Source organism: Girardinichthys multiradiatus, chromosome 23, assembly GCF_021462225.1.
Source record: "Girardinichthys multiradiatus isolate DD_20200921_A chromosome 23, DD_fGirMul_XY1, whole genome shotgun sequence".
NCBI classification, from domain to species: domain Eukaryota; kingdom Metazoa; phylum Chordata; class Actinopteri; order Cyprinodontiformes; family Goodeidae; genus Girardinichthys; species Girardinichthys multiradiatus.
Window position 1 is genome coordinate 25,019,944 of NC_061815.1, and position 121,896 is coordinate 25,141,839.

General features: G+C 39.3%; 7 protein-coding genes and 1 long non-coding RNA gene across 14 annotated transcripts; 6 read left to right on the plus strand and 2 right to left on the minus strand.

Moving 5' to 3' along the window:
* Window positions 1–16,829: 16,829 nt before the first annotated feature.
* On the plus strand, window positions 16,830–29,452 carry LOC124860437. 2 transcript variants are annotated; one of them, XR_007036353.1, is made up of 6 exons: window positions 16,830–17,178; window positions 17,758–17,895; window positions 17,998–18,132; window positions 18,240–18,671; window positions 28,961–29,308; window positions 29,393–29,452. It is a non-coding gene; the product is annotated as an uncharacterized LOC124860437 (long non-coding RNA). The 2 variants fall into 2 exon arrangements; XR_007036352.1 differs by having other exon boundaries at window positions 28,961–29,452.
* A 16,406-nt stretch (window positions 29,453–45,858) lies between these two features.
* arsia (arylsulfatase family, member Ia) lies at window positions 45,859–51,388 on the minus strand. Its single transcript, XM_047353766.1, has 2 exons — window positions 50,909–51,388; window positions 45,859–48,121 (listed from the first exon to the last, which is right to left on the minus strand). The coding sequence occupies exons 1-2, from the start codon at window positions 51,220–51,222 to the stop codon at window positions 46,729–46,731; spliced, it is 1,707 nt and encodes a 568-aa protein (XP_047209722.1). The 5' UTR covers window positions 51,223–51,388; the 3' UTR covers window positions 45,859–46,728.
* Window positions 51,389–60,802: 9,414 nt separating this feature from the next.
* LOC124860434 (uncharacterized protein DDB_G0286299-like) lies at window positions 60,803–66,356 on the plus strand. The gene is made up of 9 exons (XM_047353765.1): window positions 60,803–61,003; window positions 61,212–61,541; window positions 62,162–62,214; window positions 62,305–62,378; window positions 62,497–62,552; window positions 62,636–62,801; window positions 63,539–65,227; window positions 65,303–65,394; window positions 65,496–66,356. The coding sequence occupies exons 2-9, from the start codon at window positions 61,434–61,436 to the stop codon at window positions 65,523–65,525; spliced, it is 2,268 nt and encodes a 755-aa protein (XP_047209721.1). The 5' UTR covers window positions 60,803–61,003; window positions 61,212–61,433; the 3' UTR covers window positions 65,526–66,356.
* Window positions 66,357–69,320: 2,964 nt separating this feature from the next.
* Window positions 69,321–79,250, plus strand: tmco6 (transmembrane and coiled-coil domains 6). Of its 3 annotated transcripts, none has more exons than XR_007036366.1 (13): window positions 69,322–69,555; window positions 72,222–72,322; window positions 72,404–72,516; window positions 72,610–72,793; window positions 72,896–73,000; window positions 73,854–73,945; window positions 74,057–74,173; window positions 74,282–74,396; window positions 74,758–74,938; window positions 77,650–77,744; window positions 77,831–77,998; window positions 78,074–78,218; window positions 78,351–79,250. XR_007036366.1 is itself a non-coding variant. In XM_047353819.1 (13 exons), the coding sequence occupies exons 1-12, from the start codon at window positions 69,465–69,467 to the stop codon at window positions 78,210–78,212; spliced, it is 1,482 nt and encodes a 493-aa protein (XP_047209775.1). In that variant the 5' UTR covers window positions 69,324–69,464; the 3' UTR covers window positions 78,213–78,218; window positions 78,351–79,250. The 3 variants fall into 3 exon arrangements, 2 of the variants coding, with proteins under 2 accessions (XP_047209776.1, XP_047209775.1); XM_047353819.1 differs by having other exon boundaries at window positions 69,324–69,555; window positions 78,093–78,218; XM_047353820.1 differs by lacking the exons at window positions 77,650–77,744; window positions 77,831–77,998; window positions 78,074–78,218; window positions 78,351–79,250 and adding an exon at window positions 77,113–77,643 and having other exon boundaries at window positions 69,321–69,555.
* Window positions 79,251–81,318: 2,068 nt separating this feature from the next.
* Window positions 81,319–89,563, plus strand: LOC124860473 (membrane-spanning 4-domains subfamily A member 4D-like). Of its 2 annotated transcripts, none has more exons than XM_047353824.1 (7): window positions 81,319–81,433; window positions 81,624–81,780; window positions 81,863–81,973; window positions 86,669–86,725; window positions 86,846–86,998; window positions 87,104–87,220; window positions 88,748–89,563. In XM_047353824.1, the coding sequence occupies exons 2-7, from the start codon at window positions 81,652–81,654 to the stop codon at window positions 88,799–88,801; spliced, it is 621 nt and encodes a 206-aa protein (XP_047209780.1). In that variant the 5' UTR covers window positions 81,319–81,433; window positions 81,624–81,651; the 3' UTR covers window positions 88,802–89,563. The 2 variants fall into 2 exon arrangements, with proteins under 2 accessions (XP_047209780.1, XP_047209781.1); XM_047353825.1 differs by having other exon boundaries at window positions 81,335–81,433; window positions 81,573–81,780.
* A 212-nt stretch (window positions 89,564–89,775) lies between these two features.
* aldob (aldolase b, fructose-bisphosphate) lies at window positions 89,776–93,014 on the minus strand. Its single transcript, XM_047353821.1, has 9 exons — window positions 92,858–93,014; window positions 92,135–92,247; window positions 91,837–92,048; window positions 91,702–91,756; window positions 91,459–91,619; window positions 91,292–91,375; window positions 91,042–91,216; window positions 90,231–90,430; window positions 89,776–90,023 (listed from the first exon to the last, which is right to left on the minus strand). The coding sequence occupies exons 2-9, from the start codon at window positions 92,244–92,246 to the stop codon at window positions 89,928–89,930; spliced, it is 1,095 nt and encodes a 364-aa protein (XP_047209777.1). The 5' UTR covers window position 92,247; window positions 92,858–93,014; the 3' UTR covers window positions 89,776–89,927.
* A 3,822-nt stretch (window positions 93,015–96,836) lies between these two features.
* Window positions 96,837–106,324, plus strand: rnf20 (ring finger protein 20, E3 ubiquitin protein ligase). 2 transcript variants are annotated; one of them, XM_047353817.1, is made up of 22 exons: window positions 96,837–96,975; window positions 97,238–97,415; window positions 97,500–97,568; window positions 97,656–97,754; window positions 97,850–97,997; window positions 98,092–98,277; window positions 98,383–98,498; window positions 99,113–99,259; window positions 99,343–99,417; window positions 99,514–99,633; window positions 100,646–100,825; window positions 100,915–101,050; window positions 101,609–101,730; window positions 101,816–101,972; window positions 102,072–102,375; window positions 102,578–102,695; window positions 102,844–102,993; window positions 103,081–103,293; window positions 103,535–103,660; window positions 103,781–103,921; window positions 105,214–105,318; window positions 105,677–106,324. In XM_047353817.1, the coding sequence occupies exons 2-22, from the start codon at window positions 97,245–97,247 to the stop codon at window positions 105,851–105,853; spliced, it is 3,060 nt and encodes a 1,019-aa protein (XP_047209773.1). In that variant the 5' UTR covers window positions 96,837–96,975; window positions 97,238–97,244; the 3' UTR covers window positions 105,854–106,324. The 2 variants fall into 2 exon arrangements, with proteins under 2 accessions (XP_047209773.1, XP_047209774.1); XM_047353818.1 differs by having other exon boundaries at window positions 96,934–96,949.
* A 541-nt stretch (window positions 106,325–106,865) lies between these two features.
* LOC124860472 lies at window positions 106,866–110,762 on the plus strand. 2 transcript variants are annotated; one of them, XM_047353822.1, is made up of 4 exons: window positions 106,866–107,781; window positions 108,095–108,154; window positions 109,634–109,736; window positions 110,291–110,762. In XM_047353822.1, exons 1-4 carry the CDS (start codon window positions 107,584–107,586, stop codon window positions 110,644–110,646), a joined length of 717 nt encoding a protein of 238 aa, XP_047209778.1. In that variant the 5' UTR covers window positions 106,866–107,583; the 3' UTR covers window positions 110,647–110,762. The 2 variants fall into 2 exon arrangements, with proteins under 2 accessions (XP_047209778.1, XP_047209779.1); XM_047353823.1 differs by lacking the exon at window positions 108,095–108,154 and having other exon boundaries at window positions 106,869–107,781.
* Window positions 110,763–121,896: the final 11,134 nt, after the last annotated feature.

Sequence of the window (121,896 nt, forward strand, 5' to 3'; positions counted from 1 at the left end):
TTGTTTTGCTGAAGCAATGGATGTTTGCGTTAGTTTGACTAGGCTCAAAATAAAATGAAGCATTTTTGCCCTGTATACATTTTTAATCTTAAACTACAAAGGGTAGCACTGTTGCCTCACAGCAAGAAGGTTCTGGGTCTGAATCTCATCTTGGACCTTTTTGGGTGATGGTTTCCCCCATAAATGCATGGGTATTTACTAAGTGCTGGCTTCTTCCCACACAGCAAAAATATGTATGTTAGGTTAATTACTAAAATCCCCTTAGGAGTAAGTGTGTGCATGCATAGTTGTGCGTCTCTGCGACGAACCAGGGACCTATTTGGGATCCGATGATAGGCATGACCCGCCGCCATCGTGCAAGGAGTAAGTAGAAAATTAACGAATGTTCTTCTCATTAAGGCTTTGACTGACATGTGTGGGATGTGTTACCCCAGAATGTCGGGACAATAAAGTTAATTTAACCAATCTATTAAAAAGAGGTAAACAACTACAACAAATATAAGTAAATTGTTCAGTTAGTAATATATAAATACGTGCTTATCCTATTGAGACTTGCAAGGGTACTAAAGCTCATTTCAGCCATCACCAGGAGGGAAGTAAGCACCAGTACATTAGAGGGCCAGCAGAGACACATAGATACATGTAGAATCACAAGTTACCTAATATTTTTACTTTTGACTCTAAGTGAGTGCCACAGAAAAGTGAAACCTTGTTTGGCAGCCACAACATGGTGCCACCACATTACCTACCCAAAACATAATACAGGTCCTTCTCAAAATATTAGCATATTGTGATAAAGTTCATTATTTTCCATAATGTCATGATGAAAATTTAACATTCATATATTTTAGATTCATTGCACACTAACTGAAATATTTCAGGTCTTTTATTGTCTTAATACGGATGATTTTGGCATACAGCTCATGAAAACCCAAAATTTCTATCTCACAAAATTAGCATATCATTAAAAGGGTCTCTAAACGAGCTATGAACCTAATCATCTGAATCAACGAGTTAACTCTAAACACCTGCAAAAGATTCCTGAGGCCTTTAAAACTCCCAGCCTGGTTCATCACTCAAAACCCCAATCATGGGTAAGACTGCCGACCTGACTGCTGTCCAGAAGGCCACTATTGACACCCTCAAGCAAGAGGGTAAGACACAGAAAGACATTTCTGAACGAATAGGCTGTTCCCAGAGTGCTGTATCAAGGCACCTCAGTGGGACGTCTGTGGGAAGGAAAAAGTGTGGCAGAAAACGCTGCACAACGAGAAGAGGTGACCGGACCCTGAGGAAGATTGTGGAGAAGGGCCAATTCCAGACCTTGGGGGACCTGCGGAAGCAGTGGACTGAGTCTGGAGTAGAAACATCCAGAGCCACAGTGCACAGGCGTGTGCAGGTAATGGGTTACAGGTGCCGCATTCCCCAGGTCAAGCCACTTTTGAACCAGAAACAGCGGCAGAAGCGCCTGACCTGGGCTACAGAGAAGCAGCACTGGACTGTTGCTCAGTGGTCCAAAGTACTTTTTTCGGATGAAAGCAAATTCTGCATGTCATTCGGAAATCAAGGTGCCAGAGTCTGGAGGAAGACTGGGGAGAAGGAAATGCCAAAATGCCAGAAGTCCAGTGTCAAGTACCCACAGTCAGTGATGGTCTGGGGTGCCGTGTCAGCTGCTGGTGTTGGTCCACTGTGTTTTATCAAGGGCAGGGTCAATGCAGCTAGCTATCAGGAGATTTTGGAGCACTTAATGCTTCCATCTGCTGAAAAGCTTTATGGAGATGAAGATTTCATTTTTCAGCACGACCTGGCACCTGCTCACAGTGCCAAAACCACTGGTAAATGGTTTACTGACCATGGTATCACTGTGCTCAATTGGCCTGCCAACTCTCCTGACCTGAACCCCATAGAGAATCTGTGGGATATTGTGAAGAGAACGTTGAGAGACTCAAGACCCAACACTGGATGAGCTAAAGGCCGCTATCGAAGCATCCTGGGCCTCCATAAGACCTCAGCAGTGCCACAGGCTGATTGCCTCCATGCCACGCCGCATTGAAGCAGTAATTTCTGCAAAAGGATTCCCGACCAAGTATTGAGTGCATAACTGTACATGATTATTTGAAGGTTGACGTTTTTTGTATTAAAAACACTTTTCTTTTATTGGTCGGATGAAATATGCTAATTTTGTGAGATAGGAATTTTGGGTTTTCATGAGCTGTATGCCAAAATCATCCGTATTAAGACAATAAAAGACCTGAAATATTTCAGTTAGTGTGCAATGAATCTAAAATATATGAATGTTAAATTTTCATCATTACATTATGGAAAATACTGAACTTTATCACAATATGCTAATATTTTGAGAAGGACCTGTAGATCCCATCTGAATATTTCAAAAAGCTATTGCAGATGTTTGTGCAGTTCCTGTTGTTCCCAAAAGATGTCCTCGGTGGTCCTTTTAGATTTCATTACGATCTGCTCTGTATGAGTAATCAACCCAACTGTTTCCATTTGCCAACTCATCCTCCCAATACATCCGTTCACGTGTTTCCTAATAGTCCAATACTTTGTTCCCTTTGTCATATTGCGTAGGTATGTTTGCTCGGTTATGTTTGTTTGTTTTTTAGCATTTTGGATTTTGTATTCAAAAAGTACAAAGTCTTAATGCTGATCTAGTCTGAGTGCCTGCATTAGGGTTCATAACGTCAGTCTTGCTTCCAGAGCAACTGCGTTACCCCGTTTATTCTACACGGCATTTCTACACCACTTACCTTTTACTTTTTAACAACTTTGATTTCTTTTTCATCACTCAGTTATAGTCCTATACAGTGACTGAACCTGTGTGTCTAAAATGTCCACTAGTGGAAGGGCCAGAATTTCCTTCAGCTTAATATAGAAAAGACAGAATTTGTTGTGGAAATCAATCATCTCAACTAGACTGTATGGGCTAAAGACCACAGAGCAAGCCAACACCAAGGTGATATCATGGACTCAAACCTCAATTTGAACACCCTAATATACCCTATAAATAAATCATAGTCAGAATAAAGGGGGTCCGAAACAGGGCACAGAAAAATTGGTAAATACTTTACAGTATGATCAATTATTGTAATGGTCCTTTCTCCAGCTGCAGGTCAAAATGTTGCTGTTGGAGTTCTGACCAACACAAATTAAATCAGTCAAAATAAACCACTCTTTAAATCACTTTATTGACTTCCTGTTTGTTAAAACATATAATTTAAAATTTTGTTAAAGCATTGAATGGTATCTAACTTAAATACACTTGAGAGTGCTGTATCAGGTTGTGTAACACAAAACTATCAAAGAAAGACCCATTTGCAGTAGCTATTATATACACTTTACTGAGGACCCAAGAATCCCCTGCAGGGTGGACAACTTAGACTCATAAGGACAGGGGGACAGAAAGTAAAATAAAATAAAATAAAATAAAATAATGAAAATGTTATCAAAATGAAAGGTAACAGAAGAAACAGAACAGAAATAAATCCCCAAAAAAGACAAAAATTACCCCAACACAACTCAGCATATAACAGTACAACCAAAAATTTAGTAAACTGTGGTTCTAAAAATAAACCCACTTAAAGCTCTGTTAGTCACACTATGTGATAAAAGAAAGGTTTGTCAAGGTAGTTTTGCAATGAGAAGTGAAACAAAGTAAAGCTGTCAACACACATGACATTTATTTCTTCTTTTTTTACCCTTTCTTTCATTCTCGTGTTCCTCTCAGTGACTATCTGGCTGTTTCAAATCCAAAATTAATCTAAAGGCATGAATTTACAACAACCGTTGACCATTCAATGTGGTGTGGGAAAAAGAAAACTTGTGAAACTGCACACATTACAAAAGCCAGAGTTTTCAACTCTCATAATTTATTCTTTGGAAATTACATCATTGATACAAAACTGCTAATTTATGAAGAATAAATGCATTTTCTCATTTAAGAACTGCTAATGGAAGATATTTTGTCTTTACAACAGTTTGTTGGTACAATCCTTATCAAAGAAAAACATTAACGTTAAAACGTTTCTGATGAACGGACAACATCCAAAACAAATTGAAAATAGAACGTTGCAAGGAAGTCATTTAACAAGACCACTTTACTGACAGCACAATCAGCCACAACTAAGGCTATGACCGAGAAAATGTTTCGTGACAAAGTAAACCACAATTCAGAGATTATAGTCCAAGGTGTTTTTTAATTTGGGTGGAATGGCCTCCTTTCTCTCTTGTTAACACAAGGCCCTCAAAGTTATCTAATAGTTCACAGCAAGATCCTGTATTCAATGGTTTGTTTGCACCTCCATTTAATGACAAATTTCAAATTAAGTTTTGGTTGTGAAAAGTTAAATAACAAAAATAGTTTTTTGCATAACTGGCTTTGTGGTGTGTTCGGGAGGGCCCAGGGCGGCATTAAAACAAGAGCTCCCACTGCTTATACTGATTTTAACTTGGTTTTAATCATTGCTTTGTTGTACTTTTGGAGCTGACTCTTTCCTCCCTCCATCGCCTCAGACAGACCTCAAAGAGGAATTATGAAGTGGTTTTATCTATTTTGAAAATACATGTTATTGTTACATATTTCTATAAAGCTTGGTGTTTTTAACCCTTCTTGAAGTTGTTTTAAACTTTTTTATATATAGCTATTCTGATGGAAAACTCCTTGGTTTATCAGCTCTAGTTGCACTTTGTGTCTCTTTATCTGATAATTCTTGTTTCAACCTGTATTACAAAGCAGAAACAACCATTCCTGCTCTACAGTAGGAAGATAACAGATATATGAGGTACAGGGAAAAATAAATATTGAATGAATTTGACAAACAGGTTACAATTCAATGAACCAGAAAGAAAGTTGTGCGAGAAAACAAGTTTGAGTTGAGCTCTCAGACAATTTCCTGATATGTGGGTTACCATAAGAGGAAGTGAAAGACCTGGTTTCACTGCTTTCAAACTGCTGTCCAACAAGGGTAGCATGGCCCCTTCAGCAATCTTTTCTGCCTTTTATTGTATTTACCAATTCTACCCACCATCTGGGACCTTAGCAGGATTGCAGACCGGGCTGCAATCTGTCTCACAGACTCCTGAAACTGAATTTGTGTGGAAATTCCTCCATGTCCTAGGGGGTCCAAAGGGGTTAAAGGGGCATTGAATACTTTTATGGAGAAACCTTATATACATAAGCGCGCTGGCACATACAGTGGCTTATAAAAGTACTCATACCCCTTGAACTTTTCCACATATTTACATTACAACGACAAAACACATATTTTTCATTGGAATTTTATGTGAAAGGCCAACATAAAGTGGTATACAATTGTGAAGTGGAAAGATAATTTTACATGATTTAAAACATTTTTTACAAAAAACCAACTGAAAAGTGTGGTATGCAAAAGTATTCACCCCCCTTTACTCTGAGTGCAACCAGTTGCCTTCAGAAGTTGCCTGATGATTGCTCATGACTAAATAGAGTCCACCTGTGTGTAATCTAATCTCAGTAAAAATACAGCTGCTCTGTAAAGCCTCAGAGGTTGGATAAGAGAATATTGGGGAGCAAACAGCATCATGAAGGAACACACCAGATTGGTCAGGGATAACGTTGTGGAGATGTTTAAAGCAGGCCTAGGCTATAAAAAGATTTCCCAAGCTTTGAACATCTCATGGAGCACTGTTTAATCAATCCATCCAGAAAGGGAAAGAGTGTGGCACAGATATAAACCCACCAAGATGAGGCCGTCCACCTAAACTAACAGGCGGAACAATGAGAGCCCTGATCAGAGATGCAACCAAGAGGCCCATGGTGACTCAGGAGACTCGGAGCTCTGGTGGGGGAATCTGTCCACAAGACACGTATTAGTCATGCACTGCATAAATGTGGTCTTTATGGAAGAGAGGCAACAAAAAGCCACTGTTAAAAGAAATCCATAAGAAGTCCCATTTGCAGTTTGCCAGAAGCCATGTTGGAGACACAGCAAACATGTGGAAGAAGGTGCTTTGGTCAGACGAGACCAAAATTGAACTTTTTGGCCAAAATGCTAAACAATATGTGTGGCGAAGGACTAACACTGCACATTACTCTGAGCACAGGATTCTCACTGTCAAATATGGTGGTGGCACCATCATGCTCTGAGGGTGTTTCTCTTCAGCAGGGACAGGGAAGGTTGTCAGAGTTGATGGGAAGATGGATGGAGCCAAATAAAGGGCAATCTTGGAAGAAAACCTTAAGTTAGAGTCTGCAAAAGACTTGAGACTTGGAATGGAATCTGTGAATCTGTGACAAGCTCTGAAAACTGCTGTTCACAAACGCTCTCCATCTAATCTGACTGAGCTTGAGCTGTTTGCAAAGAAGAATAGGCCAAAATTTCAGTCACTGGATGTGCAAAGCTGGTAGAGACATATAATAAAAAACACTTGCTGCTGCAATTGAAGTAATTATTTGTTAAAAAAAAAAAAGAAATCATGTATAATTTTCTTTCCACTTCCCGATTGTATACTACTTTGTGTCGGTCTTTCACATAAAATGCCAATAAAATATATTCATGTTTGTGGTTATAATGTGACAATATGCAGAAATGTTCAAGGGGTATAAATACTTTTACAAGCCACTGTACACCCACAGGTGTTTAGGATTCAAGTGTTAACAGATATACTCTATACTGAGCTGCGGTAACCACTAAACACATACTGCATTCATTAGTACGGTGTACTTTTTAATAACGTTGTTAATACACGTTTCTGCAAGTGTAGAAGCAGTCTTCTATGGTGTTATCTTTTATTCTCTTCATCCTATTATTATCTCCCTTTTAAGTTTTTGCCCCACCTCTCTCTCTTTCTTGCTTCTTTTTTTTTCTTTTGTTTCTGTCTCCGTGTCCATTGCATTTGAAATAATCTCAAAGCAGTCTCTAATAAAGTTTTTTTCAAGCAGATCATTATAGCGTTAGCCATTATGAGGCACTTGTGAAAGTAAATCTGTTGGGCTTCTTGGCACTCCAACAACTATTCTGATTGCTACTCTGCCAAACAGGACACATAAAAAAAGAATTTGTGTGTAAAACTTTCAGGGTTTTAATACTTCTCAGCTCAGTAAGGTATTAGCATTGGATAGCATATTGTTCCATAAAAACGGAGAAGTTTGCAAAGCCAACACAGCGACAGTAGCTTTCAGAGTCCTTTGGCCCAATCCACTTCTGATAATTGCTCTGGTTGAGCTAGTCAAAATCCACTCTCATCTACTGCCTTTGCCTGCAAAATAAAAATTTTTACATGAGAAGGAAATACTGGTATCCAGGGAGTGATGTAATTATTTATCAGCAGGTGTGTTAAGTACTACCTGACTTCCTTTGGATTTTGTCTGTTGCTTTTTCCTGCAAATGCAGCACACTACCAGCACAATTAGGAGGACGGCACCCAACGCAAGACAGGCTATGACCAGGATAAAGAAGTTGTCTTCAGAGAAAATAAACCACAAAGAAAATGTTAGTTTTTTTTACAGCATTAGCGATTTATAAAAAATAAATCAAACATTTTCCATAGATCAGTTAGTTTTTGCAATAACAATATGCTACACCAGAATGGTTCCTGTGTCTTCTTGTAATAAACAGTCACAACAGGAAAGGTTTCTGGCACAAATTTAGATGCAGTAGATATGTTAATTATAACAAGTAATTTACTTACAGTTTCTGTACTGGACCTTAGCTCACAACATTGACTGGTCAATGTGAAGTGTTTCATTTGGGACGCTGAATTAAGTTTTGAGCCAACAAACAGTGAACCTCGAAAATGGTAAATGGACAAAAATTTCAATAGCTTTTTTCTAGTCATCCCGACTGCTCAGAGCACTCTACACTAAAGCCTTAATAACCCAGTCGCACTCACAAACACATTCATACACATTCATAAGCAGACTGGTAGGCAACGTGGGGTTAAGTGCCTGACCTCAGAGGACATCCAAATGTGACAGGAGAAGGCTGGAATCAAACCTACAACTTTCAGGTTGCAAGACCATTACTCCTCCCACTAGGCCAGTCACAAATGAATAAGTTCATTTTTAATCTAAACTTGGAAATGTCTGATTGAAGAGTGAACTTAAACAACACTCACTGCAGGTGTAGCTACATGCATCCTTAGCTGAACAAACCAAAATAATCCAACAGCTTCAGGCTCTAAGTGTCAGAACGATCAATAAACACAAGTAAAAGAGAGCTTCACACCCAAAGTGACATTTGCCACAAGGATCTGTTAAACCACAACCAGTTCCTGTGACTAACCCCACCCATCTAACACAGGTTTTTACAGCTCTGATTAATCCAAAACAAAAGTCTTGATAATTAGAGTCAAAAGAAGAAATTCTACCTAACCTGCACATGCAATAAATTAGATAAATGTTATTGTATGTAGATGAAAATGTTTGTTATTTGCATCACATGTACTTGAAAGTTGCTAGAAGATAAGGCGTAGACTTTAAAATTGCAAGTAAAGACAGAAATATTGTTGCAGAAAATTGAACTTGCCTTTAACTTGAAGGTTGAAAACGATGTCGCTTTCTCGTTTTCCAGTAGGATTATATCTCTCCACTTTGTATTGCCCTGTATCACTCTTCTCCACGTTGGTAATTTTCAGTGTCCCTGTGCCGACGAAGAACTTTGTTCTGTTTTTATATGCCTCAACTATCTCCAAATTTCCTCTGTTAGAAAACATGAATGGAAGATCATCCTTGAAACATCTTAGCTTGTAGTCGGTTGCATTGTTTAATAGTTTGATGCAAACAGATCCTCCAACAACAGGAGAGCATGTAGATGTATCCTGGTTGGCATCACATTTGGTCTCAGTGGGTGCCAAAAAAGCTGTAAACGATGCATTTAAACAGCATGTAAATCATCTGCCGTTACATTACAACACACTTCTAATCATTTTTGTGATGTTCAGGATCTTACCGTGACATCCTCCAGCCAGTACAAGAAGAAGAAGAAATTTCTCCATGCTTCTCTGTTATCTGGTTTAACCTCTAAATATCTTTTAAATGTTACAAACACACTGAGGAATAATGTTAGAAACCTGCCATGAAGCTCAGCTGCCAGACTGTGCCAGATACTGACAGGAACTACAAAGGTGGGGTTTTGATATTTACAAGGAAGGAAGTGAATTTTTAACGGTCTCACTTCTTCTTGAACAGTGAAAAAAGCTGGCAGGTCTGCAGAAATATCTCCAACGTGTGAAGAAATCCCACTTCCATTTTTGTTAAATACACATTAGTGGATCAACCATAATGACAATATTTGAACTACATATTGTCAAGTACATCTTGCCTTTTCATACTGTGCACTTGCTAAATCCAAAAAGAGGTAGTGAGTTGAATGAGCCTTTCTATGTATATCTGATGAGACACTTAAAATGTCACCAACTACTCTGCTGTGCATGATATACAGTCTTATTATAGGAAACCACGTGGTTGAGAGTTAGTGCCAGTGTTACTGTTGAAGAAAAATTTTATTTTTTAAAGAAAGAGAACGATGACAACCATTCAATCAGCTTTATTAATTTAGCCTTATAAGGGAGACAGGTTTTCAGCATCAGACGTGCTACTGAGCTGAGCTGAGCCAGTTCTGCCAGACAAAGGAGAACTACCTCCTTATATCAGAATTGTAAAATCCTAATGCAGCCCCCCCTCCAGGAAGAGCAGAGGTGAGAAATTTTTTTAATTCTCTCCTAGGTGTCTCGGCTCCTCTGTGATAAACATTTCCCGCATGTAAATGCAGTGGGGATGACCAGCAGGAGGGAGCAGGAAGGAAGGTGGAGGCCATTGTCAGGTCAGACAGATTGTCACCTCAGAAGGACAAAAGCGTTTTAAATTTTGCTATCACAGTAACGTTAGGGTTAACGTTACCCTAATGTTTCAGGTTTTTGCTGTTGGGATTTCAGTTGCGGCAGGTGACATGCTCAGTTTTTTGTTTTTGCCCCATTTAATTTGAACTCACGCATTATTTCGATAACAATAAAGATAAACAACATTTCAACTGACATGGAGGTGCAGTTGCAAAATTAGAACAGCTGAAAAGAAGAAGCTTGATACTGCTACACCCATGTTTCATTGTGGGGTTGGTGTGGTCGGTGTAATGTTCAGTCTATGTTTTCCTCCACACATAGGGGCTGATCTTCAAAAGGTTTGTGTGTACTGTACAAAACCACGTGCCCACTGGAGTGCGTAACTTTCCTGCAAAAATGTCTGCTGTTACTGTGGCCATAAGAAGGCATAGATAGAATGACGGATGACAGAGAGAGAGAGAAGGTTCTGTACATGTGTCAGCAGATTTGGATTGTCAAAAATAAAAATAATAAAAATAGATGAGAATAGAAGATTCTGTGCAACATTTGTATTAGCGTTATGGGTAATTCTTTACAGTTTAAAGGAGAAGAGGTGTCAAATTGCAAACCTCTACATAAGTCCTAGGGATCTCTCGGGTTTTGCAAGGGGTTCTATTGTGTGCAAAACACATACCTCAGATGTTATCACCCCCCTAAGGATGTCCTGGAAGGAGATGAAATATGGGTCCATCTGCTCCTAAACTAGATGTTTGTTCCAACTTGATCCAATGTTTTGACTGTATAAGGAGTTGTTTTTTGCCAAGGAGTGTAAGCCTGGGCTATCACAGGAAGCACTGGGGGTGCTTGGTTTTTGGGGGTCTCTCTTGTCAGTTCTTGCCCTACCCCTTGTTAACGCTAGTATAAAGGAATTGTGTGGACTCTACTGTTTATCCTTTTTGGCTTCGAAGGAGCTGACAGCGTTCAGTGGAGCGGAAAAATTCACTGTATGCATACGATCTGTTAATATACTTTTTTCTGATCCAATACAATTTGAATGATTACATTTAATTCTCTTGTGATTCTTTTGCTAACTACCAGTCTTGCTTTCAGAATGTAAGATCGATTAGGAGAGGCGAGTGGTTATCTCCAACAACTCTATGTAGGATTGTCTAAGATCTGATTTGGAGCCAATCACAAACAGAAGCCATGACACATCTTCTATGAAGAAATTCCTTGCAACACTTCTCTGGCATCTGGATCATTCCAGCGCACCATCGCTGTTAGTGAGATTATCTGTTGATCATGTCAAAGGGCACATATCAAGGACCAATGTGCTTAAAAAGGACGGAAAGAGCTCAGATGGCCACGGTGGGAACAATTACAAAGTTCAGAGTTTATCTACTGGAGATTTTTTTTACATTTTAAGACTTAAAAGATAGGTTAAAAGGAAACAGAGCTTGCTTCTCTAACTAACTGAAAATTAAAGGTCTCATGCTGCACAAGCTAAAAACAATAGAAAAGCAAAGAAGAACTTAATGAAGGGTTACATGAGGTGGGCATCCACTCCTTATTCATAAGGAATTTCACCATGGAGAGATAGGAAAAAACAGCTAATGGTATTTTCAATGCATGGCATGCACAACTGAATGCTACTAAATGAGCAGATAGCTGTCAGAAAGTGTGTAGTATGACTGAGATGTAATACTAGTAGGGCACATAAGTAATGGAAACGGTGAAATGGAGAAAATATTGTCTTCATGTTGACACTTAGGCAGTTGTGATACTAAATGTGAACACAGTATAAGTCAGCTAAAACAAGCTGTTGCTGGCCATATTGAAAGTTTAACTTTAATCAGAAGAATGAGAAGGCTTGTCTGTCTCAGGTATAAGTGGAGCACCACATTTATCTGGATTTGTCTTAGGAAGGATCAAAGATATAGCCTTCACATGGAGTTGTGTTCCTAAAGATTGGGATATTGCTTTACGTTGTGGTATCTGAGGAGACTTCTAGGGCATCACAGACCTGCCTGTAAAATTATATCAACCAAGTAAAAGAGGTACATCTCAGGAAACTTTTAGTGAAAAAGAACCACTTCATGTCTGCAAAGCCTTTCAGGAACTGAAAGAATGTACTCTCATTTGCACCAGGATGAGTGGAGATCAGTATTGTCTGCCTTTGGACCACCAGTTGCAGATGCAAGAAGCCTTTAGGCCTGAACTTGACATGCAAGGGGTTCTCCAAGATCTCCATCAAAAAAAAAAAAGACAGCAGACAGAGACAGTGAAGAGCCAAAGAAAGATTTTGGCATGTGTGCCATTGAGTGATTACCCTTTGCAGGCTCATTAGCAGACAAATTATTTTACTGCACTCTGGACAACTTCCAAGGACTACCTCCCACTGTTGTATGGATTGGGCATTTTGCTGATTTAAAAAAAAAAATGTGTAGTGCTGCTTAGACATTGCAATCCTTATTGCATTTTAGGTAAGAATCTTGAAATTTACAACATTTATCTTAAGCTTAGACAAAAGAATCAAACAGGACAGTATAAACAAAAGCAATGAAATAATTTGTAATGAAACTGGACAGTTTCCAGTTGTCTTTATGCAGGGCTGTCCTCTCTTGCACTATTAAAAGAGAAGGACCTTTTTTTTTTTAAATGCTGTGCTCACATTTAAAATTTTTGACAATAGAAGGTGATAATGAAACAAGAATAAAGGAAAAACCAAATGTTTGCATCTCTCTTGTAAGTTTTCTAAAGGAGGTTTTGACCATGGTATCTGTCAGGTTTAAACAACCTAACAATATTTATAACAACACAAAAAGGAGAGAGAGAGACAAAATGTTAGTTATTTTACTCGTACGAGGAGAACGATCAGAAACATGTTCAGTTACAAGTCCCCAATCATTCTGAACAGCATCTGTCCGCCTCCTCTTTTTATTGTCTTTCGGGGGTCCCTAGTTTACAAAAACATTGTTCTCTAAAGGATGGGGGAAACAACAGCTGCATCGTAAACAGGTCATAAACAGCTTTATACATTAACAACACATTTCCCACAGTCTCCTACAACTGGTAGGGTCAGTTGTGACTTTTTGTTGAGTGTCTTCTCTGCTAATTCAGCTCCATTTATGATCTTTGCCTGCAGACAAACTCACACATCCTTTACTCACACATACATCATGAAAGGTTATAAGATCAAATAGTCAAGTTAAAGAATAGGAGAAAATATAAGATAAATCTATATTCAATTATTCCAACAGTATCATCAATAAGCATAAAGAGTGTGTTGGAATATTTATATCTGCAGATAATGTGGCCTGTGTTTGTAACAATGCCTTCATGGTTTTTGCAACGTGGTTTCAGATTCTTTTACAAATATCCCTGTGGTCTTTATGGTTGTTAAAGCTTCAGCTTTCAATCTGAAAAGGAAAACCATTAAGGTTATTAGGAGCAGACTCTCAGCCTGCCTGGGTCACCACAAAGCAGCTGCATACAGCTTAGCTGTCATAATTCTAACTGCCGATTTGACCCACATACAGAAGACACTCAGAGGCAGAGAACAGGTTTGTAAGTTTGACACTGGAGCAAACAGGTGAAGCACTCGGGACTGAAGACAGGCAGCTGTACGGAGGGAACGGTGGTAAGTAATTAAACTCTCGGGTAGAATGATACTGCTGGGACTGTGAGCTTACTGATCGGGAGCAGGATGTCCACCAGGGAGAGGGCGTGTCGAGCCTGGAGGGGTCCGGGCCGCCTGGAGCTTGGGAGAGGGAACTCCGCCGGAGGGTGGACAGGGTTCGCGAATGGAAGCCGTGTGCCAGTTAGTTGCAGACTGCCAGCCGGGAAATTAGTCCAGAGAAGACACTGTCCGAGGTTGTCTGTGGTATCTTGATCCAAGCACGAGCGAGAGCCGGAGACAGCACCTGTGAGAACAAACAAGGTTGTTAGCAGGAGGCTTAGCAAGAGGATTCTTGGTTTGCATAGAACGAGGTTCAGATAGAGGCTGGGTAGAAATACCGCCGGTGGCAAAACACTCAGGGGCAGATAAACTGACAGTCCTCCATCTTATAGCACACCGCCTGATGAGAAGATGAGCTACACCTGTCACCCTCCGGCGGCACCTAAGACATATAAGACAAGATATTAATCCATTAAGAACCACACTGCATACCAGTGGTGGCGGTAACGACCACCTTTGGACTTTTGCCAACCGCCATTAAATTTCAGTAGAAGAAGAAGAAGAGCGAAGAGCTAAGAGCGCAAAAAGAAACAACAAAATAATAATAAGGTTAGGTAATAAGCTTGATGATATATTGTGCTGATCTTAGATTAACCTAGCAAGATGTTTCATTTCTCTGGTTTCTTCGTTGTAGCTGCTTTGGACACAGACCTAGTTACATTAACTGAATCCTTTGTCTCATCAGGTGCAAAAAGCCAAAACCCACTAAGCCCAGACTACGTGCCAACAATATTTCCTCATCTAAGTTCTCCAAACAAGTGAAAGAGGATTTATCAAATGGCCAGGTTTGAACACACTCAGGCTCTAAAAAGAAAAAGAGCAGTGATTGATGCTGACAGAGGAGAGACAGGAAAAGCAGAGGACAGACAGGAGGTGGATGGCAATGACCAGCAGGATGGAGGAGAAGACAGACAGGAGGTTGGATTGGCGATGGATGGTTCCTGTACCAATGCTTCTTGCCAAGTCACAATTAAAAGACTCAATAAAGAATGTATGAGATTAAGGACTGAAATCTGTAAACTCAAGGGTGAAGTAGATTCATTAACATTCAATAAAGAAAGTTTCCAAGGCAAAGATGAGAAAGTCAATAAGTTAACTGGCCTGCCTTCTTACTGTAAATTGATTGTTGTATTCTCTTTTATATCATCATTACTTAATGTTAAGTCATGTTTGTCACCTTTTCAGCAGTTTTTACTAACATTAATGCACTTGAGAATGAATTTACCACTTTTTTTCCTAGGTCATTGGTTTCATACATCAACTGCTAGTAGGGTTTTCAACAACACACTGAATGTTATGTATTTCCGGCTGTGTCATATTATAAGGTGGCCAAGCAGAGATCAGATTTTAATTAGTCTTCCCATGTTTTACAGAAAAAACTTCAAAAATTGCACTAGTATTAATGACCTCTTTGAGATATTCATTGAAAGACCTAAAGAGATGAGAGCACATGCACAAACCTATTCACAATATAAACATCATAATACAGTTAAGTATCTCATTTCCATAACACCACAAGGGGTCATTAGCTTTGTTTCAAAAGGTTGGGGTGGTAGGACAGGTGATAAGTATGTGACAGAGCATAGTGGATATCTTGACCTGTTGTCCCCTGGGGATGTGGTTCTTGCTGACAGAGGGTTTAATGTAGCAGATTCTGTAGGACTTGTCAATGCACAACTCAAGATACCTGCCTTTACCAAAGGAAAAGCACAGCTTCACCCAGAAGAAATCGAGTCATCGAGAGGACTGGCAGCTGTGCGCATCCATGGGGAGAGGATTATAGGACTTGTAAGGAATAAGTACTCTATTTTGCAAGGAACCATACCCATATCACTTTGTTATTCAGCCTCAGATGGACTCACGCCACTAGATAAAATGGTGAAAGTGTGTTGCGCCCTCTGTAATCTTTGCCATCCTGTTGTTCCACCAGAGTGATGACATGCAGAATTAAACATCCCAAACCACAAAGTATTTCATTTTGAAATAAATCTGACTTTTGTTGATCAAACAATGTACTTGTTTCATTATTACAATATTTAATGTTTTAAAGGTTTACTACTGAAGAGAAACATGAGAAACATATCACCATTTTTCAACAGGATTAAAAACAAGACAAGAAAATCATCCCACGTCCTCATCTTCCTCTCCTCACAATGTAGATTTTATTTGCAGTAGTTCTACTTGAAATGAAATATACACTGAAAGAAGTGATGGAAAGAGGATAGTAAGGAGGAGAGGAAGGAAGGGAAGGAGAGAGGCAGGAAGAGCGGTTGAATATTCTAATTCCAATTATCTTGTTACAGTACATCAAAATAACAGAATTGGAATTAGAATATCCCTCCTCTCCCACTGCCTCTCTTCTTCCCTTCCTTCCTCTCTTCCTCTTCCCTCCTCATCTATGCTTGTCCCTCTCCTCAGTGTAGATTTGGACAGTCTTTGGTATGTATTTGTCAGAGTGACCCACGATGACAGACAAAATAGCCGTTCCGTTGGGATTTCCTTCCTGGACATCACACTCGTGCAGCTGTTGGAAGAACCTCATGTATTCATCCTCTGAAGGGACTGGAATGCTGGGCAGTGTAGTGGATTTTGATTTATTCGTCTTGGTCATTGATGTTTTGCTCAGTTCCTCATACTGGATTTGAGATGTTTTGCCTGGAATGACCCAGGCACACACCTTCTGAGTGCTGGACTGTCCATCTTTGACATTGACTGCTGCCAGTAGTGCATACATCAGTGCAGCTGCATGGGAGCATGCTTCACCCAATCCTGCTTTACAGGCGCAGTGAGCCATTAGCACTGTCCCATCCTCTCTGACAACAACCCAGGGTTGTGTGGGTGTGGCATTTATGGCCTGAGAGTGATTCACCTGAAGTTAAAGAATGTGATTTATTAGTAAAGTAAAACTAGAAAATACTTATCAAGATGAGTGTGAGACTTTAACTTTCTTGGAACAAGTACAACATTAACCTCAGGTACTCAGAACCCCCCACGTGACTTTTTGCAACAGTCAGGAGCTTGATGTTCGTTCACCCACCCCTTGAAATTTCTAAATTGTTTATTTGGGACCTTAACATCACTCTTACATTGCTCATTAGTCCTGCTCTATGTTTCAGTGGATGATTTAAATGATCCTAGCTTACCCCTTTGCAATGCTAAGTGTTAGCCGCTGTTTACATCAAGCATAAAGATCAGTAGAACATGACTTAATTTGCTTTACACAAGAATATTTTCTTGTTCTTCCGATACCATATTTTTGGGTCAATGGCCCAACCAGCCGTGAAATATCGATAGGCATCCGTGCTTTTAAAAGCTTTCAGACTTTCCCCGGTGTACGAAGACGGGTTGTGTATCAGATATATGTATAAGTCGTGGAAGGAAAAATCTGGAAGCCTGTCAGTTGATGAAAGGTGTTGAAAACAGTCTGCAGGAACTTCGTATGGATCGCATCCAATAACAGCGATTTTTTTCGTTGTATCGTTTAAGTTTGTGGGGATTTAAATGAGAACGATCCATTCTGGTCTGAGAGAAAGCGCCACGGAGCTTAGCGTTCGGTACTCAACATGGCGGTAGCAAGCGTGATGACATCATCTTCCTGAAACGCATCTATTGCTAATGTGTAACTGGTTAGTTCTAAACATTTTCAAAAATATCAGACTGTGAATAACAAAACATTATTTAGTTTATATACATAAAGCATATGTTGCTTAGTACCGCCATAGCCCCAGCGCTATGACCGGAGTAGTATTACCGTAACTTTGCGAAATTTTGCTCAATTTGAAAAATTATAACGCCGACAGAGCTGAAAACTGGGTCATTTTGTGCCTTTTTGCTGCCCTAGTCGGGACGGACGGACGGAAACCTACCGCCCCCCGGTCCCACTGTGGTCAAGTGAGCTGACACAGAAACACGTGGTAACGCCAGCCAACGTTAGCTCACTCTTAAAGATTAGCTTCGCGCATACAAGGTACATTACGGTAATAGAGCAGAAAGGACGCCTCTCCAGGCAACGGTTGAGAGTCTGAGGAAAACAAAAAGTAACCTTCAGAACGTTTAAAATAATGACATATTTAGAACTTTCACATACATGTTTTATGTAAATAAATAAATATTAATATTTTTTTTAATAAATATTAAATAATGATAAATAAATATTTAATCATTTTATTGTAGAGTCTTTTTAATTACTTTTACATATATTGCAGGGTTTTGCAAGCAGGTGTCAAGAAAAAGAACATCCCTGCACCAGAGAGGCCGCAAGTCCCCCAGCCTGCACCAGAGAAAGCAAGTTTTCTCTGAGCCACATCATCCAATAAGGACACCACAAACCAATCTTCATACATGTGAGTATTTTATTAAATTCCTGAGTGATCTGACTACCAGACCGGTTCAGATTTTCTGCTGATCATTTGAAAGGCTTATGTTAAACGCACTTGCTCTTAAAGGTGGGAGAGACAAGGATTGTGTAAAGAGAGTCATGGCTGAAACTATAACACATGCTCTGGCCAAGAATATCAACATGCAAGGCATAAATGGGAAGATTGGCTTCCAGCACTTGCAAATAAAATAAGTTGTGATTGGTAAGTTTGTCTTGAGACTCCAACACAGGCTCACTTTGACTATGTATTTTCTTGTCTGGATTTACACTGCAGATACTGATGTTCACGTTTGTGTATGTGTGTTTTAGCGGCTGTGTGATGTAATAACCTGACCTCTGATGCCATGGACCAAGAAAGTGAAACAAAAATAAAAATATAGCTTCAAAATGCACCCGATCGGTTTGGGTGAAAAACCAGAGAGCTTAAATACTGAAGGAGGTAGAGCATGAACCAATAAACTGAGAGAGGAGCCAATCAAGAGGAATATGAAAAGCTGGTGATCAGGAATGCAAGAGAACTGAGGAAGAGTGACTAATTAACCTGATGAGCATGGAGAGCAGGGAGGTGACCAGTACACAAGTAAACAGTGACTAGAATAAAGAACATAAACAAGAGGAAAACCGATCTATCAGGATATAACTAAACACATCTAACACCGGAACCCAGGAAGCAACAAAACTAAACAGAAGCAATCTAAATAAACCAAAACAAACAGAAAAGCACCTGGCTGAGCAGAGAAGGTAAACAAACAAAAACAGATCCTGACAACCTATGAAGGAGACACTACACAAAATGAGCTGCTGGAAATGTTAATAGCAGAAACAAGGTTTACAAAAACATAATGCTGAGCCAATCTAAGGGGGAACAATAGGATGAGCACTCACAGGAGGATATTATCTGTATCTGACAGAAATACAAAGTTGTCTGACATCTGTATAGTATGGTGAAAGATGTGGTAAACAGAGGTTTTAGATGCATTGTTGTTAGGACATATGTCATTGCCACAGTGCTGGGTCAGAAACCTGACTGAAAAGCATAGAGAAAAGCAAGAGATTTTTTTTTAAATCAGGAGTAAATTTGCTTTCTTGTTGATTTCCGACAAAAATGGTGTATAGGTTAAAAATGGGCATGCAGATCAGTTTTTAAAGTGAAGAGAAGAATTTACTTCAACATTTCAGTTGTAACATAACTGAAAACATTTTTTTAAACTTGTGGGCATCCTGTAAGATGTTTTCACCATATCATCTTTAATGAGCATAAAGCATGTTTACCTCTGTAGAATATGTGGCCCCTGTTGGCTATCTTTGAACCAAAGCATTTAATCTATCAGGTCATTTCTTATAAAGGCTCTAAATTCAGAGAACATATAACAAGTAACACTGACCACTTCCAGAACTGTTTCTTAAAATAAGCCTGCTTTTACTTTCAGTATGATGCAGTCCACAGTTGCAGTGTTGTTCAGCATACTGCTTCATGTACCCACAGACACAAACTGTTGTTTGGTTAAAATCTCAATAATTAAAATACTTTAAACTTCAAAACACAACTGTACATTCCGGTGCAATTACATATAGCTTGTATTTACGATTTTTGACTGATTTGAAAAGCAAAATGAAAAAATACAAATCTGAAAAAAATAATGTACTGTGTAAAACTAAAACTTAAAAGAATTTAACCAGCAACAATTCGATATCAAACAAAAAATTCACATGCTTAAACACTTACATTGTTTCAGACAGATTAGTACAATAGTAAAGATTTAACAATATTTTGATCACTAATCTAAAAAAAATACACTTTTAAGCAAAATAAATACAACTTGACCAAAAAGTGAGTTTATAAAACCGATCCAAGCCTATTTTTAATCTGTAATTAGATACTGCCTTCATCCGTTGGCAAGAGTCCGATTAAAGGCTGATCTTCGTGTCCTGAATCATGTTGTCTGGAGGACCAATCCTGCCAGAATTAAGAATACAGAAATAAATAAATGTTCAATAAATAAATAAGCATGCAATTAAATACACACACAAAAATGCAGAAAATGAATAAATGTTGGCATTAATTAAATTATTCAGTGAGACATACATGTATATATCTAATTTAACTAGCTTCTTTATTTTTTCACCTTTGTAATAATTACCTTATTTATTTATTATCCATTACATTTTTCAACTTTAATAATTACTTATTTTTAAATGTATTTATGTGTATGTTTTAATATTTTCTGTTTGTTTGTTTTTTTCCTTTAATTTTTTTACTCTATTTATTTGTTAAATGCTTTTTATTTATGCCGGTGCTTTTTACATTACCGTATAAATTTCTGCTTCATTATGCAAATGAGGAGAGCCTGTGTCTTCAGGCATCAACTTCGCCCTATTGGTTGGTTAGTATTAGCCTGCATGACTCGAATCTGCATGTCTTTTCCCTACCAAAATGCACTTAGCAATGGCAAACTTAGCAGACAGACATTCTGTGTCTGACCTCTTAACAGTTTTCTAATTCCTCCAGTCTATTAGCAGCTTCCCTTAAGAGGTCGGACACCATTGAGGTCAGACTCGGGGTGTCCCCCCCACCTCCACCTCAGCCAGTGGGGGGACGGGATGCAGGAGACTGTGTGATGGAACGGGATGGGGCACTGGTACTTGGAGTGGGGCTGTGTGCTTGGCTCACTGTGGAGCTTGTGAGCTCTTAATGGAAGCTGCTAATAGACTGGAGGAATTAGAACCCTGTTAAGAGGTCAGACACAGAACGTCTGCCTGTCGAGTTCGCTATTGCTAAATGCTGTTTGGTGGGAAGAAGCCATGCAGATTCGAGCTATGCACGCTAAAGCTAACAGCCAATAGGCAGAAGTTGACGCTTGAAGACACAGCCCCTCCTCATTTGCATAATGAGGCAGAAATGCCTTCGGAAATGTAAAAAGCACCGGCATAAATAAAAAGCATTGCACAAATAAAGTAAAAAAGCACTAAGGAAAAATAAAACAGAAAGGACATTTTAAAACATACACGTAAATACTTAAAAAAATAAGTAATAATAAATAAAGTTGAAAAATGTAATGCATTATAAAAAAATAAAGTAATTATCACAAAGGTGAATAAATAACGAAGCTAATTAAATTATATATGTATATATACATTTATGTCTCACTGAATAATTTAATTACTGCCAACATTTATTCATTTTCTGCATTGTTTTTTTTTATGTGTGTATTTAATCGTATGCTTATTTATTTATTGAGCATTTATTTATTTCTATTTATATTCTTAATTATGGCAGGATTGGTCCTTCACAGACCAGATCATGAATGTCCAAATGTATTGAGATGGTCCCAACTTTCAGTTTAATGTCTCATAACCTGCACAAATAAAATTGATAAAAAAATTATTAGAGTTTAAGAAAAAACTTTTTACACTCACATTTGTGCCATTATTTGACAGCTTAAAATGAATAAAGTTTTTATATTCTAATAAATAAAACACAAACAGACTGAAAGCAGCTTTGACATGTTCTGTTGTTTCTGCCAGTCCCCATTTTCTTAAAGCAGGAGTCGCTTTAAAAAGCAGTTTGCAGGCATACGTTTTACTGAAAAAATCCACAGATTGAATATTTATTTCAAATTGTTAAACTTCAAAAACTAAGAGCAAAGTTTATGAGTCAAAGCTGTGATGTTAGGGTTGTTTCTGAGGAATGCTCTTCCTCTAGTCTAGACTGTAATTCCACGACCAGTTGTTGAATAAATGCAACGTTTCTCTGAAGCAGCATCTACTGTTTAAAAGAACTGCAGTAAGGCTTAGGCATCTGAAGTGGAAGTACTTTTATGTAACATTTTGCAAAAAATATTCCTTCTATTTTAATATTTAGCCATACATACAGTGCTGTAAAAAAGGGAAAGGAGATCAATTTCATTTGTTACAACCAGCTCAGATTATTGCCAGACCTGTACAAGAAAATTCAAGAAGTCACTTGAATAGAACCTGTCTGACAACAGAAGTAGGCTAAAAGATCTCAAACATTCATTATAAGGGCTGATGAGGAACAAACTCATTCATGTTTATTGTTATTAAGGTTTGCAAAGCCTTTTCTTGGGCTTTGGGTCTCCCTCGAAAAAAAGCAAGAGGCATTATCCACTAAAGGTCAACATCTACATTGACTTGCCTCGGTTAAGAGTTTTCATGATTGAACAATAAGACTGGACAAACATTTTCTTCATGGTGGTCACTAGGCCCAAACCACTGTTCTTAAAAAAAACACAAAAAAAAAAAACCAGAGGCCCAACTGAAGTTTGCAAGAAATTGTCTTGATGATCCCCAAGTCCAGGGGTGTCAATCTCCAGTCCTCGAAGGGATGGTGGCCTGCAACTTTTAGATGTGTCTCTGGTCCACCACACCACAATCAAATGGCTAAATTACCTCCTCATTATGCAGTGAAGTTCTCCAGAGACTTAATGACTTAATTATATGATTCAGGTGTGTTGAAGCAGAGACAAATCTAAGCTGCAGGACACCAGCCCTCAAGGACTGGAGTTTGACACCTGTGCCTTAGACCATTAAAAAAACATTATGTGGACTGATGAGACAAAAGTGGAACTTTTTTGAAGAAGTGTGTCCCATTACATCCCGCCTAAAACTAACACTGCATTTCCGAGAATGGCCACCATACCTACAGTCAAGCATGGTAGTGAGTTGCTGCTTCGGGACCTGGACGGCTTGTCGTATTGATGAAAACATCAACTCAGCTCTGAAATAGAAATCCAAAAATAGAATGTTCAACCAATGGTTTGAGACCTTAAGCTCAAGTCCACTTTGGTTATGCAGCAGAACAATGATCAGAAGGAAACAAGCAAATCTACTTCCTAACAGATAAAAAACAAAAGAAAGCTTTAAAAATTGCCTAATTCCAATTGAAAAGCTGTGGCATGACCTTAAACAGGTCATTTATGTGCAAATGTAGGTGAATTTAAACAACTCTACAATGATGAGTGGGCCTCCAGAGTGATGTAGAAATCTTTTCACAGTTCTTGCAAATGCTTGATGGCAGTTGGCAAGAGTCCCCCAAGCGGTTTTTAGATTTAAAGGACAATTACATTACAGGGTCAGTTGGGTTTGGATAGCCTTTTCCTTTGATACATGATATAATCCTTAGAAAATAAAAAAAAAGGGGGCAAGTGCTTTCTTCACAGCACTGTATGGCTTTAAAAACCCAACTTATTTTGAAAGTTTGTTGTGCTGCTGTTTCTGCCTTATCAATTTAGATGGCTGCTACAATTTTTCAAAAAATGGGGATGTTCAAAACTGCCTAAAACAACAGAACAGGACCCTGCAACACGGAGTGTCTCATCTGTGAGGCCTGCAACAATGAGCTGAAAATCACCTTTATTAAAAATTACCTGTCTTTCTGCAGGGCTTCAGTTTCCAAACCGCACAGCCAACTAAAATCAAAATGAGAACATCCACCACTGCAGGGATTGAGATGTCAATAGATCTGGAATCTTTTCCTGAAAATAAATAAATAACATAATGATATTTTATAAGTTTGTTTATTAGTAATCATTGCCTGGCCCTTTAAGCATTGATACAAAATTGCAGACACTTGTGAAAACTTTAATGAAAAAGTTAAGGAAAAGATTAGATTTTTTTATTGTGTTTACTTAATGCTGAATTAGTGCGTTTAAACCATACTGTTTGAAGAGAAAAACACTTATTTTCTTGTTTAATAAAACAGATCTAACAAAGACAAGCTGAACAAAATAAATTCATTGAGGAAAAGCATGCATCTTCCTTTGGCTTTTTGCATCAAAGGGGGAAAATACAAAAATTGAAAAGAATAGAAAAAAAAACTAAATAGCTTAAAAAGTGAGGATAGATTCCCAAAATTTACCTTTAACATTGAGGGTGAAACTGAGCATTTGCACAAATTCCCCATTTGGTTTGTAGGCTTTCAGAGTGTATTGGCCTGCATCATCCTCCTCCACATCAGTGATCTTGAGCGTTCCAGTGTCGATGAAAAACTCAGTTCTGTTTCTGTAGGACTCACGTATTTTTACCTTTCCATTCTTCACAATAAACACTTTAATGTCATGACCAGGGAGATTCTTGTTAAACTCCAGCACGTAACCAGTGGCAATGGTCATCAGTTGGATGTACACAGTTGCCCAGGAACAGGAGCGCATGAGACTATGATCTGAATGGCATCACATTTAGTCTCAGGAACTATGGATAATGCTGAAAAAGATGCAGAAAATGTACACAAGCTGCAATTTGTGACAAAATTGTTTTGTCTCGGTTTGTGAGATGGTGATCTTACCACAGGTAGTTCCAGCGAATATCAAAAGAAGAAGAAATTGTTCCATATTCTTTTGTCAAAAGAAATGATCAACAAGTCAGGATGAACTACTGTAAAAGACCCGCTGCTCTCCACCTCTACCAGGCAGTGACAATGACCACAAACGATTACAGGTCCTTCTCAAAATATTAGCATATTGTGATAAAGTTCATTATTATCCATAATGTTATGATGAAAATTTAACATTCATATATTTTAGATTCATTGCACACTAACTGAAATATTTCAGGTCTTTTATTGTCTTAATACGGATGATTTTGGCATACAGCTCATGAAAACCCAAAATTCCTATCTCACAAAATTAGCATATTTCTTCCGACCAATAAAAGAAAAATGTTTTTAATACAAAAAACATCAACCTTCAAATAATCATGTACAGTTATGCACTCAATACTTGGTCGGAAATCCTTTGGCAGAAATGACTGCTTCAATGCGGCATGGCATGGAGGCAATCAGCCTGTGGCACTGCTGAGGTCTTATGGAGGCCCAGGATGCTTCGATAGCGGCCTTTAGCTCATCCAGTGTTGGGTCTTGAGTCTCTCAACGTTCTCTTCACAATATCCCACAGATTCTCTATGGGGTTCAGGTCAGGAGAGTTGGCAGGCCAATTGAGCACAGTGATACCATGGTCAGTAAACCATTTACCAGTGGTTTTGGCACTGTGAGCAGGTGCCAGGTCGTGCTGAAAAATGAAATCTTCATCTCCATAAAGCTTTTCAGCAGATGGAAGCATGAAGTGCTCCAAAAGCTCCTGATAGCTAGCTGCATTGACCCTGCCCTTGATAAAACACAGTGGACCAACAACAGCAGCTGACACGGCACCCCAGACCATCACTGACTGTGGGTACTTGACACTGGACTTCTGGCATTTTGGCATTTCCTTCTCCCCAGTCTTCCTCCAGACTCTGGCACCTTGATTTCCGAATGACATGCAGAATTTGCTTTCATCCGAAAAAAGCTGTTGTTAGGAGATCTCTGTTAGATGTGAATTAATTTTGCCTCATTCTATTCAACATAAATTAACGAAACATAATCAATAAAAAATATTACACAAACCAGAGCCAGCTTGGGATTTTATTCAGTGCACTTGTTACGCCAAAGATGGAAAGGAGAGAGATCAATTGTTGCAAAGAAATTATCTTTTCTTATTTATCCAAATAACATTACTAAATCCCAAACTATTTCAGTAGTATTTCTTACCATGTGGCAATGTACAATAAGGCCATTTTAAACAGCTAAAACACATGGACATTTGATTTGCTTCAATGAGCCCATTTGAATAGTGCAGTTCTCATAAGTAATGTATTGTCAACTCAGTTATGACATTTAAATCAGAAGGTCTATCTATTTTGGATCTGATGGGAAATGTGTTAAAAGATTTGCGGTTAGAAATCATTTTGAATTTTTTTTTTAAAAGTTCACGCTAATACATGAAGTTCCCTTTTTTCACATAATTCGTCTCAGTCATCGTTGCCAAATACAGAAATTATCTAACTAAAAACTAAAACAGACAAAAGAAAAAAGGAAACTAAACTAAAAAAGTATGAACCACACCTGAGTAAAGTAGACAAAAATAGGAAGCAGCAGATAGAAGTAGAAATCTGCTGCAGCTGGAGAGTTTCCAGTAATTATAAGTAAAATATGACTAGCTGACATCTATTTTGACTATAAATACAAGAATGATTTTAACCTGGCACCCTTTTCGCTACGTAGGTGTCAGAGCTCTGGGAGTTGCTGTCCACCTGTCTGCCTGCTACTAACCATTCACTGCTGTTCACTGTGGGTTCCAAATCAGGTCTTGTGCTAAAATAAGTTCCCATTAACATCTACAGGTCCTTCTCAAAATATTAGCATATTGTGATAAAGTTCATTATTTTCCATAATGTCATGATGAAAATTTAACATTCATATATTTTAGATTCATTGCACACTAACTGAAATATTTCAGGTCTTTTATTGTCTTAATACGGATGATTGTGGCATACAGCTCATGAAAACCCAAAATTCCTATCTCACAAAATTAGCATATCATTAAAAGGGTCTCTAAACGAGCTATGAACCTAATCATCTGAATCAACGAGTTAACTCTAAACACCTGCAAAAGATTCCTGAGGCCTTTAAAACTCCCAGCCTGGTTCATCACTCAAAACCCCAATCATGGGTAAGACTGCCGACCTGACTGCTGTTCAGAAGGCCACAATTGACACCCTCAAGCAAGAGGGTAAGACACAGAAAGAAATTTCTGAACAAATAGGCTGTTCCCAGAGTGCTGTATCAAGGCACCTCAGTAGGAAGTCTGTGGGAAGGAAAAAGTGTGGCAGAAAACGGTGCACAACGAGAAGAGGTGACCGGACCCTGAGGAAGATTGTGGAGAAGGGCCGATTCCAGACCTTGGGGTAGCTGCGGAAGCAGTGGACTGAGTCTGGAGTAGAAACATCCAGAGCCACCGTGCACAAGCGTGTGCAGGAAATGGGCTGCAGGTGCCGCATTCCCCAGGTCAAGCCACTTTTGAACCAGAAACAGCGGCAGAAGCGCCTGACCTGGGCTACAGAGAAGCAGCAATGGACTGTTGCTCAGTGGTCCAAAGTACTTTTTTCGGATGAAAGCAAATTCTGCATGTCATTCGGAAATCAAGGTGCCAGAGTCTGGAGGAAGACTGGGGAGAAGGAAATGCCAAAATGCCAGAAGTCCAGTATCAAGTACCCACAGTCAGTGATGGTCTGGGGTGCCGTGTCAGCTGCTGGTGTTGGTCCACTGTGTTTTATCAAGGGCAGGGTCAATGCAGCTAGCTATCAGGAGATTTTGGAGCACTTCATGCTTCCATCTGCTGAAAAGCTTTATGGAGATGAAGATTTCATTTTTCAGCACAACCTGGCACCTGCTCACAGTGCCAAAACCACTGGTAAATGGTTTACTGACCATGGTATCACTGTGCTCAATTGGCCTGCCAACTCTCCTGACCTGAAGCCCATAGAGAATCTGTGGGATATTGTGAAGAGAACGTTGAGAGACTCAAGACCCAGCACTCTGGATGAGCTAAAGGCCGCTATCGAAGCATCCTGGGCCTCCATAAGACCTCAGCAGTGCCACAGGCTGATTGCCTCCATGGCACGCCGCATTGAAGCAGTAATTTCTGCCAAAGGATTCCCGACCAAGTATTGAGTGCATAACTGTACATGATTATTTGAAGGTTGACGTTTTTTGCATTAAAAAACACTTTTCTTTTATTGGTTGGATGAAATATGCTAATTTTGTGAGATAGGAATTTTGGGTTTTCATGAGCTGTATGCCAAAATCATCCGTATTAAGACAATAAAAGACCTGAAATATTTCAGTTAGTGTGCAATGAATCTAAAATATATGAATGTTAAATTTTCATCATGACATTATGGAAAATAATGAACTTTATCACAATATGCTAATATTTTGAGAAGGACCTGTATGTTCCCCGTGTTGGCAGTGTGCACCACTGCCAGAGAGACAGAGCCAAAGAACTACACATTGATACTGCTCTAATAGTCAGGGAAATAACAGGCTGTAAGGATTATTGTCTTTCTAGTGGTTTGTAGAGCTTGGCTCTCTGAGATAAATAAAACTAAGGTAATAACATAATTAGTCAGCAATGTAAGCGCTGTAGACATGTCCCATTACAAGTCTTTTTAAGGCCGTTATAAATAACTCAACCCTGGATCTGCTGGACAGTAAATATGAGCATCATTGACAGTTTTATTCTTTAATCTTGTGAACATTTTTTTTTTTTTGGCTAAATCTAACACGTTCCATTAAAATGGCTCATTACATTCAGTTAACTAAAGGTGCTTTGTTATTTGTGCAGTAAATATTGTCTGTTTTGTATGTAAAAGGACATAAGTGACTATCTAACAAATGCTGAGTGAAATATTTTGTCCCCACCTGTTACTTTGGCACATAAAGAGAAACTTTACTGTCCACAATAAGAGGTATTACTACATTAAAGCAGTCGATGATGAGTTAATCTCTGCCCTTTATATGGGTGAAACAGGATATCTCAGGAGCCTAAAATATTCTGTTGCCCCCAAAATGTAATTAAAATCAGTAAAATTGTCAGTCTGAGAGTGTATGTGTGTGTGTTGTGTGTGTGTGTGTTTTGTGTACTTGTTTAACTAACCATTCAGTGTTTCAGTTGGTGCTGGAGTTCTCAGGTGCGCTGGACGACAGGTGTTTCCTATCTGCTGATTGCTTGGAGTACTTAAGCGGGAGGCTGCCAGTATTCTGATGCCAGAGTGTTTGCCTTAGTGGCAACAAGCTCAGCCACTTCACTAGTTAGAATTCAGTGGAATGATGAGACTTCTTAGCACAAGATGCTTTCCCCTACATAGAGGACTTGATGATATAATTACCTCTGTAGAAAGATTGGTTTAGAACCTGCTCTTACCAGTAAAACCCAAGGATTATTAATGTTATCTGTATCATTGTAATATTGACCAGAGATTTTTAGATTTCTCAGAAGGATTCATAGATTTTTAGATTTCTTAGCATCTGATTTGTTTTTCTGTGTTCTTTGTGATTGTATTGTAATTGTATGTACAGCGCTTTGAGTGTCTCGTTACTGAAAAGCGCTATATAAATTAACCTACCTTACCTTACCTTCTAATTTTGTGCTTCGATTTTGAACTCTAATAATCTTGCATTTTTTGTTCCCTCGCAGGTTTCTACCTGAAGCTTTGTTTACCTTGTTGAGTTTCGGCTTCGTTTCCAGAGAATCTCTGAGCTTCTGTATTATTAACTACTGAGTTAAGGAACTACCTTCTTGTGGATTTCTCTCACTACCGTCTGAACCTTTCGGACACGGACCGAGCTGGCGGCTTCCCGTTTCCTTCGACTCCAATACCCAGGCATCAGCAGACCCTGCTTCTTCCTTCTTCTCGAACATCGGCACCTGAGCTCCCTTTTGCTGGCACCAAGCTCACAACAGAAAAGACAACTGGACAATTCCCCTTCCCAAGTTAAGACTCTGAATCTCTCTGCCCCTGGCGGTTCTTGCTACAACAATTTAGTAAGTCATTTCTCAGATCTAAGTAATCAGTTGCCTCATATCATTCGCTTGTTCACCAATCCATTCTGCTTCCTTCCCTTACAGTTGGTGTTCCCAGTTCCTGTCCTAAGATTACTTTATTGACAATAAAAACTATAAACCTTTCCTTCTGAGTGTTCTCTGTATGTGAGTCAAATCTATACCAAAAATAGGACATTAATCTCATACTTTACAGTAGATATGGTTTTAGCCAAATACTGTTACTCCAAACTTAAGGGAAACTTGTAACTGGAACATATCTGAAATTAATCGAACTGGTCCCGACTTCAGAATGTAATTGGGGCAGAAGAAAAAGAGATCAGGTGGCAAAAATCTGTCAGCAGTAAATCTACAATCAATGATTCTGTTATGGTGATTACACTATATAACTCATGTGGAGTCAGGCCAAATATTATGGAAAGCTATACCTGTTACAAAGTTAGAATTAATTTGACCAACACAAACATTCATGTTTACAAGACTTTGGAGCAGAGCACAGACACACACCAGCAGAGTAGTTTGTCTCAGTGTGTCAGCTAATACACATTCCTGGAGAGTTATTGTTTTGATTATTGTCTCCGAATATAAATGCTGTTAGATATTTTGGCATTACTAGATTAAATCCCTAAATAATGGCTTTGATTATTCCCTCAGTCCTCATAGACATCTGACAATGCAAATCCAATCTCTAAGTTCATTTAAGTAATTTCACCTCTATGCCTTGCTAATTTAATTAATGTATTTAAATGTCAGCTCTGTAAAGAACCATGACATTCAGCATGTGTGAACTGGGTTTGAATGTTGCTTGGAAACACAAAGACAAATCACTCCAGCTGTGTAATTTAAAATATCAGAAAAAATTTTTTTGAATAGTTTATAGTGGGAGATGACTGAAACAAAATGATAAATGGCACTCGTCTAGTTATATGGACCACTTAAGGCAAAACTCATACCTCATCGGTGCCATTTTCTGGCCTTTGTCTGACATAGCTCTGGTTCCTTTACTTTAAACCCAGCATTGGCAATGTATTTAAAAAAGATCCACGAGACAGCTTTAACAGTAAATATAGTCTACTGTTTCAGTTTTTATCAGTACAAACTTTATGGTGAAAATCCACATAAACCACTTAGGTTTTGGCATACTGGAAAACATAATCAACCTTCTTAAGGTCCATAAATGAAGGGGACTCAAATATAAAGTCAAGACCAATGATTTAATTTTTTTTTCCTGCATTTATCCTCTTCGCTGCATTGCTTGGAATATCTTACTCAGTACTAAACCATTTACCACTTCTGTTTCCTTTCCTTTTTTCATCATATCACATCCTCCATATGAGATCCTAATCCTTCCACTTTCACATTTACACATATTCCATGTCACTACTATTGTATTATTTTAACTGGCCCTGATCACACTACAGCTCCACTTCAAATTTTAAAACAGGTCCTCCTCTTACATTTGCCATAATTTCTACTATTGTGACTCTGATCAGTACCACCCCAGATCACTCCCTTTGTGCAGTTTGATACATCTTGAATAGGTTTTCATCGTTAGCCTGCAAAAACAGAAATATAAATAATTATTTACAATTTAAAGATTACTCTCTCAGATTTCCCTGAATATTTATTGGGAAGCAATGGATGATGTTCTCAACAGTGATGCTAAGTACCTGATTTCCACCTGAGTCCCCACACAGGTTAAATTTGCTGCACATGCAGCAAAATAAGACCACAGTCAGCAGGACTACGACAGCAGAACGCACTGAATTCAAGATAAGGAAAATATTTTCTGAGGAAAGAAACCAGAATCAAATTGTTACATTTTTTGTAATATCCATTACATCTGATCAATAGCAACTTTATGTGGTTTTCTGGTTTTGTCTTAAAAGAACATATGCTTAAATGAATTTTGACAAGAATGTATTAGTTTTGAAATCAAGACACCCTGCACAATTTTCTGTGTTTACAGTTTATTTTCAGTATATTTGATGATGTCTGTTTTTCTTATTAGTTAATTCTTTTGTGTCTTAGTCTTCTTTCTACATCTATTTCCTGATAGACTTTTGTTAGATACTTCCCAGGGTTTCCTTGTGTTTCTGCTCTGTTCTGGTTAATTAGTCTTCAGCTGCTCTGCTTTTCTCTATGCCTCAGCTGCAGTTGCATTTCCTCTGAGTAGCTCATTTGGTTTGCTTGTCATTCAACCCGGCCTCAGTGTATAAGATCTGTGACTATCGTTATTCCCCACTGGATTATTTATGCCTTATTCTCTGTTTTACTTCCATGGACTCAGTTTCACCGCCTGCAGGTCTGCACATGATTTATGTCCTTTACCTCTTCTGTGAGTTTTTCTGTTTAATTATTATTATACTGCCATGATGCTCATCCTAAGTGCCTGTTTGCAGTTTGGTCCAGCCCTCAACTCACAAAACCAGAAAGAATTAACATAAATAAGCTCTATCACTCTATGTTTATTTCATTCAAATACAATCTATTTTAAAGAACTTTTAAACACAACAAATCATTGACTAAATGTTGCACATCAGGACAATAAGTAAAAATAGTAAAATATAATAAGTAAAATAGTAAGTATTTGGAATGGCTAAGAGCAGCTGGTCAGTTGACCTTAGAGACAGTAAATGAGACTACAGGTGAAGCAAGTCGGAGAGATAAGGTGGAGCAAGGCAGTACATTTAAAAGAAAATAATTCTGAAATCAATTCTGTAGCACACAGGGAGCCAGTGAAGAGCAGCCAGAACAGGAGTGATATGTTCTCACCTGGATGACTGAGGTGGAAGATGAGCAACTGCATTTTGGACAAGCTGAAGGCGAGAAAGGGCAGCTTTTCTACCTCTGAAATACAGGACTCAAAAAGGCTGACCTCCATATTTTTTTTTTTTTTTTTTTAAATAGGTACCACTCGCTTTCTTCACGGAGTTATGAAAGGAAACGAAAAGATCCTTAAGTGTAATATATGCACTGGTAAATGGGTTTTTCTCCAGAGATGTTCAATTTTTTACAGAAAGGCTTTAAACAGCATAGATCATTATTTACCCATAGAGAGGACTATAGAAATGGCACTGATCTTGTTTTAAAAGGACAGATATTGCCTAAAATAGAAAGCCTGTGTGCAATAAATGAATATCTATATTATTAAGAGGGGATAGAAATATTTTTGGCTTAATGACTGAGCCTTTTTTAAACACAGCTTTCACAAAAGTGTTTGAAAGAGGAACCTGAATTTTCAATACATGCCAAATTACTGTCCCAAATTTAGATTCAGATAAGTTAATTACCATATGATGTCATTTAGCAAATTTCTTTTATAAAACTTTAGCTTATAAGACTGATTTGTGAGCATTAGGTATTTTATTTATTATTATCAATGAGAACATTTAGTTCAGAATTTACAAGTAGTGAATCTTGAACATAAATTAGTTTAATTCTGATTTATGTAAACTAAACGTTGAACTTTCTCTTTGGTTTGGCGTTTAGGATTTATTAAGAACCTGCAGCCTTAAAAGGTACAGTTTAAGAGACAGAGATTTATTGAATGATAATGTGAGTGCAAAGAAAATGTAAAAGAGATGGTGACATCCAAAGTGACATTTTCTGAAAGGATCTGTTAATAAACCACAGCCAGTTTCTGTGACTGGATCACACCTAACACTTATCTTTGAACTTGTACTTGAATGTCATATTTCTGGCTACTTTAAGCAAAAATGCACTCTAACAAAAAAAGTACACACACAGATTAGCATGCACAATATTAAACTTGCCTTTCACTTGGAGGTTGAAATAGATGTCTTTACGTCTTCCATTAGGATCATAGCTCTCCACTATGTACTGACCAGAATCAGTCCTCTTCAAATTGTTGATCTTGAGCATCCCTGTGCCGACCAGGAACTCAATTTTGTTTTTATATTCCTCCACAACCATCAGATGGCCTCTCTTCAAGGAAAAAACATTCAGATCATCTTTGTAACAATGTATCTTGTAGCCAGTTGCATTTTCCAGTAGTTTGATGTTGGCTGATCCTCCGACAATAGAAGAGCATGGAGATGTGGTCTGGGTGACATTACATTTTGTTTCAGCAGCAAGAGAAAATAATGCTGGAAACATTTCAAAAGCGTGTAAATTATACATTATACATATTTGACATTATAACACTGTTCTATTTGTCTGAATATGATCAGGAACTTACCGTGACTTTCTCCGACAAACACAAGAAGAAGAAGAAATTTCTCCATACCTCTTTGACTTCTGGTTTAACCTCTGAAATAATCAGATAAATACAGGCAGACACAAGTAGTAATCTGACATGAACCTCAGCTGTGAGGCTCAATGGACTCACATAAAGTGGGTGATACCATGGCATTTGTAAAAAAGAATGTTCTCCTTTTAAAGAAGCCCGACTTCATGCCCTTGGTAGAATGATTTTAAAAACACCAACTTCACATAAAAAAGTCCTTCTTCCGCCTTTTTTTAAGAACGATAATTTTTTTTAAAGTTAGTCTAGGTTGAGGAAATGTGACTTTACAACGTCGGAGCTGGTTTCATGTGGTTTAACCCGTTGGACTGTTCTATGGCTCATTAAACAGCAGCTTTCGAGAAAAGCTGCTGTTTATTGAAACCAAGAGAAGAATGGATTCTCAGCAATCTGTGAAATCTGATGAAACCACAAACATTCCTCCAACAGATGAAGAAGTGGTTGAAAACTGGACAAAACTTTCCACCCAAAAAAAGGAAGAGGACTTCATATCTCACTGCATGCAATGAATGGCTCCATGCAGATACCTCTATTTCGGCAAAAAGAGTAAAAGTGGGACTATTAAAAAATGGAAACCTGCATCAACCGATTAGAGTTGGAAAATCAACAATCTCTGTTCTGAACACATGTGCATTTGATGCACTTTGTCGGTGCTTATGCTGTGCTTTCTGTGACAGCTCAGCATTTCAAAATGTTTTCAGGAACGAAAGCGACAGCCCCATCTTGCTGCTGGTAAAAGCCATTGCTACAGATGATGTGACCCCAAAGATCTATTCACAGAGGGCAGAGCTGCTTAGTGCAATGTTTGAAAAAAATCCAGTTGAGGTCTTGTGCCAACCAAATCGATGCCCAGTGCAATATCTCCACGGTCATTGGAAAAACAATGAGAAATGTATCAAGCGTTTACCTCTCAAAATGCTGTTCTTCACAGTTCTGCCAGCTAAACAAAGGAACAACAAGGGAAGTACCATTTGTTTCTCCTGACATTTCTGTGCTGATGGACTCTGGCAAGGCTCAACTTGACATTTCAGTGGAAAACGGGCTCTTCCTTTCAGAGTCTCCCCACCACTACCAAAGGAATCAGAATGTCCAGTTGAATTTAAAACAGGAGCCAGCACCTCAGGAAAAATGCTCTGTGCTGGAACTGTTACTCACAGCTACAGCATTGGAGAAAAAGCATGGATTGACACTGACCTTGCAAACACAACTCAGTTTCCTTTGAGTGAATTTCCCTCCATTGTGGCTCTCCAAGGAAAGACATTCACTTTGAGAGGAGTCATTGCTTTTAAGGGAAGCTTGACTAAAGATGGGACATTACACTGCATACTGCCGAAGAACTCCTTGTGTGTGGGAGCTTTATGGTGACCTGGCAAATGTAGTGACGACAGTGTCTGAAAAGAAAAAAATACAACCACATGCAGCGTTATACAGGTCCTTCTCAAAATATTAGCATATTGTGATAAAGTTCATTATTTTCCATAATGTCATGATGAAAATTTAACATTCATATATTTTAGATACATTGCACACTAACTGAAATATTTCAGGTCTTTTATTGTCTTAATACGGATGATTTTGGCATACAGCTCATGAAAACCCAAAATTCCTATCTCACAAAATTAGCATATCATTAAAAGGGTCTCTAAACGAGCTATGAACCTAATCATCTGAATCAACGAGTTAACTCTAAACACCTGCAAAAGATTCCTGAGGCCTTTAAAACTCCCAGCCTGGTTCATCACTCAAAACCCCAATCATGGGTAAGACTGCCGACCTGACTGCTGTCCAGAAGGCCACTATTGACACCCTCAAGCAAGAGGGTAAGACACAGAAAGAAATTTCTGAACGAATAGGCTGTTCCCAGAGTGCTGTATCAAGGCACCTTAGTGGGAAGTCTGTGGGAAGGAAAAAGTGTGGCAGAAAACGCTGCACAACGAGAAGAGGTGACCGGACCCTGAGGAAGATTGTGGAGAAGGGCCGATTCCAGACCTTGGGGGACCTGCGGAAGCAGTGGACTGAGTCTGGAGTAGAAACATCCAGAGCCACCGTGCACAGGCGTGTGCAGGAAATGGGCTACAGGTGCCGCATTCCCCAGACCTGGGCTACAGAGAAGCAGCACTGGACTGTTGCTCAGTGGTCCAAAGTACTTTTTTCGGATGAAAGCAAATTCTGCATGTCATTCGGAAATCAAGGTGCCAGAGTCTGGAGGAAGACTGGGGAGAAGGAAATGCCAAAATGCCAGAAGTCCAGTGTCAAGTACCCACAGTCAGTGATGGTCTGGGGTGCCGTGTCAGCTGCTGGTGTTGGTCCACTGTGTTTTATCAAGGGCAGGGTCAATGCAGCTAGCTATCAGGAGATTTTGGAGCACTTCATGCTTCCATCTGCTGAAAAGCTTTATGGAGATGAAGATTTCATTTTTCAGCACGACCTGGCACCTGCTCACAGTGCCAAAACCACTGGTAAATGGTTTACTGACCATGGTATCACTGTGCTCAATTGGCCTGCCAACTCTCCTGACCTGAACCCCATAGAGAATCTGTGGGATATTGTGAAGAGAACGTTGAGAGACTCAAGACCCAACACTCTGGATGAGCTAAAGGCCGCTATCGAAGCATCCTGGGCCTCCATAAGACCTCAGCAGTGCCACAGGCTGATTGCCTCCATGCCACGCCGCATTGAAGCAGTCATTTCTGCCGAAGGATTCCCGACCAAGTATTGAGTGCATAACTGTACATGATTATTTGAAGGTTGACGTTTTTTGTATTAAAAACACTTTTCTTTTTTTGGTCGGATGAAATATGCTAATTTTGTGAGATAGGAATTTTGGGTTTTCATGAGCTGTATGCCAAAATCATCCGTATTAAGACAATAAAAGACCTGAAATATTTCAGTTAGTGTGCAATGAATCTAAAATATATGAATATTAAATTTTCATCATTACATTATAGAAAATAATGAACTTTATCACAATATGCTAATTTTTTGAGAAGGACCTGTACACAGCAGATCGAATGCTGTGAATCAACACATTTTAGGGAGAAGGTTTTGAGAAGCTCAGATCAAATGCAAATACTTTTTGCCATGGTTTAATATTCCTGACCAGAAATAGGCTCTGTTTTGATGTTTTTTTGTGACAAATTCTTAGATGGCAAAGTATGCCATATTTTACCTGTGGTGATTTATGGAAACGTTTTAGTTTGAGATGCTTTTTCAACTACATTTCACAAAAAGGAAGTTTGTATACCTGTTGTATACAAAACAGTAGAGATTCATTTCCAGTCGTTATCAAGTCACTTTTTTTTAGAATGAGTTTCTAAAACAGGAACGCAAAATTAGCCTGACTCCTTTTACAAAAGTAATTGATTCAATAAACAAACACCTTGGCAGAGAGCTTAACCCCCCCAATGCCAGACCCAAAGTTATACCCTTGGTCAACTGTCCCAAATGCAGAGAAGGGCCAATATAACTGAAAACTGTTCATTTAATTTTTTAGAAATACAATTAAATGAAATCTGAGCATTTTTATTGATATTATTTATCACCACAATTGATCAAAAAATTTTTAATTAATGATGGAAAATCTTTTGCAAAGGCAAGAAATTCAGCGGTAAATAAAAATATTCTGACTATTTAATTGCATCAGAATGTCCTAGAATTTAAAAAAAGTGACCAGTACAGAACTGACTGGAGATTTGCTTTTATTTTGTTAGTAAATAAAAGATAAGCATGGTGGATCGATAGATTAGATTATACCACAATATAACCACTTGAAAATGGACAGTGTTGTTTAAGATGTTTTAAGACTGTGCTGACATCAAAAGATTTATATTACGCTGGAGATGTTTTGATATACACAGTAGATAGGATATTCCAGTGTAACCAGTTGTACCTGAGTAAACCATTGAAGGACCACTGTTAGACTCTCATTTCATTTGGGGCTGATTGAATGCAACAGGCAGCTGGATTTAAACTTTAGCCTATTCTGCTCAATTTTCTCTGTTTCACATTCTGCTATGTGAGTTGATTAAAAGTTACTTACCGTAGCTTTGACTCAGTGCGCCTTTTGTTCTCCATCATCACTGTAGCTGAATGATGGAGGTGAAGTGAAATATTCAAGTTCTCTAATAGGAAAGTTTAGTTATAGCTGGTGGATCTGCTCTGTTTTGGTTCTGTTGTTTTAAGGTTGCATAGTGGAGCGTAGTTGTGCTTCTAGTTTCACACACAAACATTCAATATATGTAGAGGTTTAAAACAAAGCTGATTTTTTTTTCTGTACATGAGCAGGCTGAACCGAAAGGGCTGTATAGAAAATATTTGGCATAAATATATGTATCATTACTCCTCTATAAGGCTATGGTAGGAAGGACTGGCAAAGTTTAGTAAAGTAGCCAAATAGCCAAAATCAGTAAACCAACCTTTAATGTTGCTCCTTCGCTCAGTTTTTATTTTATTGACATAGTTTTGGTTCATTGCTGATAAGAGTCCATCTTTTTAACAATAGAAAAGGATTCAATGCATTCCTCTGATCTTTCTTTTATAAGTACAGTGCAAACATATGACTTTAATATGACAGCTGTAGCAAGGGTGGCAATGAAATAAATAATTACTAAAATGTTTACAAATGAAAACATGTTACATAACATGTTACTGCTATACAGTAACACCAGTTAGATACACAAAAAACCATCAGACATTTATTATTTTAGCAGGAGCAGATCATATATGAAAATTTACACAAAAAATGTTTTCATTATTGATCTCAAAATGACATTAAGGTAAATAACTGAGCAAAATAATTGAAATTCGGTGTTAAACTGTCATTTCCGAATATGTTCACACAAAAATTAGGAATTAGCTTCCAAAATTGGTAAAATTTGTTTTGCTGCTAATTTCCATAGTGAACTACAGTATATTGTCTGAATCCACTGCAGATGATTGTCCAAAGTTTAAACTCACAGTGACGATCTTTACTCTCAGTTAACCATCTCATAACCTGTGTAAATAAAAAAAAATAACATTATTTAATCATTATTAATATATAAGACTTCACATTTCTTTCAACATTTAATAGTATAAAATTAGTTACCGGTAAGTCATTATTTGTGACCTTTCTTTAGAAATCCAACAAACCATAAAAGAATTACCTGATGTTCTCGAGGGCTTCAATTTCCAATACACAAAGCAAACTAGAATCACAAGAAGAAAACCTGGTACAGAGATTGATATCCCAATGGAAACTCTTCGTTCTAAGGATATGATAATAACAATTATGTAATTAGATATTGTAAAGTATCCATCATTATTTATTAGTATTCCTAAGTGCATTTATAAGTCTACATAAAAGAGCCGCAGGCTCAGGTGCTAACTGAATTTGATTAAAGATGAGGAGAGATATTCTGAAATTCACCTTTCATTAGGAGTGTGAAACTACGAATTCTCACTAGAATTTCCCTCGATATGTAGACCTCTAGCGTGTACCGGGCTGCATCATCCTCCTTCACATCAGCAATCATCAGCGTCCCAGTGCTGATGACAAATTCTGCCCTGTTTCTATATTCCTCTCGTATTTTCACCTGTCCTTTCTTCACAACAAGCACTGTCAGGTTTTTAAAAGGGAGATTCTTGTTTAACATCAGCATGAAGCCAGTGGCGTTCTTCATCAGTCTGATGTACACGGTTCCTCCAGGAACAAGGGTGCAGGCCATGATCTGGGTGGTATCACAGTAAGTCTGAGGAACTGTTGCTAGTGCTGGAAGAAGATGTAGATAATCTAAAAAAAAACTGATTTTCATGCTATGATATTGTTAATGTAATGTGTCTGTGTGATGATGCTGATCTTACCATAAGTTCCTCCAACTACCATCAGAAGCAAACAGATTTTTTTCCATAATCCTCTGCAATCTACTTTGACAAATCAGGATAAACACTGTAATAAATATGAGATGACCCAGTGCTGTCTTCTTGTGCCAGATACTGACAGGTACCAACAAATATCCAGCACTTTTATGTTTTACAAAAAGGAAGTAACTTCATTTTCAATTCTCTTTGGAAACCTTTGCTTCAGACTGTTGTTAGGAGATCTCTGCTATATGTAAACCATTTCAAACATGGCATGACCACAATACATAACAGAATGTTTCAAACCAGCTATGATTTTCATTTCATGCATGTTCTATACCAATGAATAATTGAAGTGAGAGTTATAACACTTTGGGCGTATACATGGAGGCACAACTAGGGTTTTGCTGCGATGCATAATGTGTTGTATCTTTAATATAGGAAACTGCTGCATAAACATGGCCTTTTCTTATTTCTTTAACATTTTCGTATTGTATGCTAGATAGTAAATTTAGCAGGATTTCCAAAAATAATGTCAGATCATGTATCAGTTATCATTAATAAGCCCCTTAAGATTATAATCATGTTATAAACACCTAAAAATACCATTTAAATGCATACTTGAATTAAATGAGATGCAGTTCTTCAACCCTTTGGCGCACATGCAGAAACTTGGTCCCTTTGTAAAGGTAACAGAGGAGTCAAACTTGTAACTGTTTTGTAGTTATTTAATTTGTGTTACACAGAAATGTAAAATTTTGCTCTTCCAGATATTTTTTATGTTTTTTGCAACAAGGTCAAATTTGATGATGATAGGATGGAAACACTTTTCTGAAGAGGTTTGTCTGTGGATACGTCCAGGCATTTTCCAAAGTGGCCAAACAGCCACTAAAGAAAACACCTTCATATATGAACCTTTATACAGGTCCTTCTCAAAATATTAGCATATTGTGATAAAGTTCATTATTTTCCATAATGTCATGATGAAAATTTAACATTCATATATTTTAGATTCATTGCACACTAACTGAAATATTTCAGGTCTTTTATTGTCTTAATACGGATGATTGTGGCATACAGCTCATGAAAACCCAAAATTCCTATCTCACAAAATTAGCATATTTCATCCGACCAATAAAAGAAAAGTGTTTTTAATACAAAAAACGTCAACCTTCAAATAATCATGTACAGTTATGCACTCAATACTTGGTCGGGAATCCTTTTGCAGAAATGACTGCTTCAATGCGGCGTGGCATGGAGGCAATCAGCCTGTGGCACTGCTGAGGTCTTATGGAGGCCCAGGATGCTTCGATAGCGGCCTTTAGCTCATCCAGAGTGTTGGGTCTTGAGTCTCTCAACGTTCTCTTCACAATATCCCACAGATTCTCTATGGGGTTCAGGTCAGGAGAGGTGGCAGGCCAATTGAGCACAGTGATACCATGGTCAGTAAACCATTTACCAGTGGTTTTGGCACTGTGAGCAGGTGCCAGGTCGTGCTGAAAAATGAAATCTTCATCTCCATAAAGCTTTTCAGCAGATGGAAGCATGAAGTGCTCCAAAATCTCCTGATAACTAGCTGCATTGACCCTGCCCTTGATAAAACACAGTGGACCAACACCAGCAGCTGACACGGCACCCCAGACCATCACTGACTGTGGGTACTTGACACTGGACTTCTGGCATTTTGGCATTTCCTTCTCCCCAGTCTTCCTCCAGACTCTGGCACCTTGATTTCTGAATGACATGCAGAATTTGCTTTCATCTGAAAAAAGTACTTTGGACCACTGAGCAACAGTCCAGTGCTGCTTCTCTGTAGCCCAGGTCTGGGGAATGCGGCACCTGTAGCCCATTTCCTGCACACGCCTGTGCACGGTGGCTCTGGATGTTTCTACTCCAGACTCAGTCCACTGCTTCCGCAGGTCCCCCAAGGTCTGGAATCGGCCCTTCTCCACAATCTTCCTCAGGGTCCGGTCACCTCTTCTCGTTGTGCACCGTTTTCTGCCACACTTTTTCCTTCCCACAGACTTCCCACTGAGGTGCCTTGATACAGCACTCTGGGAACAGCCTATTCGTTCAGAAATTTCTTTCTGTGTCTTACCCTCTTGCTTGAGGGTGTCAATAGTGGCCTTCTGGACAGCAGTCAGGTCGGCAGTCTTACCCATGATTGGGGTTTTGAGTGATGAACCAGGCTGGGAGTTTTAAAGGCCTCAGGAATCTTTTGCAGGTGTTTAGAGTTAACTCGTTGATTCAGATGATTAGGTTCATAGCTCGTTTAGAGACCCTTTTAATGATATGCTAATTTTGTGAGATAGGAATTTTGGGTTTTCATGAGCTGTATGCCAAAATCATCCGTATTAAGACAATAAAAGACCTGAAATATTTCAGTTAGTGTGCAATGAATCTAAAATATATGAATGTTAAATTGTCATCATGACATTATGGAAAATAATGAACTTTATCACAATATGCTAATATTTTGAGAAGGACCTGTATATATTAACACATCGCAGCGATCCATAAACTTTTCCACCTTCTGGTCAAGGATAAAAATCTCTCTCTCTAAGTTTTTTCCGCCGACTCGGCAAATGATGAAAGCCCGGTTCCTCCATTGAAAAGTTGTTCTCACTTCTGCTTCAATGGCGCTCCCAGACATGTTTCACAGGGGGGGCAAATAGGGCCATTAAAATTTTAAAATTAAAAATAAGCATATTCAGGTACCAGATACAGGTGTTTGCGGCTCTACAAAAAGAATACACAAATTAAACATTTGTGTATAATTTATTGTAATCACAACTTCCTATTTGAGTTTATTTCATAAAATATTACAACCACAAACTGTATTTGTAGTCTAACTAATTGGCCCAAAGGCCTTCATTTGTAGCCTGAACTATATTTGGTAACAAATGAAATATACCATTTAACCATTACTTCAGTTCTGTGTTTCGATCACTTATAATGTGGAGAACCAGTTAATGGCAAGTGGCAAGCTTGAAAACTCCATCACAATCCTCCCTTCAGAACGTAGCTTTACACTGTCATTGTCATCATACAATGCAAAATAAATACGAATAAACCAGATTCTAAGTCATAAAACCAAACACTTTTATATAGTCAAGTCAAGTTTATTTATATAGCGTTTTTCAGCAACAAGGCACTCAAGCCGCAGTACATAAGGAAAAACATCACAATGATACAGAAAATCAAACAACAGAGATAATAAAAAAAAATAAAGAGAATAGAATGATGGATAAGAAAACAAAAGGAAAATTGGACTGAAAACTTAACAAATAATCTTTAGATAACACATTCAAAGGCAACTCCAAACAAATACGTTTTTAATCTTGATTTAAAGCAACTTAGGGTTTTGGCACTTTTACAGTTTTCTGGGAGTTTATTCCAGATTAGTGGAGCATAAGAACTAAAAGCTGCTTCTCCATGTTTGGTTCTGGTTGTAGATTTGAGCCAGAAGACCTGAGAGGTCTGGCTGGTTGATACACTGACAACAAGTCTGTAATGTATTTTGGTGCTAAGCCATTCAGTGATTTATAGACTAACAGAAGTATTTTAAAGTCTATTCTCTGAGCTACAGGGAGCCAGTGTAGGGACTTTAGAACCGGGCTGATGTGCTCCACTTTCTTAGTTCTAGTGAGGACGCGGGCAGCAGCGTTCTGGATCAACTGCAGCTGTCAGATTGACTTTTTAGGCAGACGTGTGAAGACAGCGTTGCAGTAATCAATTCTACTAAAGATGAACACATGAATTAGTTTTTCAAGGTCCTGCTGAGACATTAGTCCTTTAATCCTGGAGATGTTCTTTAGGTGATAGAAGGCCGACCTAGTTACTACCTTTATGTGCCTCTGAAGGTTCAGGTCTGAGTCCATCACTACACCCAGGTTTCAAGCCTGACTGGTGGTTACTAGCTGTATTAACTGAAGCTGTGTGCTAACTTTTAAACGCTCTTCCTCTGGTCCAAAGATTATTACTTCAGTTTTGTTCTGATTCAGCTGAAGAAAGTTCTGGCACATCCGAGCATTGATTTCTTCTAAGCATTTACCCAGCGCTTGAATGGGTTCATAGTCACCTGGTGACATCGTAACGTATAGCTGTGTGTCGTTTGCATAGTTATGATAACTTACGTTGTTGTTTATTAAAATCTGAGTTAGGGGGAGCATGTAGATATTGAATAGGAGGGGCCCTAAGATGGACCCTTGGGGAACGCCACATGTGATTTTTGTGGTCTCTGATGTAAAGTTACCTACTGACACAAAAAAGTCCCTGTCCTTCAAGTAGGATTTAAACCAGTTGAGTGCTGTACCAGAAAGGCCGACCCAGTTTTCCAGGCGCTCTAATAAAATGGAGTGATCAACAGTGTCGAATGCTGCACTAAGGTCCAATAATACCAGCACTGTGGTTCTTCCACAGTTTGCATTTATACGGATGTCATTGAACACCTTGACAAGAGCAGTCTCTGTACTGTGGTGAGCAGGAAGCCTGACTGGAAGACATCGAAGCGGTTGGTCGTTGTTAGGAAGTTGTTCAACTGTTGAAACACAACTTTTTCAATAATCTTACTGATGAAGGGGAGGTTTGATATAGGCCTGTAGTTCTGTAGTAGCAGCTTGTCCAATTTGCTCTTTTTCAATAGCGGTTTGATAATTGCTGTTTTTAGGGCCTGGGGGAAAACACCTGACAAAAGGGACGTGTTTATTATTTGTGTTAAATCAGATGTTATTACAGGCAAAGCTTTCTTAAGGAAAGCTGTGGGTAAAAGATCGAGACAGCAGGAAGAAGAGCTTAGTTGCTGTATGATTTCTTCTAAGATTTTGTAGTTTATTTGGTGAAATTGGGAAATTTTGTCAAAATCGGTTCTAGTTGGAGACAACATTGGTACTGGAGTTGATGTGGATGTGCTGACTGCCTCTCTGATCTTTTAGGGATTTTCAGTGAAGAAGTTAGCAAATTCATTGCAGGTCCTGGTAGAGTGGAGTTCAGATGCTACAGTTACAGGAGGGTTTGTTAACCTGTCAACCGTGGCAAAAAATGTATGAGCATTGTTAATGTTTTTGCTGATGATCTCAGAAAAGGATTCCCTTGCATTTTTCAGTTGTAGGTTATATCTGTATAGTCTCTCTTTATAGATAATATAGTGAACCTGGAGTCCAGTCTTTCTCCACCTGCGTTCAGCTTTTCGACACTCGTTTTTTTTTCACTTCTGACTGGTGGAGCACTTCTCCATGGAGACATTTTCTTCCCAGAAACAACTTTCACTTTAATTGGAGCAATTGAATCAATGATGTCCGAGATTTTAGAATGAAAGTTATCTACCATCTCATCTACAGTGTTACAGGGCAAAGTGGAGGTAGAAGAGTAAATCTGGTTAAAGGTTTCAGCAGCACCGTCCTTAAAGATACGTTTTCTTATCATGTCTCTTTGGCAAACTGAGTCATTGCAGATGATGTTTTCAAAAATAACAGAAAATTGGTCAGATAGGGCAACATCAGTTACAGACACCTTGGAAATGTTTAGACCCTTAGTGATGATCAAGTCCCCCCTGCCCCCCAGTGGCGCCACTGTTTTGCACACCAACCGTACCTGCCTAATCCAGGGTTCAGCTATTGTTAACAAAATATTTTGCCATGGTTTGTTTGGTAAAACACTCTGAAAGTCATCTGGTACTGTTGTATGCACAATAATGCTGGAAAAAAAACTCTGTTTATGCACATGTTTCTTGAAGGCAGTTTCAGGTTGCCATGCCATGTCATACGTTGTTATGACTGGAGTGTCATTGGCTACATGCCTGTATCAGCTTCAGAGCTGATTAGCCAGTGCTGAATGAATGAGAGTAAGGAAGTACATGAGACACCACATGGTGCATATGATTGGGTCTGGAGAGACCAAAGTTCGATGCAATAGGTGTTCATTACAAGAAGCTGGCAGCCATTTTGGTTCAATGGTGTTAAGAATTTTTTTTTAGTCGTTACGTTCTGAAAGCATACTCTCATGCATCTGGCTCTTTCGACAATTAAACACGAATCTAACAAGCTTTGCTTTTAGTGAGTTCATTTTAATACTGGCATTTTCACTTTAAAATGAATGAAAGCAAAAAGTAAATCTTATGAATTTGAGCTATCAGTCAGCTAATTAACACCTCACTGTATTACATCTGCTGGGAAATGTATTGTTCAATTAGAGATTAGAGGTACTTTTACACTTGAAAAACAAATACGGCGTGGTGGTGGGGTGGTGGCACAGGGGTAAAATGTGCAACCCATGTTCATAGGCTTCAGTCCTCAATGCAGCTCAATGACAGCTTCAGCTCCTGGCCCAGGCTACCTTTGCTGCGTGTCTTCTTCCTCTTTCCTGTCAGCTTACTGTCAAGCAAATTAGAAAAACAACAGCCGCTAGTACTGCAAAAAAAAACATCAAATAAAGTAAGCAGAATTTTATTAATGAAAATTCCTTTTAGTTTCACAAATTTGTATCATGTAAAGATATTGTGTAACTTTTACATAAGAACAACTGATTAAAATGTATTTTTATTCACTATCATCTCAAACCTAAAAAAGTACATGCTGACACTGAGAAGACAAATATATTTATCTAAATCAGAATAGTTTCCACTAATTAACAAGGAGAAGCTATAGTGGGAATCAGATCTTTTGAAATCAGGCTCTAGGTGCAAATATCAGTTTGCAGCCAATTGAGGCTCATAAAAATGAACTAGGTGGTTAAATCTTGTTTTTTTTAAAGGTAAACAACACAACAGCTTTGTGCAGCAAATCTGTACAGCAAAAATCCTCACACACAACTCAAGCCACCACGTTTTGCTGTGATAAATCAACCATTTTTAGATGGAATGAGGTTTTAATATCAAACATTAACCCAAATACACTTAAATGGAAGAACAAGTTTCTATCCAACATCTAAACTAAAAAAAAAACAATCAGCTGTTAGATCTTGTGAGAATGAAACGTGTCTCATGATTCCTTGAGGGCAAATAGAACCTGAGTCCATCTGTAACATCTATCTCATAACGTTGTAGTTTAGGCACAATGTAGACATAAGTGGAATTCAGGTTGATTTTAAAAGGTAACTGGCATGCACTGTGTGGTGACTTCAGTAAATCTGTTTTATCACAAAAACAAATCCTCATATTGCAATTGAGTTCTTGATCCGGGGAAAATACGCTCCAGCTTAGTTTCACAGAAACCTTGTTCTTTGAGTAAAAACACCTTTTAAAGTATTCTTTGTATAAACAAAGTTAATGTCAGCCAGATTTGTTTCAGTTATTTTGCTTCTATATTCTGTTAGACATCATCCTTGTGTTGAGTCCTCTGAAAATTGACCTGCTTTTGAACATCTTAAGCTTCCTCTTCCATTCCATGTTTTCTTTCTGGTAATCCCAGGTCTCTTCCTCCTCATCTTCCATCCAGGGACCCCAGGCTCCTCCGTTCAATTGGGGGTCTGCCTGTGGGTCCTCTGATGGGTACCTTACTGGTACTGCTGTCCGGTTGTAGTACACCAGTCTGGCTAGGAGCTCTTTCACAACATCAGGTCTCTGTTCAGACAGGTCAAACCGTTCGTAGGGGTCTCCAGAGACGTTAAAGAGCCACAATGATTTGCTGGGTTTAATGTGACGCTCCAGGTTCCAATACTCTCTGGGAAAACCAGGAAGAATAGGAGGTGGGATCCAATCTCCATAACCAGGGTCTCCGGTCAGGAGTTTCCAGTCTCCTGCTCGTATGGAGGCTTGAATGGCAGTATTCCAAATCCCAAATCCTTTCTGCAGGGAGCCAGTGCGTGCATGGTTGTACAAAGGGTCGATGTTGTGGAGGATCTCAAATCTGGGTGACTCTTTTCCTTCACTGATGGCCTCCCAGACATTGTACCCATCAACCCCCTCAGTAAGGGACTCATTGCCGCCTGCTAATCCCACCAATGTGGGATACCAGTCAGTAATGTGTACCAGTGCTTTACTAACCCTCCTCTTCTTTCTTAAGAGAGGGCTATGGACAAACCCTAAACCTCGGACACCACCTTCCCAGTAAGTACCTTTACGTCCTCTAAGTGGCCAATTGCTGCCCCCAGACAAAGGCTGGCCCCCATTATCAGTGGAGAAAATTAGAATGCTGTTTTTGTAGTATCCATATTTGCGGAGAGCATAGGTTATGTTACGAACAGCCTCATCTACAGATGAGACCATTGCAGCATACTTTCTACGCGCAAAGTTCTCCAGTTCATTATATGGGTAGAGGTACTCCTGAGGACACTGCAGAGGTGTGTGAACAGCTTGAAAGGACAGGAAGATGAAGAGTGGCTGGGACAGAGGATCATGGGCTGCCAGGATCTTGCGAACTCTCTGTGTGTACAGATGTGTAGAGTATTTACCCCTGCGTCTCCAAGAAACTGACTCCCCCTCATGGAGGTCGAAGCCACAAAGCCTGGGGCCATCACAGGATTCATACGTGTAGTAGTCCATGCTGCCCGTCAGAGAGCCTAAATATGTGTCAAAACCTCGTCGAGTGGGCAAACACTCCTTCTTGTAGAATCCCAGGTGCCACTTGCCAACCATGTGGGTGGAGTAGCCAAGCTGCTGAAGTCTCTGAGGGAGTGTGACCTGGTCGAAGGGAAGGCAATTGGGCTGGCGAGGACGGATGATGGAGTGCTGGAGACCAGTATGAATTTGGTACCTTTAGAGGTAAATATTAAGAAGACAAATATACAGTGGGTTACATGTTCTGTTGCACAATTCTGATATGTTCAACATTAGGTCAAAACTGATACAGATAAGTACTTTGTTTATTTTCAGGCATTGCTCTGTCCCTTCACAAAGTTATTGAAATCTTTTCCTCACTGTTTTCTTTTGCTACTTATCGGCATATTTGCAATTATGACTGCCACTTTGTTTTTCCTCTGTATGTTATCTCTTCACAGTAGATATACATTTCCAGTTTTATTGATATTTAACCATGACTCATTTTCTGCTGCCAACATAATGTTCTTTGATTAGATGAGACACTTTGGCCTTTCATTATGTCTTTAACCATGTCTTGTCCTTGAACCAAGTCATTGAAGAAATTAGTGCCTCTCTTGTCTTGTCTCTGTCCTCTGTTTTTCATCCCCGAGATCAGAAATGTCTAACTCCAGTCCCTGAGGGCCTGTGTCCAGCAACTTTTAGATGTGTCCCTGGTCCAACACACCCAAATAAAATGGCTGAAATACTTCCTCAGCCTGCAGTCTAGTTCTGCAGAGTCATGCTAATGACTTATTTATTTAATTCAAGTGTGATGAAAGCAGACACACATCTAAAGTAGAACACCAGTGTTTGACGACTGGAGTGTGACACTCATGCCCTATGGTAACACAGACTCAGGTCCTGTTTGTTTAGTTGTGTCTGTCTCCTCAAAGAAGTCGCTAACAGAGCTTTTGTTGCCATTGACTTTGTGGATTTAGTTTTTCTTCAACATAGCAAGTGTTCTTAACTCACCATTACATTATTGCCCTATGTGTGAGCGACTGCTGTGTCTTCCTAAATCTTACTCATAGCGTTTTTACACAGAAGGAACTCTTCTTCATGAACCGTCTCGGTTCGCATGGCTTCGAACTTAATTGTTTTTTTGAGCACTGACGCGCAATTCCAGTTCTAGATATAATTACTTATTTGCATCTCTAGTCAGTGGGAAATGAGCGCCGCCCCCTCTTTGTAAGCACAATCAGAAGATGTGTCAATGCCCTGCAGCTATCTAATTTTCTATCCGATGGAAACCTTGTCATCCGGCAGTGAAAAGAAGAGCTGTTTGCCATTTTTTTTGTAAGGTTGGAAGGGGTTTGGGTCTGCAGAAGAAGGGTCTTCTCCAAGTGTAAAAAAGTTCTTGCTTTTTCTTTTAATGTTTGCATTTTATGCAATTTTTTTCAATCCTTAAATGCCAAAAATAATCTTAAAATGCAGTTTAAAATCTACACAAAAATAATGAAATGAATTAACTATTTATCTTATTGTAAAAAGCAGCAAGGAAACACATCAGATGCTAAAACACAGCTGCTATTTCAGCATTTAAAAGGGACATATGCTTTTTAATTCATCGTTTTCGCACTAAAATCATTCAGTTGTGCTCTATATAAAGTGGAATAAAAGGCAGCTCATTTTGGTGTGGCCTCTTTAAATGCTGTTGAGGCACTTCACACCCCGCCCCACTCGAGCTCAAGGAGCATTGCACTTTAACCCATTTGGCCATTATTGTAATTTAATAACAATTATCTAGCGCCTCAGAAACAAGACAAAAATGGCAAAACAATGCAACATTTTTTATGTAATAATAATATTCAAAACACGCAGTACGGTTCTGTCCTCAAGGAGCTAAAAGCAGCGCACATCACTAACATAATCAGAAGGCACGATGCTACTGCTATTAAAACAATGGCCAGGATGTCATATCAACACACAATAAATTAATGTCTAAAATAAAGTTTGTTGTCATTTTAGCATTATTTGCAGCTTGCTGTTTCCTTTGTTTCCATAGACAGAAGGAATTGACCCCTTAATCAGATGAAGTCTTTCAGCAAATCCTTCTTGATACTGGAGGAGTTTGCTGAATAAATCATTCTTGAAGTGGGGAAATGGATATTTCCCCACCAATGTTGGAACATTTCTATGAAAAATAAAATTTAACCTGGCACTTCGAAGAGGTTCTGATGCTGGGGGACGGTGTAATTAATTGTTTGGGGATAATACACCCAACAACCGAACCGAACTTGTGCTGCGTAGGCATACTTGAGCTTGGACTACAAAATCTCAGTGAGAAATAAATATAGCAGATACACAAAATTGATCAGCCAGAAGTCCATGAGCTTATTTAGCTGTTCCGCAGCAAATACTGTAACGTAACTGTTGGAAAAACGCAACAGATCATAGAGAAAACTGAACGGACAGCAATATATGACCCAAAAAGAATATAAAAATATCTCCACAACACCTGGAGAGACTAACAACTTTTCTCCTCTCCTACAGACTCCAAGTACACAACAAAATATATTTAAAGGCTAAAAAAGACTATTTAGGAATATATGTCCCCTTTAAGGAAAACAGTCAAAAAGATACCATACATGGATTAGGATCCTTAAAGTGCAGTGGTCAGTTTTTTTGTTCCTCAGATAAAGATAAAAAACACTTTATGTCTTGTCTTTGTTTTAGTTTCACTCCTTCTTGTAGAATCCCAGGTGCCAGTTAGTTTCAGAAAATTAGTTATCCAAATTAAAAGAAATATCAAAAAAATGCATTTTATCTAACAGGAAAAGCATGATATGGCAATTCCACACATTCTGCTAGAAAGAAATTTCAAAACTACTTTAAAATTGATTCATAAAATTTTATTTTTTTAAGCTGACATTTGCAAGCAAAAATAAATATCCAGTACATTTTTTATCTCTAAATGGAAATAGGTCAAAGAACAAACAGCAGTCCAAGATAAGCATTCTACCTGCCGGTGATGAGCTGACTTCGGGATGGTGTACAGATGGGCTGCACGTAATAATTCTCCAGCTTTACACCATCTGCAGCTAGTTTATCCAGTACCGGTGTCCTAATGTCAGAGCTGTGATAGCCAATGTCATTGAAACCCTGGTCATCTGTCATGATAAAGATTATATGAGGAGGTTGCTGGACAGGAGACTTGACATTAAAAGTTGGGTCAGGCTCATTTTCCACCTGATTGGGGCTCATCAGATCCCAGCTCAGGTACGCAAGGCTGAGCAGGCTCATCACTGAGAAACCAGTCAGGGTTGTTGTTGCCATGGTTTAAATCAACGAAGCTTGCAGATATTTTGTGTGTTGTCAGTAAATCATTTTGAAGTCAAAAAAATATCCTCTCATTAGATGTTGCAAAACGCTCTAGTTACACTTGAGTTGGGGGTAAGAAATCCATAACCTTCTTACAGACAAAAATACACCTTCATCCTTGCTGGCTCTCCAAACTGTGCCAGCCTAAATGAAAGCATTTCACTTTTCCTAGAGGTCCAATTAACCCCACCCATTTGCCAAGTTGACCCACTGAAAAAACATGAGCCCCCCTGCCTCAAAAAACACACACACAGAGGGAACAGTGCTACATCCAGGTGTTAATGCCGGGTTTACATCAAGTGTTTAAACTTAAACACAATTTAGCAAAAGACTTCATTTGCCAACTTGCATATTTCAGCATTCTGCTCCTTTCCATGTTAGACGTTTTTATTGCCTTAAGAGTCAAATCATAAACCCTCGGTTCCACCCATGTTCCTTCATGGTTATTTTAAAAATCCACTGCAATCTTTACAGAAAAATCTTTCCCTCCAGGGTGTATCCATGGCTGACAGAGAATCTACAGAAAAAGACCCCTACTCATAAATACCTACTGTGGGAGATTTGATTCTCGGTGTGGCTATGGGGCCCCAAAACCACAATCCCAGACACTGTTCCCCGCTATGGTCCACAGCAGTGACAAACACGTTCCTAGTGTTCTTGCTGTTTTACGGGGTCTGCAGACCTGAGTGGAGAGACAGAGCAGACTCCCGGGCCTCTGATAACATCTCTAAGCAGGCGTAAAAGGAGAACTTTACAAATCACCCGAAGGGTCCACAGAGCGCAGCAGGACTGTAGAGCTTCAGCTGCAGCTCATGAGTGGAGGAATTTCTCCACAACATCTTCTCTATGTAGGCCTTTTGACTGGAAAGGAGGGAATATATTTCATTGTAATGTTTTAAGTTTTAGAACAGTTAAGTTTATTTATTGCATTTGTACTGACATATCGTAAACTAGACTATAAGAGATTAATCTGTGTGTGGCCCTGAAATTATAATACATTTGTTATGAGGGAATTGGTGAAAAACAAAAAAAAAAGCTAACCACATTAAGGCAGACATTTCTGGAAACATTTACGTTTTTCATGAAATGAGAAAGTGGTCAAACCCAGAAAGGAACTGATAAAAAAAATCCATTAACCACCAGAGCATCACGAAGAGCACAGCAAATATGTGTTTAACTGTACTTCATGTGTGCTGCCAAAACGTGCATTTTTCCAAGACTACATCAAGCTGCCAATGAATTGCAATATCCTAAAAGCCTGCAGTGTATCGTTGCAAAAAGGGTTAGACTTGCTGGTTGCTTGTGACAATTCCATGGCTTGGCTGGAGTGCTGTGAGTTTGGAAAACAGTGGGTTTTTTTCTGCTCATGCAGATGACAATGTCCATTACCAATCACTAAACTGAAGTCTGTTCACATCACATTTCGACCCTGTTCAGCCCCAACAAGACCTGCTGCCGAGCATGAACCAAAAAAGCCAGGGCTACTGAGCTGATACATAGTTTGCCCACATATTGATCTGTTGAACATAGCAGATGGCAAACACACTGAAAGGGGAAACATTATTCTTTACAAATGCTGATATTAGGACCTGTGGGCATGGAGGTCATGGGGAAGCCAGAGGTGGTATGAGCCTATGTCCCAAAGAATGCAAAATTAAGGCTGGACATGTTTTCTCAGCAGCCATGACGGCATCTTTGGTGTGAAGCTTCTAAGTCTGAGGCACGTCAAACCTGAAAAGCCATGAGAAAAAATGATCAATGTGCACTTTACGTTTTATACCATCATGTCTATTTATGTACTTTTTCTAGGATAAGACGCTTTGGTATCTGAAGCCCCTTACAGAAATCTGGGCAAAAAACACTGAGTGTATGCATTTTATGCGACTTTAAAAAAAAAGTACTGAAAGCAAAGTCTCCATTTCAAATTTGATTTGACGATTTGCATAGCTCATGATCCAGTAAGGAGCAAGACGTTTTGAAATCTGTTGTTGGAGAGCAGTAGTTTGGAGAGATAATAAACCAGCACCTAGAGGAGGGATTTAATTGCATCTGCCTTTAACTCACTGCAGTGTTGAATGATGACTTGTAACAGAAACTGTCATTTAAAACACAAAAATTCTGGTTATATTCTGATAAACATCAATTCTGCTCTGGTTCTGATCAGCATTGCTACTCTGATGTGCATAGGGCTGCAGAAAAATGTTACTCTCCACCACTGTGTCACCAGAATAGCTCACCATGCAGTGGGTGTGCAAATCTCACTTTTCCCCACATAACTTCCACATAGTCTGTGTTTTTACTCATGAGGGTTTAACTGCATTATAGTAGTGTTCCTGTTGAAAGGTTATTCCAAGTCTGTCCAAACTACATGAGCAGTTTGCAGAGAAAACAGCTGTGTTCAGCTCAGTACTCCATGTTCCAGCTGTGTTTAATCCTGGAGCTAAAAGAGGAGAAACCTGTCATCCCTACCTGTTTTACTTTGATGGAGCTTGCATACTTTGTGCATAGATGATACCTGCAGCAAAAACATTGGCTTTTTTCTGTTTCTGTGTTTTCAGTAAGCAACCACACATCAGTTTGAGATATTCCAAAAATAGGCCATTTTTGACAGGAAAATAACCCAATGATGTGTTTACTATTATAGATTTCCAGACTGTTATTACACACTCTACATCAATGTACATATATGGGAGTGCCTCTTGTTTTAGAAGGTGTGACTCAAAAGTGTATGGTTGTGTTAGAAAGGTTTCTATTTAAATTATTTATCCACTTTGAAAACAATGGAAATGGGACTTTTCTATGTTTTTTAAATCCAAGATTTTAATTTTTATCTTGCTTTAAAATATGATCACAGATAAACTTTAAAGTCAGCTCAGAAGCCACAGTGAAAGTAGAACTGGGGACTAATAATATTGTGCTGAATTTGTAAGTAAAAAAAATCTCTGTCTTTAGCAACGTTGTTTATTACATGTGACTCCACTGTTTTCAGTCGGTCTTACAGGTCCTTCTCAAAATATTAGCATATTGTGATAAAGTTCATTATTTTCCATAATGTCATGATGAAAATTTAACATTCATATATTTTAGATTCATTGCACACTAACTGAAATATTTCAGGTCTTTTATTGTTTTAATACAGATAATTTTGGCATACAGCTCATGAAAACCCAAAATTCCTATCTCACAAAATTAGCATATTTCATCCAACCAATAAAAGAAAAGTGTTTTTAATACAAAAAACGTCAACCTTCAAATAATCATGTACAGTTATGCACTCAATACTTGGTCGGGAATCCTTTTGCAGAAATGACTGCTTCAATGCGGCGTGGCATGGAGGCAATCAGCCTGTGGCACTGCTGAGGTCTTATGGAGGCCCAGGATGCTTCGATAGCGGCCTTTAGCTCATCCAGAGTGTTGGGTCTTGAGTCTCTCAACGTTCTCTTCACAATATCCCACAGATTCTCTATGGGGTTCAGGTCAGGAGAGTTGGCAGGCCAATTGAGCACAGTGATACCATGGTCAGTAAACCATTTACCAGTGGTTTTGGCACTGTGAGCAGGTGCCAGGTCGTGCTGAAAAATGAAATCTTCATCTCCATAAAGATTTTCAGCAGATGGAAGCATGAAGTGCTCCAAAATCTCCTGATAGCTAGCTGCATTGACCCTGCCCTTGATAAAGCACAGTGGACCAACACCAGCAGCTGACACGGCACCCCAGACCATCACTGACTGTGGGTACTTGACACTGGACTTCTGGCATTTTGGCATTTCCTTCTCCCCAGTCTTCCTCCAGACTCTGGCACCTTGATTTCTGAATGACATGCAGAATTTGCTTTCATCCGAAAAAAGTACTTTGGACCACTGAGCAACAGTCCAGTGCTGCTTCTCTGTAGCCCAGGTCTGGGGAATGCGGCACCTGTAGCCCATTTCCTGCACACACCTGTGCACGGTGGCTCTGGATGTTTCTACTCCAGACTCAGTCCACTGCTTCCGCAGGTCCCCCAAGGTCTGGAATCGGCCCTTCTCCACAATCTTCCTCAGGGTCCGGTCACCTCTTCTCGTTGTGCAGCGTTTTCTGCCACACTTTTTCCTTCCCACAGACTTCCCACTGAGGTGCCTTGATACAGCACTCTGGGAACAGCCTATTCGTTCAGAAATTTCTTTCTGTGTCTTACCCTCTTGCTTGAGGGTGTCAATAGTGGCCTTCTGGACAGCAGTCAGGTCGGCAGTCTTACCCATGATTGGGGTTTTGAGTGATGAACCAGGATGGGAGTTTTAAAGGCCCCAGGAATCTTTTGCAGGTGTTTAGAGTTAACTCGTTGATTCAGATGATTAGGTTCATAGCTCGTTTAGAGACCCTTTTAATGATATGCTAATTTTGTGAGATAGGAATTTTGGGTTTTCATGAGCTGTATGCCAAAATCATCTGTATTAAGACAATAAAAGACCTGAAATATTTCAGTTAGTGTGCAATAAATCTAAAATATATGAATGTTAAATTTTCATCATGACATTATGGAAAATAATGAACTTTATCACAATATGCTAATATTTTGAGAAGGACCTGTATGTGTCAGCAATAACTCCACTCATCTCCAACATCTCAAAGCAAAAACACTGACCTCAAGCATGCACTCACGTTCCACATTTTCTTGTCCTGTTGCACAATAACATATTTTCAAAATAACCTTACTAAGAAAACAACCATTACCCAAGAATGTTGTCATAACAGTATTTTCAGAAAAAACAACCTCAGATCATATCTATGTAGGGACTGAAAAGCCAAAAAGCTAAATATATAAAATGCTTGGTTTTTCTGAATGTCATTTATTTCTATCTCGATCTGCACCTAAGAGTAAAATGTGGGAGCTGAAAGATATTCTCGTAAACCTCAGCTGTATACTTACAGACACAGCATGACTCAAAGGAGGTCAGTGGTCATGTCAGGTGGATCTGGGGTCACTCAGGAATATGAAAAAACAGCACTAATGAGACCAATGTGCAAATATGGGTTAAACTGATTCATTTTTCACTCCTTATCTATTACATTATCTGTTCTGTAGAGATTAAATTAATTGTAAATAAAAAGAAAACGTAAGCATAAGATAAATAATGTGTAGTTTGTTAGTTAGTTCAAAATCTGGCAGAAAACATGCTGGTTCACCTGAAGAGGTGTTTAGGACAAGCAATGTCCTTACAAATAGCTTGATTTTTAGAACGCTTGTAAAGTTGAGTGGGTAAATATATCCATTTTGCTTCAAACATCTTTGCTTGTTTTATTGTAAAAGCTGAATTGTAAAACAGGTGGTTCACATTAAAGGTGGAAAAAGCTTTGACATGACTCACGATGGCAATGTTTGATCAAGAAGCTTCCACTAAAGACTCAAATTGCCTTTCTCATACAAGTAAACATGTTTCTAACATATTTTTATATCTGATTGCCGGTTCTTTCAAAACAGACTCTGAAGGAAAAAGTATTATTGACTTTAAAGGAGACAGAATTGGGGTTACTACTGCTTCTGCTCTGTGTTGGTCTCCAACATATGTTAGCTTTGGCAAAAGGAATCGTTAGTGTTACTGAATATGGTTGGTCCCCTTCACCATGAACACTAACCCCTTTCTAATCAAGAGAGCCCTGCCCGTAAGCCTGGACATTACTCCCCCTCTTTACTAATCTGAGTGAGACTGGATGGAAGTCTCTCTTATTTGCTGTTTGCCAGCATAGAAAGCTTTACTTCATGTCTGTTCAACTTGTTGCCTCTGTATGCATGCTCAGTATGAGGGATTGCTGCAAAGTCAACGTCAGTGACTGTCCACTGTCTCTACATGCTCATCCGGCAGGAGTGAATGCTGCAAGTCACTGACTGGATGCAATCTGCTGGGTTTCCTTAGATAGAAAAGCTTTTTATCCAATTTGAATAAAAAGCTAACTCCGACTGCACTGTTCAATTGTTAGGACTAATTGGAATGTATGTACCTGACTGTTGTGAAGTGCCTTGAGACAACATGTGTTGTGAATTGGCGCTATATAAATAAAACCGAATTGAATTTAGTTGAATTGTAATATGTACAATATAGGGGGTTGCTTCATTTGGTGGCTGTTATTTCTTCATTTTTTAATCAAGCCATTAGGTAAAAAAGTCAAAGAAGATGGGGATTTTTTTTTTCCAAAAAACAAAAAATCTAAAGAAAGATAGCAGTGCATTTTATTATAAATACCAGGACAAGAGGTATGAGTTCCATGGTTGGGGCCCAGACCGCGAATGAATATGCATGTGGCACCATGCACCAAGCCTCCACTTCAACATGGAGCCCGATGTCAAGCCCCTCCTAGCAGGTCAGAGGGAGCAGAAGAAAGCGAGTGATGCAGGCGCCTTCTTTTGGTAGCCGGGTGTCAGATTAGAAACTGGCAACAGCGGACAAGTGGAAGTGATAGAGCTACCCCCCTTGACATGAGGGCCTCCTTTTGCCTCCCACAGATGGGGTGGGACGCAGATGAGACAGACACCCTCCAGAGAGAGTCCCAGGTGTAAATGCTGCTACTCTCCTCCTATGGACAAGGTAGGACATGGACAAACCCTGCCCATTGCAGAAACTTTTCCCCTGACCCAAGCTCAATCTGGGTCAGGTCGTTCTAGACGCAGCAACGCAGCCCTGCAGCGGCTCTGCCAGGTGGAGCCCACGGTAGGGTTTGGCACTCCCTGTTAATCATCCTTCCAAAAGTTCACCTACGGAAACCTCATTACGATTTCCTCTAGATTGTAAAGTTTAGTCATCTTATGGACACCAATAAGTAAATCTTTAAAACTGCGATTTGAGACCCTCACTAAACTATCTAATCAGTAGTGGAATTAAGATGTGTGTACAAAGGGCAAAAAGCATCTCATTGTGGAAAAGCATCAGTCAGGAGAAGCATAGTAAAAGACTCCACAACTCCAAATACGCACTATGGCACAGTGTTGAAAGACTGTCATAAAAAACTGGAAGAATATTGGAAAACAGTGATATAACAATGTACATTTCTTAAAAATCAATGGAAAGAGATGAATACTGGACAGCGAGGCCTCCAAGAGCCCGAGAGCAACATTGAATGAGATGCTGGACTTAGCAAGTGCTAATTGTCTTCTATAGTTGAGAATAGTGTCTTGTGTTCTTCTGGATTAAGGACTAGTAGTAGTAGTGCTAAGACCAGCTACTTATAATGGATTATTTAGAGTTTAGTTAGTTTGTGAGGAACTTCACTGAGTTTGTGCGGTTAGTCGTTTCTAATGGCATGTAAGTATTATGTAAACAGATCCTTTACTGTCAGTGCAAAAAATATGCATCCACGCTTATCCTTTAACCAGAATTGTATGATCATAGGAATATTAACATCCACTCATCAGTTGTTTCCAGGTTGGAGCTCACAGGTGATGCTCTCTCAGATCCAGGTTTCGAGCAAAGTGTGTATATTTGATTTGGCTCTCATGGATCTGCAGCAGCACCTAGCCAGGGAGGTCAGCACAACACTTCATTACAACCTTCCTTCCATCCACAGTGGAATCAGAATAAAGGCTGTGCATTTGTTCATGTGCTTTTTTTCCCACTGGTTCTGTTATGAAATAATCAAACGGTTCACACATCTCTGCAAGTGTTTTAGTTGAACCTGTTTTATAAGTGTACTCAGGTGGCAGTGCTGGCAGGCTGTGGCACACAGATTTCACTGGTGGAAGTGCAGGTAATTGCCTGCAAAGAGACTGCAGATGTGCGATGCTAAACACCTGGAATACAGATTTATTTACTGGGCTAACCTGTATAAATATACCTGTTATTTTGTGGCCTCTCGCTGTCAAAGCAAAGGAAAATGTTCTGCTTCTTTAGGCTCACTACCTGTTTTGAACCTTTACTTGGTGTTTAATCTATAATGTTGGAAAAAAAAATAACCTAAGGAAGTTTAATACTGCCAATTGGAAAAAATAGTGTATAGATGATATCTCTTTAAAAACCTCTTTAAAACCTGGTGGTCTGTCCTTTTGACACTTTGAGAGCTGATTCAGCCATATAACCATCTCGTTAGCCTGAACTGATTATAATAGTATGTGTTTGTAAGGTAAAAAAGGATTGTGGAAGGTGTTGAAATCAATCTTGGTGAGACCCGCTGAGCACTGACATTGAGTTTGGAATCCAGTCTGTTTTCCTTCTCTGGTTTTCCTGATGAATGGGTCTCTTTCACTTCGCAGCCCTCCACATACTCTCCTTTTTTTGACCCAAGGTCTCACTACCGGCTCTCTCAGCCTGGCAGCCTTTCCTCTGCCCAGCTGCCTTTATTTTCTTCCCAAACTAATTAGAGAAAAAGGGGTCCCATTTTTATCCAAACACACCTGAGAGACAGGAAACTGGCCTTCCCAGCAGGTTCTGATCAGCTTGTTTGGCTGGTTTGTTGATTGTCTGGCTTTGGGGATGGGAAATAGACTTTTTTCTAGCAAGAACAGGAAAGCAGAGCAAAACTTATAGAGCATACAGAGCTGAATTTTCCCTATAGGACATCAAGAGTAATCTTGTTTAATCTTGTTTTTGTTTCTTGCAGGATGATATTACATTATATCTAATCTTGAACATCCTCATGCACACACATGCAAAGGTTTCACATTTTTTGATCAAAATTGTAGAAAACATTACATTCAGATGAGATTGCCAAAACGCAATAACCATGAAGACATTATAATAAATGGTTTATTTAGATGCAAATCTAATTTAATGCAAATTAATGTTCTTTAAAGTAAATGTCTTTTATCTGCTAAATTAAAACTCAGAAAACTGCATAAAGCGTTGTCTTTGCAACTGCTAAGAACATTTCAGTGTCCTCCAAGACATTGACATTTGCTGTTAGCTGTGTTTTTTCTGTTCATTTGTAACATAGTCTCCTCTGAAACGTAAGCAATGGGTTTTGAAAGTAGAATCTATTTTTTTCAACGACTCGTTGACCTGGCAACAAACTCCTCTGATTTCAGATGACGAGAGACAATGATGTTCTGACCAGCCAACATACACAGAACCAAGCTGAATAGTTTTTCTTTTGCATTGTTTTTATTCACCATAATAATCTTTAATCTTTCAGAAAGATAGTTCTGTACAAATTGTTCAATTTGGTTCTCAATTCCATAGAAAGCAACATCCAGGAAGGACATCCTTCCAGCCTTCAGAGTACCAAGGTTTTTAAACCAAGGCTGATGACCTTCGCAGCTGAGAGAGACAGCTCAATCAATCAATCAAAGTTTGTTTATATAGCACTTACCAACAATTCATCTGGTCCTCAAAGTGCTTTACGTGTTTAAAGTGTTAGATGATAAAATACATATCAATAAAATTTAAAAGAGATTTTAAAGATTTTTTTTTTTGAGCAAAACCAAGTTGGTTCTGAGAAATAGCCTTTGACACAGCTGGAGATACTCCTTCTCCAGCCCTATGATTTCACTGTTTTCTGGCATCTGATCCATTATCTATACTCACTTATTCTTGCAGGTTCGTGCAGTCATTGGCATCGGCAGACCTGCGGTCGCCAGTGCATCACAGGCAGCACAGAGACACACAGGAAAGACAACCATGCAGGCACAGACTCGATGGCAGTTTAGAGAGAACACTTTACCTAGCAGTAACGTTTTTGGCATGTGGGAGGAAACTGGAATACCCAGAGAGAAACCATGCATGCACACGGAAATATACGCCACTGTGCAGCTCCAAACCTTTACATTACTCAGGTAAATTTGTTATCGATGAACTTAAAGTATTAAAAAAAACGTCGCAAAAATGAATGGTGCTGTACAGATAAAAGCATCCACAGTTACTTTCTTAAAAATTATCATAGTGTGTTTTGCCGTAAAGAAAATGTTTACCTGAATGTGAAATAAATTCAAACCAGCCCGTAATTCTGACCTAAAATTAAAAAGTAATCTTTTCCCCTTGAAGGAAATGGAAAGGAAGGAAAGGAAACAGGACGGAGAAAGCAGTGACACTACTCTAAACTTCATCTCCCATAATGCACGGCAGCGGTGAAAGGAAATACATCCTGTTTCAGAGTTCAACATGCGGGTTTTGGTTTAAAAATCTCCGTGTAGCATGTGGTTGGTTTTAACGACACATTCCTCCTCTCTGTAGTTTTCTATTTATTTGTTTCTCTTCGGTTTGATCATGTCTGTGAACGCATCACAGCTGGACCTGAACCAGCTGATCTACCGCCATTTGAAGGAGCACGGTTTCCTTTCAGCTGCAGAGGAGCTCCAGAGGCACAGCCCACAGGTCGACAGTCCGCACACTCACACACACACACACTGTTACAGAGGTTAGAAGTTTGCAACATTGTAATTTGCAAAAATGCATCACCACGCAAAACACTACTGATACAAACTGAGCCCCGATTAAGAACCCAAATAGTTATTTGGTTAACAACACCTTCTAGCATTAGCAGTTATTGTAAAACTGTCAGACTTAGTGCTACACCAGTCATTTACTGGAGTCTTTTACAGTAAAATTGATATGAAGTTTATAAATGTGAAAGAAGCCTTTTAGTTTGAAAACTAAAACAACCAATGATTTACAGATTGTTATAACAACGATATTACATATATGAATGTTCACATTGTGGTTTAAAGCTGTTACTTTGTTAAATTAAGAGAAAAGCTACATTTTACTAAATGTATGTTTATTAGCAACATTGTGAATAAAGGCTGCATTTTAAACAGCTTTCTAGTGCACTTCTGAAGGATTTAATTGTCCACTAAAACTTTCAATATCTCAACCACCATAAATTATTTTAATTCAAATTTACCATTTTATTAAAATAATATCAGGTTTGAAAGGCTGATTTAAAATCTGCTCTACCTAGATTGGATGTTTTACATTGCTTTCATTTCTTGCAGGAGGAGGCAAACCCATCCGTGTCTTTATTGGACATCTACAAATCATGGCTAAAGTGAGCATTTTGATCTAATAAACAGAATGATCAGCCGTGGGTGTTTTCTGCAATAACATAGACACAAACTGTTGTTTTTGCTCCTGACAGGGACCCGAAAAAGAAAAAGCGTCCTAACTCAGCAAAATGCTCCAAATCTGGACAAGAAAAGACTTCTTCTAAAGGTGCAGCATTTCTTTCTCTCTCTTAAAGGCATTTACATTTTGAAATTAGTGAAGGATGTATTAGTATTATTAGCATTCAAATCCCTTTTAACATATTTTGTCTGTTTGTCATTAACAGCCACGTCAGGAAGGAAGATGGATAAAACCGTTAAAAACCCAGCATCACCAAAGAAGGTATACCTTTCAAAACGTTCCATTTCTTTCTGTAACACTTCGTGAATCAAATCATTCTTCACTATTCTTTTTTTTTTTCCAAGTCCGTTAGAGCAAAAAGGAAAAAAACGGATGAAACGCCAGGTCAAAGTGTTGTTAAAGCAAAGAAATCTAAGCTTAACACAACAGAGAAAGCTGCTGCTGATGGATCAGACTCCGACAGCAGTCTGGATGTGGAAAAGTGGAAGAAACTGCTCGACCAGTTGACAGGTGGGAGTTTAGTAAGTTGAGGCAAAATTAATATGCGGATCTCGCTGTGTGCTGTGCAAAAGTATTCATACCTGTTGGACTTCTTCACATTTGGTCTTGTTACAGACACAAATGCCAATGTAGCACAATTGTGAACTGGAATGAACACAATTTTATTAAAAGTAAGAATCTGAAAAGTGTGGCATGCATTTATTGTCATATCCCCCCCCGAGTATTAGTCCTGCTGAAAGCCATTTGTCAGGGTTTAATGTAGCATTGCCTTGTATTTAAGTCCATACATTTTTCTGTCAACCCCTAACAGCTTTCTAGTTGTTGATAAAGAAAGATTTTCTTCGAGCATGACGCTGACACCACCATGTTTCACTGTGGAGATGGTCAGGGTGACAGTTTTCCGACATTCTTGCCTACATTATACATGTACGCAAGAAAGTTCAATTTTAGTCTCATCTGAGCAAAGCTTTTACCAAATATGTATCCTACATGCAAATAGCAATCCTTATGACTTTCTCTTTAATACTGTGTCATAAAAAGTTTGAAAATTTTTAATTTAAAAACCATTTCTAATTTTCTTTATACTTCACATTTATGCACCACTTTATCTTGTTGTGTCATAAACTCCCAATATATACACTGAAGTTTGTGATTATAACACAACAAAAAAATAAAAAGGTTAAAGTTAACTGTAAGTCCCATAGAGGTTTGGATTATTCAGCCAAATCTATGCTATGTTTCTGCAGAAGCCGATGTAGCCAAGATGGAAACCATCAACGCTCTGTTCTCCTCTGAACCCCAACCCGAGAAAAAGAGAGTCAGAAAGCCGCGAGCCAAACCTCTATCCAAAACTGATGCTCCTGTCCAGCAAAATGTTGTGACAACTGGACAGAATGAAAAGATTGAAGAGAAAGTTGTGACACAGACACCAGCAAAGAAGGGCAGGAAAGAAAATGCAGCGCATGTGTCCACCACAGGCACGCTGAGCCCAAATAAAAGAGGAAAAACACCTGAAAAACAAACACAATTACAAGATATGGTCGTCCCTGTAAATACCCAGGACAATAAAACTGATGAAATGGCACCCGAACCCAAGAAAAAGAAGAAGGAAAACGAGGAGACTGAAGGGAATGCAAATGAGACCAATGGTGATGGAAAAGACAGGAAGCAGAAGAAAAGGAATGGAATCACTGAGCAGGAGGATGTTGATAAGACAGAAGAAAAGACTGAAGAGAGCAACAGAAACACTGAGAACATTTCTGAGTTAGGTTTACAGAAAAAGAAAGCAAAAAAAAAGGAAAAAGAGAAAACCAGGAGTGAGGAAGAATCAGCTCAAATAGATGAAAAGAAGGAGAAAAAGGTGGCTGATAACGAAGCTGCTTCAGCACAACTAGTTCAAGAAATAAAACCAAATACAAATGCAAATAAGTTTGGAAGCAACAAGAACTCTGAGCAAAATGTTCAGGATAAAAAAGCAAAGAAAAAGAAAGAAAAAAATTATGTTGATGCAAATTTAGAGCAGGTACCTATGGCTGAGGTACATGACATAAAGCAAAATGTTGAAGAAAAAGAAAATTCTGAGAAAATAGGTAAGAAAAAGAAAGCAAAGGAGAAAAAAGGGAAAACCACTAGTGAGGAAGATGAAACCCAAATTCATGAAAAAAAGAAGAACAAAATGCTTAATAATGAGGGGCATTTAGAACAGGCAGACACAAATGTAGAACAAACCGCAACAAATACAAATGAAGCTGGAAACAACAAGAAATCCGAGCAAAATGTTCACAGAAAGAAAGCAAAGAAAAAGAAAGAGAAAAACAATATGGAAGGAAATTTAGAGCATGCAACTGTAGCAGAGGAAAAAAACAACAAACCAAATGTTGAAGTCAAAGAAAATTCTGAGCAAATATGTGAGAAAAAGAAAGCAAAGGAGAAAAATGAAAAACCCAGTAATGAGGAAAATTCAACCCAAATTCATGAAAAGAAGAAGAAAAAGATGCTTAATAATGAAGAGCATTTAGAACAGGAAGACACACATGTAGAACAAACCACAACAAATACAAATGAAGCTACAAGCAACATAAAATCAGAGCCAAATGTTCAGGGAAAGACAGCAAAGAGAAAGAAAGAAAAACACAATATGGAGGTTAATTTAGAGCATGCCGCTGTAGGAGAGGGAGAAAACAAACCAACTGTTAAAGACAAAGGAAATTCAGGACAAAATGGTTCAGAAAAGAAAGCAAAGAAGAAGAAAAAAGAGTCTGTTATCAGCAAAGAATCGCCAGAGGAAGAAGTGCAAGAAAAGAAAGCAAAAAAGAAGAACAAGAGGTCTGATAAAGACCATTTAAATGAAGATGATCATACAGACAATACATCTACATTAGAGACATCTGAGTGGAGCCTGGAGACTACAAGTCCTCCAAAAAAGAAGAAGAGAAGTGAGTCAGTAGCCTAATGTAGTTATGGTAGTATGCAGTTCTATGAGTTTTGTTACCATTATCTTGTTCCTTCAGAGAAAAACAAATTAAAATTGGACGAGGTCCCAGATGAAGAACAAAAAGATTTCTCAACAACACAAGCCAACTCAGCTGACGTCCACAACAAGGTACAAAAACAAAGAAGATCAGCAGTTTACTAAAATCCCAAATGATCAGTTTCATACGTTCAGTCATAACTGTAATTAGCTCTTCTTTTCATCTTCCACAGGGAATAGAATCCAAGAGCACCAAGTCCTGAGAAGAACCAACTCCTTAACCTTGTAGCTCAGAAAGAAGCCACACATAATTCCTGTCCCAGTCTAATTATAACTACATGGGCAGAAGGACCCCATGAAAAACTGTAAAAAGAAATTGAGTTTTTTATTTTTGGTAAGTTTTACTTTTTTAATTATTTTTTAGGCACTCTAACAAGTACAGGTGTTTTTACCACATGCATTGTTAGTGTCAGGAATTTCCCTGATCAGACACCTAAATGAATTCCCTGAACCCAGAGTTCACTTTATATGTTGATTCAAGGACTGGCGTGTCTCTGTACATTTTTACCGAATTGTTGATAGTTACTCCTACCCCAGAGCTCTACTGTTTAACATATTTTGTGGACAAGAAAAACATCAGTAAAATGTTTTTATTAACTGTATTTATGAAACGTTTTATGATTGTTTTGACTGTTTTGGGTTTAGGGTATTTTGAAAAATGTTGCAAGATTTTATTACAACTTTTTTAGCGTGTATTGCACATAAATGATTTTAATACAAATATGCATCACAATTTTGTGATAGACTGTATTTATCTTCCCTCTAGTGTCATACCATTTAGAACATGAGAACATGTGTATGGTAGAAATTTTACCAATTAGTTCCTGCTGTAGTAATTGCAGCAAGCTGGGACTCCTCCATGGTCGGGGGCGGCTGGCGGGTTGTGCTGAGCTTGGGGCGGTTGGTCAGCCCGGCCCGGATACCCGGCTGGTACATGTCCATCTCTCATGGACAGGCTGGCTGGGGCTGCTGCCGTTGGCCAGATGGTTAGGTGGGCTTGGCCTCCATTGGTTAATAAATTTGATTTCCTTTGATGATTTTTGAGTGATTTTGTTGTCAGCACATTCAACTTTGTACAGAACAAAGTATTCAATTAGAATATTTTATTCATTCAGATCTAGGATGTGTTATTTGAGTGTTCCCTTATTTTTTTGAGCAGTGTATATATTTTTATATATATCAAGCGGAGCATTATGTCCGTAACGCTTCACTTGTAAAAGTAAATCTGTTGGGCTTCTTCTTGGCACTCGGACAACAATTGAGTGCTACTCTGTCAAACAGGACACATTAGAAAAAATAATATTAATTGCTGCAATATAAATGCACAATATCCTTTATTTGCTTCCACCATATCAAAATCATTGTATAAATTTGGATTTCTGCTCTCAATAATGGTAGGTATAGCAGAATTAATGTGCAAATGTAAAAAAAAAAAAAAAGACAACCCCCTTATAGGGACAGAATTTCATGTAATAATTTTAGGCTTTTTACACACCAGAAAGCCCTGATAGATAATGACCCTTAAAATAGATTTGTCTTCTACTGCAGTAATATAATCCCACAATGAAAATTTAAAAAAAACAACCTTTAATTTGAGTATTCAGTGGATTGAAATGTAGGAAATAATTGTTTTTTAACCAAAACACCAGTGGCACAGTTTTTGGTACAAACCTTTAACCCTTAAAAAAAGCCACTAAAATTATTTTTATTGATGCTTTATTTTTTATCTGATCAGACTGTCAAGGAAATGCCAGTTAGTAATACATGTCTGCTTATCAGAATCAGCTTTATTGCCAAGTTCGTACATACAAACAAGGAATTTGACTCCAGTACACTTTGCTCTTTTGTTCTGTTTTTGCATTACAGAGTATACATATTTACAATGTACAATATACACATATATAATAAAAAGGTGCATGTGCAACATCTGTATGCTGTTGTTTTGTACTTGAATGTTCAACAGAGAAACAGCCTGGGGGAAGAAACTGTCTCTGTGGCAGCTGGTTTTAGTGAACAGTGCTCTGTAGCGGCGGCCTGAAGGTAAAACTCTAAACAGTTTATGTGCAGGGTGTGTGGGGTCTGCAGAAATTTTGGCAGCTCTTTTCTTGACCCTAGACCTGTATAAGTCCTGGATGGAGGGAAGGTCAGCCCTGATTATTCTCTCTGCAGTCCTGATTATTCGTTGCAGTCTGGACCTGTCCTGTTTTGTGGATGAGCCAAACCACACTGAGATGAATGAAGACAGGACAGACTGAATGATGACAGTGTAGAAGATGACCAGCAGCTCCTGTGGAAGGTTGAACTTCTTGAGTTGCCTCAGGAAGTACAGTCTCTGCTGGGCCTTCTTTCGAACAGTGTCTATGTGTGAAGACCATCTCAGGTCCTCAGAGATGGTGGTTCCTAAGAACCTGAAGTGGTCCACGGCCAATACAGTGTTGTTGAGGGGGGTGTATGGGGGTGGTGTTCTCCGAAAGTCCACCACCATTTCCACAGTCTTGAGTGGGTTCAGTTCAAGGTAGTTCTGACCGCACCAGTGTACCAGCCGATCCACCTGCTGTCTGTATGCAGACTCATCACCGTCCTGGATCAGTCCAATGACAGTGGTGTCATCTGCAAACTTAAGGAGTTTCACGGACGAGTCCGATGAGGTGCAGTCATTTGTGTACAGAGAGAAGAGGAGTGGGGATAGAACATACCCCTGGGGGGCACCAGTACTTATTGATCTGCTTCGGGAAAAGATGCTCCCTATTCTCACCTGCTGCTGTCGGTCTGTCAGGAAGCTGTTGATCCACTGACGGGTGGAGGCTGGGACGATGAGCTGGGTGAGCTTCTGGTGGAGGATGTCTGGTATGATAGTGTTGAAGGCCGAGCTGAAGTCTACAAACAGGATCCTGGCGTACGTCCCTGGACGGTCGAGGTGTTGCAGGATGAAGTGTAGACCTAAGTTAACAGCATCATCTGCCGACCTGTTTGCTCGGTAAGAAAATTGCAGGGGGTCCAGCAGGGGGGCCTGTGATGTCTTTCAGGTGCTTCAACACCAGCCGCTCAAAGGATTTCATGACCACAGACGTCAGGGCTACAGGCCTGTAGTCATTTAATCCTACGATGGTGGGTTTCTTGGGAACTGGGATGATGGTGGATCGTTTGAGGCAGGAGGGGGCCTCACATATCTGGAGTATAAATATGATGTGACACAGCCAATGACTACTGTACTTGATGAAGAATCAAGTACGCATCTTTCTCCTCTTGTATGCAACCCTGTGAAATGTTAAAGGTGAAGCCTAAGTAATGTCCCACAGACAAAAGGGGTTGTACAAGGTAATAATAGCAGTGGAACCAATAATTATGCACCCACCCCTCCCCCCACATGAATGTACACAAATTAAAGGTTATTTTTTAAAACGTTTTTCATCCTGCAATAAATGAGGAAATTAGTTTAAGTTTGTTTCTCCTTTACAATTCTTTACAAGGGATATCAACAAACTTATCCACTGTAAGCTTTTAAAAATTATTATGAGTTGTGCGTCCACTAGGGGGCGATGAAGCCCCTAAAGGGAGATGGAACAACAGCAAAAAGCAAGAGTCGTATACGAATGCCAAACTGGAATCTTGAAGGTTTATTAAGTACAACAGGAGAGGGGGTAAAGCAAACACAGAAAGTTATTTTATATCTGAAAAATGTAAGGATATATTAAAAGGTGTACGTTTTTGTTTTTATATATTTATTTATTTGTTTGATCTGAAGTAATCTTATACTGCTCTATATTTACTCTCACTCACTTAAAACTGTGCACATATATTTATATTATATTGTAGATATGTTTATACTGTTTAATTTGTACTGTATTGCACCGACTACGCCAAAACAAATTCCTTGTATGTCCAAAAACGTACTTGGCAATAAAGCTTTTCTGATTCTGATTCTGATTCTGAACCCCAATCGAACATAGTTCATGCTACATACTCCGATATAGTAGGTGGCGGTAAGCACCTGAAAATCATGGTTGCAATCTGCCACAACACCAAGAGAAGAAGAAGTCATGACTGCCATGGTTACAGTTCCTGGCTTCACCTCCGATATGAACTGATTATCTGACGTAAAGCTTGTTTTTTATGTTAAACGTTGTGTTAGTGCCTCTGAAATGTGGAGGTTAAACAAAGTTCGCCATAAAGCTGGCGGACATGCAAACACCCTGGAGGAGCTGAGGCTGAGGAGGAGAGAGAAAGAACGAGGTGAGTAAAGCCACTCAGCTGTCAAAGCAGTAGTAAGGAAAAAATTAAGTACACCCTAACTTGTTTCGTTGGAGTTAATAAAGAAAGCAGCGCCCACTGCACTGTACAAAACCGATCATCTGCGGATGTAACCACCTCGTAAAAGGAGATGTTTGAGGTGTTTGCTGATCTGGAGCATATAAATGTGTTAACACAATGCCGGAGGAAAGATATCAGCAGTGCCGTTAAAGAAACTGGTCTTGCTAATTTCATCGTTAACAAAATTGCGTTTTCTCAGTCCTTAATAACCAACATCGGGTCTGCTAACTTCACATTTATCCATGTTTCTTTAGCCTGGCTTAGCTCAGTGTCTCTTTTGTTTTCTGTTGTTTGTCACTGTGTATGAAAAATACTCTAAAAACAAAGATTTATTGAATTATTGATTCATCTGAGAAAGATTGTCAAGAAATTTCCAAACTAGTCCATAATTCTACAATGGGAGAGGTTTTTTGCAAGTAGAAAGTATTTAGGACAGTTTCTAATCTTTGCAGGAGTGGACATCCTTGCAAATTCCCCTTAATCTCAGTGTTCATTGTTGAGAATCTAAAAAACCCAAGAGCAACTTCAGGCTCCATAAACTCCATGGCAGGACAATTAGACGAACTCTTAATGAATATGGACACGCACGCCTCTGTGAAAGAAAAAGGTTGCACAACTTCATTTTGCAAATGATCTACAAGGCCAGACAAGACACTACCTGTAGACAGATCCTATGAGACACAGTGTTTGGGGAAAACCAAACCAAGCATATCAGCGCAAAGATATCATACCACCTTTCAAGCATAGTGGTGGAGGGGTGATGATTAGGGCTTGTGTTGGCAGCCATGTGAGCAGGACACCTTGCAGTCATTGTAGATACTATGTACTCCTCTGTATACCAAATTATTCAAGCCATCTTTCTGATAGTGGAAGCTTGTGACAAACTGGCCCATAAACAGGATAATAATCCCAAACACAGCAGCAAATATACAACATATGTGCTAAACACACTGGGCTAAAGTTTCTCCGCAACAATGTGTTGAGCTGAAAAAGTAAATCAGAAAGCAACTAGTTCAAGTTATTGCTGTAAAATAATTTTTTTTTCGCACACAGCTTTTTTCAGTTTGGTTTAACATTGTTTAATATACAGGGGTTGGACAATGAAACTGAAACACCTGTCATTTTAGTGTGGGAGGTTTCATGGCTAAATTGGACCAGCCTGGTAACCAGTCTTCACTGATTGCACATTGCACCAGTAAGAGCGGAGTGTGAAGGTTCAATTAGCAGGGTAAGAGCACAGTTTTGCTCAAAATATTGAAATGTACACAACATTATGGGTGACATACCAGAGTTCAAAAGAGGACAAATTGTTGGTGCACGTCTTGCTGGCGCATCTGTGACCAAGACAGCAAGTCTTTGTGATGTATCAAGAGCCACGGTGTCCAGGGTAATGTCAGCATACCACCAAGAAGGACGAACCACATCCAACAGGATTAACTGTGGACGCAAGAGGAAGCTGTCTGAAAGGGATGTTCGGGTGCTAACCCGGATTGTATCCAAAAAACATAAAACCATGGCTGCCCAAATCACGGCAGAATTAAATGTGCACCTCAACTCTCCTGTTTCCACCAGAACTGTCCGTCAGGAGCTCCACAGGGTCAATATACACGGCCGGACTGCTATAGCCAAACGTTTGGTCACTCATGCCAATGCCAAATGTTGGTTTCAATGGTTCAAGGAGCGCAAATCTTGGGCTGTGGACAATGTGAAACATGTATTGTTCTCTGATGAGTCCACCTTTGCTGTTTTCCCCACATCCGGGAGAGTTACGGTGTGGAGAAGCCCCAAAGAAGCATACCACCCAGACTGTTGCATGCCCAGAATGAAGCATGGGGGTGGATCAGTGATGGTTTGGGCTACCATATCATGGCATTTCCTTGGCCCAATACTTGTGCTAGATGGGCGCATCACTGCCAAGGACTACTGAACCATTCTTGAGGACCATGTGCATCCAATGGTCCAAACATTGTATCCTGAAGGCGGTGCCGTGTATCAGGATGACAATGCACCAATACACACAGCAAGACTGGTGAAAGATTGGTTTGATGAACATGAAAGTGAAGTTGAACATCTCCCATGGCCTGCACAGTCACCAGATCTAAATATTATTGAGCCACTTTGGGGTGTTTTGGAGGAGCGAGTCAGGAAATGTTTTCCTCCACCAGTATCACGTAGTGACCTGGTCACTATCCTGCAAGAAGAATGGCTTAAGATCCCTCTGACCACTGTGCAGGACTTGTATATGTCATTCCCAAGATGAATTGATGCTGTATTGGCCGCAAAAGGAGGCCCTACACCATACAAATAAATTATTGTGGTCTAAAACCAGGTGTTTCAGTTTCAATGTCCAACCCCTGTATAATTACCATATTCCTACTATGTCCTTGTATATAACCGACAGTTTTGCAAAATTAAGCATAATGTCTATTTAGAAACTAAAAGAAATGCAGGTTTCTTTCTATTCCAGTTTTTATTTAACTTCAGATAAATCGTGATGAACATCTGAAAAGTTGTAAACTATGATAGGCTTCTTGCAGATGACTGAGCTTTAAAGCATTGTGGGGTTTTTATTGACATTGCTGCTTCAGCGCTGAGACAAGCGCGTAGAGACAGACAACTTGTAAGCAAGAGGCTCATCCTTAATGAAGATGAAGAACAGGACCTTATGGAGATAACACCTGGGGAACAGGTAAGTTTCACAAGCTGTGATAGTCGATAATTTGCCCCTAGTTTGACAACATAAGAGTATGCCAATATTCATTTTCCCCAGGATGTGGTCAGCTTGTTCCATGCACTTCAGCACAGCGGCACAGATAAAGAGGCATACCTGAGAACCCTGAGTAAAGCGCTGCGTAACCCATCCGCTCAACTCATCTTCATCAAGTATGGTTTTAACATCTGTCGCCATAAAAAGAGAGTTCAGTCAATTTAACTTCTGATGAACGTGTGTGTATGTGTGTGCACGTGTCCCGTCAGGCTGGAGAACAGCATGCACCTGCTGGTCGGCCTCCTCACCGGCTCTGACGCTCGGTGCCGTCTGCAGGCTGTTCGCTGTCTTCATGAGCTGTCTCACTCCCCCCACACCAGCATGGCGTCCGCCTGCCTGCCCGCCACTCCCTATCTGCTCACATACCTGTCTGGCCAGAGCACCAAGTTCACAGTGGGTGTTCATCCATATCAAAGGTTCATAATTATTAGTAGCATTATTTTATTATAGAGACAGTTTCTAACTTGGAGCTTGTGCATTTTTATATCTGCACAGGAGCTATGTCTGTACACACTGGGTAATATATGCCCAGACAGTGAGGTTGTGAAAGAGAGGCTTCTGGCCCAAGGAATCATACCAGCACTGGCCAGTTGTATACAGGTAAGCTATAAATAATAATAATAATCACACAAGGTGTTCCCAGGCCAGCCAAGAAACAGAGTTCCTCCAGTGTGTCCTGGGCTGTCCCCCCTGGGCCTCTTCCCGGTGGGACGTGCCTGGAACACCTCCTGAGGGAGGCATCCAGGAGGCATCTGATATAGATACCTGAGCCACCTCAACTGGCTCCTCTCGATGTGGAGGATCAGCGGCTCTACGTCAAGCTGCTCCCGGATGGCCGAGCTACTCACCCTACCTGCGGAGGAAGCTCATTCCAGCTGCTTGTATCCAGGATCTCGTTCTTTCAGTCATGACCCAAAGTTCATGTTTAGTAATTCAGTCTTGATTTGACAAATCAAAGTGATATACACACGTGGAGAAAATTGTTGGTACCCCTCAGTTAATGAAAGAAAAATCCCATTTTTGTCCAGGCCTGTTTCATGAGTTTATTTTTTTAAATAATTCTGTTGAAGCATGTTTGAAAAGTAATGTCTGACTTTTATTTGTTAATTTTCATAGAATTTTTATTAATTATTACCTTTGTCAGATTCAAGTTGTTTCTGTGACCATTGTGGGTATTTCTTTCATTAACTGAGGGGTACCAACAATTTTGTCCACGTGTGTAGATTTTAGAGTTGCCAAAATGAATACATGAACCCGCTCTCTTTACCACACCAATGGATCCTGCTGTTTCTTAATTTATAGAACATACGGATTCTAAAATCTATGCATGTAAATGTTTTTGGTATTTATTGGTCTGGATAATCTTTTATATATGAGTGTGGAAATACACGGAGTTTTGAAATGAAAAACGTGTATGAACTGATTAAATAACTGTATTTCTTTGACACTGCAGAACCGTACACATAACCTGGCAGTGGTGGAAGCTGCAGGCTTCACCCTCTTTCAGCTTCTGCAGACCAAAGATGCCGTACAGAAAGTAATCCCGTCAGTAAACTCATGGCATCAGTGTCCTCTTGGAAAATATCACATTCTGAACAGCAATGCTCTCTGTAAACACATCTGTTACTTCTGAAACACTTTTCTGTTCGCATGCAGGATGGTCCTGGCCTCCAGCTTACCTTCACAGTTGTTATCAGTTCTGACCCCTGACCCCGAGTTTGGTCTGGCCCCAGCTATAGAGTGTGCATGGTGTCTGCACTCCCTTACATCAAGGTGAAACCTTTATGATATTATCAATCACCGTTTCTATCTTATCTGCCCATTTGTTCCTACTTGTTATACTATTTGTCTTCTATCTGTACTCACACATGCATTTACCAGCGCTGTGGATCACAGAGAGCTGTTGGCACAAGGGGCCTTGACGCAGTGCAGTTCATTACTAGTGTCACTAGGTGGTGCTGTGGTCGATGGAAACACTGACCAAGGAGTGGAGCTGGTATGAAAATTCTTAGATTGAGGCTTTTATATTTGATTTTGTCGCTTTATACTAGTTGATTTAAATGTTAAACAAATAATAATTTATGTTTGCGTATTTAATTTTTACCTTCTGTCATATTTTACTATACATCAACATTATATATGATTTTGAAAAGATTTCAAATCTGTCTTAAGGCAAGCTAGACATTACTATTAGTCTTATTGGAAAAAGAGGAAAGATTATGAGTACAGAATATTTTTTAAGAAAAATTTTTAAATTACTAATTTAGGTAATTAGTGGGAATTTATTTATTTATTTTTTTCTATTTCTGATTGATTTAATGCTGCTATAACTAATGAGTCAAAAATGCCCTCTGTAGCTTGTGTGTCCTCTGCTGAGGTGTGTGGGAAACCTCCTGTCGTCCTGCCCTGTTGAAGCTCTTAGCTCTCAGCTGGGTGATGTTCATCTTGTGGCGGCTCTGTGTGAACTTGTTTTTGCCTTCCTGCACACCTTTCCGGCCTTGGCCAGAGAGACGGCCTGGGTCCTCAACAACCTCACAGGTTTTAGTAATCTTTGATCTCAATCACTGTCGCTATAACTTTAGTTTTTACAACTGCTTTACTTAAACAGGATGGGAGGGGGGCCAGTTTTAAGGACATGTCACTCCAGCAGGTATCAACAAGACGTCTGAACATGAGGTGCTGCTGTAAATTTGATTATTCTTAGAACATGACTTTTAGATCTAAAGTGCCTATCAAAAGCATTTATTATGCTAAAGGTAAAGCTAACATATTGTCACATTAAACTATAACCTTCAATGTATGTTGTTGACATTTTATATAATAGAACAACACAAAATACAGGTCCTTCTCAAAATATTAGCATATTGTGATAAAGTTCATTATTTTCCATAATGTCATGATGAAAATTTAACATTCATATATTTTAGATTCATTGCACACTAACTGAAATATTTCAGGTCTTTTATTGTCTTAATACAGATGATTTTGGCATACAGCTCATGAAAACCCAAAATTCCTATCTCACAAAATTAGCATATCATTAAAAGGGTCTCTAAACGAGCTATGAACCTAATCATCTGAATCAACGAGTTAACTCTAAACACCTGCAAAAGATTCCTGAGGCCTTTAAAACTCCCAGCCTGGTTCATCACTCAAAACCCCAATCATGGGTAAGACTGCCGACCTGACTGCTGTCCAGAAGGCCACTATTGACACCCTCAAGCAAGAGGGTAAGACACAGAAAGAAATTTCTGAACAAATAGGCTGTTCCCAGAGTGCTGTATCAAGGACACCTCAGTGGGAAGTCTGTGGGAAGGAAAAAGTGTGGCAGAAAACGCTGCACAACGAGAAGAGGTGACCGGACCCTGAGGAAGATTGTGGAGAAGGGCCGATTCCAGACCTTGGGGGACCTGCGGAAGCAGTGGACTGAGTCTGGAGTAGAAACATCCAGAGCCACCGTGCAAAGGCGTGTGCAGGAAATGGGCTCCAGGTGCCGCATTCCCCAGGTCAAGCCACTTTTGAACCAGAAACAGCTGCAGATGTGCCTGACCTGGGCTACAGAGAAGCAGCACTGGACTGTTGCTCAGTGGTCCAAAGTACTTTTTTCAGATGAAAGCAAATTCTGCATGTCATTCGGAAATCAAGGTGCCAGAGTCTGGAGGAAGACTGGGGAGAAGGAAATGCCAAAATGCCAGAAGTCCAGTGTCAAGTACCCAGAGTCAGTGATGGTCTGGGGTGCTGTGTCAGCTGCTGGTGTTGGTCCACTGTGTTTTATCAAGGGCAGGGTCAATGCAGGTAGCTATCAGGAGATTTTGGAGCACTTCATGCTTCCATCTGCTGAAAAGTTTTATGGAGATGAACATTTCATTTTTCAGCACGACCTGGCACCTGCTCACAGTGCCAAAACCACTGGTAAATGGTTTACTGACCATGGTATCACTGTGCTCAATTGGCCTGCCAACTCTCCTGACCTGAACCCCATAGAGAATCTGTGGGATATTGTGAAGAGAACGTTGAGAGACTCAAGACCCAACACTCTGGATGAGCTAAAGGCCGCTATCGAAGCATCCTGGGCCTCCATAAGACCTCAGCAGTGCCACAGGCTGATTGCCTCCATGCCACGCCGCATTGAAGCAGTCATTTCTGCAAAAGGATTCCCGACCAAGTATTGAGTGCATAACTGTACATGATTATTTGAAGGTTGACGTTTTTTGTATTAAAAACACTTTTCTTTTATTGGTCGGATGAAATATGCTAATTTTGTGAGATAGGAATTTGGGGTTTTCATGAGCTGTATGCCAAAATCATCCGTATTAAGACAATAAAAGACCTGAAATATTTCAGTTAGTGTGCAATGAATCTAAAATATATGAATGTTAAATTTTCATCATTACATTATGGAAAATAATGAACTTTATCACAATATGCTAATATTTTGAGAAGGACCTGTAGTGCATGGGTTTTAAAGTGTAACAAATATCAAAAACATCACTTTTTTTTTTTTTACAGATAAATGTCTAAAAGCGATTTATATTCCATCCAAATACCCTTAAAGAATACAGTTAAACCATTTACCTTCATAGGTCAGCTAATTTCTGTCATTTCTGTTATTAGGACAATATGACTTTGCAATATTATTGTTGAATATTCTTGCAATAATATAATTTGCAGTTTACCCACATTTTTCTCACTTCTTTCTGTTCTATTGTCAGATAGTCTTCATCCCTGTCTGTGTGCTTTAGCATCATGGTCAAGGTCATCAAACGTCCTTGCAACTGATCAAGTATATTATTTAATAATAATAATAATATTGTAGTCTACTAAGCATTGCATCAAATGCAATCTTTTGCAATTTCATTATTGCACACATGGAAGATTTAATGATTCTTATGTGTTAACTATTCATGTTAGAATGGCCCAGTCAAAGTCTAAAACCTATATACAACTGAACTGTCGGGTCAGATGACAGTAGAGGACTCTTAAAAATTAAGTTCTGACTTAGGGCTGCAGATACAACACATGCCACACTCTTCAGAAAAAGCATGTATCATTGTGATATTTTTTCTTGGTCATTTACAAAACCTTTGCAAGAACAATTGACAAAGCAAAATAGCCATATTTGCTTCACTTACAAGGTTGTCAGGACCATTTATATAAGAGTTTCACAAATAATTACATAAATCAGACTCATCAAACCCTGTCATCATTGTTTGGTTTGGATCTATGGGTTACACACCTCTCTGTTCCAGCCCACTCCACAGAACTCTGCTCTGCTCTCTTAACGTTCAACCTGGCGCCGAGGCTGATGGAGCTTCTGCCTTTTTCTCAAGGCATTAATACGATGGTTAGTGAAAACTAAAGCCAAACAATGATATTTATTGTTCCTTCTCCTTTAGGCATACCATGAAACATTGTCTGTGTCACATTTAGATCCTAAGAGTTTTAGCAAATGTTGCCCACAAGAAGAAGGAGTTCTGCATCCGGCTGGCGGAGCTCGGACTGCTTTCTGCCCTCGCTGCCACACTAAAAATGGCCAACCAGGACATGGTGACTCTGAGTCTGGAGGTCTTGTTCATGATGATTGTTAGCTCTCCACAGGTATGCAAGGCCGCATAAAATGATCAAAATGCTAAACTTTTGCTAAGCTCCTGTAATAGTTTTCACCTGTGTCAGATGACATTGTTCCCCACAGATAGCAGAGCAGTTTGTCAGGCAAGGTGGACTTTCAGTTTTAGAAGCCATTCAGTACAACAATGAAGGAGAGGTGAGGCGAAGGGCAACACACCTCCTGGAGCAGCACATACTCACCTAGGAAATAGTATGTAATAACCTTTATGTGTTTGTAATAACCTTTATGTGTTTGTAATAACCTTTATGTGTTTGTTTTAACGTTGTTACAGTCATTGACTTCATTGATTCCAACATAACAATATGAACTTTTGTGTTGCAGGTGGGACGTTTCTGGTGACCCGACCTAACATTGGGACGTTTAATATTTAATGAAGAAAGCGATACATTTTTAAGATCTTCAAAAATGATGCATTGTATACACGTGTTTTTTTTAAGTACTGCACAATTTGACATCTCCATGAAGATAAAATCATTTTTACATTTCTGGTATGTTGTTTCTGAAATCGTATTTTTCTACAATGGGAATGTGTGTCTACAGTATTTATATTCACTGTGATGTAAGTACACCTTTGGCACTGTGTGAGATGTAAGTGCAACTCAATAAATTTTTCATATCATCAAAAGGGTCAATTATTTAAGTAGATTATCATAAAAGTTAAACTTGGCATATTATGTTGATTTATTGCTCCCAGAGGGACATGTTTCAATCATTTATTTCTGTTAATGTGGATGACTTTGGCTTACAGCTAATAAAAAATCCAAATTTAGTTTCTCAAAATATTACATCGGACCAACGTCTTTTAATATAAGAATGTTTTTGTGATGGCCATGTTATGGTCTTCACACATGGGGGAAGACTGCTGACTTGATACTTGTCCAGTGAGCAGTCAGTGACGCCCTCCACAAGGAGGATAAGCCACAAAAGTGAATTGTTAAAGAACAATGAACATTTTTTCCCCTGATTATTGAGAGAACTTAAATAGCTATTGACATATTTTTTTATTATATGATGTCTGTCTCATATCCTATCAGAAACAAACATTTTAGTTGAATGAAAATGATTTTAAATCTAAATCTGCCAAGGGTTTGAATAATGTTGATATTAACTGCACCTTATTTGTACCCTTTTCTAACCATTTGACTCTTGTAATGTTTATGTGTGGCTGTGGAAGAGGTTATTTCAAATCATGGTTTAAATAAAATGCCTTAAAATGGCAAATGTTTATGCCTCTTGTTATCTGTTTATCCACACTAAAAAGGAAGCTTTTTTTATCTGATGTACTCCTAAGTGATAGCCAACACCCAGTGTGTAGTTTAAAATGTTTTCACTGCAGCTCAATTTAAAGTACAAGAATTTCCAATTCTTGCCTTTATTGACTATAGCTGGTGAGTTGTTTATTCACTGCTATGAAATACGTGAATCAATCTTTAATCATCTAATTTGTGTTACTGCTGAATTATGTTGCTTTTATATGGGTCAGTTCCATATTTCTACGCAGCTGGTTTAATTGAATTTTTAACTGTTGATCCAATCCAGTCACATTTTACATTCTTCATAATGCTTTCATACATGCACATGCTGTTACTTTTCAGTGTTGCACAAATACATTTCCATATTCTCTGTAATGCCAATACATATTGTCTGGTGTTGTGTGTTCATATTTTTTTATCGGTAAACCATTTTCATTATGATTGTTTAATGAGCATGTGAATTACAATGTTTCTTTTCCATTCAGTTTTGTGCTGTGTTTTCTAATTATAAAATATATGTTGAAAAAAACAGTAAAATACAGTTTGTTTGGTTCCCTCGAACAGAAGAGTGGCTGAAATGTTCTTGGGCAGTTACTTCAGATCAATAATTACAAAATCTCCACAAAGAATGAAAATATTATTTTACAAACTGTAGAAACTCCTGGAAAAGCTTCTAATCAGTTTGCATTTTAAGTGCTTTAAGTAACCAGGGGAAACTACACAAACAGTGCTTTAAGAACATCAAGTATTTTGAAATGAGTTTCCAATAGAAAGCAGGTATTCACATACACTGTATAAAAGGACAGGTCACCTGTTACATTTTTCCCCTTTTCAGTCACTTAGGATAACCAGAATTATATACATTTTCTAAATACCAGACGAATGAGCAAGAGTTTCTTTAGATAACATTTTTTGAAACTTTCTTCAAATTAAGAGGTTTACATACACTTCCTCAGTATTTGGTAGTCTTAAATAATTTAGTACAGGTTTGACTAGCCTATATATTGTGCTTTTCACACTTGTCCCAACACCAGAGAAGCATTGAAGAAGGCTTTTAAAATGTACAATAAAAGTTGCATAAAGTCCACATTCCTTAAAAGAAACAGTAAAGCCCATTGCAATGCATTAGACCGACGTTGTGTTAGAGCAGGGGTTTGACTCCCAACTTCAGGTCCTTTCGTGCTTGTCTTAACCCCTTTTTGCTCTACCCTTTTCTTGTAAGAACACTGTGCATAAAAGACAGTGCTACAAAAATCAGTAGAGGTCAACGTAGAGCTTAACATAGTTTGTACCAGATACCAACTTCAGCACCATTAGCCAGGTGCAACGTACAGCCATGTTTTCTTAAAGTACTCAGAAACATTCATTTGACATGTGGGTTACCTACAGAAACCCATTTGGACACAGCTAAAATAAAACTTTTTTGGGGCTTTCCTCAATTGTTTTGGACTTCCCCAGCCAGCGCCACCCTGGGCAGTGAACCATGTTGCCCATATTAAAAACGGCAACTGCTCGTAGGATGAATAAAGTTAATTAAATGTATGTGAGCCAGCTGGAGTAAACTCAGATTATGTGACTTATGCAGGTAGACTTACAGTTAGTAATTTATTTGTAACAATACCTTGTGTTTTTGACTTTGTTCTGTCTTGTTTTTAGTTTGTTCTACTTAAACGTGTCCAGTGTTTTGCTTTCTATGCGTGTTTTTTCTTCACAGCTAAAGAAATCCATTGCAACTGATTGTTTAAGAATGTTTTTCTTGAATCAATCTTTTGGTCACAAAATGAAGATATGTTAACTATCAATCCTCATAATGTTATGTTTCATGTTTAATGTGTTATGATATAAGGTTTTTGTGTATTTTTTGTGTACTCCATAAGTAAATGTACCATACATACCTAATATAAATACATTCAATTTATTTATTAAAGTAAATGTTGAAATTGTGAAATATTTTAATAAATGTTTATTTCTATACTTAATTAAATTTTTATAACTGTTTCACTCTGTGGGGCTCCCTTTAACAGTTAAGGGTATTTAGCTCCTCCCCTTGCTAAAAAAAAGGAGAAGATCTCAAATTTCTTGATTTCATCTGCTGACTAACAACATCTCCTTCCTGTTATTTTATGCTCTTCTTCTTCCATAAAAATCTCGGTGAGTAACTTCGGGTTTAGTATTAGAATTATTGCATTCTTTGTGGCAGTTTTTTACTGTTCTGTGTCCAGTAGGACTCGGATTTCAATCTCCTACAACATGTCTGTTTTATGCCTTTACAATCCTTCCATGCTGTTAGGAAGATTACGAACCCCTGGCAGAACAAACTCTCATTCTGTTCCCCCTACAGCCCAACACAGTTGTGTAACAGCTTGGCAATGGAGCAAACTGTGTCAACTGCTGTAGACAGAACAACAGTGGCAGATGAGAACCAGAAGACAGAGAACATCTTGATGTCCAGCAAACCTCTTCACCGCTTTGTACAAAAACAGCCCAGGAGTCTGGGGGTAATTCATCTCGTTGTAAAGAAACTGGCTGTGTCTTTTATATAACTGAGCACTGAATACACCCTTGTTTTGTAATTTTCAGATTGTGATTCTGATGTTTGGTTGTGCTGAGGTTCTGATGGGTATTGTGCTGGCCAGTGATAGAATGAAAAGCTCATTCATGTTATACATTCCCTTCTGGCAAGGATCTCTGGTAAGCATGAAAACTCACAACCCAAATCTTAAATTGTTCCCAGAAAATGTGGTTTAAATTGTTTATGTCATTTGTTTACCTTAACACAGACAGAGAAAATAGAGGGAATCACCTCGCCAAGCTATGTTCACTGTTAACTTCTTTTACTGTTAATGCTTTTTTTAAAGCATTCAATAACTGTTTTATTTTTATTTGCCGACCCTTATTTTTTTGTGTCAGGCTTTAACAGGTTAACCAACCAGCATTTAAAATACTCAAGTATGCATCTCATTGTTTACATTCTGCTTGTTACGCATAAAGTCCACAGTCATACAGGGTTACCAACATTTGAGTGGAGCTTGGAGTCAGATGGAAGGGTGAGCAGGGTCAGTACTACAGAAACATTGGCTTTTACTTATTTGTTGGTTTTTTAATTGTGTCATTTTGATACAGAAAGCAAAGAAAATATTTCGTAGCTAATTTTTAAACTAAACACCTTTGAATAAGACTTTTTAGTTAAATATATGTCACATGCATATTTTCTGATCAAACCCTGCAGTAAAAACACAGCTGAAGTAGAACTTTAAGCCATGATAAAACTGCGTCATGCAAAATAAACGGCACCAGACTTCTAAATCTGATATTTAAGGTGGCTAAAAGCTTCACAAATGTAACTACATACAACCTGCTCAGAAATGCTGTTTTAAGATGGTGTAAAATATCTGTCTCATCATGTGTCAAGTCATACCTGCTAAGGGATATTCATGCCCATTTTGATAGCAAACTATTAGAAATAATTTATTGTATTTCAACTCATAGTCTACAGTACGAAAATATGCCTATGTGAGTCCAATAAATAATATCTACCAGCAGAAGGTTGTTAGTTGTTTGGGTTTGAAAAGGGGTCATGTTATAATTATAATATTTTATGAGTCAACTGGCCCAAACTGGTATCAGAACCAAAATAAACAGAATGAGGCTGCAAGTTTTTAGATGAGATTTGAGCATTTTTTAAAGACCCTTTATCTCCCCACTTGATGGAAATACTTAATTACAAAAATAAATGATGTACATGGGTACAAAGTCATTGGTTTATAGGTATGAAATGCAAGTGGCAAGGAATAAACTGGCAATCATAGGTAGGAAATGGGGGTACTACCTGAAAAATCTTTGTAAGTGTTGGAAGTGTAACAAACGATTTGTTCTAGATAACTTCCACTTAACTATTATGATTTACCAAGAATATTTTAAACTAAATGTCCCTAGAAAAGATAGACAAACATTTACAAATGGTGGAGCTACTATGACCACAGATGAGCTAGGTTGTATCAGAAACTGATAAAGATTAAAAGGACCAGAGCTGGTCTTAGCCATTTTGGTGCCCTAGGAGAGATAATGCTTTGGAGGTTCCCTCCCTTCCGAGTGACCACACCATCCCAGAAGTAACAGACCCGAAAGACCTGTATTGTTTAGTATGTAAGACAGCTTTTATTTATAGTTTTAATCATGCACTACTTCTAAACTGGTCAGACATATGACAAAACTGAATTCAAATAGAGATTGGTGTCTGTGTGAAAGCAAAAATACAAATTGTTTTCTGTCACTATAGAGGTTTAGAAATGTTTAAAGGTTTAGCCAATTTGTTAGCATAGTTGAAACAGAATAACCTCCATTTGTGGATCAATGGACCAAAACATTGCAGATGAACAAGACAGATTGAGTCGCATGTGTAACTGATGCTCATATTTTGAGTATTTGGCAGAATTAAGCTTATAATGTGCCAATCCTTTTGTATTTGTTTCTTTATTTATTTATTTTCAAGGCCGAGTTTGAAAGGGTGCCAGTTTGGGGCTATAAATCATCGCAATTATTTATTGAACTTTCTTATTTAAATGTTTTCTTTTATTTTTTGAGGGTTTTCAGCAATCACAGCAGGCCTATGTGGCCTATGCCAAGGGCCCTTTTGCTGGTCAATGTATAACAAGTGCCATCATGAACAAGGGATTATCTAAACTCTTAAGTAGATTTTTTAAATGATTTTAGAAACAATTCTCCTACCTATTGAAAGCAGATGTCATACTGCAATGAATTTTGTCCAAATCTGAAGCAATCCTCAGAGCATTGCAAGGCTAACAGCATGAGCTAACAGTTTAATCTTTTTCTTTGGTTTCACATTTGATTCATTAGGCATTTCCAAGTTTTGTGTTTATTAGCGACCTGTACAGGGTGTACCCCGCCTCTCGCCCATAGAGTGCTGGAGATAGGCACCAGCTTCCCGCGACCCACTGTGGAAAAAGCGGTAAAAAATGACTGACTGACTGTTTATTAGCAGCACCCGTCCAGGTGGTGCACTATATGTGTATATATACTGTATATGTATATATATATATATATATATATATATATATATATATATATATATCCCTAGTAGTGCACTGTGAATATATATATATATATACACCCTTTATACCACTTTATTAGGTACACCTGTCCAACTGCTCGTTAACGCAAATTTCTAATCAGCCAATCACATGGCGTCAACTCAATGCATTTAGGCATGTAGACATGGTCAAGACAATCTGCTGCAGTTCAAACCGAGCATCAGAATGGGGAAGAAAGGTGATTTAAGTGACTTTGAACGTGGCATGGTTGTTGGTGCCAGACGGGCTGGTCTGAGAATTTCAGAAACTGCTGATCTACTGGGATTTTCACGCACTATCATCTCTAGGGTTTATAGAGAATGGTCTGAAAAAGAGAAAATATCCAGTTCTGTGGGCCCAAATTCCTTGTTGATGCCAGAGGTCAGAAGAGAATGACCAGATTGTTTCGAGCTGATAGAAATGCAACAGTAACTCAAATAACCACTTGTTACAACCAAGGCATGCAGAAGAGCATCTCTGAACGCAAAACACATCGAACCTTGAGGTGGATGGGCTACAGCAGCAGAAGACCACACCGGGTACCACTTCTGTCAGCTAAGAACAGGAAACGGAGGCTACAATTCCCACAGGCTCACCAAATTGGACAACAGAAGATTGGATAAACATTGCCTGGTCGGATGAGTCTAGATTTCTGCTGCGACATTCGGATGGTAGGGTCAGAATTTGGCATCAACAACATGAAAGCATGGATCCACCCTGCTTTGTATCAACGGTTCAGGCTGGTGGTATAATAGTGTGGGGGATATTTTCTTGGCACCCTTTGGGCCCCTTAGTACCAATTGAGCATCGTGTCAACGCCACAGCCTACCTGAGTATTGTTGCTGACCATGTCCATCCCTTTATGACCACAGTGTACCCATCTTCTGATGGTTACTTCCAGCAGGATAACGCGCCATGTCATAAAGCACGAATCATCTCAGACTGGTTTCTTGAACATGACAATGAGTTCACTGGACTCAAATGACCTCCACAGTCACCAGATCTCAATCCAATAGAGCACCTTTGGGATGTGGTGGAACGAGAGATTCGCATCATTGATGTTCAGCTGACAAATCTGCAGCATCTGTGTGATGCTATCATGTCAATATGGACCAAACTCTCTGAGGACTGTTTTCAGTACTTTGTTGAAGCTATGCGACGAAGGATTAAGGCAGTTCTGAAGGCAAAAGGGAGTCCAACCTGGTACTAGCAATGTGTACCTAATAAAATGGCCGCTGAGTGTATATACAGTACTGTGCAAACGTTTTACGCAGGTGTGAAGAATTGCTGTAAACAAAGAATGCTTTCCAAAATGAAATTGTTAATCATTCATTTTCATCAATCAACACAATGCAGTAAATGAACAAAAGAGAAATCTAAATCAAATCAATATTTGGTGTGACCACCCTTTGCCTTCAAAACAGCATCAATTCTTCTAGGTCCACTTGCAAACAGTTTTTGAAGGAACTCGGCTGGTAGGTTGTTCCAAACATCTTGGAGAACTAACCACAGATCTTCTGTGGATGTAGACTTTCTCACATCCTTCTGTCTCTTCATGTAATCCCAGACACACTTGATTATTGAGATCAGGGCTCTGTGGGGGCCATACCATCACTTCCAGTAAGTCTTGTTCTTCTTTACGCTGAAGATAGTTCTTAATGACTTTAGCTGTATGTTTGGGTTCGCTCACTTAGCATTTTGTAAATTGATAAAAATAAACAATCATAGTTTATATTTCTGAAAGCATTCTTTGATTACAGCATTTTTCACACCTGCCTAAAACATTTGCACATTACTGTCTGCACTTTCACAAAATACTATTATTTAGTTTGTCACTGTTTTCTCGGCTGAACAGCTTCCATAGCGATACTCTGCTTTTAACAGTAAAGGGCATTTAGTTCCTCCCCTTGGTGTAAAAAGGGAGAAGACTGGCTGGCGCTGCTACTCATCTAAAAGTACCCCATCAATATCTCATACCTGAAAAATAAACAAGCGGAAAAAAAAAAAGAGTTCACCAATTATCAGAGTTTACCAGAGAGTCAAATTTACTTGGTTAAATTCAAGCACAAACTTCCTCTTTCAGATGCAAATTAAAGAAAAAAAAGTCACTATCCAGCTTCTGCTGTTCAGTCAGTTAACTCAGGAAACAAAGCATAACACTCACTCAATCAGTGCAAGTCATTTTCATCTTCATCCAGGATGGACATGGACATAACTGGATAAGTGACTGTGTATGAATGGATTTGATCAGAAAATGATTCAATCATCTTATTGATTTGAATGTTTGTATTTGAAGTTTCTTACATGTGGAGTCCTGACAATCTACACTGAGTTACATCCATCCAAGAAGATGGTAAGTTTGTTGATTTTTCCCTCTAGTTGGAACATTTAACCTCATTTTTGTCCAGGTTTATTACAGACCACATAATCTTCCTTAATTAAACTCAGTAAGCTTTGTATTCTTGCTGCACAGGTGACCATATGCTTGGCCATGTACGTGGTCTCTCTTTTGGGATTAATAGACTCCATTGGATATAGGATATACTTATTTTTAGTATACAGCCATCCATACATTATGATCTCCAGAGATGATTATGTCAACAGAGATGATGTCTACATCCACATAGTGAGCTTCATTTTTACTTTCTTCTTTCATTGTCTTTGTTATCATTTTTGTCTGTGTAAACAAAATTCAAGTTTAGTATTGTATAACTCTTTATTTTTACTGCAGGTGCAGGTTGCTTGTGTGGAAGGCATATTGTTTGCATCCTCCCTGTGTGTGTTTGCATTCCTCATCTTCTTGTCCATCATAGCCTCTTTTGCAATAAAATCTACACACACACATCAGGTAATACGTTTTTCAGTGTTGTTTTTATTTAACAAAATGAAAAGTTACAATATACATCTCACCTTTTTTAATACTGGGGATGTACAGAGTAACTAACTAAGAGTTACGTATAACATCTAAGAAAAGATAGGAACTAATTTGGACAATGAATATTAGCCAGAATAGTCACTAACATTTTAAAGTGGCATAGCCAGAGTCCAGATTTGAATTTAATCGAGAAACTGTGGAGGGCACTAAAGATTAGCGTGATTACAAAGAGGTCATCCAACCTCAGATTCTTGGAGCAAATTAGTGGAAACCTGCAAAAAGCTGGTCAGCAATTATAAGAAGGGTTTGACTGCAGTAATGCCACTAAAGACTTTTTCATGATTTTTGAGAAAGGCATAAATCATTTTCCGTACAATATTTTTTTTATCTTTTGGAAGATGTACTTCTCATTTCCAATCGGAAACAAACTTCTTGGGTGACTAAAAATAATTTTAAACCTAAATCTGCCAGGGGTATCAATTATTTTGGGCTACACTGCACCTTATGTAAACCATATTTTAACCATTTGTCTTCCTTATAATGTTTATGTGTGGCTGTGGTCACGTGGTTCAAATCAGGGTTTAAATAGAAAGCTTTTACATGACACATGTTTAAAGCTCTTGTTAACCTCTAGTCAGTTTAAAGCCACTAAAAAGAGAAGCTTTTTACTCCTCGGTGAGAGAAGACACTTGGTATGCAGTTTACTTTGGGTTATGGCTGTATTGCGCTGCTTTTATAAGGGTCAGTTTTAAATTTATAATCAACTCATTTATTTATTTATTTTTATCCAGTCCAGTCACATTTTACTGTCTCTAAATTGCTGACACACAGGGAGACTTTTGAAAATCCTGAATTGCAGATTCTTACTTTTCAGGGTCGCATGATTACATTTTGTTTAATAGAAAGGCAAAATTATATTTACATTGCTGGTACTTAGTTTATGAAAATGAATTTTATTGCAATGGGTTTATATGACTGTGCAATATTAGCATTCACTGTAATACATAGACATTTTCTGATTTCCTGTGACCTTTTATAAAAATTGAATACATCTTTTTATCAGTAAATTATTTGTGTCATGATTGTTGAAGAGCTTCATAAATAAATAAAAAAGTTTGCACTTAGAAAGAGAGGGATTTTTTGTACAGTGGGACTTTTTAGAATATTGTATTGTTTTGTTTCATGCATGATTTCCTCTTATAAATACAATAAACAGTGAAATGCAGTTTTAATCTGCCAGTGGTCTAAATCATTTTGGGTTTATATTGTACATATTGAAAAGCATACCTTTTTTTTCCTCTCACTTACTGAATTAATTTATTGCTAATACACATGCAGAGAGGTAAACAATCTGTTTTCATGTTGTGTGATTTGGCATCATAAAACATGTTAACCTGACATTAGACAACATGTCATCTTAGACAAAAATGATATCAAAACATGGTTTGTCACAATGCTGTTGTGTCACTGATTCATGTTTTTGCTTTCTGTTTATATCAGATTATTGTCCAGCACATTGTGATGCATCCACAGAGGGAAGCGACGTCAAACTAGGATCAGCTTTCTCCAGTATTATTCCACATTCACTAACACTGTTTTTCTTGGGCTTCCCGTGTTTTTATCAATTACATCCTATGCTGTTGCAATGTTCATATGTGGCTGTGGGTGGAAAAGGTCACATTGTACAAATTACTTTCTAAATAAAAAGCAACAAAATCCTTACACCTCTTGTAAGAATCCTACGGGCTAATTCAAAAATACTCACACCCCTTGAACATTTCTACATGTCGTTGCACTACAAACACAAAATTCAATGCACTTCATTGGGATTTTTTAAAATAAACCTAAACAAAGTAGCACATAATTGTAAACTGAAAACAAAATGAAAACAGATTTTTTTTAATGTTTCACAGTTAAAATCGGAAAGGTGTGGTGTGCATTTGTATTGAGCCCCTGGAGTAAATACTTTGTATCTCCACCCTTCACTGCGATTGCAGCTGCAGGTCTTTAGGGATATGTCTCTATCAGCTTTGCACATCTAGATCCTGAATTCTTTACCAATCCTTCCTTGCAAAACAGCTGAAGCTATTAAGTCTTTAATCATCTACAAAATATTAGCTATTATACTGATCAGCAAAACATGTTTAATCAGCTTTGATTTTTATTCCAACTGTGAATTAACTTAACTGCACTAACAGATAGACAGCATTGTGTTATCAACTGATTTTAAAACTTAGCTTGAATAAATGCAGCTTTTGTAATCACCAGTATACAGTTATAAATGTGTATGTCTATATTAAATAAAAAGAAACTTTGTGTCTTTGTGTAATTTTTCTTAGAACTTTTGTATTGTGCTATATAAACTACCCAGTAGCTGCACTACCTTAAAGCCGTCCAACCTTAAAAAAAATATTATAATAATATTAATACTAATAATAATAACAATAATAATATTAATGACAATTATAATAAAAATAATAATGTAGCTCTAAAATTTGGACAACCTAAAAGAATGGCAAAAAGTCAAATATTTTGGTATTTTTGGTTTATTTCTCTTGATTTCATTAAGTTGGCAAACAGCAGCTTGACATCATAATGGAAATCTTCTCTTGTTATTGGTGGTGCAGGGAAACTGAACATCAGCATTTGGTCCATGTGAATTTTGTAGTGTTCATAGCATTTAATAGATGTAGCTGGCGGTGTAAAGGGACTGCATGGCGGCCTGGCTAGCTGGGGTGGCGGGCTTGTACTCTCCTTTGGAGGCCAGGCCATTGATCTGATGGGGGCAGAGGAGAGTGGAGAAGGGCAAAGTCAAACACGACAGTTAATGATCAGCCAAGTTGCATGCGTCACATGAGTGCAAGACTGAACGGACAAAAAGCTTTAAGGAATTAATCATTTACAAGATTTTCAAGATAAGAAATATTTAAAGTCTAGAATGGCTAATTGATAGGTGGGAACTCTGATGGCCTGTAAGGCTCACCTTGGCCCTCGTGCAGAAAGCCTCCTGCGCAGCTTTCTTGTTGGCGACTTTGCCCACCCAGGCTGCAAGAGTAGAGGCCTGGAGTGCTCGGCCATAAGAGAAGGTCAGCTTCCAGGGGCGGTGTAGCGGCACTTGGTTCATGGCGTTCAGGTTGAGGGAAGCCTCCTCCTCGCTCTGGCCTCCAGAAAGGAAACAGATGCCTGGAAAAGTCAAGAAAAAGAGGCTGTAACAGGTGCAAGAGGACACATGAATGAGGGCTTCTTGAAAGGCACAGTTTGGTTATTATAGTAAAGTTCTATTCAAATGTTACAAACTGTTTATATTTTGCCGACTGAAAATAACTCACTTGGTTTCTTTATTTATCATCCATTCGTTTTACTTCGTTTTTTACCTTGTTTTACCATTTTTATTTTATGGTTGCAACAGGTGGGTATTTACAGATAGTCTATGATTATTTACAAGGGAAATGGAGGTTGGAGGCCGTGCACCACCAGTTATGTTCCTGTGCAAAACACGTATTAGGTTTTCTACTCTGTAAATAATGGTCCGTTGCAAACATCACAGCAGTTCATAGGCTGCTAAAATAGTGTTAGCATAAACTGCTAAGGCTAATTTGAGATTAGATTAGTCCACTTTGGTCTTGGCCCTCTTAGACTAGCAGTTAGTTTCAACCTAACTAATCTGAATTTATACTAAATGAGAAAGCTTGCTGTTTCTGCCAACCTTTTCCCAGAACCTCACTTCATAAATCCTAAACTACCTCTTTAAGTTTATTCCTTGTGGTAGGAAGAGTCAGTTGCATGAGGCTTACCGGGCACAGCAGCAGGTACAGTGCGCCTCAGGGTGGTTACTGTGGCCAAGGCAACATCCTCGGGGGTGTATTTCTTCGTGCAGGAGTGTCCAGCAGTGACCATGTTGGGCTTCAGCAGAGTGCCCTCCAGGTACACGTGGTGGTCATTCAGAGCCTTGTACACGGCAGCCAGGACCTACGGAAGAAATAAATAAGTAGGCATTGATATCATGTAGTAAATTAGTAATGCGATCATATTTTATATACTAACCTTCTCTGTGGCATACTGGCAGCGCTTCAGGTCGTGTTCACCATCAGGCAGGATCTCTGGCTCCACGATGGGCACCAGGCCATTCTGGAGAAGATAAGGTCAAAACAAATTGCTTAAGCAGTTTCTTCATCTGTTGACCGTTACTGCAGGTAAACTGCAACACAAACCTGTTGGCATATGCTGGCGTATCTGGCAAGGACATTGGCATTCTCTGCAATGGCAAGAGCTGAAGGGCAGCCATGTGAGATCTTGAGCACACACCTCCACTTAGCGAAGTCACAGCCGTCCTTCTTGTACTGGGCGCACCGCTCCGAGAGGCCATCAAGACCTAAACGAGACTTAAAGAATCTCACGCTGCATCGTTTTTTAGAATTTTGCAAAGAAAAGTATATGTTTTTAATGTTGGTTACCTTGAGTGGTGGTCTCCTCATCTGTTCCATTCAGACCAGCTGTGCCTTTGTCTACCTGTGTCAATAAAGAAAACAAGGGATAGTAAAATCTAAAAATGTCATCAATTTTAAAGATTTTTATGAAAATCTCCTCACCTTGATACCAACAACAATTCCCTTCTCCTTGACGACCTGGGGGAAGAGTTTACCGCTGTCTGACTTCTGGTAGAGCGTCTCGTGGAAGAAAATGACCCCACCAATACTATTGGCAATGGAGGGGTCAGATGAGAAAAGGATGTCCCGGAAGATGCGGCGGTTCTCCTCAGTGTTCTCCACTTTAATTTTCTGCAGCCTCTTCCCCATGGTGCCTTGATGGAAGATCGCAGATTATCAGTCACACATGACCAACTTGCAGTCACCCCTTATGACAATAACAACCAAGACCAAGGCTAACCTGTTGATTCGTCCGCAGCCAGGATTCCCTTTCCTGGAGCCACAATCCTCTGAGCAATGTCAGAGAGCTCCTTCTTCTGCTCCGGAGACAGGCCTGGGAACTGATGAGTCATCCTTGCAGAACCAAATGAGATTATTAATTTCAATTTAAAACTTCACAATGAATGAGGAAAATTATACGTTTTCTCAACATTGAGCAAACGTCTGCTATTACACATCCTGCTTGTCTTGCACCACCTCTCCAGTTAAATATTTGGCTTGCATGGTTGAACTTTGGCCTTCAAAACAGATAATTTCTCCCTTTTAGATGTGAAACATGAGTTCATAGTTCACTTTGCAACACGTTTACCAAGGTTTTTCTGCAGGGGAATGCAATAAGAACAAGGCACTTACAATTGAGGTCTTGATCGAAATTTACATGCAATACAATATTATCGCCAAACAAGGCGCAGTATTTGCACAAATCCTATAATTTTGCACTTGGCATGGCTTTTCATACACCACCACATAAGAAAAAACATTGCTGCAAATTCATATTTGAAAGGAAACACTTCTATTTATCAGTAACTAATACTTATCAACAAACCCGTTCTACTGTTAGGAGTGATTTGCAGCTTGTAAACATGTGCAAAGCCACATGCAAACCCACACATTTGCAGCAATCCTGCAGAAAGTAGTCATATTCTGTACAATCTACAAAGTTTTCAATCAAAACGCATCTCACTTGAGAGTTTTGTCAAACTGCGACGACGGTTGAAGTGTCAGACGGTCTCCTTTTTCCTCCCGGGGCTGATCGAGATGGTGATGAAGACAGAAAGTGGGTGAAGAGTTGTATTTATTCTAGTTGAAGGCGGTTTGGGGGAGGTGCTCGTGATGTGGCGGAGGGCGGGCCTGGGGAGGCGGGTGTCACAATGGAGACCCATTGGGCCCCCGCCAAACCCACAGAGGCGGACCTCATGATGAGGATCTGCTTCTGCGGACCTCACGGTTCAGGACAGGGCATAAGGCTGAAAACATGAAAAGGAACATTGTGTTAGTGTAAAGTCAAAGTCTGCATGAGCGAAGTGATTATACAAATGCGGAAGAGTTCCTCCTCCTTCCTCCGATTTGCAAAAATGCGGACATGAAACGAGAGCTCTGTTGCAATGTTGCAATTCAGGTTTTGGTTCTTATTCCCTTTAGGGGAATTGGAGACATTTGAGCAATGATTTGTATCTTGTAGATGTATTTTAAATATTCTAAATAAAAATCAAACCGGTTTTGTTAATATAAGAAACAGGACATTCAAGAGCCGCTTTTAAAATGTTGTTTTCATCATTGGAATGATAACAGTCTGCCTATTTCCTTTAATGTGTGGATCATTCTTAGTACATTTTCATTTATTTTCGACAATGACATTAGAAACCAATTGGTTTTCTCATATTTTAAAAGGTAAATATTTCTGCACACACAAGAGCGGTGCTTATTGTTTCATTTATTTTCCAGAAAAACTGATATTTTTCATACCAACTTGTGTCTTCTTCTTCATGCAGTTTGCCAACCATTGCATGAATATTAAACTTTTAGCAGTATAGACATCAAATCCCAGCCCATGGGGATATCTACCAACACCCTGAGCTTGATGAGAAAGCTTTTACACAACCTGGACTCTGCACCATGTCCACTTTCCTATGCCGTCCAGAGTTCAGCCTTTGTGTGTGATTTTATTTTCACATATTTTTTGGACAGTTCTGAAAAGTTATCCAAAGAATGTTGCTTGTCCTAGATGGTAATTAAAACAGATTGCAGGGGACGATTGCTGGTTTGAATGTTTTGTTGATTTGACTTTGTAAATCTTCTCTGTAGTGAACAGAAAAAGGAGTGTGATGGGAAGACCTTGTTGTGCCACTCCAAACAGCATGTTATATGACCAAGGATCTATCATGAAATAACCAGAATATTGTTGTGTTATTAGGCCAAACTATTAAAGCTGAAGAGCAGCTGCAACTTATCTTAAAAGATTTCAAAAAACTTCCAAATCCTCTGGGAATTATTTCAGGAATCCATGCCACTTAGGCTCAAAATGCCTTTACTGTTGTTATGTGCTCCGATGGCCAAATCTAACAGAGATCTGGACTTTGGTTAAACTTTGAATTTAATAAACAATGGCTTTAGATAAAAATTATTATTAGGTAGAGATTGATATCAGAATCTTTTCAAAACAAGAAAGATTTCGTCATACCATGCGCCGTCTGACTGCATCCTAGAGGGAACTTTGGCCACCAAATAAGTTTTGGACACTGATTACACAGAGAAAAATATGATGTTTTAAAGATCAGCCTTGAGAAATCAGAAATGAAATCTATAAAACAATTTGATGTTATTTGCTAAATCCTAATACTTTAAGTGAGTAATTCATGAAGACTAATCCCCCAGTGAAAATATTAGCATCAGCATGGGTGTGAGTTTAACTTGTTAAAAACACAGGATCAAAGTTTTGTCAGAAATACCAAAAAATGCCAAGTTGTATGTGTCAGTTTGATTTGTTTTCCTAATGTGTGGCATTTTAAGACTTTATATACATAAGATCTGTGGCACAAATTATCCTTTAAACCACCATTTCTAAAGAAGAAATACGTTTTTGTGGATGTTATCTTGAACCTTGCTCAAGCTAAAAATAAATAGTTTAATTGCTATCATTAGAAGGATATACAAAGAAAATTGGTTCAAGTATGGATTTCTAGTGGACTGGGTAGAAAGCCCTAGTTTCGTTTTAATTTTACATTGCATTTTAATACTTTGGGTACATAAAAACAAGCTTCGCATCCTCCTCTCCTGCTCACAGCCAAACAGACATTCCACCTTCCTTTTACCCACAGGACCACAGCTGTCCAGTAACACCACACATTTTTTATCTTCCACCTCAGCCATAGACCCTTCTGCTTCTACATGTTTGCCTTCAACCATATCAGAAGATGCTGATGCTTCCTTTGCTTCCCCCTTCCACCTGTGTGTCTCAAGAAGTCAAGTGAAGATGCAACTGGAGAGACTGAATCGGAATGAGGCTGCAGGTCCAGATCATGTCAGCCCTAGAGTCCTGAAGGCCTGTGCAGAGCAGCTCTGTGGGATTCTGCAGGACTTCTTCAACCTTAGCCTGGCCCAGAAGAAGGTTCAGGTGTTGTGGAAGACCTCCTGTCTTGTTCCGGTACCAAAGAAAACTCACCCATCAGTCCTCAATGACTATAGACCTGTTGCCCTGACATCTCACATCATGAAGGTCCTAGAGAGACTCCTGTTGGCCCACCTGAGTAAGCAAACAGTAAACCATCAGGACCCCCTTCAGTTTGCTTATCGCTGTGGAGTTGGAGTTGAAGATGCCATCATACACCTGCTTCAACAAACCCACTGTCATCTGGACAAAGCCAGCAGCACTGTGAGGATCATGTTCTTTGATTTCTCTAGTACATTTAATACAATCCAACCTGATTTGCTTTGTCAGAAACTCCAGAAGACTCAGGTGGAGGCCTCAACAATCTCCTGGACCAAAGACTACCTGACAAACAGACCACAGTTTGTGAGACTGAAGGATTGTGAGTCTAACCAGGTAGTCAGCAGCACAGGAGCACCACAGGGGACTGTACTCTCACCATTCCTTTTCACTCTGTACACCTCAGACTTCCAGTACAAGACAGACTCCTGTCATCTGCAGAAATACTCGGATGATTCTTTGTGGCATGGTGTGGAAACAATCATCTCATTTTGAATCAACAAGCTGATAAAAAAAGGCTGGTTCTGTTCTGGGGACTCCTCTGGAACCTCTGGAGATCATTGTGTAAAGACGGATTCTTCATAAAATGAAGAACATTATGGAGAACCCTGAGCATCCTCTTCATGAGACTGTCCTACAACAACAGAGTGTCTTCAGTCAGAGGCTTCTTCAGATCTGCTGTAAGACGGAGCGCTACAGGAGATCCTTCCTGCCCACAGCCATCAGCATCTACAACGACTCTTTGAGGAAACCTTCATAATGAGCTACAACAACATTTAATTTCCCTTTGGGATTAATAAATTATTTTTCAATTGTATTGAATTGAATATAAATCAAGGCAAAAATTATCCAAAAATACATCTTCACACTAGAACTATTGCAGAAAGTCAATAAGGTGATTAAAAACTTAGGGTATATTATGAGCAGTCTCACTGCAGTTCTTAACCAATTATAAATGTGTATCAGAGTATTATACTGAAATGAAATAGGCTGTAATATAAAATGTATAAATTATCATTTCTAATGGCAGGTAGAGGAAGATAATTAATAGTTTCTCTCTTTTTTAGGTGAATGTTCCCAGGAGTCTTTCATTGGCCCCTTAAATTAAAACTTCAGCTGTCAGGAAATAATTTATCATTAGCAATAGACGGGACCGGTGGAATTATATATCCACTCTCGATTAAGCTAAAAAGAACCTGTTTAATCTTTATCACCAGAAAAATATAAAAGACGAAAATAGGCCCAAGAATGGATCCCTGAGGAACTGTGTAGGTAGCACAGTGATCAGTACAAACAACTCGAAAGAAAGGTAAAATGTTAACCTTTTTTGTGCTTCAGAACAAATCCTCCCTGATAACTCTTAGAAAGATCTTTTTTTAGGGTATGAGGGTGGAGCAGTGTCAGAAAATATGCAGGTTTGGACGCATTTAGAACGTCCTCCGTTACTGTAAGTGGCGATAGAGGGTTAATGTCAGGTAAATGTTGCCGAGCCTCCCTCAAGAAGATTACCGCACTTCCGTTTCCGTTTGAGGCAAGGAGCCGCAACATCAACATATCCAAACATATTCAGTCAGTAACTGTTAAAATTAAAATCGGTAAGGGTTTGGTTATGATGTTTCATACAGAACATTTTACCAAATGATCCCAGCAGATCCTCAGTTCAGGGTCAGATCTCTTTAGTTTGTTTTGCATCTGCCGTTAGCAGCTAGCTAACATGCACCGAGTTTCAGTCAGCTTCAGGGTCTGAATGTTTAACTGCATCGTGCTACATTATGCTTTGGAGTATTTGGTTTGGGAATATAAATTGAAGCCATGTTGTAAAATTGGATCTCCGGTAACTACCTGCTTTTGTTGCAGGGGCTAGATGTCGGGACAGAAGCGTCCTGCTGACCCCAGCGGGCCCTCTTCCTCTGGTGGCCCCACAGAGAAGCGGAGGGAGCGAGATGGCGAGGACGGAGGACCCGGTGTGAGCACCGGAGCCGGTGGGAGCACCGCAGTGGAGACTGTCATTAAACTGGGAGGAGTGTCCAACTCTGTAAGCCCTTGTTCTGCTGAGAACAGCCATCAGAAAAGTGTGAAGTTTGTATTGATTCTGACATGTGAATGAAATGTTTTTCAGGAAGAACAAGACATCAAAGCTCTCCAAGCTAAGAACCGAAAGTTGGGAGAATCTCTCGATCAAAGACAGGTACACTCATTCTTCAGTGAGTGTTTTACAGTTATGGACACACAGAAAGCTGCACTGCGCTTCATCTATTGGCTCATTGGTTTGCAGGTGATTGAAGACGAGTTGCGAGAGCGAATTGAAAGACTGGAGACCCGACAGGCCACAGATGATGCCAGTTTGCTGATTCTCAACAGATATTGGAACCAGGTGAACATTCAGTCAAGGAACAATAAAGAGGAATGGCTTGATTTAACATGTCTCTTACTTTAGGTTAAGACGTGTCACTATTTGTCCTCTTTCAGTTTGATGAAAACATCCGACTCCTCATCAGGCGCTATGACCAAGCAAGCAGTGAACCGGAGAAATCTCCAACTGGTGAAGGACGGAGCCTGAAGCCGGAAACTCCAGAACCTGATGGAGATTCGAACCAGGAGCGGGCCAAAGACAGAGGTAATGATGGATCTGGCACAGCAACAGAAACGGGTGCAGCTCGGTGATATTAAACAAATACTAAACTAACTTATTTTCTCTGTTTCTCAATCAGGACATCAAGGTGAGACCGCTAACTCCTTTTTGGCCACGCTGGCAAGCAGCACCAGTGAGGAGATGGAGGCCGAGCTCCAGGAGAGGGTGGAGTCTAGCCAGAAGCAGGCTAGTCGTGTAGTGGAGATCTACAAGAACCTGAAGAACACCCTGGACCAGCTGAAATCAGAGCTCGACTCCGGGGCTGGTGAGGGAAAACAAGCAGGAGTTATTAAAAACAAAAAACGACAGACGACGATGGTATTGCAACGGAATTAAGCCTAAAAAGTCTAAAAAATGTGTGTTACTGCAGAGGGTGGTCTAAAACAGGTCGCAACCAAGCTGAACTCCATCCTGAGCAGAGAAAACGAGCTGCTTCAACAGCTGACCGAGGACCTCAAACAGAAACACAGTCACATGACCAGCGAGGTAGGAACCTTGGCTTCCTAATCACTCCAGTTACACTTAAATTGAGCTGCACCGATCCTACTGGCCAATATTGATTTCTAATTTCCAATGAGGTCAGACCTGCTAGATCTGGTTTTGACTGATTTACATGTAACACGAGCAACATGTTCTGCAACTTATTTGACAGAGCTAGTACTTTTGAAGGAATCATGGGATTATTCCCTTGTGTGCATCAATGCACTTGTTATTCTGTATCGGATTTTATTTTAATAAACTAAAAGAAACTGTTTTTTAAGTATTTGAGCTTCTGATTATTAAACACAGCTAATCGAGGAAAAAAATGGTTGATTTCTATTATAAAATTCATAGTGGACTTTTCTACACTCCAGGTCTCAGGGCCTATTCTGCAGCCAACGTGCCTGAATCACAGGACCGAAGGAACTCCTCAGTTTGCAGTCAGGTTTTACATAGTCTTGATGATAAACAGATTTTTTGTTTTAGGTTTGTTGAAGCACATCAAAAAGTCGTAGGACACTGGTCTGTGAAGACTGGAGCTTCAAGCCCCTGTTGTAAGGAGAGTAATGTGCCCCTGTGGGGGTCTCCTCATGAGTCTTTGTTCTCCCTGTCCTTTTCAGTCCCGGTCTTTGGGTCGGGCGGCTAACAAAGCGGACCAGCGCGTCAGCGAGCTGCAGGCTCGGATCGAGGAGCTCCAGTGGGACATGGAGAAGATCCGCCGTCGAGAGAACAGGCTAAATGCCCACCTGAGCGAAATACTGGAGAGGGTGAGAATGAGTTTTTCAGCAGCTGTATTAAGCATTAAGCTATGTGTGTTGCATATTGTGTTAATATTACCCGTACTGTCCAGGTTAACAGCAAAGGCTACAAAGTGTGTGGAGAGGCCAGCAGTGTGTGTGGAACCATCACCATTAACAAAAGAAAGGTAGGATTCTTTTGCCCCTTTCACTTGTTTTTTTTTTTTTTTTTTTTACATTTTTTAGTTTCTCAGTTTGCTTCACAGTTGATGTTTTTAAAATAGTTTGAGGAGATGAACAGCGAGTTGGAGGAGAACACAGAGCTTGCAGAAAATCGCCTCATTGAGCTGCAGAAGCTCCAGCAGGACCTGCAAAACGTTCAACAGGAGAACAACAGCATGAAGGTATTTCCATTAGAACAGCGCTGTTTTCAATGTTGAGTTCTGCATTTCAACATCAGCCAATCCCAGGCACACTGCTGTGTTGCTCAAGATCTTAATTGGATCTTTCCTGCGGGGCATTTTTAGCAAAAGTATTCATACTTGAACTTTTTCCAATCTTTTTTCACTTTACAACCACAAACTTTAAGGTATTTTATAAGGATTTGGTTATGATAGGCTAACTGAAAAGATGGGCATACTTGTGAAGTGGAAGGAAATTGTACAAGGTTATTAATTTCTTTGCCAATAAAAATTTGTGCAAAATCTTGCACATGTAGAGACGGAAATGGTTTCCCATTGTTTGGAACAAAGCTCAGTCAGACTGGATGGAGAGCAGCTGTGTAAAGTAGTTTTCAAGTCTCACTATAGAATCTCGCTTAAATTTAGGTCTAGATTTTGACCGAACCAGTCCAACACATGAATGTTGTTTGACCTAAACTCTGCGATTGTAGCTCTAGCCGTATGTTTCGGGTTGCTGTCCTGCAGGAAGGTGAACCTCCATCCCAGTCTCAAGTCCTTTGCAGCCTCTAACAGGTTTTCTTCCAGTATCCCCATCCATCTTCTCACAAACACTGACAAGCTTTCCCTAGGTAAAAAAAAAAAAAAAAGCATCCCCACATCATGATGCTGCCACCGTGTTTCACTGCTATGGAAACCTGCGCTGTGAGATATTCAAAGATTGAGATGCTGTTTTATAACCGGACTACTTTAAACTTTGCTGCAACTTTAGCCCTGCTCTGTCAGCTGTATTCCTTGGTCTTCATGTCGCTGTTTGTTCTCTAATCTTCTCCAACAAACCTACGAGGCCTTCAAAGAACGACTGCACTCAATTGTTGCATTATTTTCACATAAAAAAAACAAACACTTTTCAACATACACTGAATTTTATAGTTGTGGAGTGACAAAATGTGGTTAAATTGAAAGGGTTCGAATGTTGAAGGCTATGCCTTATTGTCTCTGGCTTTCTTGCTGCCAGACGGAGCTGCTGAGTCGAGCCGAGGGTTTGGTCAAAGAGTCCTCAGAGTATCGCTGTCTGCAATCCCAGTTTTCTGTGCTCTACAACGAGTCCCTGACCCTCAAGGCCCAGTTAGATGAAACACGGGCTCGCCTCAACACCACCAGGACGGCGCGCCTTAGACAGCTGGACCACATGGAGGTATGTTAGGCTGGTGCGCGCGTGCAGGTTAGGGTTTAAATGCGTCTCTTGTACTAACTGTTGTTCACTTCTATCGCGTCATCATGCAGAATGATGAGGTGGCTCTGCAGAGGAAGGTCCGCACAGAAGTGTTTCAGCTGGAGGACACGTTGGCTCAGGTCAAGAAGGAATACGAGATGTTGCGCATTGAATTTGAACAGACGCTTGCAGCCAATGAGCAAGCAGGTAATCAGCTTCAACAAATATATTTCAGGTTTTAGGTTTTCCTTATACCCCTTTTAACAGTTAATGGCCTGGAAATGCTGCTGCTGGGTATTTATTAAACAGCTATCTAGTGACAAAAACTACAGAAATTGTAGATTTGATTAAAAGTTTTAATATATAACAACTTGTTGGAATTCTCCATCATGAAAAAGATGTGATGAAGGCTTTTACGGATCGCAGCATATTAAAACGTGGTGAGGGAGTTGGTGTGTTTCTTAGAGCCTATTGTACCCGCTGTGGTGACCTTATTGTACAAAATGAGCAAAAATATTGCATAATCCCCCAGTTATGCTGAAAAAAACCTTACAAAGCAGAAAAAAAACCCAATAAATGATCCAAACTTATGAACATTTTTGTTATGTAATCATTTTATTTGTTCAGCTGCAACTTATATTTGTTTTTGGTGGAAATTAAATGTGGGAAAAGACCTTTAAAAGGTGTTACAGGAATACCAAATTTTTATATTGTTTTTAACAGGTCATCTCCTCTTTTTTTTTTTTTTTGCTACTTTTCTCTTAGGTCCCATCAACAGGGAGATGCGTCACCTTATAAGCACGCTGCAAACGCACAACCAGCAGCTGAAAGGAGAGGTGGTGAAGTACAAGCTGAGACTGAGGGAGACACAAGCTGAGCTCCACCAGGTAGATCAGAATGAGGCGAAGAGTACGAAGTTAAGCCGTAACGAGACAGAATGGCCAAACTAAAAGATGTCTCCTCGGTGTGTAGATCCGTGCCTCAAAGGGCAGCACCATCCTCCAGTCGCAGTCGAGCACAGAGATGGATGTGAAGGACGAGATGACCTCTCCTTCAACCCCGGCTGTTTCTGGAGAATCCGTAGTCAAAACTGAACCAGACAACGGCTCCTCCACACCCAGCAGCACTGGTTAATAACCTTTCTTTTATATTTACAATCAAAATAGTTTCGTTTTATCCTGGTGTTGGATTTTTAATGATTGTCTGGATCGACTTTGTCTCCCTGAAGGAATTTTAGTGAAAACAGAGGCCGGCTCTGAACAGGATGCAAACATCAAAGAGGAGGAAAAAGATGAGAAAAAAGAGAAGGAAGACAAGAAAGAAAAAGACATTGTAAAGAAAGAGGAGAAAGACAGGGAGAGAGAAAAGGAGAGGCCCACCCGGAGCAGCAGCAGCAGTGGGATAAAAGAGGAGAGGGAGAAGCCGGGGGTCAGCAGCCAGCCGGAAGAGTCAGCCGGAGATCGGCTCGCAATGATCGGAGGCTCCAAGAGGAAAGAGATGGAGCAGCTGAAGATCGTCCGAGCAGAACTAAAGTATGCTTGGAAAATAGTATTTACCATCAATCTTGTGTCTTACTGAATCTATGAGCAGTCTGGATCTTCTAACAGTCTTGTAAATCAGTATCATCTTAACACTGCAGCTCTAGAAAAAGCTTTTACCAAATTCTGACCTTCGCTGGATTATTTTCCCTGTGAAAAGTAGAGAAATTCCCAAAATGTATCTGTAACTTTGTAGGAAAGCTCAAGAGTCCCAGAGAGAGATGAAACTTCTGCTGGATATGTATCGATCGGCACCAAAGGAGCAGAGAGACAAAGTCCAGCTTATGGCTGCAGAGAAGAAGACCAAGTCAGAGGTCTTCATCTCTCCATAATCCTGACTATTAGTAGTTTTAATTCCTGTAAAAAAATTCTACAGCTAGGTCTGGAAATTCTGTTTAGTTTTGCAAAACAAGGAGTGTTTGATTAATCTGATGTGAACGATGCGTCTGGTGTTTGTCTCAGGCTGAGGAGCTTCGGCAGAGGCTGCGGGAGCTGGAGGAGAGGGAGAGAAGGGAGGGCAAGAAAATGGCAGATGAAGAAGCTCTGAGAAAGATCCGTTCAGTGGAAGAACAGATCGACATCCTCAACAAGAAGGTGTCCATAGCCAAACAGGTCAGAGCTCCAGCGGCTCGTTTACCTTCACAAATGTTCTCCCGGGTTCCATCTTTGTTTCTCATTTCTCAATGCAATACCTTTCAGGAGGAAGACGCGCTGCTGAGCGAGATGGACGTGACGGGGCAGGCCTTTGAGGACATGCAGGAACAAAATATCCGCCTCATGCAGCAGCTCCGAGAAAAGGATGACGCCAACTTCAAGCTGATGAGCGAGCGGATCAAGTCCAACCAGATCCACAAGCTTCTGAAGGAGGAAAAGGAAGAGCTTGCCGACCAACTCCTCACCTTAAAAACTCAGGTGAAACAAGAGGCATCTCAAAATTCAGACCTAATGTAGGGGCACTTTAAAAAAAAAAAAAAAGTGTATTTATTTATATTCATCAAACTCCTTACAGTCGGGAAGTCAAGGCCATGCTAGTGCCAGATAGTCTCTGTTTGTGACTGGTTATGGCACAAGATCAATTTACTGTTATCTTTTTAATTTGGTTCTAACTTAAACAGTGTTTGTTGAGGGGGATTGTTATGGTTCTGGTTGACAGGTGGATGCGCAGCTGCAGGTGGTCAAGAAGCTGGAGGAGAAGGAGCGCCTCCTGCAGGGGACAATTAGCACTGCAGACAGAGAGCTGGCCCTTCGAACACAAGCTTTGGACATGAACAAACGAAAGGTAACACGTCGATTAGAAACAGATACTTAAAGAGAGAACTGTAGTTGATGTGTAAGATTCTAACACATCCTGGTTAAAACCACACGAGTTTCAGTTGAACCACGTCTGTTGGTCCTGCAGGCTCAGGATTCTGCGGTGCTGTCAGAGGAGCTGCGAGCTCAGCTGGAGCAGGTTCAGCAGAAGCTGAAACTGGTCAGAGCGGAGGTCGTTGAGAACAGCATCTCCAGAGAAAAGGAGTCTTTCAACGCCCGCCGAGCTCAGGTAGCAACACACATAGAGGCTAAACCTGCAGTGAGTTTGTCAATATCTTTATTCAAAGTAAAGAAATGAACACAGACTTACTTTATATTGATTAAGGGACACAGTGACATACAGTAAATAAAAATAAAGTATTTTAATTACTGTGACGGACTGATAAGAGGAGTAGTAACTATAGATTGTTTCAAGAATAAAGCCAGTACCGCTTTATACCAGTTATCCACCACGAGGTGGGTCCGGACAAAACAAGCTTTCTTCTCCCGGCTGAATTATATTTGGGAGTTATCTAAACCCGGTTTCCATTAGGGATGGGCTATATGGACTTAAAGTTGATCCCAATATTTTGTGGTATTTATTTAAATGATTATAAAAAGTACTGGGCCTCCAGTTAAGCCATAAAATCACAAATACTGCTTCAATGATCCAATAGGCTACTTCACTGCACCAGTTGAGGGAAGCGGCGCCATCAGGTTTAGAAATATAAACTCAGCTTTATTGATGCTGTCAGGTGAAACAACAGTGGAAATATATCTCAAACATAAAGGTGACATTCCCAGGCGTACCATCTGTTTTTAGGGTTTACAAACATCCTCATCAAAGAAGTTTATCACTGGATGACTACTCTGAACCTTTTAGTCCTAAGGAAGACATTGTTTTAACTGTTTTCAAGATAGACTCGTGTAGAGTCCTTTTACGTACTGGGAAGACTTTCTTGCAGATCCTTTGCTGAGTAATCTCTTAAACAAACGTCATTGTTTTCCTTTCTTGGAGATTTACCAGCATGTTTATTCAAGGCCTAAATACTAAACCCTGTGGAGCAAGAATCTGCACTATAGCCGTATAATGACTATGAATGTAATAATACTCATGGGCACCATGTGGGTCAGATGAAGAGCAGGCGCACAATATAGGGAGGCTAATAGTCCTCAGCCATTTTGGACCTTTTGCTGCATGTCTTTCCTCTTACTTGGTCACAAAACCCTTAAAAAAAAAAAAAGAAGACACTCATTACAGGTGTATAACCACAAAATGACTGATTTGTTTCATCTGGAGTGATTTTTATTCAAATGATTAAATTGTAAATGTTTTATGTTTTGCTAAACACATAAATTCAGTGAAACCTTTAAACAGAGTTTGTACTGCTAGCTGTGCATACTCTACATTTTTTTTTACCAGAAGGTAAAGGTCACTCAGGCCTAATTTGATGAACATTTTGCATACATGATCACCGGTATTTGCGTCAAGAAAGAACATGTGGTAGACGTCCCCCCCTAACAGTCATCCACATTTTTCAGGAGGACATCTCCAAGCTTAGGAGAAAGATTGAGAAGGCCAAGAAACCGGCTGAGAAGATAAGCAACGGAGACGAGATCCTGAATGAAGAAATTAATGAGTACAAGGTACGTTCATAGGGACTTAAAAACGTAGGAAACTTTCATCTAGCACAACCTTGCACTTCAAAAAACCTCAGACATGGAGAACAGATGAAAAGCTTTAAAGCTGATTTTCTAAAGTTGTTGATGTTTTTTGATCCTGACTTTTTTCATTCGTCCATAAATGAGTCAGTAGTTTTACATAATTATGACAAGTCTGAATGACTCTGAAAGTGTTGTTTACGAGTCCGTTAGGAATCAGCTGTAATAAACCCTCGCTGCTGCTCAACATGGTTGCATTTTAAACCCCTCAGCGAAGAAGCTAAATGGCTTCTGTGTTCATTGTTGAAAACATTTCCTCCTCTTCCTCCCGTTTCTCTCCCAGGCTCGTCTAACGTGCCCGTGCTGCAACTCCCGGGTGAAGGATGCTGTCCTGACAAAATGCTTCCACGTCTTCTGCTTCGAGTGCGTCAAGACGCGCTACGACACTCGGCAGAGGAAGTGCCCCAAGTGCAACGCCGCCTTCGGAGCGAATGACTTTCATCGCATTTACATCGGCTAAATCCACCATCTCTGCCGTCCTCCAGCTGGGATGAATGCCTGAAGCAAGAGTCTGCACTGCAATCAAGTGGTCCATCCTTTTACAGGATATCATTAAATGCGGTCACATGATAAGTTTATTGATTATCTAATTGGAAGACTTCATTAAAAGGCTTTTTCACAATGACTGAAACATTCCCATTAAATAACCACTACTGCACTGATGTTATCTGGTGCATGATTGGTTTTATAAATGAATGAGTGTTGCTTGCATTCAAAAACAGGATACGAAAGCTGTAGACAAAAAAACTGCAGTTAAAAAAAAACAGCGTTTCTCTTAGTGTTGCAGATATTTATATGAAGTATCTGTGTTTATTGTAAATTTATTTCTTTTTTTTATTAGAAATAATCATTTTCTCGCCTCTAGACTCTTAACATCTCCTGTTGCTGTGGTGTATTTGATGTTCAAGTTATTAAACTGATATCAAATGCGTGCTACTGATTCCAGCTCCTAACCATTTAATGCATAGCTTTCCTCTACAGTGCGCAGCCAATCAAAATCAGTGTGCAGGTGTTGCTGTGTGCTTGCATGTAAGCCATTTCAGTCAACTCCAAATTGTCACTTCAAACACTGCCACCTACTGGCCAACAAGTGTAGGTTCACAACAATAATTCCTATAAAATGAGTCAATCTTTGGACTAATGTATGGTATGCGGTTAATGATTTCTCCATTAAAGTGGACCTCATGCATTACTGGCCATAACTGAAAAAGTGGGTAAAAAACCTTTTTAAACCAATGCATTTTGTTATGACTACCTTGTTTCCAAAAATACCCTTATTTGTGGTAAAATTATGTTCAACAAAGTGAATTTTTCATACGTAAAGGTCGATCGCAAACACTTTCTGATCATTCATGCAGCATGGTCCATGCATGAAAGGGTTGAAGCCTAAGCAATCCTCACATTTGATTGTGTGTATAAAACCACAAGTCCCAGTGTGCAAATCTGTATTTATCCCTGTGCTGCAGAGCTCTCTCCTCCCCCTCTTCCTCCTCCTCCCTGAAGATCCAGACGTGTTTTCACATTGGAAACGTAGTTCGGATCGCTGGAAGGAAGGGAGTGGAGCTTAGAAAGGTTTTTTTGTATCCGTATATAGTTGAGCAACATAATCCATCGCAGTTTGAGAACGATTCAGGAACAGGGACAAAAGTAGCCTCACTGGAGCTGGAATAAGACGCTTTAGGTTCAGCCGGGTTCACCGCTTTACTCCCGTGTTTCTGTACATCTCCAACCAAAGGAAGCTTTTTCACGTATTTCCGTTGGGGTTTTTTTATGAACCGCTGCGCCCTGCCGGCACATCGTGTGTTTGGACCCCTGCTGGAAGGCTTTCAACACCAAATATAGCTATATATGCTATTGGATCGGAATCTTGCAGCGCCGCCGATAGTTGGTCGAATACTTTTGATCCTGAGGGGATCTTTTGTCTAATTGAATGAAAAAGATCAATATTTTCTTGTGGTTTTTTTTTTTTTTACATATTTTCTCATTTTTTTCCCCGCTTGAGATGCACGTTTGAATCCCCGCTCAGATTGCTCCTAAGAGAAGCCATTTTTAACTAAGCTTCTGATTTCCGACCCTGCCTGAAGCTCCCAGACCTGCTCCAGGCTGCAGCTTTAACCTGCTCACACACATCTTGGTACGTTTTTTCATCCCCACCCCTTTCTATTGTTCTCTGACAGCCACCTCAGAGCCATGGCTCGGGCTTGGCTTTCTGTGTCTGTGCTGGTTCTCGCTGTGTCGCTGTGCTGGGCCGGAGCCGGGGACGAGCAGGCCAAGGCGGAGAGGCCGCCGGTGGTCACCCTGCGCACCGTCATCACGGGGACCTGTCAGGAGCTCCAGCGGTACGCAGAGTCTCTGGTGGGAGCAGGAGTGATCCGCTCAGCTGCTGAGGTACAGGAAGGGTCTTCGCCATATGATTACACGATTTCCTCGTTGCAAATGCTTTTCTTTCATTTTTTTAATAATCTAACTCACCTGTTATATTCTTGATAAAAAACCTGATTACTAACTTTCAGCTGTCACTTTTCTCTTCACCCTTCACGCTCATCTCTCTCTCCATGCTCCTTGAACTTGATAATCCTTCTCCTGATCCCCTTACCTTCTATATAACCCATTCAAATCCCATTCATCCATGCGTGCGCACACAAAAAAATACCCACATCATGACCCTACCTCCACCGTGCTGTGGCTCCCTTCTCTTCAGAGTGCTGTTTTGTATCTTGAATCAATGATGGGTCAGGAGAACGTCCATACCTTGGCTATGGTAAGAAAGCTCCTAAACACACTGAACTGGCATGGTTCCAACTTTGCAAGTGGCACCACCATGGGGGGTGGGGGGGCAAAGGCCATCCCTGTGAATTTCCTGGTACCCACTAACCTGGCAGTAGGCTTCTTATTATTCGTGCATGAATTTAATAAAAAGAGGGAGCTGGGATAGTTTGCAACATTTATTCATTTCTTTATTTATATTTCCTTCATAGTGCTCCTTTTTGAACGTGTCAACCACACCTAGTGTCATTATTATGTGTTTTAAAACAAAATATGTTGGGAATGAAAAAAGCATGTTCTTAATAGATTACTTCTGGTATATAGGAATTTAAAAACTTGTGCTTCTCTGAATTTAATTTCAAGTTCTGCAACAGTGATTGACTTAACTCCTGACTTCTGAAATTCAGTGATGAATTTTTGGTTTTGGTGATTATTATTCACCACTACCTAACTGCCCCTTACAAAAGTTTCTGGAACTTTGGAGTTGGTCTACACTGTTTAGCTCATGCAACCTGTGGTTGAAGCAACACAGCCTCTGTGAAGTCCTCACCACCTCGTTTATATTTGCATGCTAGCCTGCAACCTTTCTCCCAGCTGTGAGCTTGTGAAGATAGGATTTTGGTTTTCTTGCTGGCTAAATAATAAGTAGCTCATTGTGACTCAGTTGGCACATTTCTGAATGTAAAAATTCAGGGTGTGTGCAAAATCGCTGACATGAAGATGGCCTCCTTGTGCAACCAAAAGGTAAAAAAAAAAGCAAAACAATCTCTCTCCAACTGAACTTGTAATAATAGCAAACCCAAGAGTTCTGCATGCAGCTCTGACTGAACTCTAGGAAATATAATATAGCAGAGCAACTTCTGACAGACAAAGTTACTGTATTAAAATCATGACTTTTTGTTGTTTTGAATGTGTGCAGTCTTCGTCACATTAGCTTCAAACTCGTTATTAATATGCATTTTTGCCCTTTTTGGTGGTCTGAAACCTCTCTGAAGAATTTGCATTAACATGCCAGTGGCATTAAATCTACAGTGTTATCAGTCCTCACATGCAGCCCACTGTAAATGCCCACTGTGATATTAAGTGACAGATGTTGGGACTCTCGCATTGACACTCTGGACAGTCCATGTGTTGCTGTGCCGTTCAACAGGTGCAGATAAGATCCCTCCTGTCCTTCTGAGGGGGATACACTTGAGCCTACAGGATAAGACAGACTCATGTTGGGGATGAGACACTATATCTGAACAGTGTGGGATTTTTTTTCCAGCTGTCTTTTCTATCATGAGGTGAAGCACTGCAAGCCCTCTTATTTTATGGGCTCGTGCCTGCAGCTGAACAACTTTGTAGCTGCATGCATCTTCTCTTCATTTCGCCCCTGCTTGTTCAGAATGTTGTCTCTGTTCATTGTTGCCATGTGCAAAAACAAATTGAAACACGTTTCTCACGCTCTCTCTCCTTCTCCTCCCCGCCACAGTTTCTGCAGACTGCGATCCAATTCTTGGCTGAAGGAGCAGCCAGTGGCCTGAATGTCATTGCCGTTTACGTCACCGAGATCCTCAGAGTCACAGGATTTGATGGTGGGTACCGGGATGGTTTCCAACTGAGACTCTGGATCAGTGTTTAGACCTTTGCACTTTAAGCATTTTCAGCTTCTGTGTGCCAAATTTTGTTGAAGATGTTTCTGTGATAATCAGAGTGTTGCGTGTAAGAGAAAATATGAAGCCGGACCCGTAGGTAGAAAGGCTGCCACACTATGTACAGTACAGACCAAAAGTTTGGACACACCTTCTCATTCAAGAGTTCTCTTTATTTTGAATGCCAATAGTGTGTGGAGCAGTAATCAAAGCAAAAGGTGGCTACTTTGAAGAACCTAGAATATAAGACATATTTTCAGTTGTTTCACACTTTTTGTGTTCAGTATATAATTCCACATGTGTTAATTCATAGTTTTGATGCCTTCAGTGTGAAGCTACAATATTCATAGTCATGAAAATAAAGGAAACTCTTTGAATGAGAAGGTGTGTCCAAACTTTTGGTCTGTACTGTTGGTGTGTTTACTCCCTCTGCTTCCTCTCAAACAAACAGCCTTTGTACTTCATAAAATAAATCGCTGGATTTCCTGCCTTCACAGTTGCGCTGACGTTGCCACGCTTCACCCCGGAGGGCGTGACCAGCGTCGCCCAGTGGGGTCTGGTGGGCCTCATTGCATACTGGATACTGACTATCCTCCTCCGTTTGCTGATTGCCGTTTTCAAGCAGCTGTTCTGGGTCGTGAAAACCGTGTTGGCGCTCTGGCTTTTCGGACTTATCGTGACTGATAAGCACTCCTCCGCAGAGACCACAGCGATTCGAGTGGGAATCCTGGTGCTGGTAGTCGTCCTGCTCACTCTGTTCACTTCAGCCTCTGAGAAGTCTTCCAATTTGGAGGGCCGGCTGAACAAACTGGAGGGCCGGCTGAGGGCAGTAGAGAGGAGAAAAGAGGAGTAGAGATGGGTGAGGGTGGGGCAAAGGTAGTGTTAATGCTGGCGCAGAAAGTGGCAACATTTAATGATTTCTACATTTGTGACAACTTTGGGAAATAAAGTTATCTCTGAGATTTTTAATCAGAAATGTCATTTTTTTCACATTCAGACATGAAACTTGATTATTAACATTATTATTTTGAACTAATCCATGTCACAAAGTTCCTTGTTAGCAGGAAAATAACAGGCAACTAAAATGAGGATATAGCCAAACAGTATCTGTAAATTAGTGAAATCAAATTCATATCCTAACAGACAAAACAGATAATACATTAGAAAGGGAAGTAAAAAAGAGTGTAATTTATGCAGCTTTCATTTTTATTTATTAGAATAAAAGTGTAAAAAGTCTTCCATTATAGAACTCATTTTATACTCAACAATGGTAAGAGCTAATTGGTATATTGCTGAGTTGGCTTGAGGCAAGGCACGATTTTTTTGGATATCATTCATACACAAGATCATTCAAAGTACTGTACGGGTAAAAAGGGAAAAATTCACGAATGTATTAAAAGAATAATTAAAGAAAAATTTAGGCACTGTATAAAAAAGAAAAATGTTAAAATGCAATATTAAAACAAAGAAAAAATATGATTAAAAATGAACTGAAATACGAACCGTTGACCTTCTGCTGAAGGTCAACGGTTCGTCCAACGCTTTCTGGATGATCAAGGTTTCCAGGGAGTTGATTCCAGAATCAACTCTATAAGATTAATTCAGTAGCAGGCTGTCTGCACATCCTTAAAAATTCTGGAATACTTGTATCTAAAATTAATGCCTTAAAATATCTTAAATTCAAGGCAAAAAATCTAAGTTGACTTTAAATTCGTTGTGGCTTGACTATTTAAATCCCGTATATGCTCGTATACGTAGTTTTTTCCAGCGGGACTTTTCTGTCAAAAGTTTGAGCCACATGCAGACATCTTCGTTGCGTTCTATGACTCGAGGCGGTTGATACTAGCTGCTAATATAACCTTGCTAGCAAGCTTTTTTTTCCGTCTATTATGGGTAAGTGCAAATTTATCGACAGTTGGCTGGACAACGTTCGTTTTCGCCACTGGCTCACTTCTGTTGCTGACCCATATGAGGCTAGGTGCGTTCTGTGCAAAAAAACCTTTTAATCTTTGCGCTTTAGGGGTTAAGGCTGTAGAGGCCCATCTGAAGTGTGAGAAGCACAAAGCCGCTGCCAAGAGCCACATGTGCCTCTTTTCCACTGGCGACGTGGCTCCACTCCACTCGGTTTTGCTGAACTCCGTACGGTACCAGTTGTGTTTCCACTGACCCGGAACTATGGCGGCTGTCAATGTAGTGGCTGTGCCGCTCTTAACATTACTGTGTTACATTGTCACATTGAAGTAATGTGTGAAATGATAAAAAATAAGTATTTAAATGTAAAATAAAAAAAACAAACTAAATACTAATGTTTGTATTACTGTATATGCAAGAATGTCTTTTATATGTTTGTTCATGTCTAAAATGATCCACTGGGAAAATTAATTAATTAAATAATCTGGACCACAGGCCAGCCAGAACTTTTAAAGTAAGGTTCACGGGTTCTGATGTGAGGGTGGTGTGGCAGGAGAAGCGTAGAGGAGAGACCCTGCTGTCGGATCAGGTGAAGCTCCAGAGTTTGCCTGAAGTTAACATTTTGGATTTTGTGAAGACGTTTTTGTCTCAGCCATGGCTATAGAGAGGACAGGGACTTTAAAGAGCAAAACCGGGGACTTCTGACCGTAGTCAAGTTAGTTTTAGATTAGTTTTTTAGACGCTGGTTCGCTTAAGGACTGTCAATAAATTTCCGAACCAAACACCCTGTTTCAGGGTGGTATTGTTTTGTGTGTTTTGAGGGAAATGTATGTCTGAACAGCTGATTTTACAGGTGATCAGCTGGTTTAGGATGTTATTAAATACAGCGCCCCCTACCTGTGTTTAATTCAGAAAGCTGATGTCCTTTTTTTTTTTTCTTTCAGCCTTCAGGCATGGTTTATGATTTGTAAGTAATACATTTATATTTCGATTTGACCTGCTCAGGCAAATGAGGTCCTTAATATTATTGTAGTCACTTTTGACTTTTAACTTTTTCCTGCACTACCTCAGGAAAAACCTTCTCATTTCTCCTCCTCCCATGGCCAATCAGTGAACAGCAGTCAGTTCACTTCACATGTAATCCCAACTCAGCCCTGGGCGTACCTGCTCAGGAGCAGGGACTGAAACATTAGGCACCAGTACAAAAAAAAAAACAGCACTGGAAACAGGTGCGAAAACGAGCCAGTGGAAAAGGGGGAAAACAGACCCCAGAAATGTTACTGTTTTGGACCCCTGGCATTGCTAAAGCTCCTCAGAAAAGGGTCGCCGCTGCCACTACTAGCACTGATCTAAGAGCAGCATTTGGTGCAACACAAACTGAAGTCGGAGGATTTGTGGATTTTAAACACAGTGGTCAAGCACCAGTCTTACAGCTCCAATGAGGGGATAGGAGATGCGTTTCATTTGATGTTCCCTGACTCACAAATCGTGAGCACATTTTTTTGCACTTGTTCAAACAATAATTGAACCAGAGAGCACTTTTATCACTTAATGTTCAAATAAACAGACAAAAACTAAACTTGAATGTGTCTAATACAGCAAGATCCCCCAGCCATCCATTACATTTACAGTTTACCTTTGGGTCTTAAATTTCATTCAAGGTGGTATTAAAAATTTCTTAAAAAGTCTGAAATTTGATGTGCTGATACCTGCAGATACCCTGAGTAAAGAGTCTGGTAATCTTTTTAAAAAGAGTAGCAGACTGATTTATTATTGTATATTACATGTCCGATAAATTTTAGATCTGAATCTTTACAGTTTAACCCAAAATTATTCATTTTGCTGTCAAGTTACTGTCATTCAACGTGTGTCTGACACAAAATGGGAAAAGCATCTCTTAAAAGAAAAATAATAGAAAAGAAGGATTAGTTCCAGAAAAAAAATTACATACTTTTCATTTTAATAAAAAACCCATGAAGCTGAAGGACATTCTTGCCCATCGACCTATTGATATTATGAATACACTGAGTGACTGTCAAAGATTGTGGTCATGTCGTGGCAAAAAAATACAACGGTGTAATTAGTTAGTAGCATACAGTTGGCAGGCGAGGAGATGCTGCAATACTCGTAGCACGTAGATAAGGAATAAAAGTGACCCAAGAATAAAGCCTTGAGGAGCCCCATGTGATATTGGGTCACTCAGATTTATAAATGGAAAATGACACATGGTAGTCTCAGTCTGCAAATGGGATCTGAACAAGATTGTCAGAGTAGCAGAAAGTTAACAGTAACATAAACAGGAAACATAATGGTAGACCAAGGAAGACATCACAGCAAAGCTCAAAGCAATAGCATTATAAACTGTAGAATGAACAAATGAAAAAAAAAAGTGGAACATTATCTAAGAACAACCAGTTGGATTATTTTCAAGTGAAGATGGTAAGTTGGATATTTTCTTGATTCAGGGTTCAATAACTTCTAAACAGTTGCTGTAAATAACAAAAATCACCTCCCTTGAGCAGCAGAAAAGTGGACCACTCACCAGAACCTAATTTTAGACTAAACAGTCATACTGGGAAAACAGGGAGTGCCAAGGAAACATCAGCAAAATAAAGAGGGGAAAATTGTACAAACATGTATTTTATTGTTTAACTGCCAGAATTTCACTGACAGGAAACATTGTCTCATACATTATTGTCTGTGTAATTCTTGTCATGCGATTCTGGTAAAAACACGCAGTGCTGTTGATGTTATTGACTATCATAGTCTGTTGCAATTTACATACTTTCCCTAAGGTGTTGTTTTTATCTCTGGGTACCCATTTAGCTCACTCCTCTACTCCACAACAATGTCAATCCAAAACCTGTGGGGATGGTTTGTCTTTATTTTTATTTTTTGTTCTGCCCCTTTAGCAAGTTGTGTAGAGTTTAGGAAACTGAAAAACAGCAAAACATTGGGTGTCCTTAGAACTCTCGACTTTTAGAACCCTTTAGGAGGTTCTTATTGTCGGATAGCTTCTAACAAGTATCATTATCCGTGCATATATGCAGCCTGTCAAGAGTAGGTTACATTTATAGCACACATACCTGAGTCTGAGTATATCTTGTATTTTCCAAATACCAACATCTTTATACAACTTTGTAAAGCCTAAGTACTACATGACTTGGATTTGAAAAGTACCTAAAAGTTGGAAAAGTCTGAGGTAACTCACCAACCCATCCAACATGCCCATAATTTTGTCTGAGTACCAGACCAGTGCTACTTGTACCACAATTTGATAACCGGAGTTTTAGAGGAAATCTATGAGCTGTAGGGGGAACTAAAGTAAATGTCAGAATGAGCAGATTTACAGCGCCTTGAAAAAGTATTCATACACGTTTTTCCACATTTTGTCACATTGCACACATAAACAGATAAATTTTACTTGGACTTTATTTAATAAAGAACTAGCAGTTTAAGAATTTTTACTAGTAAAAATCTAAAAGATGGGCGCGGCACTGATGGTGTAGGGGTTAAGCGCGCGACCATGTGCAGAGGCTACAGTCCTCGAAATGACCGTCCCGGGTTCGAGTCCCGGACCCAGCGACTTTTGCGAAATGTCTACCCCTCTCTCTACCCCTCTTTCCTGTCTGCCTACTGTCAAAAAATAAATAAAGGCCACTAGTGCCGAAAAAATATCTTTAAAAAAAAAAAAATCTAAAAGATATGTTGAATTCTTTTTAGATATTTATTTGTAAAAAAAAAAAAAAAAGAATCATTCTACTTCCACTTTACAATTATGTTCTGCTTTGTGTTGGTCTATCACAATAAAATACATTGAGGTTTATAGTTACAATGTGACAACATGCTGAAGAATTGAAGCAGTATAAATACAGGTCCTTCTCAAAATATTAGCATATTGTGATAAAGTTCATTATTTTCCATAATGTCATGATGAAAATTTAACATTCATATATTTTAGATTCATTGGACACTAACTGAAATATTTCAGGTCTTTTATTGTCTTAATACGGATGATTTTGGCATACAGCTCATGAAAACCCAAAATTCCTATCTCACAAAATTAGCATATTTCATCCGACCAATAAAAGAAAAGTGTTTTTAATACAAAAAACGTCAACCGTCAAATAATCATGTACAGTTATGCACTCAATACTTGGTTTGGCAGAAATGACTGCTTCAATGCGGCGTGGCATGGAGGCAATCAGCCTGTGGCACTGCTGAGGTCTTATGGAGGCCCAGGATGCTTCGATAGCGGCCTTTAGCTCATCCAGAATGTTGGGTCTTGAGTCTCTCAACGTTCTCTTCACAATATCCGACAGATTATCTATGGGGTTCAGGTCAGGAGAGTTGACAGGCCAATTGAGCACAGTGATACCATGGTCAGTAAACCATTTACCAGTGGTTTTGGCACTGTGAGCAGGTGCCAGGTCGTGCTGAAAAATGAAATCTTCATCTCCATAAAGCTTTTCAGCAGATGGAAGCATGAAGTGCTCCAAAATCTCCTGATAGCTAGCTGCATTGACCCTGCCCTTGATAAAACACAGTGGACCAACACCAGCAGCTGACACGGCACCCCAGACCATCACTGACTGTGGGTACTTGACACTGGACTTCTGGCATTTTGGCATTTCCGTCTCCCCAGTCTTCCTCCAGACTCTGGCACCTTGATTTCCGAATGACATGCAGAATTTGCTTTCATCCGAAAAAAGTACTTTGGACCACTGAGCAACAGTCCAGTGCTGCTTCTCTGTAGCCCAGGTCAGGCGCTTCTGCCGCTGTTTCTGGTTCAAAAGTGGCTTGACCTGGGGAATGCGGCACCTGTAGCCCATTTCCTGCACACGCCTGTGCACGGTGGCTCTGGATGTTTCTACTCCAGACTCAGTCCACTGCTTCCGCAGGTCCCCCAAGGTCTGGAATTGGCCCTTCTCCACAATCTTCCTCAGGGTCCGGTCACCTCTTCTCGTTGTGCAGCGTTTTCTGCCACACTTTTTCCTTCCCACTGTCTTCCCACTGAGGTGCCTTGATACAGCACTCTGGGAACAGCCTATTTGTTCAGAAATTTCTTTCTGTGTCTTACCCTCTTGCTTGAGGGTGTCAATAGTGGCCTTCTGGACAGCAGTCAGGTCGGCAGTCTTACCCATGATTGGGGTTTTGAGTGATGAACCAGGCTGTGAGTTTTAAAGGCCTCAGGAATCTTTTGCAGTTGTTTAGAGTTAACTCGTTGATTCAGATGATTAGGTTCATAGCTCGTTTAGAGACCCTTTTAATGATATGCTAATTTTGTGAGATAGGAATTTTGGGTTTTCATGAGCTGTATGCCAAAATCATCCGTATTAAGACAATAAAAGACCTGAAATATTTCAGTTAGTGTGCAATGAATCTAAAATATATGAATGTTACATTTTCATCATGACATTATGGAAAATAATGAACTTTATCACAATATGCTAATATTTTGAGAAGGACCTGTACTTTTGCAAAGCACTTTTTTTGTTTTTATTTTTGTGGCAACACAGGAACATCATTTTGAGGACATCTAATCCTTGCAGGGGATCGGTGATTTCCAGCTCCTGCATTGTTCTGGTTTTACCCAAATAAATGAACAAACACATGAGCACCCTGTATCACAAGACTCTTTAGACTTTCAGCTCACTCAGCTCGAAGCTGATGTGACCTTCCAGGCGTTTACCAGTAATGTTCACTCTCCATTGTTACCCCCGCTGAGGCAAACAACCAACAAGACATTTATTAGAAAAGGGAACAATTTTTTTAAATGGCCCTCTACAGCCTTAACCCCTTTAGCGCAAAGCTTAAAAGGTTTTTTGCGCAGAACCCACTTAGCCTCATATGAGTCAGCAACAGAAGTGAGCCAGTGGCAAAAACGAACGTTGTCCAGCCAACTGGCTTAAATAGTTGTAGTTTTTGTTTCTTATTTGCACATCCGGCTTAATCATAACCCAACTTCCACTTTGGTTTATCAGGGAGGAAGTTATATGCTTGGATGAGTTTTTGTCTCTTCTGTGACGTAGGAGGGGTGGTGCCAATCGAGGCTGAGAACAGAAATACAAGCATGTTGTGTGAGGACAAGACACAATGGATCAAATGCAAACTTCTCAGGGTGTCTAGGCTTTATTTGTCTTGACAAAAAATGGGCATACAGGAAGACACTTATTTTATAAGATAAATATTTTTACCACAGTATAGACAGATGCATTCTAAAACATTCTTAAAATAACATGTTTTAGTGTAAATGAGTCTTTAAATATGGCACTCTTGTGTTGAAATGTTGCAAATGCACTGAAAGACTCATGCTTCCTTTTAATAAGTTAATGCACTTATGACCCAGCTTTAACAAGGAGTGCAGCAAAGACAGGTTGATGTGTTTAAATACCACATTCATAATATGTATGAAGAAAAAGGATCACAGTAAAATGCAGGAAACACTCATAAACTGTGTTGATACAGCCTCAATCAAAAGTCTATTGTAGCTTAAAGTCCACAAATTTTTAATTGGCTTAAGGTTGGGCCTTCCAGAAGCTTATTGCTTACCTATTTAATCAAATCTAAAAACAGTTTTGATATGTTTTTGATGTTTATGTCCTATTGGAATACCCAGATGGGTCCAAGTCTGCCCAGCTGTTGAGTTGAGGTGAAGCTCAAGAATGTGGAGCTCAACTTTGTATAATCCTCAAGTGCCACCACAATTAAAGCAGTCCCACCGCATGATACTCCTACTCCCATGCTTGTCAGTTACAATAGTGTTTTTTTAAGTTTAAAACACTCACCTTGAATACTTCAAATGTTTTTGCTGTCATTGTGGTCAAATATCTTTGTCTTCTCTCACCAAAAAAACCTTTCTCCAGAAGCCGTTTGGCATCTAAAGGTGTCCATTTGTTTTCTGGAATATTATTGACCTCTGGAAAAATAGTTAAAATTGATTGTCAAAAGTCAAAAAGGAATATGTAAATTTGTGTCCTAATGTGTCAAATATGATGGCAGAAAGTTACTTTCTGATGAGCTGATATGATTGAATGGAGACGAACAGCAGAAGAAGAGGAAACCCCACATTGAATCTTGCTACTCAGGATGAGTAAGTGTTTGGTGCTTCATTTCCATTAGGATAGAACATCTGCTTCTTGACAAATATGACACAAATATCCAGATTTGTAAGACATACTGCTCTCCATGGTTTGCATTTTTTAGTTTTAGATAGGTAGTCATATTGTAGTTGGACTTTGAACTCAAAACACACTAGAAAGGCACCAAACGACCAAAATATACATGGCATTCATAAAAGGACTTAAAGCTTGATAAGTAAAATGTTCCTATTCTAACATTAGGTTCATTTAGCACATTATTAGGGACAGGGAAGGTATCCTTGGTAGGGAATTTTAAACCAATATTAGACCCCAATCTGTATGTGTCAGTGTGCATGTTAGGTGATCAAATTCTGAATCTATGTATCTATCTATCAGGATCACATTGCATTGATAACCTTAATTTAAAGCATCATAGAGGCACCAGCTTGCTGTCATTAAAACTTTGGAGAGGTGTGATATTTCCTGTAAGTTACCTTTAGGATTTTCTATCTGTTGGCTCAACTCCAGGCAGAATATTCTTGTTATCCAGTTTTCCTGTGAAACTAAACCTGTTTAGTGTGTTGAGATAGGTGGCAGATCATTCTGTCCATACGCTAGTTTAGGTTGTTTTGTACTTGTCTTCGGGGGGATATTTACCTGAATTTACCTGTTTCATTGCATTAAGCTCTGCCCAACTAAGAAATTCTGGGAAAAGTTGTATTCAGAGAAGCATTTCTGTCGATGTTTGTATCATCGAAACGACAACCAGAAAATTCAGCTGAACTGTTGCTTCACACTCAAACATAAGTGCAACTTTGGGTACCGCTGTATGATTTTCTGCCTCAGAAAAGTGTCGGAAGCTAAAAGGTTAAAGTATAAAAAGAGGATGTATTTTTTTTTTTTTTTTTTTTAATGTTCAATAGGTTATATTTCAGCGACGAGCTGTCAGGGCCTTGAAGGCATTAGGTGGACCCAGGAGGCTATAGCTTTATGTTTAGAGTTGTTGTCCTTCTGAAAGCTGAACCTCTTCTGTAATCTCAAGTCTGTCAGCCTCTAACAGATTTTCTTCCTGGTTGCTCTGTATTTAGCTCAGTCCATCTTCCTATCAATTTAGAACAGTTTCCCTGTCACTGGTGAAGAAAAGTGTCCTCACAGCCTAATGGTGTTCGCCACCGTTTTTCACATTGGTATGGTGGGTTCAAGATGATGTGCAGTGATATTTTATTCATACATTGTATGTGGAGGCCAAGAAGTTGAAGTTTGGTCTTGTCTAATTAGTCTAGTAGAGTTCCAAAAACGTTTTTAAGGTTTAAAACCAAGCAGAGAATAAATGCATTTTATCCCAAACGTTTCCACTTCATGTTTGATGTTGTAAAACACCTTCCCATACTAATATTTTACAGGCTTAAAGAAATATTTGGAAGATATATTTTTAAGCAGCATTTGTCTTTGAACAAGTGACATGAATTTCTAGCATTGCAGAGTCTTCCAAAAATAAATCCATGCATTTAATTGGAATTTTATGTGATAACATTTTATGTGTGATGGTATGTATTCCCATTTGGAAATAACACCTTGTAAAATGAAATTAAAATAAAAAAATAAATAAAAATCATTTGAGTTTTGTTGTAAAATGTAACACTGAAATACTAGCCATTTTTCTTTTTATTGGTCAAAAACAAATTAGGGGAAATATACATTTTGTTTAATTTTATTTTCCTATCTAAAATATGAAAAACATAAAATATCTGGCTAAGAGAAAAGGAGAATTATCCATTTTCCTTATTCCTCGACCAACACCTGTTATTGCAACCATCATGCTGTGATGAGTAGCTGCTGTTTCTCCTGTAAACCTCCGCAGGTTTGCTTGAATGGGATAAACAAACATCACAGCGTCGTTCACTGGTTTGTGCACAGAAACAAATTAGTCAGACTATCACGGAGAAGAAAACAGCTCATTAAACCAGTTCAGTTCTACTTATTAAAGCACAATTTAAAATCAGTCAATCAGTCATTTTCTACCGCTTATTCCATCGTGGGTCGCAGGGAAGCTGGTGCCTATCTCCAGCAGTCTATGGGCGAGAGGCGGGGTACACCTTGGACAGGACAATTTAAAATCCAAATTAAAATGTGTCACTGAAAAATTTGACACATTTTTGTCACCACACGACACATCAGTTTGCTGTGAGGGTTATAATGCAAAACATCGCAGAACGAGTCAAAAAGAAAAGACATTTTGCTGTGATACATGTTGCCATACATGTTATCACGTCTTACTATAAACAATATTTTTCAACCTATTCAGACATATGTGTTGAAATAGGCTACCAGGGATCACATATTCTAAAGGTTGCAGTTTAAACCTCAAACATATTAAATCCATCTTCCTGTTTCAGCCGGGTTGAAAAATCCTTCACTTCAGTTTTGTTCCAATCTTCTGGTATGAGCTGTCAGCATATGTGAACGTTTGTTTTTCAGTATCACTTGTTTTTAGTCACTTCAAAGATCAGGAATATCATAGTTCTTATTTTTAACTTTACAGTACATTCAGGTGAAAACTTCTGGACGTTCAGGATAAAATGTGTCAAGATTTTGTGCTAAAGTTTAGGTTTCCCAGGTAGATCACATCTACGCTGAATGTTTTGAAGTTGGAGGTGGCAGATGCTATAAATGGACGATTTAAACAACTCGAGTTACTATTATTCAAGAAATTATCATGTGTAATGAAGAGCTTCATTACGTATGCTGGCACACTTAAAATGTAATTTTCTCTGCCTCAAGCCTCCTGCCTTAATCAGCTGCCAAGGGCCATTCTAACATCATGATATGCTCAGAACTGTCCTCTCCACACTGTGATAGCCTGATCAATTTGTACTTTTGGGCAGCAAACACTTGTTTACAGTTAGTTCTGCATGTACTGTAATGTTTATCCCATATAAAGTAATACCTTATGCATGACTCCAGTTTTCTCCCACAGGCCAAAAACATGACTGTTAAGTTAGATGGTTACTCTAAATTGTCCTTAGGTATGGGTGTGTGTGTTTACATGGTTGTTTGTTCTGTGTGCCTCTGTGTTGTCCTGTAACCCAATGACCGCTGGAGATAGGCAC

Coding starts and splice junctions, on each gene's coding strand:
- arsia (XM_047353766.1), bottom strand. CDS start 51,222: ATGGCAACAACAACCCTGACTGGTTTCTCAGTGATGAGCCTGCTCAGC. Junction 48,122..50,908: donor AGTCAGCTCATCACCGGCAG/GTAGAATGCTTA, acceptor TTACCTCTAAAG/GTACCAAATTCATACTGGTC.
- LOC124860434 (XM_047353765.1), top strand. CDS start 61,434: ATGTCTGTGAACGCATCACAGCTGGACCTGAACCAGCTGATCTACCGC. Junction 62,215..62,304: donor ATCTACAAATCATGGCTAAA/GTGAGCATTTTG, acceptor TGCTCCTGACAG/GGACCCGAAAAAGAAAAAGC. Junction 62,802..63,538: donor ACTGCTCGACCAGTTGACAG/GTGGGAGTTTAG, acceptor ATGTTTCTGCAG/AAGCCGATGTAGCCAAGATG.
- tmco6 (XM_047353819.1), top strand. CDS start 69,465: ATGTGGAGGTTAAACAAAGTTCGCCATAAAGCTGGCGGACATGCAAAC. Junction 73,001..73,853: donor CACTGGCCAGTTGTATACAG/GTAAGCTATAAA, acceptor TTGACACTGCAG/AACCGTACACATAACCTGGC. Junction 74,174..74,281: donor CTGCACTCCCTTACATCAAG/GTGAAACCTTTA, acceptor TGCATTTACCAG/CGCTGTGGATCACAGAGAGC.
- LOC124860473 (XM_047353824.1), top strand. CDS start 81,652: ATGGAGCAAACTGTGTCAACTGCTGTAGACAGAACAACAGTGGCAGAT. Junction 81,974..86,668: donor CCTTCTGGCAAGGATCTCTG/GTAAGCATGAAA, acceptor TTGTATTTGAAG/TTTCTTACATGTGGAGTCCT. Junction 86,726..86,845: donor TACATCCATCCAAGAAGATG/GTAAGTTTGTTG, acceptor CTTGCTGCACAG/GTGACCATATGCTTGGCCAT.
- aldob (XM_047353821.1), bottom strand. CDS start 92,246: ATGACTCATCAGTTCCCAGGCCTGTCTCCGGAGCAGAAGAAGGAGCTC. Junction 92,049..92,134: donor GGCTGCGGACGAATCAACAG/GTTAGCCTTGGT, acceptor TCTTCCATCAAG/GCACCATGGGGAAGAGGCTG. Junction 91,376..91,458: donor ACGCCAGCATATGCCAACAG/GTTTGTGTTGCA, acceptor TATCTTCTCCAG/AATGGCCTGGTGCCCATCGT.
- rnf20 (XM_047353817.1), top strand. CDS start 97,245: ATGTCGGGACAGAAGCGTCCTGCTGACCCCAGCGGGCCCTCTTCCTCT. Junction 99,260..99,342: donor TGAGCGAAATACTGGAGAGG/GTGAGAATGAGT, acceptor CGTACTGTCCAG/GTTAACAGCAAAGGCTACAA. Junction 103,294..103,534: donor TCCTCACCTTAAAAACTCAG/GTGAAACAAGAG, acceptor TCTGGTTGACAG/GTGGATGCGCAGCTGCAGGT.
- LOC124860472 (XM_047353822.1), top strand. CDS start 107,584: ATGGCTCGGGCTTGGCTTTCTGTGTCTGTGCTGGTTCTCGCTGTGTCG. Junction 107,782..108,094: donor TGATCCGCTCAGCTGCTGAG/GTACAGGAAGGG, acceptor CCTTCTCTTCAG/AGTGCTGTTTTGTATCTTGA. Junction 108,155..109,633: donor ACGTCCATACCTTGGCTATG/GTAAGAAAGCTC, acceptor TCCCCGCCACAG/TTTCTGCAGACTGCGATCCA.